The sequence below is a fragment of the Nerophis ophidion genome, linkage group LG11 (genome assembly GCF_033978795.1).
Source record: "Nerophis ophidion isolate RoL-2023_Sa linkage group LG11, RoL_Noph_v1.0, whole genome shotgun sequence".
Taxonomy (NCBI): domain Eukaryota; kingdom Metazoa; phylum Chordata; class Actinopteri; order Syngnathiformes; family Syngnathidae; genus Nerophis; species Nerophis ophidion.
Window position 1 is genome coordinate 2,618,028 of NC_084621.1, and position 141,720 is coordinate 2,759,747.

The 141,720-nt window shown below is 39.8% G+C and overlaps 6 protein-coding genes across 11 annotated transcripts in view; 3 read left to right on the forward strand and 3 right to left on the reverse strand.

Moving 5' to 3' along the window:
* Positions 1–4,464, reverse strand: part of LOC133561535 (gamma-enolase-like) — a 25,981-nt gene extending 21,517 nt beyond the window's left edge. Inside the window, exons 1-2 of the mRNA XM_061914873.1 lie at positions 4,377–4,464; positions 4,109–4,194 (exon numbers count right to left, since the gene is read on the reverse strand). Coding sequence (XP_061770857.1) covers positions 4,109–4,193 — 85 coding nt within the window. The 5' untranslated portion in view covers position 4,194; positions 4,377–4,464. The remainder of the gene's footprint in view (positions 1–4,108; positions 4,195–4,376) is intronic.
* Positions 4,465–7,427: 2,963 nt separating this feature from the next.
* mlf2 (myeloid leukemia factor 2) lies at positions 7,428–20,637 on the reverse strand. Its single transcript, XM_061914877.1, has 8 exons — positions 20,283–20,637; positions 15,004–15,115; positions 14,882–14,917; positions 14,724–14,777; positions 11,929–12,057; positions 11,626–11,785; positions 11,328–11,552; positions 7,428–7,870 (listed from the first exon to the last, which is right to left on the reverse strand). Exons 1-7 carry the CDS (start codon positions 20,324–20,326, stop codon positions 11,338–11,340), a joined length of 750 nt encoding a protein of 249 aa, XP_061770861.1. The 5' UTR covers positions 20,327–20,637; the 3' UTR covers positions 7,428–7,870; positions 11,328–11,337.
* Positions 20,638–28,019: 7,382 nt separating this feature from the next.
* On the forward strand, positions 28,020–40,307 carry cdc42l (cell division cycle 42, like). The gene is made up of 6 exons (XM_061914878.1): positions 28,020–28,163; positions 34,860–34,964; positions 35,734–35,806; positions 35,886–35,995; positions 38,241–38,438; positions 39,279–40,307. The coding sequence occupies exons 2-6, from the start codon at positions 34,860–34,862 to the stop codon at positions 39,366–39,368; spliced, it is 576 nt and encodes a 191-aa protein (XP_061770862.1). The 5' UTR covers positions 28,020–28,163; the 3' UTR covers positions 39,369–40,307.
* Positions 40,308–43,422: 3,115 nt separating this feature from the next.
* Positions 43,423–59,930, reverse strand: wnt4b (wingless-type MMTV integration site family, member 4b). The gene is made up of 9 exons (XM_061914874.1): positions 59,536–59,930; positions 57,929–58,228; positions 57,465–57,618; positions 51,950–52,034; positions 51,734–51,865; positions 44,775–44,917; positions 44,570–44,710; positions 44,344–44,506; positions 43,423–44,269 (listed from the first exon to the last, which is right to left on the reverse strand). Exons 2-9 carry the CDS (start codon positions 58,015–58,017, stop codon positions 44,100–44,102), a joined length of 1,077 nt encoding a protein of 358 aa, XP_061770858.1. The 5' UTR covers positions 58,018–58,228; positions 59,536–59,930; the 3' UTR covers positions 43,423–44,099.
* A 21,595-nt stretch (positions 59,931–81,525) lies between these two features.
* Positions 81,526–116,652, forward strand: chd4b (chromodomain helicase DNA binding protein 4b). 3 transcript variants are annotated; one of them, XM_061914880.1, is made up of 39 exons: positions 81,526–81,745; positions 81,920–82,097; positions 87,248–87,366; positions 91,673–91,912; positions 91,992–92,107; positions 92,652–92,751; positions 92,835–93,027; positions 93,101–93,216; positions 93,296–93,419; positions 94,503–94,675; positions 95,366–95,815; positions 95,885–96,096; positions 96,572–96,703; positions 96,788–96,887; positions 97,207–97,398; positions 97,641–97,841; positions 97,929–98,066; positions 98,509–98,630; positions 98,719–98,892; positions 98,959–99,100; positions 99,183–99,432; positions 99,510–99,634; positions 101,068–101,160; positions 101,235–101,376; positions 101,533–101,702; positions 101,773–101,962; positions 102,223–102,309; positions 104,299–104,390; positions 104,474–104,607; positions 107,737–107,881; positions 107,994–108,150; positions 108,314–108,399; positions 108,478–108,691; positions 108,762–108,806; positions 110,407–110,583; positions 110,669–110,777; positions 111,425–111,557; positions 111,663–111,858; positions 115,316–116,652. In XM_061914880.1, exons 2-39 carry the CDS (start codon positions 82,034–82,036, stop codon positions 115,516–115,518), a joined length of 5,856 nt encoding a protein of 1,951 aa, XP_061770864.1. In that variant the 5' UTR covers positions 81,526–81,745; positions 81,920–82,033; the 3' UTR covers positions 115,519–116,652. The 3 variants fall into 3 exon arrangements, with proteins under 3 accessions (XP_061770864.1, XP_061770865.1, XP_061770863.1); XM_061914881.1 differs by having other exon boundaries at positions 101,773–101,950; positions 108,759–108,806; XM_061914879.1 differs by having other exon boundaries at positions 81,527–81,745; positions 108,759–108,806.
* Positions 116,653–125,779: 9,127 nt separating this feature from the next.
* ptpn6 (protein tyrosine phosphatase non-receptor type 6) overlaps positions 125,780–141,720 on the forward strand; it is a 35,778-nt gene continuing 19,837 nt past the window's right edge. For 2 of the 4 annotated variants that reach the window (XM_061914882.1, XM_061914885.1), the window contains exons 1-5: positions 125,780–125,931; positions 126,454–126,646; positions 126,741–126,802; positions 133,625–133,747; positions 135,961–136,155. In XM_061914882.1, the coding sequence (XP_061770866.1) occupies positions 126,795–126,802; positions 133,625–133,747; positions 135,961–136,155 (326 nt within the window). In that variant the 5' untranslated portion in view covers positions 125,780–125,931; positions 126,454–126,646; positions 126,741–126,794. The remainder of the gene's footprint in view (positions 125,932–126,453; positions 126,647–126,740; positions 126,803–133,624; positions 133,748–135,960; positions 136,156–141,720) is intronic. The other 2 variants (XM_061914883.1, XM_061914884.1) reach the window with 2 other exon arrangements.

The following is a 141,720-nucleotide window of genomic DNA, read 5'->3' on the forward strand; positions in this document are numbered from 1 at the left end:
CTTCAAAATAACGAATAATTCAGTATGTTTTCTTTGGAAAAAAAAAATGGAACAAGCACATTCTCAAAATGTACGCATTTCAAATATTCCTTTTGGCAAAACACTTCAAGTTAGTTGAAAATTCTGAGGAAAAAAATCGTGCAGTTTCCAAATCACCATGAAGAACACAATGAACTTAGACTTTTCTTCATTATATTTACAAAGCCATCAAACTTTAAGCACTTTCTGTTTAGCAGTCTAATGTTGGCAGTTGACCATTAAAAACATGTTTGAAAAAGACGGTTTGCCCAATCCGCCGCGTTGGTGACATCCACAACTGCCACAACACATTCATTTATCATAGTTGGTGACATCCACAACTGCCACAACACATTCATTTATCATAGTTACAATATTATGATACAAACAACACGATTAACCAAAATGACACCTAGGCCGGAATCGAGGTAACATAACTATACACTTAATCAATGGCAACACAGTAGATTTAAGCATAAAATAAATACAACAAACAACAAATCTAAAAACCGTCAACCAATTGCGAGCGCTGCACGGAATTCTAACTACAATGATGATGGTCATCTTGACTTTAATCATTGTGTGTGACCTAGGGCTGCGAATGTTTGGGTGTCCCACGATTCAATTCAATATCGATTCTTGGGGTTGCGATTCGATAATATATCGATTTTTTTCGATTCAACGCGATTCTCGATTCAAAAATGATATTTTTCCCATTCAAAATGATTGTGTATGTACCCCAGTCTGCTGACATGCTAGCAGAGTAGTACATTTAAAAAAAAAAAAAAAAAGCTTTTATAATTGTAAAGGACAATTATTGCAATCAGTTGATAAAACTGTAAAGGACAATGTTTTATCAACTGATTGCAATAATGTACATTTGTTTGAACTATCAAAGGAACCCAAAATATGACTTATTTTATCTTTGTGAAAACATTGGACACAGTGTGTTGTCCAGCTTATGAGATGCCATGCAAGTGTAAGCCACTGTGACACTATTGTTCTTTTTTTTTTATAAATGTCTAATGATAATGTCAATGAGGGATTTTTAATCACTGCTATGCTGAAATTATAACTAATATTGATACTGTTGTTGATAATATTCATTTTTGTTTCACTACTTTTGGTTTGTTCTGTGTGGTGTTTGTGTCTCCTCTCAATTGCTCTGTTTATTGCAGTTCTGAGTGTTGCTGGCTCAGGTTTGGTTTTGGAATTGGATTGCATTGTTATGGTATTGCTGTGTAGTGGTTTGTTGGATTGATTAAAAAAAAATAATAATAAATAAATAAAAACATTTTTTTTAAATGAGAATCGATTCTGAATCGCACAATCTGAGAATCACGATTTGTTTTTTTTCCACACCCCTAGTGTTACCGTTTTGTCATTTTATCCGATGAGTGGATCATTTACAACAGAAGAAGGTGTTGTGTCTGCTGCCAGTCACAACAGAAGTAGCTGATTGCTTGCACCTGCGCTGATTGGAGTAACGGCAGCCAATCCAGAGGGGGTTTAAAGTCACCTGACGCGTTGTCTCTAAACCATGGGTGTCAAACTGTGGCCCGCCGTGTAATTTAATTTGGCCCTTGAGGCAATATCAATTTATCATTAGAGCTGGCCCGCCGGTGTTATACAGCGTCGGTGCCGCTGTAACACTGCATTCACCGCTAATACTCATACTTGCCAACCCTCCTCATTTTCCCGGTAGACTCCCAAAGTTCAGTGCCCCTCCTGAAAATCTCCCGGGGCAACCATTCTCCTGAATTTCTACCGATTTCCACCTGGACAACTATATTGGGGTCGTGCATTTAAGGCACTGCCTTTAGCGTTCTCTACAACCTGTCGTCACGTCCGCTTTTCCTCCATACTAACAGCGTGTCACATAATATTTGTGGCTTTTACACACACACACACACGCACAAGTGAATGCAAGGCAGACTTGGTCAACAGCCATACAGGTCACACTGAGGGTGGCCTTATAAACAACTTTAGCACTGTTACAAATATGCGCCACACTGTGAACCCACACCAAACAAGAATGACAAACACATTTCGGGTGAACATCCGCACCGTAACACAACAGAACAAATACCCAGAACTCCTTGCAGCACTAACTCTTCCGGTAAATTTCCAGCAAACTGACCAATAATTAACGTTTTATTCATGCATTTTCTCTTGCTACTTCAAGGCCTGAATGTTTGGTTCATTCATTATTGTTATTTTATTTTCAAATTTATTATTAGCCTGTGGAAAAAAATGTATATTTACCTCAGAAGATTGCAAAAAGAAAAAAAGGCATTACATTTTTATTTAAATTTTATTGGATATGCCATTGATATTTTTTTAAATTATTATGATTATTATTATTTGAAACTGGATTTTGCATGTCACTAAAGTTATATAAGCCTTACTTGTTCAATATTTCATGCAAAACTTGTTTGGGTCCCTATTAAACGGTTGATTCGTTCAACCTTTGTTCCGTTTAAAATTTTGTCCCACTCTGTATTTCAGTCTGACACCCCTGCTCTAAACAGTGTCACGTGTGACGTGGGTAACACTTGAATTGCTATTGCCACACTCAGTGGACACATTTAGAACAGCAGTTTCTTTCACTAAAAAAATTGCAGTTCATGTTATACTTAACTCCTCTTGTGGACCGCGGGCCAGATTAAACCTGTTCGCGGGCCAGATACAGCCCGCGGGCCGTATGTTTGACACCCCTGCTTTAGAGCTAAGTCATGTGACTCCACCTGTTGGTTTGCATACATAAATATTTATACATGTTTTTTTTATTCTGGTCCATGCAGTATTTAGAACAGAGGTTCTTAACCTGGGTTCGATCGAACCCTAGAGCAGTGGTTCTCAACCTTTTTTCAGTGATGTACCCCCTGTGAACATGTTTTTAGTTCAAGTACCCCCTAATCAGGGCAAAGCATTTTTGGTTGAGAAAAAGAGATAAAGAAGTAAAATACAGCACTATGTCATCAGTTTCTGATTTATTAAATTGTATAACAGTGCAAAATATTGCTCATTTGTAGTGGTCTTTCTTGAACTATTTGGAAAAAAAGATACAAAAATAACTAAAAACTTTTTGAAAAATAAACAAGTGATTCATTTATAAATAAAGATTTCTACACATAGAAGTAATCATCAACTTAAAGTGCCCTCTTTGGGGATTGTAATAGAGATCCATCTGGATTCATCAACTTCATTCTAAACATTTCTTCTCAAAAAAATTAATCTTTAACATCAATATTTACGGAACATGTCCACAAAAAATCTAGCTGTCAACACTGAATATTGCATTGTTGCATTTCTTTTCACAGTTAATGAACTTACATTCATATTTTGTTGAAGTATTATTCAATAAATATATTCATAAAGGATTTTTGAATTGTTGCTATTTTTAGAATATTTTTCAAAAATCTCACGTACCCCTTGGCATACCTTCAAGTACCCCCAGGGGTACGCGTACCACCATTTGAGAACCACTGCCCTAGGGGTTCGAGGGAGCCTCAGCCATCATGTAAATAAAATCTTCTCCCTATCGATGTATTATGGATACCCCCAAACAATGTTCCCTCTAATTTTCCATACGCGTGAGCAAAGGTCAAAACTCCTTGAGCATTCAGTGGAGCACATGTGAGCGACGTCAGACGTGCACACTGTGGCCACACCTGACTAAATAACAAGTGAAATGTTTTATTATTATAATCAAATGACAGCAGTCATTTCCATGAGGTGGGGGTTCCTGCTTTGGAAATAATTTGTACCCCTTCCACTAAAACCTTCACATGTTGCACAATGAGATGTAAACATGGGATCATGTGTACATTCCTGTAACTTTCTGTTTGTAATATATATATCTTTAGTAGTATTTCTTTAATATAATAACATTTCACGATTAATATTTATAAATTAAGATTATATTGAGAGAAAAACATTTTATTTTTCACTAAAGAAGGGTGCGGTGAATGCGTATATGAAACTGCTGGGGTTTGGTACCTCCAACAAGGTTAAGAACCACTGGTTTAGAAGAAATGTACAAACATGGCTGCACAAACACATCACATTTTTTTCTTTTTTGGTTAACCTTTATTGGTATGAAGATCTACTTCCACTGTCGGGTTACCCCTGGAGTCCAGGATCTCCCTGGCAACAATGCTCACTATGGACATCCTGTAAAATAAACAACAACATGGTGGCATTTTCTTCTTTTACACTAAATGCACACCTTATTATTTCACAGTAACAACACAAGCACTTCCCTGCAGGAATCTCCTTTCGAGAGCTGAATCATCCTCCGAGCAATGATGCAGAGAAGATGGAGGAGCGAGAAGAAATGAATGAGGACTTCTTACCTGCAGTCGGTCTGGAGCCTGGCGGAGGAAACGAGAGGATGTGAGGGAATGAGGAGGAAGAAGAAGCGACCAGGGGAGGAGGGTGAGTACTATAACGCAGGAAGGGAGAGGGGGAGGGGCTGATGAGTCACCAGAAGATGAGGGATGGAGGATCAAAGATGGAGATGCTGTGGGGAGCTTGTTGAGAGCTTGTTCATCATTCACACGCACTGCTGCTATTTTTTGCTGCATATATAAATATATATATATAGATGTTTATTGCATCAAACAGCACATTAGCTTACGTCTACTACAGCAAATGCATGAAGTCGGGCGACATCGAACGATGAAGCGATGAAAGGAGACAGGTGAGAGGACGTGCATTTAAAAATAGTTGACTGTGTCAGAGAAGGAGGGAGTCACTGGTTTTCATTGGCTGTCCACAGGATCCATGTGTGTGTCACATGACCTACTAGATTACAGCACTGTGCATAATCACAGGACACAACAATAGGTACACCTAGTATGCACTGCATCGTCAAGTCTGAGTGGACTTTGGAATATTTTGTCTACCTTAATTTGCAAAGTGGTAAGAGGCCTCTTCTATATATCGTGCTCTGACAGTCACTCAGGACGGAGACGGAATTTATATAATAAACTGCAGTGGCGGGCTGTGCATTTAACACATAGACCTTCATTGATGTCCTAATTAATCTACACTAACTCCTTAAACGAATAATTATTTAGCTTAAGCAGTGTGTCAGACACTCTAAAGCAAGTGTCACCAACGCGGTGCCCGCGGGCACCAGGTCGCCCGCAAGGACCAGATGAGTCACCCGCTGGCCTGTTCTAAAAATAGCTCAAATAGCAGCACTTACCAGTGAGCTGCCTCTATTTTTTAAATTTGTATTTATTTACTAGCAAGCTGGTCTCGCTTTGCTCCACATTTTTAATTCTAAGCGAGACAAAACTCAAATAGAATTTGAAAATCCAAGAAAATATTTTAAAGACTTGGTCTTCACCTGTTTAAATAAATTATTATTTTTTTTTACTTTGCTTCTTATAACTCTCAATTTTAGAGAAAAAAAATACAACCTTAAAAATGATTTTAAGATTTTTAAACACATATACCTCTTTACCTTTTAAATTCCTTCCTCTTCTTTCCTGATAATTTAAATCAATGTTCAAGTAAATAGATTTTTTTATTGTAAAGAATAAATCAATTTTAATTTAATTCTTCATTTTAGCTTGTTTTTTCGACGATCAATATTTGTGAATGATTTCTTCAAACTTATTATGATTAAAATTCAAAAATAATTATTTGTCTTTGTTAGAAATACAGCCTGCGAAGAGGTGGCGACTTGTCCAGGGTGTACGCCCGCCATCCGCCCGATGGTAGCTGAGATAGGCAGGAGCGCCCCCCGTGACCCCAAAGGGAATAAGCGGTAGAAAATGGATGGATGGATAGATAGAAATACAGCTTGGTCCAATTTGTTATATATTCTAACAAAGTGCAGATTGGATTTTATCTTATCTAAAATTCTAAAATTAATCTTAATCAGGAAAAATTAAAAATAAAAGAGTACTGATTGAGTTTGTACCAAAAAGTTCTATTTTGGTTTCATCTGACCACATGACATTCTCCCAATCCTCTGCTGTATCATCCATGTATCCATTTTGGTATAAACTCAACTCCTTGTGTTTGGAGGAAGAAGAATACTGAGTTGCATCCCAAGAACACCACACCTACTGTGAAGCATGGGGGTGGAAACATCATGCTTTGGGGCTGTTTTTCTGCTAAGGGGACAGGACGATTGATCCGTGTTAAGGAAAGAATGAATGGGGCCATGTATCGTGAGATTTTGAGCCAAAACCTCCTTCCATCAGTGAGAGCTTTGAATGGTTGACCAAATACTTATTTTCCATCATAATTTACAAATAAATTATTTAAAATTCCTGGATTTGTTTTTACATTCTGTCTCTCCCAGTTGAAGTGTACCTATGATGAAAATGACAGACCTCTGTCATCATTTGAAGTGGGAGAACTTGCACAATCGCTGGCTGACTAAATACTTGTTTGCCCCACTGTACATAGTTATACCTCAATTAAAGCTTTTATTATTATCTTTCCTTCATGTCACTGTCCTCTCAGGGCGTTCCAATTGTTCGCAACTGGACTGTTTGGTTTGTCTTGGAAGATGAGTAGGCTTTATCAGTTCGTGCTCATAGATTTGGATTAGTCAGATAAAGTCAAACGGTTGGTGCCAAAACCCTAAATATTTATACTACAAAAACCAGAAGGGTGTGCCTGGGCAAGAATGGTGTCGCCTGATCGTAGTGATAAAAAAAACTATTTTAATGTGTTCCTAACTGTCAAAGCCAAGGACAGTCAGTGAAGTGTAAATTTCCCTCGTTAGCATTGAGGTATTGTGTGGCAGAACAATCGCTGTGGATGGACAAATACCAGTCCAAAATAGTCAGGCCGCGTAAGCATTCCCTTCAGTTGTAAACAAACGGCATGCTGGTCACAAAACGTTTTTTTTCTCCTGTTATTTTAGAAATGTGTTGTGTTGCTTAAGGTAATATTCACTTGGTGCTGGGATACCCAGGATTTCAGCCTTTCAAGACTCCTCTTGGACAACCAATTTTTGACCTTGATAATTTTCAAATCCTATTTCTGGCCCTAATTGTCACCCCAAGGATCTGACTCAAACGTGAGTTGCTGCACGACTCACATCCCTAATCAAAATGATGCCACACTTCAGAATTGTTCCTTTTTCTTAGTTCCAATTCCATGGATGATGATGATAAAAATCAATGTCAAACGCAACACCGCTACTCCAACTATGAGCTGTCATTCAAAAGAAGTTGCATATTTTTTTCTTTCAAGTGACACACACAGAGGGACGCCGTATCATTCCTTGGGTCTCAGAACGCTTCTGAATAATTTGAAGCCTCACTAATATTCAGCAACACCCGAAGTTCACTTTCCTCGCCATGTTGTGTTAAAATTGTTACGGCTTTGATGTGGCTTTTAGGCAGGACTTTTGTGTGAGAGACACAACAAAGTAGTTATCTATCAATTAACTTTAATCTAGCTTGTTCCATTAGTCAACAGTATACAGTTCAATTCACAGACACACGTGTGCCTCCACAAAACATAAAACAGACTGTACAGCAGATGCACTGCATACTTTGAGCACTTTAGTGGGCAAAAACAACACACATCAAACTTTTGGGGAAAGAATTAAGTAAAGCGAGGGGGGCGTTTGTACAAGTGTGTAAGTGCGCCGCAGAGGATCAACTCTAGGACTATCTATGTTTTGTGTGTGTGTGGGGGTGGGGGTTTTTGTATAGAGGGTTGTTTCTTTGTTGGGTATGTTTATGTATGGACAGTCCGGTCAAATCAAACAGTGAGGAAGATGGAAGGATCCCCAACATGGTTCACAGCATCCGTGGAGTGTTCCTTCCACTCGCCTCCGACCCCCTTAGGCTCATCTTTACAGGTGGGACTCCTGCATGGAGAGAAAAAGCCACATTTTGTTATCGAAATTAGGACATTTTGAAATCAAACTTTGTGTGAATTAATAAGAGACCTCGGGATCAGCCTTCATTAGAGCTGCAGCTCTTAATTACTTCAGTAACATATCGATTATTTAGATAAAACACTTTTTAGCCTCAATGTGTCTTTATAGTTAAACCAATATTGTTTATATTATTTTTTCCTAATAAATGCACATCATCAACATTGGTCTTGCACTTTTAACATGTGTGCAATAATACAAATAAAGAATTAAAAGCTTCACGGTTCATCAGCACACAGATCACGGCACGTATTCACCATCCCTCCCAAGTGCAATGTATTGCAGCGGACATGCGGAAACCATGTCTGCGTGTTCACAGTTCCGAGCACTCCATGCGGTCTGGATTTTCTCTATTTTAATAGGTACACACATTAAACGAGTAATCGAAGCAACATAATAAAAAGTTAAGGTTTTTTTTCTAATCAAGTTCATCCATCCATCTTCTTCCGCTTATCCGAGGTCGGGTCCCGGGGGTAGCAGCCTAAGCAGGGAAGCCCAGACTTCCCTCTCCCCAGCCACCTCGTCTAGCTCTTCCCGGGGGATCCCGAGGCGTTCCCAGGCCAGCCGGGAGACATAGTCTTCCCAACGTGTCCTGGGTCTTCCCCGTGGCCTCCTACCGGTTGGACGTGCCCCAAACACCTCCCTAGGGAGGCGTTCGGGTGGCATCCTGACCAGATGCCCGAACCACCTCATCTGGCTCCTCTCGATGTGAAGGAGCAGCGGCTTATTTTGAGCTCCTCCCGGATGGCAGAGCTTCTCACCCTATCTCTTAGGGAAAGCCCAGCAACCCGACGGAGGAAACTAATTTCGGCCGCTTGTACCCTTAATCTTATCTTTTCGGTCATGACCCAAAGCTCATGACCATAGGTGAGGATGGGAACGTAGATAGACCGGCAAATTGAGAGCTTCGCCTTCCGGCTCAGCTCCTTCTTCACCACAATGGATTGATACAATGTCCGCATTACTGAAGACGCCGCACCGATCCGCCTGTCGATCTCACGATCCACTCTTCCCTCACTCGTGAACAAGACTCCTAGGTAATTGAACTCCTCCACTTGGGGCAGGGTCTCCTCCCCAACCCGGAGATGGCACTCCACCCTTTTCTGGGCGAGAACCATGGACACGGACTTGGAGGTGCTGATTCTCATTCCGGCCGCTTCACACTCGGCTGCGAACCGATCCAGTGAGAGCTGAAGATCCCGGCCAGATGAAGCCATCAGGACCACATCATCTGCAAAAAGCAGAGACCTAATCCTGCGGTCACCAAACCGGAACCTCTCAACGCCTTGACTGCGCCTAGAAATTCTGTCCATAAAAGTTATGAACAGAATGGGTGACAAAGGACAGCCTTGGCGGAGTCCAACCCTCACTGGAAATGTGTTCGACTTACTGCCGGCAATGCGGACCAAGTTCTGACACTGATCATACAGGGAGCGGACCGCCACAATCAGACAGTCCGATACCCCATACTCTCTGAGCACTCCCCACAGGACTTCCCGGGGGACACGGTCGAATGCCTTCTCCAAGTCCACAAAGCACATGTAGACTGGTTGGGCAAAACTCCCATGCACCCTCAAGAACCCTGCCGAGAGTATAGAGCTGGTCCACAGTTCCACCACCAGGACGAAAACTAATACTCAATAATCAAGTTAATGATTGTAATCGATTAACCGTTGCAGCCCTAGTCTTTCCTAAGTAATACTTTGGAGTTGTATTTAATTATACAGAATGCTTTTATTTTTGTGGATTTTACTTTCTTCCTGTTTTTGTTCTAAATTGTTTTCCTTCACTATGTTTAAAAATGGGTATTTTTTATTCACAAATAATTGATTTTGGTTTCCCCTTTCTCCTAATTGTAAACATTATTTTTGGATACAAACAGGAAATAAATATACTTTTCAGCTCAGGTTTTATACTAATTTCTAAAATACATTACTTAAATGTGCACATATGCCACTCAATTTAAATCCTGAATTTATGAAGAACATATATATGCAGGATGTATTAAATATTTTAGTCAAGTGAAAAATATTAGGACAACCACAATATTTGACACCATCAAAAGGGGCCATATTGTTTTTTTTTTCATTTAAAACACTTCCTTGTAGTCAATTTAACATGTAATAGTGGTGCTTTGGTCTAAATGTTGCATCGATTACATATTGCAGACTATCATCAAGACACGTTGTCACTGTCTCTACAGGTTGTGCCGTATTGTGGGCGGTCTTATGTGCTGCGGCCAAGCCCTCTTCAACTGTATCTTCTCCCTGTCAGGTATGTTGTAGTTTTTTACCACGTCAATATACAGTCTACTGAAATATATATGTTTGAACTTTACAACACTTTTGATTAGAATTGGCAACAATTAAGGATTTAAGATGCACGTGCATGTACGAGCCAATCTGACCCACATCAAGATAGAGAAAAAGAAGGAACTTATTGACTACAACTGCATAAACATGGCTGACTCGCGCGAAGCCCTTCAGGTTATCCAATAACATATACGGAGATATCCGCTGACGTAACTAAGAGAAAAGAAGTCACTAAAGTTTCAACTTCTAAACATCTCATTTGGAGCAAGTTCGAAAGAAGGCAAGATTGTTTTAGAAATGTCTCCGTTGTTTGATTTCATATTTTCAGGACTTATTGGGATCCCAAATACACAAAAACAGGGACAATTGGTAACAAAAGTTTGTTTTATATAAAGGGCAAACTGACTTGAAATTTCTTAATACACTTCAATCAATCAATCAATGTTTATTTATATAGCCCCAAATCACAAATGTCTGAAAGGACTGCACAAATCATTACGACTACAACATCCTCGGAAGAACCCACAAAAGGGCAAGGAAAACTCACACCCAGTGGGCAGGGAGAATTCACATCCAGTGGGACGCCAGTGACAATGCTGACTATGAGAAACCTTGGCGAGGACCTCAGATGTGGGCAACCCCCCCCCCCCCTCTAGGGGACCGAAAGCAATGGATGTGGAGCGGGTCTAACATGATACTGTGAAAGATCAATCCATAGTGGCTCCAACACAGCCGCGAGAGTTCACTTCAATGCACCCTGCCAGAAACCTGCTGTAAGTATGGGCTGTTTAGCCACCACATTTGGTGCACCTTTCAGGAACCAACAAGCACGTGTGGAACTATCAGGAAGATGTGTTGAAAAACACGGTCGCCATCAGGCAAAACATTTTGCAGGGGCACAGGTGGGATTAATTGTCTGTAAGTCATTGACCGTTTGTCTAACAATAATACAATCTTGAGGATAAATCTGTTAAGCAAGCATGAATTCCTAAGCATTTCGATCCCAAGCTATGGTGGGTGTGTCTTCTTTTTCTCATGACTGTACAAATGTTCTCTCTAGGTGAAGACATACACACCTACTACTTTTCACCAGTCGTAGCGTGGACGGGGCTGGGGCGGCGGGTGGTGTCGGGGGGACTCGTGCCGATTGCCCGGCGGGGTTGTGGAGCTTGGCGGGGCGGTGAGAGCCAGCTGTGGGCCCCCTGCCCGTCGGTCACGGCCGTAGTCGATCCCCCGAGCATTTGGCGGAGCGTAACGTCCTGCCTGACCCCTCCACTCCACGTCAAAGGCTTCAGCCTCACCTGTTCAGAGAGTCGTTAGTTAACATGCATTGTTTAGCCTCAACTGCTTTTCTCTGTCACAAAACGGACTCACTCTCCTCCAGGTTAATGAAGTCCTGGCGGTCTTCACGGTCTCCGGTGCGGCGGTTCCGTGAGCGCTCCATGATATGCGCGCGCTCGCCAATGTGGTGGCCGATGGCGAGGCGCTCCAGGCCGCTATCGCTGTCTCGCATCGACTGGTGCGTCTCGCGGATCTGCAATGAAGAGCGTTCAACATTACAAAACGGGCCATTTTGGATGAATTTCAATCATTTGTATGACAGATGTAGCATGGCATAGTATAGAACAAGAGTCATTAGATCAATAGCTTGTGTATATATTTAACCGCAAATCTCACCCCTCCAGGGCCTGTTCTTGTTGCACTGGTTTGCTGGTACACTGAAGGAGCTCCAGAATCTAATGACGAGTAGGAGATCACTGTGGAAGAGGAGAACGTCTGACAGTTGGGCAAACTCGACATCCTTTCCTGCAAGCGAAGAACACAAGTTAGTAAGAGGGTGGTTTCATGTCATGTCTGTTAAAGGCCTACAGAAATGAGATGTTCTTATTTAAAAGGGGATAGCAGGTCCATTCTATGTGTCATACTTGATCATTTTGCGATATTGCCATATTTTTGCTGAAAGGATTTAGTAGAGAACATCCACGATAAAGTTTGCAACTTTTGGTCGCTAATAAAAAAGCCTTGCCTGTACCGGAAGTAGCAGACGATGACATCACCGGTGTGAGAGCTCCTCACATCCTCACATTGTTTATAATGGGAGCCTCCAACAGCAAGAGCTATTCGGACCGAGAAAACGACAATTTCCCCATTAATTTGAGTGAGGATGAAAGATTTGTGGCTGAGGATATTGATAGCGAAAGACTAGAAAAAAAATAATAGAATAAATAAAGTAAAAAAAAAAGGCGATTGCATCGGGAGCGATTCAGATGTTTTTAGACACATTTACTAGGATAATTCTGGGAAATCCCTTATCTTTTTATTGTGTTGCTAGTGTTTTAGTGAGTTAAATAGTACCTGATAGTCGGAGGGGTGTGTCCACGGGTGTGTTGACGCCAGTGTCTGAGGGAAGTCACGGCAGCTGCATGGACGGCGCAAGCTCCGCAGATCTCTGGTTAGAGGCGACTTTTTACCACAATTTTCTCATCAAAACCTGCCGGTTGACAAGTGGTCGGGATCCATGTTCGCTTGACCGCTCTGATCCATAGTAAAGCTTCACCTCCGGGAATTTTAAACAAGGAATCACCGTGTGTCTGTGTGGCTAAAGACTAAAGCTTCCCACCTCCATCTTTCTACTTTGACTTCTCCATTATTAATTGAACAAATTGCAAAAGATTCAGCAACACAGATGTCCAGAATACTGTTTAATTGCGCGATGAAAAGAGACGACTTTTAGCCGCAAGTGGTGCTGTGCTATTATGTCCCGTCCAACTCGAGACGTCACGCGCACGCGTCATCATTCCGCGACATTTTCAACAAGAAACTCTGCAGGAAATTTAAAATTGTAATTTAGTAAACTAAAGCGGCCGTATTGGCATGTGTTGCAATGTTAATATTTCATCATTGATATATAAACTATCAGACTGTGTGGTCGCTAATAGTGGCTTTCAGTAGGCCTTTAAGAAGTGTTAGAATGTAAGAACTATCTCGTGCTCCAGACATCATTCTAAACGACAAAACAAATGGAAACTTGAAGAATCATGGAGGTCTTCAACTTCTTTGTGCGTGGCTAGGTCAAGGAAATTGGTATCAAAACTCTCCTAGATAAATCATCCATCGTTTTTGCACGGGTAAGGTTGCATTTCATGATTTAACTTAACGTCTAAGGCCATGTTTGTTGCACGCGCCGTTAACAAGTATGCATGTATTCCCCGTCTTTATCAATATATAAATAACAACCTTGTGCATGTGCTAAAAGTTTCAATTATGATTGCTGCCTTTGCTAAAAGCTTAAAACTTTTAGATTCAAGAAACACTCGAAGCAAAAATTTGTTTTAAGCAATACAAATAATACCAAGATAATATTTCAATGGGAAATACTAAACTTTAAAATGTATACCAAACAAACTTTTAACAATGTGATCACTACATATTTGTGCGTTCTTCAACTTTGGCTTCTTCAACTGGATTTTGTGCCTCTTCTAGTCTTCTTTTGTAAAATCTTGACATCTTTTGCCCTTCCTGATCACCTCTCGAGGACCACAAAAGAAACGTGTATCCTTTTTGCGATTTGAACGGTTTACAAAAGGTTACTGTAAAATACTGTTTTTGACAACATTTTACAGTAAATATAAAAACAGTACCACAGTTTTATTTTTGTTAACGGAAAAAGTTGGCAGCATAGTTACCAGAATTTTACTATTAAATTTACATTGGTTTTTACAACATTATATTCTTAATGGAAAAACGGCACAAGTTCTGTTTTTATTCTGGCAACTTAGCTGCCAGTTTTTCTACCGTAAAAACAAATGTACCGTCTTTCCATTTACAATAATACACCACTAAAATCAACAACCGTATACTTTACAGACAAAAACTGGCAGTTAAATCAACACAATTTAAACACAAAAATGTTTACTTTTTATTTATTTACAGTAATATGCTGTAAAGAACACTGTAAAATGTATTGTCATTTATATTAATTTGATGGGTAGTTTGCTGTAAAATCATAAGTCAAGCAGATATAAGTATTTTTTTATTTAGACAACAAATGTTTGGAAAATATGATAATATACTGTAATATTTGTTTCAATAATGGATACTATTAAAGTTTAAAAGGTATGCAATTTCAAGCAGTACATATATTTTTTCAGTCATTTTTTTTATTTAAATCAATTACATTCAGTGAGAAAATATTAGCTATTTTGACACATCATTTCTAGGTGTTTGTGGGTCAGATAAAATGATGTCGCGGGCCAGCCTTGAGTTGACACCTGTGACTTAAGAGTTTTGCATAGTTATTATCAAGCCAGACATGATGTCAGGTGAATACAACCTATTGACTAAAGTTGTTTTTTATTGGCCCACAAGCTCTTCTAAAATGATTTTCAAACTATTTGGGGCAGTTAAATGTACTGCATCCCAGTAAGCCCCTGGGTTCATGAGTTTGGTAAGTGGTTGGAAGAATTACTCACCACATTCCCCATCATTTCCCCCATCATGCCAAACATGTCCATGAAACCACCACCCTGCAAACAATTAGAAACCCTGTGAGCTTTCTTGTACACAGCAAGCAGAAAAACATCCAAAAAAATGTTGATTTATAAAAGAAAATTCTAGATGGAGAGCTTACCATTCCCATCATTCCAAAAGGGGTCAGTGCACCAGCCTGAAAATAAAACAGACCAAATTAAGTTCAAAGAAGGAATAAAGAAATAAAAAAAAACCCAGGGGTCAGTTATTTAGGTGCATTACCTGTCGCCGTGGTGCACGATGTGGCTGTATCTGTGGAGCAAGTGCAAAAGGGTCCATGGCAAAAGGTCCAAACATACTCCTCATCTGCTGCCTTTGAGCTGCGAATGGATCCCTTGGGGCACAAAAACCACAATGGTCGAGTGTCACCAACATTGAATATCTTCAGGAAGCCACCGGGTGTATTTGCTAAAAGTACAACCCAGAACTGCAGAGAAGAACGTGAAATTCATTTTGTTGATCGTAGGAGCGTTCCATTTAATGTTTTTACCAACGTTGTATTACAGTACATCCTCAAACTGTAATACGAGGACCACTGGTGGCACTAGTGGAAGTAATAAAAACTATTCACCAATTCACAGGACTTTAATCTCTCAAGATACTAAATAATAAACATGCACATATAAAAATCAAAAAGATGACGAATAGGGCTGGGAATCAAAAACCGGTTCTGAACTAGTGTATCAATGCCTTGGAACTGTTCTTCAGGGTGGAGATGAAGTCATTACGCAACGTGCGTCAGATCACAAAATGGAGGTGCCCTGGCGGAACAAACGCTAACATTTTACAAGAACAAATTGCAACAGCGCTACTTGCAATAATTAAAAAGGCTCCTATTTTAATTTTCCTGGGGAACTCTCCTGGAGGAATCAATAAAGTACAATCTATGTATCGATACATCTGTATATATATTTCATCGAGAGGACAATCGAGCAATATGCTGAAACATTTTAACACACAGCATGCAATAATTATGAATAAAAATTGCATTTTCGTACAGCTTCTCTCATCCCAGCAGTTGTAACGCAAGCACATCATCTGAATCCAACAGGTACCAACATAACGCTATTATTTGTTCAATTGAAATGAATGCCTTCTCATTTATATCAGCATGATGAGAAATAGATTGACTGGCGCCAAGGCGGTCAGTACTCACCCCAGTTCACGTCTCCCATTAGACGAATGTCACCCAGCAGCGACTAAGTTTGTGGTCAAAAGCTTGCATGTGTTTGCTACAGTAGACTCGACTAATTTTCGGTAGGTGAATGTTCAATTGTAGTCAAGACAAAAAATGCACGTTTTCCTCCCACCACATTTTCTCTCAGTCATATTAGACAGGTGAAACTAAAAAAATAGAATATTGTGAATCATGTCATTCATGTCGATTAACTTCAAATGTCAAACTAATGTGTTATATTGACTAATTACATGCAAAGTGAGACATGTAAAGCCTTTACTTGTTATCATTTTGATGATCTTGGCTTAGTTTTTGAAATCTTACATTGTCTGAGATTTTCAAGACAAGGTTTCCATAAACTGTAAGCCGTAATCATCAAAATTATAACAAATAAAGGCTTGACATCTTACTTTTCATGTAATAGGTTAATGTCACATGTTAGCAAATGTTACATTATTGTGTAATTTGCACATTTCTTTTGTTAAATTCTACAGAAGAATATTCCTTTCTTATATTCATTTTGAAAAAATGTTTTTTGTATGATACATATGTGCCTCCTGAGATCTCACTGTAGGCTTTCTATCTGCTAAAAGTATACAGAAGATTGAGAAATGCATTGTGTTTATCATAGGAGCACGATCCCATTTAATAGCTTTTTACCCGCCCTCAATGTTGCTGTACGAGTGAAAATCGCAGTAAGCCTACCTCAGACAATTTTAGGGAAAGGCACTGAGGTCAGAAATCTCCCGGTAAATTCGGCAAGTTAATAGCCGAGCCACCTTAGAGTGATCAAAGAGCCTCATGCGGCTTCGGAGCCGCGGGTGACCGACTCCTGCTCTAGAGCAGTGTTTTTGTCATTTAGTGCGCCGCGAGATGCAGTCCGGTGTGCCGTGGAAGATTATCTAATTTCACCTAACTGGGTTAAAAATATTTTTTGCAAACCAGTAATTATAGTCTGAAAATGATGTGTTGATGTTGAGTGTCGGTGCTGTCTAAAGCTCGGCAGAGTAACCTTGTAATACTCTTCCATATCAGTAGGTGGCAGCCGGTAGCTAATTGCTTTGTAGATGTCGGAAACAGCGGGAGGCAGTTTGCAGGTAAAAAGATGTCTAATGCTTAAACCAAAAATAAACAAAAGGCATTGAAGCTTAGGGAAGGCTGTGCAGAACGAAACTAAAACTTAACTGTCTACAAAGTAAACAAATACTGAATGCTGGACGACAGCAAAGGCTTACTGTGGAGCAAAGATGGCGTCCACAAAGTAAATTTGAACATGACATAACAATCCCCTAATGTCCCCACAAAAAAGTATAAAAACAACTGAAACATTCTTGATTTCTAAAACAAAGCAGATGCGGGAAATATCGCTCAAAGATATGAAACTGCTACAGGAAAATACCAAAAAAAGAGCAAAAGCTCTTTTTTTGGTATTTTCGCAAGACATGAACTAAAACACTACACAGGAAAACACCCAAAACTTCACAATAATTCACCGCGTGATGTGACAGGTGGTGACAGTACACCTACTTTGAGACAAGAGCTATATTGATGCATGGTTGATTGTGCTTTGAATTCATATCCAACAATTGCGACAAGGACTTTTTACGGTCAACTGAGTTGTTTTTTAATGATTTCTGCTGTTGGTGTGCCTTTGGATTTTTTCAATGCAAAAAATGTGCCTTAGCTCAAAAAATGTTGAAAACCACTGCTCTAGAACCATAGGGTCCCTACTCCTGATCTATAATATGGCCAGGATGTTTTAGTTTGTATAGTTATTAGGTGTGTTATTCACATACAACGTAACTCCTCCATCAATGTGTCTTCCCCTGCATATTTTAGGTCAGTGGTTCTCAACCTTTTTTCAGTGATGTACCCCCTGTGAACATTTTTTTAATTCAAGTACCCCCTAATCAGAGCAAAGCATTTTTGGTTGAAAAAAAAAAGATAAAGAAGTAAAATACAGCACTATGTCATCAGTTTCTGATTTATTAAATTGTATAACAGTGCAAAATATTGCTCATTTTAGTGGTCTTTCTTGAACTATTTGGAAAAAAAGATAAAAACAACTAAAAAAATTGTTGAAAAATAAACAAGTGATTAAATTATAAATAAAGATTTCTACACATAGAAGTATCATCCATCCATCTTCTTCCGCTTATCTGAGGTCGGGTCGCGGGGGTAGCAGCCTAAGCAGGGAAACCCAGACTTTCCTCTCCCCAGCCACTTCGTCCAGCTCTTCCCGGGGGATCCCGAGGCGTTCCCAGGCCAGTCGGGAGACATAGTCTTCCCAGCGTGTCCTGGGTCTTCCCCGTGGCCTCCTACCGGTTGGACGTGCCCTAAACACCTCCATAGGCAGGCGTTCGGGTGGCATCCTGACCAGATGCCCGAACCACCTCATCTGGCTCCTCTCCATGTGAAGGAGCAGCGGCTTTACTTTGAGTTCCTCCCGGATGGCAGAGCTTCTCACCCTATCTCTAAGGGAGAGACCCGCCACACAACGGAGGAAACTCATTTCGGCCGCTTGTACCCGTGATCTTATCTTTTCGGTCATGACCCAAAGCTCATTACCATAGGCGAGGATGGGAATGTAGATCGACCGGTAAATTGAGAGCTTTGCCTTCCGGCTCAGCTCCTTCTTCACCACAACGGATCGAGACAGCGTCCGCATAACTGAAGACGCCGCACCGATCCGCCTGTCGATCTCACGATCCACTCTTCTCCAACTTGTGAACAAGACTCCTAGGTACTTGAACCCTCCACTTGGGGCAGGGTCTCCTCCCCAATCCGGAGATGGCACTCCACCCTTTTCCGGGCGAGAACCATGGACTCGGATTTGGAGGTGCTGATTCTCATTCCAGTCGCTTCACACTCGGCTGCGAACCGATCCAGTGAGAGCTGAAGATCCCGGTCAGATGAAGCCATCAGGACCACATCATCTGCAAAAAGCAGAGACCTAATCCCGCGGCCACCAAACCAGAACCTCTCAACGCCTTGACTGCGCCTAGAAATTATGTCCATAAAAGTTATGAACAGAATCGGTGACAAAGGGCAGCCTTGGCGGAGTCCAACCCTCACTGGAAATGTGTCCGACTTACTGCCGGCAATGCGGAAGTAGAAGTAATCATCAACTTAAAGTGCCCTCTTTGGGAATTGTAATAGAGATCCATCTATTACTTCTTCACAAATAAATAAATCTTTAACATCAATATTTATGGAACATGTCCACAAAAAAATCTAGCTGTCAACACTGAATATTGCATTGTTGCATTTTTTTTTTCACAGTTTATGAACTTACATTCATATTTTGTTGAAGCATTATTCAATAAAATTTATAAAGAACTTTTGAATTGTTGCTTCTGTAGCCGAGGATCGGATCGTGAGATCGACAGGCGGATCGGTGCGGCGTCTTCAGTAATGCGGACGTTGTACCGATCCGTTGTGGTGAAGAAGGAACTGAGCCGGAAGGCAAAGCTCTCAATTTACCGGTCAATCTACGTTCCCATCCTCACCTATGGTCATGAGCTTTGGGTCATGACCGAAAGGATAAGATCACGGGTACAAGCGGCCGAAATGAGTTTCCTCCGCCGTGTGGCGGGTCTCTCCCTTAGAGATAGGGTGAGAAGCTCTGCCATCCGGGAGGAACTCAAGTAAAGCCGCTGCTCCTCCACATCGAGAGGAGCCAGATGAGGTGGTTCGGCCATCTGGTCAGGATGCCACCCGAACGCCTTCCTAGGGAGGTGTTTAGGGCACGTCCAACCGGTAGGAGGCCACGGGGAAGACCCAGGACACGTTGGGAAGACTATGTCTCCCGGCTGGCCTGGGAACGCCTCGGGATCCCCCGGGAAGAGCTAGACGAAGTGGCTGGGGAGAGGGAAGTCTGGGTTTCCCTGCTTAGGCTGCTGCCCCCGCGACCCGACCTCGGATAAGCGGAAGATGATGGATGGATGGATGAATTGTTGCTATTTTTAGAATATTTCAAAAAAATCCCACGTACCCCTTGGCATACCTTGAAGTACCCCCACTTGAGAACCACTGTCTAGGTGGTCATTTAACTATGCGGTGCAGCGCTGTCATGCAGAAAACACTCCCGATTCCGAGTAGTTTTAACCTCCATCGACCGCTCACATTAACACCAAGTCGCCCCCTCGAGCAATTGTAAAATGCTGAGGAGCTCTGGCTGCAAATGAATCTTTTCAACATGGTGGCAGACAGCAGGCCGGGGAGGGGGGCGACTTAACAGCCTGCCACCACACGTAATGCAGCTCTTTTCACCAGTCTTCTACGAGCCTAAATGTCTAAGCTCCGACGCGGGGTATTCACTCACATCATGAAGGGGTCGTCATCGACGTCATTCAGGAATCGAAACATGTTGTGGGGGGGATGCTCCTCAGCTGGCTGCTGTTGTTAGCTAGCCAGCTAGCCAGCTAGCTCAGGTAAATAGACGTCTTTGCTTCGAACGGAACTGGATGCTAGATTGTACTCAAACTCCCTTCCCCCACGACCGCAATGGCCGTAGAACTCTTTCAGCTGAGTAAAGCGACAGACGAGCTCTCACTGTACAAGGTGGCAAATTCCACAACCTCGAACAAAACATGAGCAACGGAAGTCAGCTTTCTGACAAAGGAGAAGCCAAATTAGCTTACAAGGCGCCTGTGTAAACCACTGCCGCTACTTCCGGTATGGCCACTATCGAAATAAAAGCTGAGGAAATGTCATGACACGAGCTAAGTCCGCCCATAAATACCGTATTTCCTTGAATTAAAACCTCTTCTCACTCCTGCGCTTACCAAAGGCATGCGGTAAAAGTAAGCATGCGCTAATTGTTTTAAAACCTTCTCACTTACCAAAGGCATGCAGTCAAAATTTGAGTGTGATGTAAGCTTGGACCTTAAATCCTACTGAATAGCTCTTAATCTTCTTCCCTTTATCAATTAATTGAAATTAATTCCACTTTTGATTCTGCTTAATGAGTCGGTTCCTCAACGGTTCTCTTATCGGTTCTCATTTGGGGTAAATAGAAAAAAGGTGGACATCCATCCATCCATCCATCCATTTTCTACCGCTTATTCCCTTTCGGGGTTGCGGGGGGCGCTGGCGCCTATCTCAGCTACAATCGGGCGGAAGGCGGGGTACACCCTGGACAAGTCGCCACCTCATCGCAGGGCCAACACAGATAGACAGACAACATTCACAAGGTGGACATATATGTATATATATATATGAGTCCCTGCTCTAAATTTAACAAAAAATGTCCACCTTTTTTCCTTATTTACCCCAAATGAGAACCGATATATATATATATATATATATATATATATATATATATATATATATATATATATATGTCTGATATATATAATATATATATTATATATATATATATATATATATATATATATGTATATATATATATATATATACATACATATATATATGTATGTATATATATGTATACATACATATATATATGTAAAACATAATTTTCCCTTTTTTTTCCCCTCTATTTACTCCAAATGAGAACCTATATATATGTATATATATATATATATATATAATGTCTGATATATATAATATATATATATATATGTATATATATATATATACATACATATATATATGTATGTATATATATGTATACATATATATATGTATACATACATATATATGTAAAACATAATTTTCCCTTTTTTTCCCCTCTATTTACTCCAAATGAGAACCTATATATCTGTATATATATATATGTATGTATATATATATATATATATATATATATATATATGAGCCCCTGCTCTAAATTTAACATTTTCCACCTTTTTTCCTCTATCTACCCCAAATGAGAACTGATAAGAGAACCGTTGACGAACCGACTCATTAAGCAGAATCAAAAGTGGAATGTATTGCCAATATATATATATATATATATATATATATATATATATATATATATATATATATATATATATATCTATATCCATATCCATCCATCCATCCATTTTCTAGCGCTTATTCCCTGTGGGGTTGCGGGGGGCGCTGGCGCCTATCTCAGCTATATATATATATGTATATATATATATATATATATATCCATTTTCTACCGCTTGTCCCTTTTGAGTTTGCGGGGGGGGTCGCTGGAGCCTATCTCAGCTGCTTTCGGGTGGTAGATGGGGTACACCCTAGACAAATCGCCACCTCATTGCAGGGCATATACATATATATATATATATATATATATATATATATATATATATATATATATATATATACCGCGTTTCCTTGAATTGCCGCCGGGGCGCTAATTAATTTAAAACCTCTTCTCACTCCTGCGCTTACCAAAGGCATGCGGTAAAAGTAAGCATGTACTAATTATTTTAAAACCTCTTCATATGTATCAATTTTGCAGCAGGTTTCTAAAAAAGTAGACCATTCCTGTTATATCATGAATCTTGGACTACAATTTTCGCAACAGATTCCTAAAAACAGCAGAAGACTTTTCATACAAAACAGCAGAGTAATCCTGTCGTATCGAATATCTTTGACTAGCATTTTTGCAGAAGATTCCTAAAAGAGCAAAAACGCTCTTGACATGTTAAAAATCGTGGGCTATCATTTTTGCAGCTGAGTCTTAAAAACAGCAGACGATTTTTCATATAAAATATCTTTAATGTTTTTGCAGTACATTCCTAAAAATATCAGCGGGCTCCTGTCAAATTGAAGACATTTAAATAGCATTTTTGCATGTGTGGTTTTACAGGAGGAAATCAGTAGCGCTCCTGTCATATGTAGCAATTTTGCAGCAGGTTTCTAAAAAAATACAGCATTCCTGTTATAGCGCAAACCTTGGACAAGCATTTGTGCAGCAGATTCCTAATATGAGCATTTAAACGCAAGTATTTTTGCTGGAGGTCCTTATAAACAGCAGAGTGATCCTGACATTTTGAACATATTTGATTAGCATTTTTGCAGAAGATTCCTAACACAGCAACGCGCTCTTGTCATATTGAAGATCTTTGGCTAGCACTTTTGCATAAGTGTTTTTGTAAGAGATTCTTAAAAGCAACAAAAAGCTCCTGTTGTTTAGAGGATCTTTGACTACCGTTAGTGGTTTTTCACCAGATTTCCAAAAACATTAGCGCACTCCTGTCATATCAACAATCTTTGACTAGCATTTTTGCAGCAGAATCCTAAAAATAGTGAAGTGTTTCTTTCATATTGGAGATCTTTGACAAACTTTTTTGCATGAGCAATTTCATAGGAGCGGTCCTTAAAAACAGCGAAACAGTCCTGTTCTGTAGAGAATCTTTAACTAGAATTTTTGCAGCAGATAAGAGTTCTCCTGTTATGGAACATATATGAGCATGTTTGCAATAGGTCTTTAAACCACAGCAGAGCACGGCTGTTACATAGAACAGTGGTCCCCAACCATTGGTCCGAGGACCGGTACCGGTCCGTGACGCATTTGCTCCCGGGCCACACAGAAACAATAATTAATTTATAAAATACTGCATTTTCTCTGACTTAAGTAATGCCTGTCCCACTAAAAACACTAATAAGCTTATTAATAGAAGTATATTACAACTCCTTTGTTATAGTATATAGGACAGTGCAGATCAATGGACATACAAAATGTTAATGTGCCAGATTGTAGCCAAAGACTTATTTTAGCAAATTGTTTTGCTGTTTTAATCTGCCACACGTTACCATGAATTGATTTACGTGGATCCTGACTTAAACAAGTTGAAAAACTTATTGGGGTGTTACCATTTAGTGGTCAATTGTACGGAATACGTACTGTACTGTGCAATCTACTAATAAAAATGTCAATCAATCAATCAATCAATCAAAGCAAGTCCGTGAAAATAACGCATACATTAAACCAGTCCCTGGTGGAAAAAAAGTTGGGGAACCCTGACCTAGAGGATCATCGACTATAGCAGGGGTAGGGAACCTATGGCTCGCGAGCCAGATGTGGCTCTTTTGATGACTGCATCTGGCTCTCGGATAAATCTGAGCTGACATTGCTTAACACGATAAGAATGGAATAATTCCACTTGTACTCAAAGTGTTAAAATAACGTTCAAAATATAAAACATGCTCATGCATTTGAATCCATCCATCCTTTTTCTACCGCACTTGTTCAAGAAGTTGCATTAAGGGTAAGAAGTGATTTATTTATTATTGGTTAGTTTTGGGCTTGCCCTCCTGGGGGTTCTTCAGACCACCAAGAACCAACATGAGAGTCTGTTTCAGGGTTACAATATTTTTTTATTTTTCAACAAGTCTCTCAGTTGCTTTCCAGTAATTGTCTTTTTCTCTTTCGTTCTCGCTCGCACTCTGGCTCTAGCTCAAACCCCGTCCCTCCTGGCTGCTGCTTATAACAGAGCAACAGGGAATTAGATAACAAGGCCCAGGTGGGCCATTTACGCACCTGTTGCTGATTTCGAGGCCGGTCCTGGCAATACCCCGCTTCGCTGCAGGCCCGCAGGCCACGCCCCCTCCACAGTTAGCTTCAGAATATCAAATGTTATTACAAAGAATAAGACCTATTATACTCTAGAAATGTCGGTCTTACTTAAAAATGCACGTGTTTAGTTGTGTTCAGTGTTAAAAAAAAATATATCATATGGCTCTTACGGAAATACATTTAAAAATATTTGGCTTCTTGGCTCTCTCAGCCAAAAAGGTTCCCGACCCCTGGACTATAGTATTAGTACCATAAAAGCATGGTATCCCTCTCACATAGCCTATCTTTGACCAGTGTAAACATTCACTTTTGGTTTATTACAGTGATTAACTATGCATTAGCCAATTGGTGAGGTAAAAAGGTGAAAGTATTACAGAGTAATTAGTTAGTTAGTTAGTTTATAATGTATTCCGTCAATGGTCAACAAACTAAACAAACAGTTGTACATTCATAAATAAAATAAAAAAAAATGTTTTAGACCGAAAGGGTTTGGGCTGAACTTGAACACTTATTGCGCCTAACCCTATACACAAGATTACAAAAAATATGACATTTCCTTTTCACAAGATATTATAAATACACATTGTACACAACATAAATACTGTTCAATTATATACACAGTAAAGGCATGTGAAATATCCTTGTACACATGTTAAACCTTTGCACCAATTATATACTATATAACAGGGGTCGGCAACCCAAAATGTTGAAAGAGCCATATTGGACCAAAAATACAAAAACAAATCTGTCTGGAGCTGCAAAACAAATTAAAAAGCCATATTACATACAGATAGTGAGTCATGAGATATACATTGAATTAAGAGGACTTAAAGGAAACTAAATGAGCTCAAATATAGCTACAAATGAGGCATAATGATGCAATGTGTACATATAGCTAACTTAAATAGCATGTTAGCATCGATTAGCTTGCAGTCATGCACTGACCAAATAATAATAATAATAATAATGGATTAGATTTATATTGCGCTTTTCTATTGTTAAATACTCAAAGCGCTCAGAGAAGTGGGAACCCATCATTCATTCACACCTGGTGGTGATATGCCCAATTAGCATTCCACACAAGTCAATAACATTAACAAAACTCACCTTTGTGCATTCACGCACAACATTAAAAGTTTGGTGGACAAAATGAGACAGAAATAGAAGTGGCATAAAACACGTCCTAGAAAGTCGGAGAAAGTTGTCCATGTAAACAAACCACGGTGAGTTCATTGACCGTCAAAATTAGTAGGACAAAACGGCGCTCGTCAAATATTCGAATCAGTGAAGCATGTCTAATACAAACAGTGTGCTTTATAACAATTAGGGAGGTTTGTGTCATGTTTGTCCTCCTACAGAAACCATATTAAAACAAAAAATATACTTTTTCCTTTCATCTTTTTTCATTTTTCATACATTTTTGAAAAAGCTCCAAAGAGCCACTAGGGCGGCGCTAAAGAGCCACATGCGGCTCTAGAGTCGCGGGTTGCCGATCCCCGCTATATACAAACAATTATATTTCTATTATATTTACATCCCACATTTAGTTTATAATTAACATTGTTCATTGTATTAACTACTGTGTTGATTCAAGAGTGATATATTTTTCCAAGACGTTGGTCTTTAAGTTTTTGTAATTTGAGGAATTATGCCCCCAAAATGATTAAACAAATTGCCCTGAGCTAAATTATCATTGCCATTAGACCAGGGGTCGGCAACTCGCGGCTCTGGAGCCGCATGCGGCTCTTTAGCGCCGCCCTAGTGGCTCTCTGGAGCTATTTCAAAAATATATGAAAAATGGAAATGATGAGGGGAAAAAAACATATTTTTTGTTTTAATATGGTTTCTGCAAGAGGGCAAACATGACACAAACATCCCTAACTGCTATAAAGCACACTGTTTACAGTATTTCATTGAATTGCCGCCGGGGCGCTGAATAATTTAAAACCTCTTCTCACTCCTCCGCTTACCCAAGGCATGCGGTAAAAGTAAGCATGCACTAAGTATTTTAAAACCTCTTCTCACTCCGGCACTTACCAAAGGCATGCAGTAAAATGTTTTGTGTGATGTAAGCTCAGACCTTAAATCCTACTGAATAGCTCTTAATCTTCTTCCCTTTATGCGATTTCAAATTACCGGTATTGAAATCAACCTCCTCCATTTTGAAAATGATGACAGAGGAAGTGTCACTCGTGACGTCACCAGTTTGACCAGGCGGTAATACTAAGCATGCGCTAATTATTTTGCGAAGCGAGTTTGACCCGGCAGTAATTCAAGGCAGGCGCATACTATATGTCCTGCGGCAATTCAAGGAAATACGGTATATTAAACATGCTTCACTGATTCGAGTATTTGGCGAGCGCCTTTTTGTCCTACTAATTTTGGCGGTCCTTGAACTCACCGTAGTTTGTCTACATGGACAACTTTCTCCGTCGACTTTCCAAGACGTGTTTTATACCACTTCTTTTTCTGTCTCATTTTGTCCACCAAACTTATAACGTTGTGCATGAATGCACAAAGGTGAGTTTTGTTGATGTTATTGACTTGTGTGGAGTGCTAATCAGACATATGGTCACTGCATGACTGCAAGCTAATCGATGCTAACATGCTATTTAGTAGGGGTGTGGGAAAAAATCTATTCGAATACGTTGTGCGATTCAGAATCGATTCTCATTTAAAAATTTTTTTTTTTTTTTTTTATCAATCCAACAAACCCACTACACAGCAATACCATAACAATGCAATCCAATTCCAAAACCAAACCTGACCCAGCAACACCCAGAACTGCAATAAACAGAGCAATTGAGAAGACACAAACACCACACAGAACAAACCAAAAGTAGTGAAACAAAAATGAATATTATCAACAACAGTATCAATATTAGTTATAATTTCAGCATAGCAGTGATAAAAAAATCCCTCATTGACATTATCATTAGACATTTATAAAAATGAAAAAAAGAACAATAGTGTCACAGTGGCTTACACTTGCATGGCATCTCATAAGCTGGACAACACACTGTGTCCAATGTTTTCACAAAGATAAAATAAGTCATATTTTTGGTTCGTTTAATAGTTCAAACAAATTTACATTATTGCAATCAGTTGATAAAACATTGTCCTTTACAATTATAAAAGCTTTTTTTTTTTTTTAAATCTACTCTGCTTGCATGTCAGCAGACTGGGGTAGATCCTGCTGAAATCTATGTATTGAATGAATACAGAATCGTTTTGAATCGGAAACATATCGTTTTTGAATCGAGAATCGAATCGAATCGAATCGAATCGAAAAAATTGATATACTATCGAATCGTGACCCCAAGAATCGATATTGAATCGAATCGTGGGACACCCAAAGATTCGCAGCCCTACTATTTAGGCCAGCTGTATATACATATTGCATCATTGTGCCTCATTTAGTTTCCTTTAAATCCTTTTGATTCAATTTATTTTCTAATTACACACTATCTGTATTAATTTTTTGCGACTCCAGACGGATTTGTTTTTGTATTTTTGGTCCAATATGGCTCTTTCAACATTTTGGGTTGCCGACCCCCTGCATCAGACATATACCTTACTTCCTGTATTTTATTGTTGTAGCTGCTAGTTTTTCCGGTTCCTGTGCGTGGCGCTGTTTCCCACCCCCTGACGAGAATGCGGCACGTCCGCTCTACGCATGCTCACAGAATCAGTCGACCCTCAAACCCGGATGTAACCAACGCCTAACCTGTCGGAAGAAAAACGGTGAGTAGAGTTTGAAAAAAGCTGTTTTTAAATGACTCTCTCTTACTATTCAAACGACTCGAAACGAGAAGGATATCTCAATTACCTTTCTCGGTTTACAACGAGAGGAAAGGTTGGTTAATGCTGCCAGGAAACCTCCGGGACGGCGGCTCATTTCCTTCCCAGCAAAGCTAGCATCTATCTGGTTAATCATGCATTTATTTACAATTTCACCATTTGTCTCTTTATCGACATTTATATTTATGGAAAAGGTTGTTTTTTAATGTACACATTAAAATATATTGAAACGTACTTCATACTTTTGTAGTGTATAGTTGTGGCCCGATGACATGTTTATGTAAGCGGAAGTATATACTATATTAGGGCAAGTATTGGGGGACCGACGTGTTTCTGTTGCAGGCATCTTTGGTATGTAGCCTGTGCGGAACTGATCGTCTTGTCTTCAATATTTTTTGCTGCTCGTACATGTATTAACAAGTCTGCCTCAGTCCGGGCGAAATCCTCTTATTGCAGTAAACACTGCTTCCCAAACATAGAGCTAAGGAATCTCAAATTACAAGCAAAAGCTCCTAACACAATAAAAGTCTCCTGCTTAAAATATACAACATGTACACACCCTGTTTCCATACGAGTTGGGAAATTGTGTTACGAAATACAATGATTTGCAAATCCCTTTCAACCCATATTCAGTTGAATGCACTACAAAGACAAGATATTTGATGTTCAAACTCATAAACTTTATTTTTTATTGCAAATAATAATAAACTTAGAATTTCATGGCTGCAACATGTGCCAAAGTAGTTGGGAAAGGGCATGTTCACCACTGTGTTACATTACCTTTTCTTTTAACAACACCCAATAAACGTTTGGGAACTGAGGAAACTGTTGAAGCTTTGAAAGTGGAATTATTTACCATTCTTGCTTGATGTACAGCTTAAGTTGTTCAACAGTCCGGGATCTTGTTGTTGTATTTTACACTTCATAATGCGCCACACATTTTCGATGGGAGACATGTCTGGACTGCAGGTGGGCCAGTCTACTACCTGCACTCTTTTGCTACGAAACCACGCTGTTGTAACACGTGGCTTGGCATTGTTTTGCTGAAATAAGCAGGGGCATCCATGACAACATATGTTGCTCCAAAACCTGTATGGACCATTCAGCATTAATGGTGCCTTCACAGATGTGTAAGTTACCCATGCCTTGGGCACTAATACACCCCCATACCATCACACATGCTGGCTTTTGAACTTTGCGCCTATAACAATCCGAATGGTTATTTTCCTCTTTGTTCCGGAGGACACCGCGTCCACAGTTTCCAAATATAATTTGAAATGTGGACTCGTCAGACCACATAACACTTTTCCACTTTGCATCAGTCCATCTTAGATGAGCTCAGGCCCAGCAAAGCTGGCGGCGTTCCTTTGTGTTGTTGATAACTGCCTTTCGCTTTGCATAGTCGAGTTTTAACCTGCACTTACAGATTTAGCGACCAACTGTAGTTACTGACAGTGGTATTATAAAGTGTTCCTGAGCCCATGGGGTGATATCCTTTACACACCGATGTCGGTTTTTGATGCAGTACCGCCTGAGGGGTCAAAGGTCCGTAATATCATCGCTTACGTGCAGTGATTTCTCCAGATTCTCTGAACTTTTTGATGATTTTACGGACCTTAGATGGTAAAATCCTTAAAGTCCTTGCAATAGCTCGTTGAGAAATGTTGTTCTAAAACTGTTCGACAATTTGCTTACAAAGTGGTGACCCTCACCCCATCCTTGTTTGTGAATTACTTAGCATTTCATGGAAGCTGCTTTTATACCCAATCATGGCACCCACCTGTTCCCAATTAGCCTGCATACCTGTGGGATGTTCCAAATAAGTGTTTGATGAGCATTCCTCAACTTTATCAGTATTTATTGCCACCTTTCCCAACTTCTTTATCACGTATTGCTGGCATCAAATTTTAAAGTGAATGATTATTTGCAAAAAGAAAAATGTTTATCAGTTTGAACATCAAATATGTTGTCTTTGTAGCATATTCAACTGAATATGGGTTGAAAATTATTTGCAAATCATTGTATTCTGTTTATATTTACATCTAACACAATTTCCCAACTCATATGGAAACAGCGTTTGTATATATTGGCTATATATATTTATCTAATGACTAAAGCAAAATATGTTCGAGACCAGTGGTTCTCAAACCTTTTTGACCAAGTACCACAATAATGACAACATAAAAATACAGTAGCATAGTAGGCCTAAGTATTATTTAAAAAATAAAGCGGACGTTTTCCATCCATCCATTTTTTACCGCTTGCCCCTTACGGCAGTGGTTTTCAACCTTTTTTCAGTGATGTACCCCCGTGAAGATTTTTTTAATTTAAGTACCCCTTAATCAGCACAAATCATTTTTGGTTGAAAAAAAGGGATAAAGAAGTAAAATACAGCACTATGTCATCAGTTTCTAATTTATTAAATTGTATAACAGTGCAAAAAATTGCAAATTTTTAGTGATCTTTCATGAACTATTTGGGAAAAAAAGATATAAAAATAAGTAAAAACTTGTTGAAAAATAAACAAGTGATTCAATTATAAATAAAGATTTCTACACATAGAAGTAATCATCAACTTAAAGTGCCCTCTTTTGGGGATTGTAGTAGAGATCCATCTGGATTGACACAAAAATACATTTTAAACATCAATCTTTATGGAAAATTTCCACAAAAAATCTAGCTGTCAACACTGAATATTGTTTCATTTCTTTTTACAGTTTATGAACTAACATTCATATTTTGTTGGAAGTATTATTCAATAAATAAAGGATTTTTGAATTGTTGTTTTTTTTTAGAATATTTTTAAAAAATCTCACGACCCCTTGGCATACCTTCAAGTACCCCCAGGGGTACGCGTGCCCCCATTTGAGAACCACTGGACTAAAGCAAAATATGTTCTAGGCCAGTGGTTCTCAAACCCTTTTGACCAAGTACCGCGATGTGATGTGACTTGTCCAGAGGTGTACCCTGCCTTCCGCCCGATTGTAGCTGAGATAAGCACCAGCGCCCCCCGCAACCCAAAGGGAATAAGCGGTAGACAATGGATGGACGGACCACAATAATGACAACATAAGAATACAGTAGCGTAGTATAGTAGGCCTTAGTATTATTGAAAAAATAAGGCGAACGTTTTCCATCCATCCATTTTCTACCGCTTGTCCCTTACGGGGTTGCGGGGGATGCTGGAGCCTATCTCAGCTACATTCGGGCGGAAGCCGGCGTACACCCTGGACAAGTTGCCAACTATTTATAGGGCCAACACAGATATATTTAACAAGTATATTTAATATTTTTGTCCACTGTAACATTACACACAAATAACAATGATACTCCATATACAGTACGTACATATTTCGTGGTACGCGTACCACAGTTTGAGAATCACTGTTCAAGACCAAAAATCACTACACATTCTTTAGTGCTCACTAGTATTACCATATTGAAGTAATTGTGTAGCATATTGGGGAAAGACTACAAAAGTACAATTCACACGTTAATGTTAGAAAAGGACAATTGGAAGGACCGTTACAATAATACATAATGCTGTTTATAGAGAGCATACAAACAAACCATTTATCAATCAAACAGGAAATAATTGAAATTTAATGATTAGGTGCATTTGTAAGCAGCTAAAATTATCCACGAAGCAAACATGACACTTCAGAATGTACTACTATTATTCTCAGCAAAAAAAGAAATAACTTTAGGGAAAACATCTAACTTAAAACTGTTGTAATCACATATAACACTTAAGACCCTTAGCATATCAGTATATGGAATTAAATTATAGGAAGGATTAAGCAAATAAATCATACAAAGCACTAATGTGATTCACTTTAGGAGGCTGTTCAAATGACAAGTGTTTACAAAGTACAAGGAGGAATAATTATCATAAATATCTTAACAGTTGTTAAAAACAAGATATTCATCTCATCGAGTGAATCATAACAGACTCAACTATTAAAACAACTGTTGTATTTAGAGTTAATTGATGTTAATTGTGTTGCAAAATGAGAACAGGAAGTGAACCATTTGTGTTAGTAATTGCTATGAAGTGGAAAATATGTATTATTAAATAAGGTTGGCTTCTTCTACTTGTTTTTGGACATGCTGTAAAGAACATTTTAAATATCTGACGTATAAAATTAAACTGTATACATGTTCAAAATGAACTTACATCAACAATAACGGCAACATTAGAAGGCTTATTTTTGATAAGTGTTAATTCATCATGTGTTAATTATTGTGGATGTAATTGTGATGGATACTTGCTTGTGGTGGGAATATTCAGGCACTTCATGATTTGATTACGATTCAGGAGCTATAATATGATAAAAAACAATCGATTATTGATGCATCTTTAATTTATGTGAATTGACGCAGATTTACATTTCTTTGTGTTTCACTAAATAAACATTTATCATTTGCAACTTTAAAAAAAGTGCATTTGTCATAAGAAACCGTTAAACAAATTCCCACATTTATTAAATTAATGGAAATGTGTACAAAACTGAAACATAAGAGCCATATAATAAAAGAGGTTTGCTACAGTCAGCCAAAGTTTAGAACTGTCTGCATTACTTTATTTACAATGAATAAAGCGATTACCGATTTTTGACGTTTACTAATCGATTTTATAATCGTCCATGTCCAAATTTCCACCACCTCTTATACCTTCACTGTATTATACGAAGCCTTACCATGAATTGATTAACGTAGACCCCGACTTAAAAAAGTTGCAAAACTTATTGGGGTGTTACCATTTAGTGGTCAATTGTACGGAATATGTACTGTACTGTGCAATCTACTAATAAAAGTGTCAATCAATCAAAATTTTGACAGAATATTGCACTTCTCATGTAGTTAAAGATCTAAACTATTAGAGACAACTGAGTAAGATGCAATTGTATGTCCAAAATATGTATTACAACATTAAGATGTATTGTAATATTGACAACAAAACTGAGCATATTTATCTTCAAAAGAGAATAGTTGGTACATTTCTACACAGGAGTGTACCGATTGATCCCCAGAGGATGATGTTGCCGAGGTGTCCCAAGTCAATTTGATCTTTTTTCCCTCACATTTTTGAAGATAGTTCAAAGGACATACTCTGAAAACATTTTTTTTTAATGATCGGGCGACCTTAACACCAAGAGAGAGCAGCAATTTTAGATGTTATCGATCTAAAAAATATATCGGTAACCACAAATTTTGAATCAAAACCGAAGTTAAAATTTAAAAAATACGCCCTTATTTCTACATACAACATTAGAAGACAGATTGCAACATTGTGAATGGGTAAGGAATGACTAAATAAATACAAAGTATGTTTTACATAATAACCCATTCATTGATATGAGACACCGTTTTCATTGAATAAATAATAAGGGTATGTAGAAACAGTACCATAAATATTTTCTAATATAAATAAAAGGATATTTGACATACATGAAATATGTTTTAAACACACATTAAAACGGATTAGGCATTGCTGAAATTCTAATTCAAATCAGATTTTCCTCTGCTAGGAAACAAGTGGTGCTATTTTTGAAGCAAAAAATATTTTTGAGGTGTTACTTTTGATAAAAAGTTAGAGAACGACTGCAGTGTATGATTTATGAAAAATATACCGTCAAGAAAACATGCAACAGAACAGGAAATCTTACCAAATCTCCCTTCCTGTTTGAATCTTATTTTGACACTTACATTGCATGATTTTGTTTACATAATGTGAATGTATTGAAGTTTGACTACGGTACTTGTACAACAGAGTTAGTGCTCTAAGTTGAACTTTTAACGGCCAACTTAAGTCAATATCAGCAGCTTTTTACCACGTCCCAATCAAATGAATTTTGTCTGAAGCAGACTTGGACAAATTAATCAATGCCTTTGTCTCCGCCAGGCTAGAATACTGTAATGGCATCTAACTGGGCTCTCTAAATAGGCTGTAAAGCCGCGGCAGTACATCCAGATTGCTGCTGCTCAAGTCCTGACTCGAATCAGGAAATATGACCATATGAGCCAAATCTGCAACAGTCTTCCAGAAGATGTGACACAGGATTCAACTCTCACAATGTTCAAATCCAGGCTGAAAACACTTATTTTAAGATGTGTATATGACGTCCGAAATATATTTAATCTCCTATTAGGTTTTAATTCACTCAAGATTATTTTAGTGATTATTTAATTTTTATTTGGGATTTTATTTGTCTTCTTGTATTTCATGGATCTGCAACTTAGTTTTACCTTGTGTACAAATTGTGCTCTATAAATAAATTTGCCTTACTGAATTCCTAAAATGCCACTTTAAATTAACAGCCTGTGGTGACATTGTTAAGATGTGCGTATGCAGCAAAACATCTTTTAATTTAGTAATGCCCAATTGCCACTGAACAGGCTGCCGGTTCATGGTTGAGTAAATGTAATGTTATCATTCCTAAAATACTCCCAAGTCACAATGCCGTAACACAATGTGATCCTGATAAGATGACAGAGGCATATAAACAGTAGCACTGATAATGCAGCTGTGGGAATCTAATAAAATATACATTTATTACCTCACATACACTTCGAAAAAATGTTTTGGTTTTCGTCTGCACTTTTTGATGTTTTCCATTTTCTGCTTTGTCTCTGCAGATGCAGACTATAAAATGTGTAGTTGTAGGGGATGGCGCTGTCGGAAAGACCTGCTTACTCATCTCCTACACAACCAACAAGTTCCCCTCAGAATATGTGCCTACGGTAAGAGCAGCAATATAATATTCATCATGTATCGGAAGTTGTGATGGTCGGTGATTACTTCATTTTTGGAGACTGTCAGAATGATCTGAACTCCCTTTTTAAAAGCAGTTTCAAATTGAGCAGAGTAATGCCTCACAGAATAGTTACCATTGGGGCTGCACTATTCTAGAAAATATGTGAGTCACGATCATCTTGCTTGGAATTGTAACACGTGGACCACATGCTTATTTTTAAATATAAATGATTAGAAAGACTGAGTGAAAAATGTGGCATGTTGGCTGAGATGACAGTACATTGGTGCACGTAATAAAGACGAGTCAACAGAAAAGTCAATTAATTTTCAAGTGTTCCTTTTGCGAGTTGACGAATACATGGCGTCGGCTGTTAGCGGGTATAACCAGAGCAGCAGAGCCAACTCACCCTGGCCGGTGAGGCTCGCAAGGGGAAGGGGAATGACAGGGTGAAAAGTGTTGTCTGTCATGCCCGAGACAATGCGTGGTGAGTCCCTGAGTACAATTGCAGCGTTTGTTTGTGATACAGCTCGTTATGTAAAATGTCGTAAAAGCTGATGTAATTTTCTATTATTTTTTTTAGACAGCCAACTAGTTGAGACTGAATTGACCATGCTTCTGCTTGTTGTAGCCAAGTAGTGCGCCGTCTTTTACCTTCATTTGTGACCAAGGAATAGATTATTATGCCTGTTACTATGTATATTAATGGTGTTTAGGGAAATTAACCACATAATTAACTGACCAAAATGTTTCTACAGGTTTTTGACAACTATGCCGTGACAGTGATGATCGGAGGCGAGCCCTACACACTAGGCCTTTTTGACACAGCAGGTAAAATGAACCTTAAGTCAAAGTCTTGTTTCCGCCACTAAAAGCTTATAAGAAAATCCAATTTCCCCTGCGCCTTTAGGTCAGGAGGACTACGACAGGCTGCGTCCTCTCAGCTATCCACAGACAGACGTGTTCCTTGTTTGCTTCTCTGTGGTCTCCCCGTCTTCGTTTGAGAACGTCAAAGAGAAGGTCAGTTTTGCTGAAGTTGCCTCGAAGCAGGTGAGATGTGTCGAAAATATAACAAAAACCCCTTTCATTTCATGTAAGGATGGGGGCTATGGCCTAAAATCAAAATTGGGCTGAATATTGCAGCCTTTTGCAATAACAATAAACATCACATGTTATTTTACATATAAATTACATTACATCCATTTTTAAATGGATTATAAATGTTCCTAATGTAGCTGCTGACATATGAGGTAAAGTTGTCATTTCCAATTCCTCAACTATTTTTAATCTACTTGTGCATAGCTTTCAGAATATAAATACATATAAATCAGGGTTCTCAAACTCAATTTACCTGGGTGCCACTGGATGCAGAAACTGGGTGAGGCTGGGCCGCAAAAAAAGATTTCTTCAAGAAATCTAACATGCACTTTTTAATGAATTCACCTTCTTTGAATGGCTTTCCTGCCCTAGCAACTCTCGCGATCTTTCCGGGAAACACCCGAATATCAGTGCCCCTCCCGACAATCTCCCAGGGCAATCATTCTCCCAGTTTTTACCCGGACAACAATATTAAGGGCGTGCCGTGATGGCGCTGCCTTTAGCATTCTCTACAACCTGTCGTCTCGTCCGCTTTTACCCATACAAACAGTGTGCCGGCCCATCACATTGTATGAGGCTTCTGCAAACCCACGGAAGTGACTTCAAGACATACTTGATCAACAGCCATACAGGTCACACTGAGGGTGGCCGTATCAACAACTTTATCACTGTTACAAATATGCGCCACACTGTGAACCCACACCAAACAAGATTGACAAACACATTTTGGGAGAACATCTGCACCGTAACACAACAGAACAAATACCCAGAATCCAATGCAGCCCTAACTATTTCGGGCTATAATAGGGGACGGGGTATATTGTAGCCCGGAAGAGTTAGGGCTGCATGGGATTCTGGGTATTTTTCCTGTTGTGTTTATGTTGTGTTACGGTGCGGGTGTTCTCCCTAAATGTGTTTGTCATTCTTGTTTGGTGTGGGTTCACAGTGTGGCACATATTTGTTTATACGGCCACCGTCAGTGTGACCTGTATGGCTGTTGATCAACTATGCCTTGCAGTCGTTTAAATGATAAATGGGTTGTACTTGCATAGCGCTTTTCTACCTTCAAGGTACTCAAAGTGCTTTGACACTACTTCCACATTTACCCATTCACACACTGATGGAGGGAGCTGCCATGCAAGGCGCTAACCAGCACCCATCAGGAGCAAGGGTGAAGTGTCTCGCTCAGGACACAACGGACGTGACGAGGTTGGTACTAGGTGGGGATTGAACCAGGGAACCTCGGGTTGCGCACGGCCACTTTCCCACTGTCCCACGCCGTCCCTAACTGCGTCTACAGAAGCCAAAAACAACATGTGGCTAGACTGGCACGCTGTTCGTACAGGTCGTAGAGGACACCAAAGGCAGTGCCTCCACGGTGCCCTCTTAATATTGTTGTTTGGGTGAAATTGGGGAGAAACCCCCTGGAGGGGCACTGCAAAATGGGAGTCTCCCGGAAAAATCAAGGGTATACAAGTATGACGCTGTAAAGCGCCATTCATAGAAAACTTGCGGGCCGCACCAACATTAAATTTTCATGCGGGCCGCAAAATAAGGTCTCGCGGGCCGCATGTTTGAGACCCCTGATATAAATCAATTGGAACTAATGGTAAGTATATCCAATTTTTCTATATATCAATGCTTTTGTCTTTAGTGATGACGTATCACGTATAAAGCATCAGAACGTTAGCCAAGAAATAAGTCCACAAACTAGCAAAAATTAGTAAATAGCAAAAGTTTTGGGAGAGCTTTTTTGCCAAGGGAAAAAGGCTACGGTTCCCATTTATTCAGCTTTATGGTGAGTTGTATATTTCGTCGGAAGGCCTGTCCGTGAAAGTAATGCCTACATTAAAACGGTTCCAGGTGCAAAAAAGGTTGGGCGCCCCTGAATTATATCGTCTGTGTTGCACAAACCTAATTTGATGTCGCTGAAATAGACCCAAGTAACATTTGTATGATCATTAAAAACAGCGGGATTACTGGCTATATGACACCATCAGCACATATAACCCTGCTTTCCATGTTTTTTTTAATGTTAAATGTAGTTTAAATGCTCATGTTGCAAAGTAATGACATCAGCCCATCCATTCATTAAGTTTCGCAAAGTTTAAAAAAGGTTTTACACATCAGTTTTATTCCTATCCTTTGTATTCTTCTCACTCTTCAGTGGGTTCCGGAAATTTCTCACCACTGCCCACGTACGCCTTTCCTGTTGGTGGGCACTCAAGTGGACCTGCGGGAGGACAGCAACACCATCGAGAAGCTGGCCAAGAATAAACAGCGCCCCCTGTACCCCGAGACCGCAGAGAAGCTGGCTCGTGAGCTCAGGGCAGTTAAATATGTGGAGTGCTCTGCCCTCACGCAGGTATGATGCGTCACATGATACAACCTGAATAAAACCTACAATCATCCCGAAATTGACAATTGAAAAAGTGGCGAGACATACTTAGACTACACAAATCTTTTCATTGTAAAGCGCTTTGAGATAGAAAGCGCAGTATGAATATAATTTCATCATTCATAGCCAAAGCTGCTTGACATAATTTAAGGGGATTTTTTTCAATTCTCAATCAATAGTTTGCAATTTGCTTATTTAAGTGTTTTTCTGCTTTTTCTTTGGTATGACATAAGCTCAGTAATAACTCTTTGTGAAAAGTTCTAAGTCACGAAAGGTAAAGTTTGCATTGTTTTTAGGCTTAACTGTTAAAAATACTTCTTTTTACACCTACATGACAATTACCTATGCTGAATTGTTACTTAAAAATTACAGTAATTGTTTTATATTAATGATACTGCATTTTACTTTGAGTGTTTTTTAGGGTGATCTAAGATGTTTTACATAGATTTAAAAAACAATAATATATATAAAATACAATAAAATGGTTTTACAGTTTAAAGATGTTTTAAGTTATAAAATGTAATGCATACCGTACCATTTTTTATTTACAATGAAAAGCAAAATGATCAAAATGTTGTAGATGCATGCTTTTTATTTAATGGAATAATATTATAATGGATCGGTTTTTAAAACCTTTGACACAAACTGAATGGACTTGGTGTCTGTACATTGTATGGCATGGCACAAAAAATAATATTGTGTATATTTTTAGTGCTATTTCTCAAAGACAGAAGCCACATTCTGATTTTGAAACAGCGTTAGTGACTGTACTGTACGTGATGCTTGCTTCCTTTTTTTTTGGACCAGCGAGGACTGAAGAACGTATTCGACGAGGCCATCTTGGCTGCTTTGGAACCTCCCGAGACCAAACCCAAGAGGAAGTGTGTTCTTCTATAGATGACGGCAACAGTTAAAAACCAAACGGTATAAGAAATGCGTGGGGGGGCAAAATCAAAATATCAAGTGAGTTCAGTGGCCAATTAAGACAAGGGGAAGGTGCAAAGAGACTTAAAACAACGTGACTGTGGCGATCGTGCCTTCAAAATAAGAGTTGAAAGAAAGAAGCAAAGAAAGCAAAAAGGTCAGTGTGCAGTAAACACGGGTAGCATCACCCATCTCCTCGTCACTGAAAGCTTTTAGAAAGTGCAGTGTTCTCCGCAAATATTCCAATGGGGCAGGACCCCCTCCCTGCCTCCTTTAATCCATCCCATTTCCCTTTTAAAGATATTTTTTTTTATTATTAAATAGCTTTTTTCCTCCTGGGCTTGATTTCATGTGTCCAATTGGGGCTTTTCCTCATTGTAATGCTAAGAAATAGAAAATAAATGAGTTTTTTCAGTGAACTTTGGTTAGTACATCTAAAGGGGCAACATAATGATATGTGGTACTCTGCTTTATTAATGACGGATTTTAATGATAGAAGCACATTAGATCTGCTGCACTCCAAACAAACCTAGCAGTCTGCTACTTCCTTCCAGCGCACAGTGATTAGTTGGGAGGACATTTGGCCCTTTTTCCCGTTTCTGGGTGACTTAAGAATTTCTATTTTATTTTTCCTTTTGTGTATATTGTATTGCTTATGTGACTTTATTTTGGGAACCTTTTTCTTAGCAATAATTTCATTCTGAAACTTTCAGTTTTTATTTCTTCATCACTAGACAACCAACAGGGTCATTGATTTAGAAAAAAAATACAAAATCAATAATAAAAAAAAAACTTCAAGCTGTAATATTTTGCATAGATCTTAATCCTGAGTGATTGAGATGTTAACCTTTGCTAGTAAATGTGTGGGAGTTTGTAATCGCATAATATTTGTAATAAAAATGGTTTAACTGACTCAGACATAAGCAACTTTTTTTTGTTGACCACATTAATACTACATCATATCCTTGGTGCTGCAATGGCACATATAGGCATGGGTTCGATTCCTGGCCAGACAGGCAAAAGCAAAATTGAAAATGTTTCTGGTACACAAAACACATTTACTTCACATATTTCTTAACAATAATGGCTGACCGTTTTACTTTTAAGTTTAAAAGGGTCTTAATTTGCTAAAACATTTTTTCTACCCGTTGGTACCTGTTTTTCTGTATTTTTAAATCCACATAAGTCCGAAATATTTAAAATCAAACCATGGAGGCATTGCGGATATTTTTTTTGAACAGTCTTGCCATTTTTCAAACTTACATTAAACGAATCGTTTGGAATTTGAGACTTTAGTTACTACATATTAGTCTTTGTTACGTCAGCAGATTATGTATGGTAGAGGCTTACCTGAAGAGCCCGCCGCAAGTCCGCCATTTTTATACAGTTGTAGTCCGAATGTAGTCACTAAGTTCCTTCCTTTTCTATATCCTCTTGTTGTGAGGAAGACTGGTTCGGAATCAGGGGCGGTTCTAGGCATGCTTATATGAGGGGGCAGTCAGAAATGTGAAGGGGGCATCATGTGTACACATCATGCTCCAGCGCTTTTTTTTCTGTGCTTATAGTAACGATGCTTTCTTCATTGAAATGGGTCTTTAGCTATGTGTTCAACCCCAACCTGGAGTAGCGGATTGCACTTTGTCAGGCCTCTACCTTCAGACCTGTCCAACTTGGGTGTCCCACCTGAAGACTAAGCTCCTCTTACGGTCACTGAGGCACGCAAACCCCCTGACCACAATAAGGTGGCAATCCCTCAGGGGGGGAAACTGAAAAAAAAATGAATAAAATAAAATAAAACATCCTTCATCCAGATTTTATCAACCAACAACATAACATTTATCCTAACTGGATGGCCTAACTCTCAAATACATGTTGACCCAAAGTAGGACTTCACACACTACAGTCAATATTTACAAAACTGAAAGGTAGTCTGATGAATAATGATAAAAAAGAATCTCAAACTAATTTATAAAACAGAACGTGGGCACTCATCTGGGCACAAAATTCCTTCACTCCAATGTATGTGTGTTGCCCACTTGCTTGTAAATGGATGAAAACGGCAGTGTTTTTGTTTTTAGGTGTCTTGGTCATATCAAATGAAACGTATAATTTGTTTATTACAAAATGTAGATTGAAACATTAAAGGCTGACTATGTAGAATTACAAGAAAAACAACAGAAAAAGAATTCCAGCAGTCGATTGCCAGACCGTTGCTAAGTAAAACGGGCCGTTGCTAGGGACTCCGCTCTGAACAGAGGACAGCAGAGGAGGACTGTTAAGCAGGATATATACCTTATGTTTCATTTTTACCCTCATTAACGGCATCATAAATGACTTGTAGCTTGTTACAGGGACAGTGGAGGCTCTCTGCCTTCCAAACTACTGCTGCTCAGAGCCTCCGCTGCCACTGCTCTCGTCAAGTTGTAAAAAAAAAAAGGAACTCCGTAGCACCGAAAGTCCGCGACGATAAACGTGTTTATGACAGATAAGACTACACAAATACTTTTCCTTCTCTTTTACTTTCATAATGCAACAGTGATTGGATGTTTACTGAGAGCTGAGGGGTGTGTGGGGGTGTGTGTCTGCTGCGCAGCCTGTGGAATGTTGAATACACGCACAGCGGAGGGAGGGATGAGAGGGAAGCCGACACTACTATATCGTGTGTGTCCCTTTTTCGGTGGATTTTTCCGCTAGTGCAGATCATTTTGTCAACTTGTAATGTAGTAATTTTGTGAGTTTATTAAAATTTACTTTCTCAAATTTTGATTTGAGGGGGCAAGACATTTATTTAAGGGGGCTCTGCCCCCTCTTGCCCCTGCGTAGAGCCGGCCATGTTCGGAATCCTACCCTTTTGCCATTTCTAATACAAAGTAGCGTATAGTTCTAACGTCTTTCTGTAGACTCAATATAAAAATTACAACATGGCTGACGGAGAGAAAACAGTTGAAGGGGGCTTGGCCTGAAAGAGGGCTTTGGTATGCAAATAAGACCGGCGCATTCTCAATTGACAGTCAAAAAGTGGCTTGAAAATTGTCTGTAAAACAAGATCAATGCAACATTTGGACCAAAGAACCACCATTACATGTTATGTAGACCAGTGTTTTTCAAGCTTTTTTGAGCCGGGGCACATTTTTTTCGTTGAAAAAATGCGGAGGCACATCGCCAGCAGAAATGATTTAAAATTGATACTCACTTAACAGTAAAATGTGGTTGTCGCAATTGTTGGATATGACCTTAAAGCATAAGCAAGCATGCATTCCTATAGCTCTTGTCTCCAAGTTGGTGTACTGTCACCAACTGTCACATCACATCATGACTTATTTTCACTTTTTTGCTGTTTTCCTGTGTGTAGTGTGTTACTTCTTGTCTTGCACGCTTATTATGGTGGCTTTTTCTCTTTTTTTGTTGGTATTTCACTGTAGCAGTTTCATGTCTTCCTTCAAGCGATATTTCCCGCATCTACTTTGTTTTAGCAATCAAGAATATTTCAGTTGTTTTTAATGCTTCTTTGTGGGGACTTTGTTGTTTGTCATGTCATGTTTGGACGTACATTTTCTTTGCTCCACAGTAAGTCTTTGCTGTCGTCCAGCATTCTGTTTTTGTTTACATTGTAGCCAGTTCAGTTTTAGTTTTGTCCTGCATAGCCTTTCCTAAGCTTCAATGTCATTTCATAGGGGCACTCACCTTCTGTTTATTTTTGGCTTAAGCATTAGACACCTTTTTACCTGCACACTGCCTCCCGCTCTAGACAGCACCGACATTCAACAACAACACATCATTTGCAGACTATACTGGTCTGTAAATGATATTTTTAACCCAAATAGGTGAAACTAGATAATCTCCCACGGCATACCAGACTGCATCTCATGGCACACTAGTGTGCCGCAGCACAGTGGTTGAAAAACACTGATGTAGGAAGTGTCTTAAATGTAGAAAACTAAACCAAGCTAGTACTTTAAGCAATGAAAACGTACCATTCTGTCTGTTATAGGTTAAAATTCAGAGGAAAAAAATACTTGCACTCGCATTCTAGTGAACTATTTTATTTATTAGATGACAGTCAAAGCTACAAACACTGTTGATACAAAACACAAGACAGACACTGATGTCAGTAGAAGCTATTTGTTTTTAACATGTCTGCTAGGGGCGGGAATGTAGAAAAGACTCCGGTGTGCAATAAATAAACGGCATTAAACAGGACAGTAGATGATACAAATATATATAGTGCTGCAAAGTTTCCGCTGTTAGTTCTTTCGTTGCGCTTTGAAAGCTTTGTCTGTTCAGGATGATTAGCTGCTTGAGCGAGTGATAAGTATACTGGAGTGCATGCACATCACTTGTCAGTTTGTCAGGGTTATGACTGGTAACGGTTTAGTTGATTTCAAACATGCTTTAAAAAAAGTTTCATTGAAATGTAGCACATGGTTGCACAACTCAACATGTCTGAGAAGAAGAAGCAGAGCTTATAGTATCTTACCCCTTCTCCCGTGTCTTAGCGGTTACTGATTTTTATGTAAGAAGATATAATGAATATTTGAGTTTTTAGTGTTTCATTATAGGCTTGTGAGCCAACTTGTATGTTAGAATTGGATCAGCCTCAGTGGTGCATTGCAAAAATGACTTTAAATCCTGTCTTTCAGGAGTGTCTGTCTGGTGTTTGTTTGGGATTTCTACTAAAGTGTTAGCTTTGTTTTAATAGGGGTTTTAAACTCTGCATGTGTGAATAGTGACCGTGTTCTTGCACTGCTGGCAGCGGACCGAGCAGCACCAGGAGAACTTGCATGAGCACCGCTGCACCACTTCGGCTCGGCCCGCTCTATAACCCGGACCGCAGCAAACCAACTCGCATCCGTCCGGGGCTAGCCGGGAAGTTCCTGGGTGGGTTGAAGGGATTGTTAAAGATTTCAGCGATTTGAATTTAAGATCTCCATGATTCAGATCCTCTAACCATTGCATTTTCTGCCTGCTGTACCAGGGATACCGTTGTCAGGGTCCAGGTGACAGAAGTCTGGGGATGGTGCAAGGTAGACAAGGTCTCTGGCAGCAGGGGGTTTAACCTGCGAGTCACGAGGCAGCAGGGCGGTCCTAGATCCGATACGAGTCAGGCGGACCTAACAGATCAAATGCATTTCTTGAAGCTTTTTGGGTTCTGAAGTCAAACAAATCCTTGTTACCTCCGTGGCTCCGTCGAAGCGCTCCTTGAGCACGATGCCAACCCGCCGGAATGGCGGCATGACTTTCCAGCAGGTCCTCAACTCACAGGAGCCGGAGACACCATGACACTTACACTCCACCTGCATGTTGTGAAGTATGGCCTAAAGACAGAAGGACAAGACGGTTATCAATGAAGTGCCAAAGTGGGGGGAAGTGAACACAAACCTTCCGACCAGCCTCGTTGTTGTGGAGATTCATCAGTGGTCGTCCGGCCGACAGGCCCTTGGCTCGTTCCGGTTCATCCACAAAAGTTTGGGAGAAGGCGACGCCATAGGACAAGTTGTCACTGCAGCCGGACCACTGGAAACCTGCACAATAGACGGACAAAGAGGAAATATATTATTCACACAATTTGATGCGGCCCAACGCCTGCTGAGACTATAAAATACTTGTCAGAAAGCGACAAATGCTTTCAAATCGGGCTGAACGCGATAACGCTTTAACTAAAATTTATTTTAACCACTTTTTTTTTTTTTTGGGACGTACAATTAACTTGCATGCGTCCGGTTTTACACTCTGTTCATACCGTAGGAAAAGGAAGCGTAATTAGCTTTTCAGTTACGGTTGAGGGGAGAAAAAGTGAGCATAAATGGACAAAGAAAATGGTGCATTATGGAAAGCCCTGGTTCAAGTTTTAACAAGATAAAACTATTTTCATTCATCATCGCTGTGACCCATCATCACTGCAGCAAATGTCTGACGCGCTTGCTTTCAGTGGGTTGGAACTTCACTTCTGTCTTTACATTACAGTTTACTGCATTGATGACTTAACATTTAAATTGTTACTGTAGCTGGTTTAGTAAGATGGAATACATAGCTCAGCAAAGGGCACGTGGTAAGCAGGAAATCAAGAGTTACTCCTTTATCAGACTTTTACATTGTCAAAACATGTCACACCTCCAACCAATTACAGGTTAGCCGTGTTTTGTTGGTGAATGAATCCCCACTAAGGAAGCTACTGGGGGAAAAAAGTATGCTGCAGCATGCAGAGAAAAATAATACATGTTTTAAGTCGTCTGCAACAAAACTAATTCATCGATAAAATAGATTTTTCACCAAGCCTAATCAGTTTACCAGGGGAGCTTAAGTAACCTGTTTTAAAGAGGATTTATACTATTTGTATACCAAATAATATATTGCCAGAATCGATAATCGATTTCAGATCAAATAACCACCACAGGAATCATGAGTTATTGCAAGATTCACATAGCTCGGTTGGTAGAGTGGCCGTGCCTGCAACTTGAGAGTTCCAGGTTCGATCCCTGCTTCTGCCATCCTAGTCACTGCTGTTGTGTCCTTGGGCAAGACACTTGACCCACCTGCTCCCAGTGCCACCCACACTGCTTTAAAAATGTAACTTATATATTGGGTTTCACAATGTAAAGCGCTTTGAATCACTTGAGAAAAGCGCTATATAAATATAATTCACTCACTTACACTTCCAGCATTACATGCGTCACATTTGGTATTATTACACCGACAAAATGAAATTGTCTTTACGATCTTGTTTCATCAAAGATGTTTCGTAATGTAATCTGTGATATTTCTACCTGAATAAATGCTAGTACATCAGTTGAGGAATATAGGGGGGGGGGGGGGGGGGGGGGGGCGGGCGTCTGGCAAGCTGCAATATAGTGTATTTCATACCACAACCCCGAGAGAGACACATGGTAAAAAATGGATGGATGGAACATGTTACGGGCAAAAGTCCTCAATTACAGAATGTTTAGCGGGCTAAATATTGCTTTATCAATAGAGAAGGTTAAGACATTGTCATGGAGCAATATGAATAATTAACTTGTACAACATGTAATGTACGGAATATCAGAAGCATTTATTCAGGCAGAAATATCAAAGATTACATTACCAAACATCTTTGACAAGCAAACCATGATCGTAACAATCCACATTTTGTGTGTCTAATGTGTGAAACTGGTATCTAAACATGTAAGTGTAGCTCCTCCTGAATGTAAGCCTCATTGATGTAGTTAGAATGTATTTTATTTAGCACTGCGAAATTGTATGTTATTTTTTTCCATGAATTGTCCCTTTTGCAGTATATTTGATTAGTATTTATTTTTGTAATCAGATTAGCCTCAATCTTAATAATCTTTGTGATTGTCCCATGATTTCATATTATTTTACAAGGTGTATCCTGTTGAACTGTAAGTTAGATTGAATATTATTAAAATAAGATGAATAATTCACTGTTAAAATTTAAATGGGCCCCAGGTCACACTAGTGGAAAATTTAAGCGTTTTCATCAAAACTACGTTTACCAACATGGTGCAAATGAAGGTAAACTTTATTTTGCACCACCTTTTGAATTTATTAGTGTAAAATAAGTAATTTGAATGAGTTTATCAACATTTTTTTTAAGGTGGTACAAGGAACATGTTGATTTTGAACCACCCTGTTTTATGAAGGTGTCTCCATCCAAGTCAATTTCTTTAGGTGGTACAAAATAGAAACAATTTTATTTTCCACCACCTTGTGAAAATATTAGTATAAATAATTCAAATGTGTCTGTATATTTTTGAACCACCGTAATATTGGTGTAGTACTCCACTTAAAATGTTTGCATAAAAGTACATTTCTTAAGTTGGTAAAAGATAGATTTTGATTTTGCAGCACTTCATGAAGTTATTGGTTTTAACTTTTTTTCTCCTATAACAAAAAATTTAGGTGGTACCATTTTTAGTTTTCACCAACTTGTGAAGTTATCGGTATATAATAAATGTCTATCATTTTTTGAATGTAGGAACTAAAAGTTTTCATAATAGTTAATTTGTTAAGGTGGTACAAAAATGATTTTTTCTATTTTGCTGCCCTTTATGAAGTTATTGTTGTAAATAATGTATACATAATATATATTATATCATTATCATGTATTATATAGCATTTTCCATAGAATATTACATAACTCGCATGTTTTTTCTTTTGTGACTGTCAAAGGTGGCAAATAATGACGCTAGATGTGATGGAACTTATTCAAGCCGCACTACGCAAAATAGATGTAACATTATTAATATCAGTACTACAGATACCACTCACAAACATGCCTCAAAACAGTCCACTACCTATAACAGTGGTTCTTAACCAGGGTTCGATGGAACCCTAGGGGTTTGGTGAGTCGGCCTCAGGGGTTCGGCGGAGGTCAAAACACACCCGACTCATCGTGTAAATACAAACTTCTCCCTATCGGCGAATTATGTATACGACAACAGCAGAAGTCAGACTGATTTGCAGGTGTGTCATTTGTTTCCAGTTTCTGCACTGTGTTGGTTTTGTTGTTTGAAGAAGGTGATGTTCATGCACGGTTTATTTTGTGCACCAGTAAAAAAAAAACATGGTAACACTTTAGTTTGGGGAACATATTCACCATTAATATAGGTGCTTATTAACATGCAAATTAGTAACATATTGTCTCTTAAATAGTCATTAAGTTCTTATTAATGCCTTATTCGGTATTATTATAACCCTAATCCTCTAACCCTAAACATAACCAAACAACTCTGAATTAAGTCTTTATTATTTAGAATATGTTCCCCTGTGTCCAAATAACTCTGAATTCGGTATTTGTTACTTAGAACAGTGGTTCTCCCTGGGGGTACTTTTTTTTTAATATTCTAAAAGCAACAATTAAAAAATCCTTTATAAATATATTTATTGAATAATACTTCAACAAAATATAAATGTAAGTTAAAAAAATGTGGAAAAAAAATACAACAATGCAATATTCAGTGTTGACAGCCAGATTTTTTGTGTACATGTTCCATAAATATTGATGTTAAAGATGTATTTTTTTGTGAAGAAATGTTTAGAAGTAAGTTGATGAATCCAGATGGATCTCTATTACAATCCCCAAAGAGGGCACTTTAAGTTGATAATTACTTCTATGTGTACAAATCTTTATTTATAATTGAATTACTTGTTTATTTTTCAACAAGTTTATAGTTATTTTTATATCTTTTTTTCCAAATAATTCAAGAAAGACCACTACAAATGAGCAATATTTTGCACTGTTATACAATTTAATAAATCAGAAACTGATGACATAGTGCTGTATTTTACTTCTTTATCTCTTTTTTTCAACCCAAAATGCTTTGCTCTGATTAGGGGGTACTTGAATTAAAAAAATGTTCACAGGGGGTACATCACTGAAAAAAGGTTGAGAACCACTGACTTAGAATATGTTCCCCATACTAAAGTGTTACCAAAAACATAGAACTTTGTTTTGAATTTGAAAAAAAAAAACATTTTATTTTTCACTAAAGAACGGTGAATGCACATATGAAACTGGTGGGGTTCGGTACCTCCAACAAGGTTAAGAACCACTGACCTATAATATGGGCTTTTTAAACACCCGATCATTGTCTCCCAAAGCACTATTAGTTAATGAGGTCATCAGAGACAACGAATTTAACATCATCGCTCTCGGTCAAACTTGGCTAAAACCAGAGTAATTTTTTCCGCTTAACAAGGCTTCTACTTATATGGATGCACATATTGCCTGTCCCCTTAAGAGGAGTTGATGGGTTGCACTAATATCCTATTAAAACCTTAGCCCTGACCTATGTATTGAATATAAACCATCTGAGGTGCTTACGATGAGGTCTGTCACACCGCTACCTCTCCACCTGACTGTCATCTATCGTCCCCCTGGGCACTATTCGGACTTTATCAGTGAATTTTCTGAGGTTTTTGATGAACTAATGACGCACAGAGATAATGTAATTATAATGACGGATTTTAATATCCATATCAATACTCAGCCAGACCCTGTGTGCGTGGCGCTCCAGACTATAGTTGATAGCTGTGGTCTTAAACAAGTAATAAATTAACTCACGCATTGCAACGGTAACAGATGTAGTCCTTGTCCGGGGCGGCACTCCCGTACGCTAAAACAATGTCCGATCACTACCTTAGAAAATTTGAAGTTCTGACTCATTATCATCAAGCAATGCTTTAGCAGCCACAACATTAATGCTGCCACAACTACGACTCTTGCTAGCCTACTGCCCTTAGGAATGGCACCATTCCCAAATTATGTGGGCTGTATTGATAACCTCAATAACGACTTTGACAATGCCATGTGCGACGCCATTGATAGTATAGCACATGTAAAACTAAAAACTGCCCCTAAAGGGCGTACTTTCTGGTTCACAGAAGAAACCAGAGCTCTTAAACTATCACGTAGAAGGCTAGAATGCTAATTGTGTGTGACCATACTTGAAGCTTTCATCAAGCATGGAGTGATAGTTTAATAACTTACACACACTTTGCTAAAACTAATTACTACTCTGTCATATGCCTCAATAAAAACAGTCCCAAATATTTGGTAAATACAGTAGCATCGCTAACCCAATAAGGGACTTCTCGCAGTAGCTGCACCCACTCGGCTGATGACTAAATGCAATCCATTACAAAAATTGTAGACAAATGAATGCTTTATCTCTTTTTACAGAAATAACATTAGAGGAACTCCCGCAACTTGTAAATGGGACAAAACAAACAACATTTTTACCTGACCCAAATCATAGGAAACCTATCAAGGAACTATTTGTAATATAAATGCTGAATATTATTAACTGTCCTCTGTTCCTCTAGCATTCAAAAAAGTGATTATTCATCATCTGCTTAAAAGACCTGACCTCATGGTAAACTACTGACCGGTGTCCCACCTTCCCTTCATCTTGAAAATCCTCGAAAAAACTGTTGCACAGCACATAAATGAACACTTAGCGTCTAACAATCTCTGTGAACCTTTTCAGTCTGGTTTAACGGCAAATCACTCTAACCTCGCAAAAGTAACTAATGATCTCTTGCTAACTATGGATGCTAATGCGTTATCAGTAGAGATCTCCGAGATAATATTGGCCTGCCTATATATTATCGGTCGTTAAATGCTTTCAAATGTAGTATCGGAAATTTTCAGTATCGGTTCCCAAATTATCAGTATCGGTTTTAAAAAATAGTAAAATTTAGACTTTTAAAACGTTGCTGTGTACACGGACGTCGGGAGACATACAGAGCACCAATAAACCTTAAAGGCACTGCGTGCCGGCCCAGTCACATAATATCTTCAGCTTTTCACACACACACAAGTGAATGCAATTCATACTTGGTCAACAGCCATACAGGTCACACTGAGGGTGGCCGTATGAACAACTTTAACATTGTTACAAATATGCGCCACACTGTGAATCCACACCAAACAAGAATGACAACTACATTTCGGTAGAACATCTGCACCGTATCACAACAGAACAAATACCCAGAACCCCTAGCAGCACTAACTCTTTCAGAATGCTACAATATACACTCCCGTTACACCCGCCACCTCAACCTCCTCATGCTCTCTCAGAGAGAGCATGTCCCAAATTTCAAGCTGCTGTTTTGAGGCATGTAAAAAATAAAATAATGCTCTTTGTGACTTCAATAATAAATATGGCAGTGCCATGTTGGCATTTTTTTCCATAACTTGAGTTGATTTATTTTGGAAAACTTTGTTACATGGTTTAATGCATCTAGTGGGGCATCACAACAAAATCAGGCATAATAATGTGTTCATTTCCACGACTGTATATATCGGTATCGGTAATTAAGAGTTGGACAATATCGAATATCGGCAAAAAAGCCATTATCGGACATCTCCAGTTATCAGTGTTTTTGCCACTTGATGTCAGTGCTGCTTTCGATACCGTCGATCATAACATTCTGTTGGCAAGTATCAAAACACCTATTGCTATGTCAGACTTAGTCTTAGCCTAATTACACAATGGATGCCCAGACACTTTTTGCATCTTAACGCTAAGAAAAGGGAAATGTTGCTTATCGGTCCTGCTAGACACCGACACTTGTTTAATAATACCACCTTAACATTTGACAACAAATCAGATCTGAGTTTAACACCTGTGACTCCAACATTTTTATGGAAAATACTTTTCTTAATTTCTGATCCAAAATAAAGACTATTTTAATTTGGCCCACCTTATGAAGTTATTGCACATAATCTTAACATTTTGTATGGAACCAGTTGGACTGGGTTTGAGTGGCAGCACTTCATGGTCACTGCAGACTTTACCCCTGCTGCATTTTCATGTAATAGAAAGCAGGCTCACCCTCGGGGCTGACCCCCCTGACCTTCCTGTCACAGCCACACCTCTCCAGCTCCCCGCGTGTGCATGCTCGGGTCACCGCCACTGCCACGGCCGCCGAAGACAAAGCATGCACGAAGGCTGCCTCGCGAGTGCCTGTTTAAAAAAAAAAAAAACTCAAAACCAGCGATGAGAAGAAATACATTCCAAATTTGAGCATTTTTTCCTGTGAGAGCTCACCTTGGTACATGACTCTGCCAAATACATTGATCCCACGGGGGGTGGTGGAACAGTTCCAGCGGCGATTCCGGAACTGGTGTTGACACTGAAGTGGACATTAATAGTCATTTAAATCTCCAGACACATTATTAAGTACACCCACACCCGGGGGCTCTGCAACCTTCATCCTTCTGTTGTGGCTCCAGCTGCTTTATGCATCTGAGTGTTTATGCTTCACTACTGTACTGATGTGCAGGTCACGTTACGCAAGAGGGATTGGAGGGGAGGATCGAGTTCGCCTTCACGCAGCAGCATAAACAATTGAATAGAGCAAATGTACAGAAAAGTAGATCTTAAAGTCCTACTGAAAGCCACTACTAGCGACCACGCAGTCTGATAGTTTATATATCAATTATGAAATATTAACATTGCAACACATGCCAATACGGCCGCTTTAGTTTACTAAATTGCAATTTTAAATTTTGCGCAAAGTATCCTGTTAAAAACGTTGCGGTATGATGAAGCGTGCGCGTGACGTCATGGATTGTAGCGGACATTTGTTCCAGCCCGATCCCAGCTATAAGTCGTCTACTTTGATCACATAATTACACAGTATTCTGGACATCTGTGTTGCTGAATCTTTTACAATTTGTTCAATTAATAATGGAGACGTCAAAGAAGAAAGATGTAGGTGGGAAGCGGTGTATTGCGGCCGCCTTTAGCAACACAAACATTGTTTACATTCCCGAAGGTGAAGCTTTAATATGGAACAGAGCGGTCAAGCGAACATGGTTCTCTACCACATGTCAACCGGCAGGTTTCGGTGATAAAATTGTGGTAATAAGTCCGCTCTTACTGTAGACATGAGCGGAGCTTGCGTCGTTCCTCGTGCACCTGTCAAAGAGGCAGCTGCGGACTCTCTTGCCTCCTCCGACCAGCCGCCCTTGAACGTGGGATGCTTCCACCGTGGAGGAGGGGGGAAAAAAAGCTCAGCCCGGCCCGACCTGCTGCCTTCGCTTCGCCTCGTCGAGAAACGTGGCTTCCCCCAGAGACACTGGCGGTCACACCGTGGCCACACCCCTCCGACTTTCAAGTATGAACTTATAATCTCACTAAAACACTAGTAACACAATAAGCGGATAAGGGATTTTCCAGAATTGTCCTAGCAAATGTAACATCTGAATCGCTCCCACTGCCCTGTCTTTTTTTTTTCTTTTTCCTCTAGTCCTTCACTCTCACTATCCTCATCCACAAATCTTTCATCCTCGCTCAAATTAATGGGGAAATCGTCGCTTTCTCGGCCCGAATCGCTCTCGCTGCTTGTGGCCATGATTGTAAACAATGTTCAGATGTGAGGAGCTCCACAACCCGTGACGTCACGCGCACATCGTCTGCTACTTCCGGTACAGGCAAGGCTTTTTTATCAGCACCAAAAGTTGCGAACTTTATGGTGGTTCTCTACTAAATCCTTTCAGCAAAATTATGGTAATATCGCGAAATGATCAAGTATGACACATAGAATGGAGCTGCTATTTAAATAAGAAAATCTCATTTCAGTCGGCCTTTAAAGGGGAAATGCACTCAAAACACATTTAAGTCCTGTGCATTTGAAATAGTGATAAAATATAAGTACGAGGCGGCTGACAATGCAGGTCATGGGATTCATGTACTGTATTCTGACTACTGTATAAAAAACAAAACAAACAAAATCCCCAGCAGCTCTCCATTTGCATTGTTATTGTAAGAGCAAACACAGAGGAACTACTTTTCTGAATTTTGATTGATTGATTGATACTTTTATTAGTAGATTGCACAGTTCAGTACATATTCCGTACAATTGACCACTAAATGGTAACACCCCAGTTTTAACTTGTTTAAGTTGGGGTCCACGTTAATTAATTCATGGTACAAATATATACTATCAGCATAATACAGTCATCACACAAGTTAATCGTCAGAGTATATACATTGAATTATTTACATTATTTACAATCCGGGGGCGTTAGGTTTGGTTGAAATCAGTACTTCAGTCATCAACAATTGCATCGTCAAAGAAAAGGACTTTGTGACACATTGCTCCTCCGATCACGAGCAAGTATCCGCTACAGGCTAGCTTGAGTTGCTAATAGAATTTGAATAAAATAAAGAAGGTTTATGTGCTTTACGCTGCTGCTGTATTGACTTTCAGATTGCAAAAGAGAATGCTAGATTATAAAGCGTGCATCTCGCCTGTATAATACAAGGTTGTGGCGAGATACTGTATGGCAATGTAACGCAATGTTTTTTTTTAAATCTTGATGTGTGAGTATTGTTTTGAATTGTCCAGCTCAAGTAAAGCTCAAGTGCTGAAAGATACAACCATCCCACCAGTTGGCTTCCCAGTGAGAGTGGACAATGTAAGTCACCATTTTATGTTCTTGTTCGAAATGTTTAGCAACAGTGCTACAAAGTGCCATTTGTGGTGATTGCTCTCTGTTGTTGTTAATTATTATTTCACAGAGAGCATAGCAAGATTGTCCCAAGTTAGAACACACTGAAACATTTTTGGTTGGAAATATTTGATGCATTACATCGTATCGTATGCATGTTCGAAATAAACTCACACTGAAGTGAACTGAATTATGGTCAAAGTAAAAAAAAAAAAAAAAAAGGCAATTTCCCTTTAACTTGGTGGCCACATGTGTGGACAGCACCTTTTAGCTCTTATTTCCAAAATTGTGTACACTGGTGAATTGGGGTCTTATGACATATGGACACTTATACTGCTATCTGGTGGTGTCAGAAGAGTATAACATACAATTAAATTTGGAGAAAAAAAAAAAGTGTAAAAATAAAAATTTGCATGTCACTAAACATGAAGTACACGTTTGTGTACTTATGGACTCATATCAAAAGATGATTTTTAGTTTTTATTCTAATTAGGTTCCAATAACACAAATAGCAAAGAGAAATTAAAAAAAGCATGTAAACAAACAGCTTGGGCTTTAAGAGGTTGTGAAACTAATTGCCAAGTGACAACAGGTGTGACTCGTCACTTTGAACTACAAAATACAGCAGCATGTAAAAAGACCAGAGTATTATGACGATGTGCTAAAGGAAACTATAAGTAGCCTGTCTGTCACGTTTGCTGGTGACATTTGTACTTCCCGTTTTGTAGTAGCCTGTTATATGTACTGCTTCTTCTTGTGTTTCTTACCTAGTTCCGGTTTTCCTCTGGTGGGCAGATTTGTAAGATGTGCTACAGCTGAGCCCAATTTGCTTTTGTCTAATTATCTGCTCCCTGGCAGCCGGATGGCACTCTGATTTTACATTGTGGAAAAATCCATGCCACACCACTTGTTTGCTCATCTCTGTATGCTTTGTTGGACTACTTTTTATTCCCAGTGCCATCAACTTTTGGTATTTCTATGCTTGCAAGTCGTGCATCTCTGCCCGAGCCCTGTCATCCTCTTGTTTTAATAGCCACTTTTTCCGCAGTGCTTCCTTTGATTTTCTTTTTGCGCCATCGTTTTTTTGTTAATCCTTGCTCATGTATTTCTGTGAGTACAGCTTTTATTCAAAGAACTGTTCAATTCACTTTTGACTCAGCATGTTGGGATTCTCCTCAGCTTAGCACAGTTCAGTGGTCAAATAGTTATTGTGGCTTTTTTGTACCATGATTTTGATGTCTATTGATATTTTTTGTGGAATTTTGCTGTCTGCACATTCAATATTTTTAATGAACAAAGTAATTAATAAGAAATGTTCATTCAGATCTAGTATGTGTTATTTTTGTGTTCCCTTTATGTTTTAGCAGTTTATATATGTCTATATGTATATGTAAATATGTGTACTGATTGGTTGCTTGATACTTTTATTAGTAGATTGCACAGTTCAGTACATATTCTGTACAATTGACCACTAAATGGTAACACCCCAATAAGTTTTACAACTTGTTGAAGTCGGGGTCCACGTTAATCAATTCATGGTAAATATCTAAATATATATAAATATATATGTATGTATATATATATATATGCATATGTACAGTATATGTATATACAGTATGTGCATATGTATGTACTGTATATATGCATATGTGTATATATGTAAGTATATACATATGTGTTATGTATGTATATGCATATATATGTGTGTATAGATGCATATGTATATATGTGCATATGCATATTTATGTATATGTGTATGTATATGTATGCATATGTATATATATGCATATGTACAGTATATGTGTGTGTATATATCTATATATGTATATATATGCAGAAGTATATATATGCATATACATATATATCTATTTATGTATATGCATATATATGTTTGTATATATGTATGTATATGCATATATGTGTCTGTATATTTATGTATATGCATATAACTGTGTATTTATGTATATATGTATATATATACAGTATATATACACATATATATGTACATATATGTATAAATGTGTGTGTATATATATGCATATGTATGTATATATACATGCATATACAGTGTATGCATATATACGTTTAAATATATGTATGTACGTGTATAAGTGTATGAATATATATAAGTATATGAATATATATGTTTATGTGCATATACATGTATATACATATATATGTATTTATGTATATACATGTATATATGTATGTTTATATACATGTATGCATATATGTATGTATATATACTGTATATATTATGTAAGTGTATATATTTATATATATGTATGTATGTGTGTATATATATATGTATATATATATATATATATATATATATTTATTTATGAATGTATGTATGTATGTATATATTTGTATATATGTGTGTTTATATGTAAATAAATATTTGTGTATATAAATGTGTGTATATATATATATATATATATATATTTAATTATAATTGTATATAAACATAATATTTTTTCCTGCAGCAGCATCGTGCGCTGACTGTAGAGAATTACATCCTTTTTGAGTGTTATCCGACAAAAAAAATGGTTATATTTCCCATTCATGCAAATGTGTTCCAATGTTTAGTGATTTTAAAGTCCCATCGGGGTTTCTTAAAGTGCATGTTGACAGCAGGGGGTTTCTTTGCTTGCTTAAACAGAAACACTTTCCCCCTTTGTTATAAATTCATGCTAGAAATGTTATGTCAGAGCAGTGCTTCTCAAATATTATTTTTTGACATGACCTGACTAGGGGAATGAAATTTTCCACTATGAATTAAATCACTATTGAGAACTCGAGAAAATGTATTTGTCCAACGCAAGTGAGTGACATTCGTTGTACTTACTGCTGACTCCTCATTTCTTTTCATTCCTGTCACAAACACCTCCATGTTCCTGCATGTGTACTTACTACTTACTAGCTACAACGTTGATTTTGCAGGCGTGTGTATGGTTCTAAGATGAATACTAGAGTGTAGACACCAAAAAAAGCTCCCAAGCTGCTTGCAAAACCTGATCCACTCTTTGAGAAACACTTGTATAAAGTTGCATAGTGAGAAGTTCCCACTGACATTGTAGCAAACTACTACTTCTGCAGTGTCCTACCTCCTCTATGACCATCTCGGCAGCCTTGCGTACAGACTCCATGACCTCCCCCCGTGCCCTGCACACCCCCACCTGGCCCGGGGTCAGCCCCCTCAGTCGTGCACACGGGGCGGCACCGGACACAGGCCTGGAGCGAGGCAGCCTCGCCAGGGATCTGCGGAGGAGAGAATGGGGCGGTTCATACACTTCAGTGACGCACGGCGGGAGTTTCAGGGGGCATCATTAAGCGAGTGAGAACCAGGAGGTAACAAGTTGTCAGACTTTTAGAGGGGGTACGAAAAACAAGCGAGCAAAGAAGACGGAGAAGGCCCAGTGACGGCAGTGAGAAAGAAAACGGAAAGGTCACCAGCGTGGAGACAAAGAAAAAAAAGGGGAGCCACTGAAAGGCATTTGGGGGACATGTCAGCATCTTTTAAACGTTATTGCATGACAAACAAACTCCCTCCCTCCCCTTCTACACTTACAGCCAGTTGGTTGCCATGGTGGGGTGGGTTGCCCATAGCAACAGGAGGAGGAGTGGTGCCGTGAGATTGACAGTGGAGACCGTTGGCATCGGACTGTCCGTCCGTCTTTCCGTCTCCGTGCGTCAGGCTGGGTCTTTGGACAGCACGGTGCCCGTCTCCGCTGTAGAGATGCTTAGTTTATTTTTCCTCTGTCCTTCACGCTCGTCCACCTCTCAGGATACGATGACGACGATGGTGGTCTATGTTCCGGCACCAGAACCTGGGGTTGATCCCCTCATATCTGCTCTCAGGACAAATTCACTGCAAAATAGGCGAGATAAACCTTTCTCAATTGTCTTTTCCACTTAAGACTTAAGATGCATTGTTATTTTAATACTCAATATTACTTAATGAATACAACCTATAGGAAAGTTAGCTGTGTGAACCACTACACTCCCATTGGCCTAAATGATTGCATACAACAAGTACTGCACTCTGTGTTTATTAACTTCTAAATTAGTGGCTAATCAAAAAATGCTGGACGAAATTGTTCATCCAGTCAACAAATAAACTGGACTCTGGAGTAAGTGATCCGCCTCCGCTTGGGATGGTTTCCTGCTGGCTCCGTTGTGAACGGGACTCTCGCTGCTGTGTTGGATCCGCTTTGGACTGGACTCTCGCGACTGTGTTGGATCCATTATGGATTGAACTTTCACAGTATCATGTTAGACCCGCTCGACATCCATTGCTTTCCTCCTCTCCAAGGTTCTCATAGTCATCATTGTCACCGACGTCCCACTGGGTGTGAGTTTTCCTTGCCCTTATGTGGGCCTACCGAGGATGTGGTAGTGGTTTGTGCAGCCCTTTGAGACACTAGTGATTTAAGGCTATATAAGTAAACATTGATTGATTGAAGTGACGCAAGCGCAGGAAGAACTATTACGCAATTTAGTTGAGAATGAAATATGTAATAAAAAAACTGTATTATTTTGATTGTAAAAATATGAACATCTTACTTATGATTAATTAATCCCTTTTTTAGATTTTTTTAAAATAGGGTTTGTGGCGTAAAAATTTAGAAAAAATATGTTTTTGCATTGTTTCCATTATTATTTTTTTTTTTGTAGAAAACACCTTGTTTTTTTTTATTAATTTTTAAAATAATTAAACCACCATGCATGATTCAGTGTAGTTGACTTTATTAAAATAATACTGTATAAAATGTCGTTGTTAAATTTTTTTTAAATTTATCTTTATTAGTTTATAATTATTCCTGATTTTTCTTAGATTTTTTTTTAATTTTCAAATAACTCTGGACTTCAAAGAAAGCCAATATCGTTCAATTTAGATGAGTGTTTTGTATTTTTCAAGAATTTTTCCAATTTACTTTTTTTTAACTTTCAAGTACGTTTTGGGAGCCAAAGTGGGTCACCAACTGTCAAGAGTCAAATGAGGTTAACTATTATATTTATTTGAAAGCAGGATCCAATTTCCATGTTTATTGCGGTAAATAAATGTCTTCAGTGCACTATTATTTGTAAACTATGTCCATGTTGTAGCAATACATTTTGTAAATGTTTTTTTTAAATCGGAGCAATTTTTGGAATAATCTTTGTTTGGCATCTTACCAGTTTGTAGTCCTGTGGTATCCTGTGTAATATTTGCAGATCAAATTCAAATTTAATCCAAGTTCTTCTGAATTAACCACCAGTTAGTTGACTGCAAAGCATGCTTTTCCCCGCCACCCGCATGCGGCCGCACTAAAAAACAAAGTCCACCAAAGATGTGCTGAAAAAGGAGATTGAACATCCAGAAGCAGGGAATGGGGGAGTCACTTATTGTCAGCAAGTTCCATTAAAGGAGAGAAGAAATTCCAGGTTGAAGCAGTGAGGGTTGAAGGCGGTGTGGATGGTCACTGATGGCGGTTATAAAGACGTGCACGAGGGTGAGGGTGGGAGCGAGGACGGGTGTGATGCAGGGTGTGGAGGGAAGCACCACAAGGGGTGCAAAGAGGGGGCTCGGGGATGTAATGCCGCACTAAAACAGACATCAACTCTTTTCTATTGTGTTTGATTGGCATGAAAGTAGAGTACAGTACACTATGCACCTTCCATGTGTGGCAAAGCAATTGCAAACCCTGCCCTTCCTCATGCGGAAGGAGGGTCCTGCAGAAATCCCACCCAAAACAATGACACGGCACTTCTCCATCCCGTGCGTGTGACAAAGCACCTTACCTAATGTTTAATTTTCCCAAACTTTGTTGCTCTTTTTACGAGTTTCCCTACTTCTTCTCCCCGCTGGTCGTCTACTGCCCCCCGGCCCCCATTTCCATCCCACATTTGCCCTCTGACTCTCCCTCTCTCCCACTCCCATATTGTCTTAGAAGACGGGGTGACATTTAGACAAGGGGAAGAAAACACACTGCCGACAAATATTGGAACGGAGGCAAATAAATCACCAAGCCAGGGGAGAGGGAAAGGAGCCCCCTATATGGGACATGGCGGCCATTTAACACTGGCGGCAGGAAAAGGGCTGGAAGGCCACACAAGGCTGAGGGAGAACGCTGCGATTATGTGATCAATAGATTTATCTCAAATGTCATGTCGGTGAATTTATCGGGCCTCCTTTGTTTCTGTTCAAACAGCTCGAATGTAAAAATACACTGAAAACTGGCCAATAATATTGTAACAAACTCTTCAGATACACAGACCTGTTCCACCAGAGCATGAGGTGTACATTTAATTGATGAAAAAACAACAATGTGCTGTTAAATAATAATAAAAAACATCTGATTAATCACACTTTTGATTTTGGATTAATCACAGATTATTACTGGCTTGTATACAATAGGAAGGGGATTCATATGGCCCCATTTGTCGCAGTTTACCTGAAACATGAAACGTGACGAATGACATTTTCACTTTACCCGCCAGACGGCAGTAGCGTGTTGATGATCTTAAATTATCTTTTGTGGAAATTCCAACTTTGACCACAGCGTCAGTTGCTATGCAGGAAGGGAATTCATATGGCCCCATCTGTCGCAGTTTACCTGACACATGAAACGTGACGAATGATATCCACTTTAGCCACTAGACGGCAGTAGAGTGTTGATCTTAAATTATGTTTTGTGGAAATTCCAACTTTGACCACAGCGTCAGTTGCTATGTAGGAAGGGGATTCATATGGCCCCATCTGTCGCAGTTTACCTGACACATGAAACGTGACAAATGATATCCACTTTACCCGCCAGATGGCAATAGAGTGTTGACGATCTTAAATTATGTTTTGTGGAAATTCCAACTTTGACCACAACATCAGTTGCTATGTAGGAAGGGGATTCATATGGCCCCATTTGTCGCAGTTTACCTGACACATGAAACGTGACGAATGATATTTTCACTTTATCCGCCAGACGGCAGTAGAGTGTTGACGATCTTAAATTATGTTTTGTGGAAATTCCAACTTTGACCACAGCGTCAGTTGCTATGTAGGAAGGGGATTCATATGGCCCCGTTTGTCGCAGTTTACCTGACACATGAAACGTGACGACAGATATTTTCACTTTACCCGCCAGATGGCAATAGAGTGTTGACGATCTTAAATTATGTTTTGTGGAAATTCCAACTTTGACCACAGCGTCAGTTGCTATGTAGGAAGGGAATTTATATGGCCCCATCTGTCGCAGTTTACCTGACACATGAAACGTGACAAATGATATCCACTTTACCCGCCAGACGGCAGTAGAGTGTTGACGATCTTAAATTATGTTTTGTGGAAATTCCAACTTTGACCACAGCGTCAGTTGCTATGTAGGAAGGGAATTCATATGGCCCCATTTGTCGCAGTTTACCTGAAACATGAAACGTGACGAATGACATTTTCACTTTACCCGCCAGACGGCAGTAGAGTGTTGACGATCTTAAATTATGTTTTGTGGAAATTCCAACTTTGACCACAGCGTCAGTTGCTATGCAGGAAGGGAATTCATATGGCCCCATCTGTCGCAGTTTACCTGACACATGAAACGTGACAAATTGTATCCACTTTAGCCACTAGACGGCAGTAGAGTGTTGATGATCTTAAATTATGTTTTGTGGAAATTCCAACTTTGACCACAGCGTCAGTTGCTATGTAGGAAGGGGATTCATATGGCCCCATCTGTCGCAGTTTACCTGACACATGAAACGTGACAAAAGATATTTTCACTTTACCCGCCAGATGGCAATAGAGTGTTGACGATCTTAAATTATGTTTTGTGGAAATTCCAACTTTGAACACAACGTCAGTTGCTATGTAGGAAGGGGATTCATATGGCCTCATCTGTCGCAGTTTACCTGACACATGAAACGTGACAAATGATATTTTCACTTTACCCGCCAGATGGCAATAGAGTGTTGACGATCTTAAATTATGTTTTGTGGAAATTCCAACTTTGACCACAACATCAGTTGCTATGTAGGAAGAGGATTCATATGGCCCCATCCAGTCACAGTTTACCTGACACATGAAACGTGACAAATGATATCCACTTTAGCCGCCAGACGGCAGTAGAGTGTTGACGATCTTAAATTATCTTTTGTGGAAATTCCAACTTTGACCACAGCGTCAGTTGCTATGTAGGAAGGGGATTTATATGGCCCCATCTGTCGCAGTTTACCTGACACATGAAACGTGACGAAAGATATTTTCACTTTACCCGCCAGACGGCAGTAGAGTGTTGACGATCTTAAATTATGTTTTGTGGAAATTCCAACTTTGACCACAGCCTCAGTTGCTGTGTAGGAAGGGGATTCATATGGCCCCATTTGTCGCAGTTTACCTGACACATGAAACGTGACAAATGATATTTTCACTTTATCCGCCAGACGGCAGTAGAGTGTTGACGATCTTAAATTATGTTTTGTGGAAATTCCAACTTTGACCACAACATCAGTTGCTATGTAGGAAGAGGATTCATATGGCCCCATCCAGTCACAGTTTACCTGACACATGAAACGTGACAAATGATATCCACTTTAGCCGCCAGACGGCAGTAGAGTGTTGACGATCTTAAATTATCTTTTGTGGAAATTCCAACTTTGACCACAGCGTCAGTTGCTATGTAGGAAGGGGATTTATATGGCCTCATCTGTCGCAGTTTACCTGACACATGAAACGTGACGAAAGATATTTTCACTTTACCCGCCAGATGGCAATAGAGTGTTGACGATCTTAAATTATGTTTTGTGGAAATTCCAACTTTGACCACAGCCTCAGTTGCTGTGTAGGAAGGGGATTCATATGGCCCCATCTGTTGCAGTTTACCTGACACATGAAACGTGACAAATGATATTTTCACTTTATCCGCCAGACGGCAGTAGAGTGTTGACGATCTTAAATTATGTTTTGTGGAAATTCCAACTTTGACCACGGCGTCAGTTGCTATGCAGGAAGGGAATTTATATGGCCCCATCTGTCGCAGTTTACCTGACACATGAAACGTGACAAATGATATACAATTTAGCCACTAGATGGCAGTAGAGTGTTGACGATCTTAAATCATGTTTTGTGGAAATTCCAACTTTGACCACAGCGTCAGTTGCTATGTACAAAGTAGAGTGCCACTTTCAATCATTTTCAGGAGACTGCTTTGCAAAAATGATTAGCCACTCCCCCCGCCCCTTCTTCTCACGCGAACTTCACCCAATGAATCCCTTCCCTACTATACTTAAAATGATTTACTAACAAGCCCAGTATTTGGAAACAGAATGTTGTTGTAAGAATGTCATACAGGAATGATGTTGTTACTTGAATGCATTACATTTATCTATGTTTATATCTATTAAATATATATATATATATATATATATATATATATATATATATATATATATATATATATATATATATATATATATATATACACACTGTACATGATTAATATGATATTTTGGGGGGGATTCATTAATAGCGTTAACTCATTTTGTGACTGTTCCAGAAAAAAACACAACCTTAATCAAATATTTATAAGAGTACATTTTTGAGCATTTGTGGGTTTATTGTTTTGTGTCTTTTAAAAAAGCTTTATTGGTTTTTAGAACTGCATTCTGGGACTTTCCATTATGCTATAGGTTGTCCCTCCTATGGTCTATTTAATGCAGAGGTGTCAATGTTGGTTGCACTGAGGGCCACATCACAGTTATGTTTGGCCCCTGAGGGCCGCGTCTAGCAGTGAATACTATTATTACACCATTTGTTATGCATTTCATTAGTATATATATTTTTAAACTAAAATGTCAAAATAATATGATAAATTGCAATAATTTCACTTTAAAATTTAGAGTATTTTACTGTAAATGGAAACACATTTGGTTACAGTTGCCAGAATTTTACTGTAATATTAGTTTTTTTTTTTACTTTAAATTAAAAAAAAAAATAACTGCAATTTTACAGTAAATTTTGGCATGTGAGCTGCCAGGTTTTTTTTGTTTTTTTACTGCAAATGAACAACTAGATTCTTCGGTGTGAAGTGAATTTTATTTATATAGCGCTTTTCTCTAGTGACTCAAAGCGCTTTACATAGTGAAACCCAATATCTAAGTTCCATTTAAAGCAGTGTGGGTGGCACTGGGAGCAGGTGGGTAAAGTGTCTTGCCCAAGGACACAACGGCAGTGACTAGGATGGCGGAAGCGGGAATCGAACCTGCAACCCTCAAGTTGCTGGCACGGCCGCTCTACCAACCGAGCTATGCCGCCGTATTACTGTAAATGCCAAAACGGCAGCAAAGTTTATTACAGTAAAAAAAAAAAAAAGAAGTTTTTTTTAATTTACAGAAAATTGCTGTCAAAACCACAGTAAATTTCACAATTTTACCATGAAATCTATTGCTGCTTTTACATTGCACTATTTGGTGGGTACCTTGCTTTACAATCATTATTATTAGTATTTATTTCTATTTGAAAAATATCTTGAATGTTCGATGATATATATTTGCATAATGAAACAATATTTAAGTTAACATAACTTGCGACAACATGGAGTACATATATTTTTTGCCTCTCAATCAATCAATCAATCAATGTTTATTTATATAGCCCCAAATCACAAATGTCTCAAAGGACTGCACAAATCATTACGACTACAACATCCTCGGAAGAACCCACAAAAAAAAAAGAAAGAACAAATTTAGTAAGAAAAGTTACAGTACTTTATTGATACATATTATTTCCAGGCCTTGTGATCATGTTTTGTTTAGTTATGTTCTTACTTCAAGACTCCATCAGTTCCTGTTTTTTCACTCCCTAGTTGTGTCACCATGGCAACATATTAGTTTTCACCTGTTCTCATGTGACTCATGCACCTGTTGTCAATCACGACAATATCTATTTAAAGCTGGTTTTTCAGTTGGTGGTTCTGGCGTCGTCGTTGTTGCTCCATGATCTGTTCACCCTGTTTATGACCACTCTGTTTCATGTCATAGTTCATGCTGCCCTGCTCACGCCACCGCAAGTAAGTTTTTGTTTATTTATGCCAAAGTTAGTGTCTTCTGTTTTTGTCTCCGCCTTTGTTTTCACCTTTCATGGTATTATTAAATCATGTATTTACCTTCACACCATGTCCAATCCAGTTCCTTTGCATGAAGGGGAAACAAACCCCACCATAGTCCACGTTTTGACACAAATAAAATGAGGTGGCGGGCCACATGTGGCCCCTGGGCCTTGAGTTTGACACTTGTGATTTAGTGCGACCGAGAACAACCTTTAGTGGGGACTTACAAACCCTGTTTCTATATAAGTTGGGAAATTGTGTTAGATGTAAATATAAACAGAATACAATGATTTGCAAATCACTTTCAAGCCATATTCAGTTGAATATGCTACAAAGACAACATATTTGATGTTCAAACTCATAAACTTTTTTGTTTTGTGCAAATAATCATTACCTTTAGAATTTGATGCCAGCAACACGTGACAAAGAAGTTGGGAAAGGTGGCATTAAATACTGATAAAGTTGAGGAATGCTCATCAAAGACTTACAGTATGTGGAACATCCCACAGGTGTGCAGGCTAATTGGGAACAGGTGGGTGCCATGATTGGGTATAAAAGCAGCTTCTGTGAAATGCTAAGTAATTCACAAACAAGGATGGGGTGAGGGTCACCACTTTGTAAGCAAATTGTCGAACAGTTTTAGAACAACATTTCTCAACGAGCTATTGCAAGGAATTTAGGGATTTTACCATCTAAGGTCCGTAAAATCATCAAAAGGTTCAGAGAATCTGGAGAAATCACTGCACGTAAGCGATGATATTACAGAGCTTTGACCCCTCAGGCGGTACTGCATCAAAAACCGACATCGGTGTGTAAAGGATATCACCACATGGGCTCAGGAACAACTGTCAGTAACTACAGTTGGTCGCTACATCTGTAAGTGCAAGTTAAAACTCTACTATGCAAAGCCAAACCCATTCATCAACAACACCAAGGAACACCACTGGCTTGGCTGGGCCTGAGCTCACCTAAGATGGACTGATGCAAAGTGGAAAAGTGTTCTGTGGTCTGATGAGTCCACATTTCAAATTATATTTGGAAACTTTGGACGTGGTGTCCTCCGGAACAAAGTGGAAAATAACGGAGTGGCGCAGTGGAAGAGTGGCCGTGCGCAACACGAGGGTCCCTGGTTCAATCCCCACCTTGTACCAACCTCGTCACGTCCGTTGTGTCCTTGAGCAAGACACTTCACCCTTGCATGGCAGCTCCCTCCATCAGTGTGTGAATGTGTGTGTGAATGGGTAAATGTGGAAGTAGTGTCAAAGCGCTTTGAGTACCTTGAAGATAGAAAAGCGCTATACAAGTACAACCCATTCATCATTATTTAACCATCCAGATTGTTATAGGCGCAAAGTGTAAAAGCCAGCATGTGTGATGGTATGGGGGTGTATTAGTGCCCAAGGCATGGGTAACTTACACATCTGGCACCATTAATGCTGAATGGTCCATACAGGTTTTGGAGCAACATATGTTGTCATCCAAGCAAGGTTATCATGGACGCCCCTGCTTATTTCAGCAAAATAATGCCACGCCATGTGTTATAACAGCATGGCTTCGTAGTAAAAGAGTGCAGGTACTTTCCTGGCCCGCCTGCAGTCCACACATGTCTCCCATTGAAATAGTGTGGCGCAATATGAAGCGTAAAATACGACAACAAGACCCCAAACTGTTGAACAACTTAAACTCTACATAAAACAAGAAAGGGAAATAATTCCACTTTCAAAGCTTCAACAATTAGTTTCCTCAGTTCCCAAACGTTTATTGAGTGTTGTTAAAAGAAAAGGTGATGTAACACAGTGGTGAACATGCCCTTTCCCAACTACTTTGGCACGTGTTGCAGCCATGAAAATCTAAGTTATTATTTGCAAAAAAAAAAAGTTTATGAGTTTGAACATCAAATGTGTTGTCTTTGTAGCATATTCAACTGAATATGGGTTGAAAATGATTTGCAAATCATTGTATTCTGTTTATATTTACATCTAACACAATTTCCCAGCTCACATGGAAACAGGGTTTGTAGATCAGGTGTGTCCTTTTGTTCCCCCAAAGAGTGTCACATAGAAAGAAATGATACGTTTTGTGACAAATGCTAAAACCAATCCAATGTTAAAATAGACTGCAGGAAATACTAGGATTTCACAGTATTTGTCTCAGTAAAACTCAAATCTAAATTTACTGTAACATTAAAACAAATACCGTGACCTTTCACAGCAATGGATTGTTGTTTCACAGTAAAATACTTTTCTTATAGTCATCTGTAGTATTTCTTGTCTTGTTCTGCATATTGTACAGTATTTTGTATTTCTACAGTGTTTTGTATATTGTACAGGATTGCTTGTTATTTTTATTGGATAGTAGTCTTCTTATTTCAATTGTTAGTTTTTCCTTTATTACTGCTTGTGTTATTTATTTTAACCCATATTTATTCCCACAACCGCACCTCAAGTTGGAGTCTTTAATCTCGTTATATGCAAATATGATGACAATAAAGTTCATTCTATTCTAGTATCACAACAAACTAGGAGTAGGGGAAATAATACATTTTTAGATGCATCGCAGTTTGGACAGAGACTATTCTAAAATTCATTCGTAAACGTCAATAATCGATTTACTTATTGTAAATAAAGTAACGCAAACAGTTGTAAAATTTGGCTGACCTCCCCGAGAGATCCAACCAGCTCCTTTCTTACAGTGCACTTATGTTCCAGTTTTGCACGCATTTCCATTCATTTAATAAATTACATAGGAATTCCTTTTTAAACATGCACTGTTTTTAAAGTTGCAGATAAACGCTTATTTAAATAATAAATAAATGGGTTGTACTTGTATAGCGCTTTTCTACCTTCAAGGTACTCAAAGCGCTTTGACACTACTTCCACATTTACCCATTCACACACTGATGGAGGGAGCTGCCATGCAAGGCGCCAACCAGCACCCATCAGGAGCAAGGGTGAAGTGTCTTGCTCAGGACACAACGGACGTGACGAGGTTGGTACTAAGTGGGATTTGAACCAGCGACCCTCGGGTTGCGCACGGCCACTCTTCCACTGCGCCACGCCGTCCCTTTAGTGAAACAAAAAGAAATCTAAAACTGCATGAATATACATATCGTATTTTTCGGACTATAAGTCGCAGTTTTTTTTCATATTTTGGCCGGGGTATGCGACTTATACTCAGGAGCGACTTATGTGTGAAATTATTAACACATTACCGTAAAATATCAAATAATATTATTTAGCTCATTCACGTAAGAGACTAGACGTATAAGATTTCATGGGATTTATGGATTAGGAGTGAGAGATAGTTTGGTAAAGGTATAGCATGTTCTATATGTTATAGTTATTTGAATGACTCTTACCATAATATGTTAGGTTAACATAGCAGTTGCTTATTTATGCCTCATATAACCTACACTTATTCAGCCTGTTCTTCACTATTCTTTATTTATTTTAAATTGCCTTTCAAATGTTTATTCTTGGTGTTGGATTTTATCAAATAAATTTACCCCAAAAATGCGACTTATACTCCAGTGCGACTTATATATGTTTTTTTTTCCTTCTTTATTATGCATTTTCGCAGGTGGGACTTATACTCCGGAGCGACTTATACTCCGAAAAATACGGTAAATTAAAGATGCATCAATAATTGTAATAATAATTGAATTGTGAGGTGACCAAAAAGTCCCACCTCTACAACAAATTCAAACTGATTTGTCTCTTAAGAACTTCCGTGTAAATGCTGCACACTCTTTTGGTGGCAGTAATTTGCTGGGAATTTACCTTTTTTTTTTTTTTTTAACACTGAAACATTGATAAGTCAGGGCAATAGCAAGTAAAATAGTGTTTAAATAATGGATGCAATGTTAGCATAGAAGCACAATACAACAACTACAAAACCCCAAACCAGTGAAGTTGGCACGTTGTGTAAATTGTAAATAAAAACAGTATACATCCATCCATCCATCCATCCATCCATCCATCCATCCATCTTCTTCCACTTATCCGAGGTCGGGGACATTTCTCAACAAGCTATTGCAAGGAATTTAGGGATTTTACCATCTACGGTCCGTAAAATCATCAAAAAGTTCAGAGAATCTGGAGAAATCACTGCACGTAAGCGATGATATTACGGACTTTTGATCCCTCAGGCGGTACTGCATTAAAAACCGACATCAGTGTGTAAAGGATATCACCACATGGGCTCAGGAACACTTCATAAAACCCCTGTCAGTAACTACAGTTGGTCGCTACATCTGTAAGTGCAAGTTAAAACTCTACTATGCAAAGCCAAACCCATTTATCAACAATATCCTGAAACGTAACCTGCTTGGCTGGGCCTGAGCTCACCTAAGATGGACTGATGCAAAGTGGAAAGGTGTTCTGTGGTCTGACGAGTCCACATTTCAAATTATATTTGGAAACAGAGGACGTGGTGGCAGAACAAAGAGGAAAATAACCATCCAGATTGTTATAGGCGCAAAGTTGAAAAGCCAGCATGTGTGATGGTATGGGGGTGTATTAGTGCCCAAGGCATGGGTAACTTACACATCTGTGAAGGCACCATTAATGCTGAATGGTCCATACAGGTTTTGGAGCAACATATGTTGTCATCCAAGCAACGTTATCATGGACGCCCCTGCTTATTTCAGCAAGATAAGTGTTACAACAGCGTGGCTTCTTGAAAAAAGAGTGTGGGTACTTTCCTGGCCCGCCTGCAGTCCAGACCTGTCTCCCATTGTAAATGTGTGGCGCATTATGAAGCGTAAAATACGACAAGGGAGACCCCGGACTGTTGAACGACTGAAGCCCTACATAAAACAAGAATGGGAAAGAATTCCACTTTCAAAGCTTCAACAATTAGTTTCCTCAGTTCCCAAACGTTTATTGAGTGTTGTTAAAAGAAAAGGTGATGTAACACAGTGGTGAACATGCCCTTTCCCAACTACTTTGGCACACGTCGCAGCCATGAAATTCTAAGTTAATTATTATTTGCAAAAAAAAATAGTTTATGAGTTTGAACATCAAATATGTTGTCTTTGTAGTGCATTCAACTGAATATGGGTTGAAAAGGATTTGCAAATCATTTTATTCCGTTTATATTTACATCTAACACAATTTCCCAACTCATATGGAAACGCTGTTTGTACATCAAGCAAGAATGAGAAAGAATTAAAAAAATTGGTCTCCTCAGTTCCCAAACATTTACTGAGTGTTGTTAAAAGGAAAGGCCATGTAACACAGTGGTAAAAATGCCCCTGTGCCAACTTTTTTGCAAAGTGTTGCTGCCATTAAATTGTAAGTTAATGATTATTTGCAAAAAAAATAGAAGTTTCTGAGTTGGAACATTAAATATCTTGTCTTTGCCGTCTATTCACGTGAATCTAAAATGAAAAGTATTTGCAAATCTTTGTATTCTGTTTTTATTTACCATTTACACAACGTGCCAACTTCACTGGTTTTGGGTTTGCACTTTGGACAAGATGAAAACTAAAGTCCAACTCCTGACTTTTGCTCATGTAATTAACAAACTAATTTATACCCGGAGCATTTTCCCTTTACTAGTTGATGGAAGCGTTTTCCAACCCGGCTGACCTTTAACCTCGCAGACCCCTCCTTCTTCCATGGCGAGCGCCAATAAAGTGACGGCGGTCCCACACCTTGATGGGACTTATTTACGGCGCGCCTGTTGAATCAGTCGGTGTCGCCGCCCGGATTCAAACATTTGCAGACGACTCCGCCGTCGCCGTGAACCCCGTGACACCCGGGACCGCTTCCTGAGTAAATGGTCACCCCCCCCCCCAACCCCCTCCTCAGTCTCCCCCACGCCTACCAAGACAGGTCAACCCCCCGATCCTCCTCCTGGTGTCATATTCCTCCCTCTCTGTCCCTTCTTTCTCCCAGTGACGTCTTCCACAGTCTCCCCCAGCGACGCCATGGTGATGAGTGGCCCGCTATCATGTCCGGCGCCTCTGTTATGCTCATCCCTTCACCCTCCTCTCGTAAATAACGTCTCTCCTCTTTCTCTTTTTTTCATCTTTCTCCCCATTTTCCCCCCAAAACGCTGCTTGGACTGTAGCCCGGCTGCAGGGTCCTAAGAGAAGGGGGTCATAGAAACTTCACCTCCACCTGCTTGTACACTGCGGTGATCATCGCCTCGTGCACGAGCGCGCCCCAGCCCGACAAAGAAGCACGTGCACTGCTCGGTATGGATATTATGGGATGCCGGCGGTGTTGTTAGGCAGGGAAACGTGGGGGGAGGGGGCCAAACGGGGATGGTTATATGGGGGCTGTGCGTGAGAGGTGGAAGGAAGATGGCTGAGATGTCAGTAGGAGGAGGATGAAGTTGCGCATGGCGTTCACGCAACAGTGACAACACACACACACACACACACACACACACACACACACACACACACACACACGTGTAAGGCCTTTGTTGCTATGCGGTGTGCACGTACAGCGGGACTGTAAGTGCTGTTAAACATGCACATGTACTGTATCAAATCATCTTTCAAGCCACACGTAGGTTTCTGAGTCCAGGCCGTCGTCACAGTGAGTGAATTCATGTCGCGGCCTTTTTCATTTGCAGCGACATTGAACCAAAGCCGTTAAGAAGCCCAACGCCAAGACTCAAACAACGCAATTAATAAGCGACAAACATTTGACTACATGCTGCAGTTATAGTACAAACCCCGTTTCCATATGAGTTGGAAAAATTGTGTTAGATGTAAATATAAACAGAATACAATGATTTGCAAATCATTTTCAAGCCATATTCAGTTGAATATGCTACAAAGACAACATATTTGATGTTCAAACTCATACATTTTTTTTTTTTGCAAATAATAATTAACTTAGAATTTCATGGCTGCAACACGTGCCAAAGTAGTTGGGAAAGGGCATGTTCACCACTCTGTTACATCACAGTTTCTTTTAACAACACTCAATAAACGTTTGGGAACTGAGGAAACTAATTGTTGAAGTTTTGAAAGTGGAATTTTTATTTTTTATTTTTATTTTATTTATATAGCGCTTTTTCTCTAGTGACTCAAAGCGCTTTACATAGTGAAACCCAATATCTAAGTTACATTTAAACCAGTGTGGGTGGCACTGGGAGCAGGTGGGTAAAGTAGAAGCATTTAAGTCTCACCTTAAAACTCATCTGTATACTCTAGCCTTTTAATAGACCTCCTTTTTATACCAGTTGATCTGCCGCTTCATTTATTTCTCCTATGTCCCCCCCTCCCTTGTGGAGGGGGTCCGGTCCGATGACCATGGATGAAGTACTGGCTGTCCAGAGTCCAGACCCAGGATGGACCGCTCGCCTGTGTATCGGTTGGGGACATCTCTACGATGCTTTTCCGCCTCCACTTGAGATGGTTTCCTGTGGACGGGACTCTCGCTGCTGTCTTGGATCCGCTTTGAACTGAACTCTCGCGGCTGTGTTGGAGCCACTATGGATTGAACTTTCACAGTATCATGTTAGACCCGCTCGACATCCATTGCTTTCGGTCCCATAGAGGGGGCGGGTTGCCCACATTTGAGGTCCTCTCCAAGGTTTCTCATAGTCAGCATTGTCACTGGCGTCCCACTGGATGTGAATTCTCCCTGCCCACTGGGTGTGAGTTTTCCTTGCCCTTTTGTGGGTTCTTCCCAGGATGTTGTAGTCGTAATGATTTGTGCAGTCCTTTGAGACATTTGTGATTTGGGGCTATAAAAATAAACATTGATTGATTGATTGATTGATAAAGTGTCTTGCCCAAGGACACAACGGCAGTAACTAGGATGGCGAAAGCGGGAATCGAACCTGCAACCCTCAAGTTGCTAGCACGGCCACTCTACCAACCGAGCTATACCGGTTGGTAGCTATAATTCTTTCTCATTCTTGCTTGATGTACAGCTTAAGTTGTTCAACAGTCCGGGGTCTTGTGGTCGTATTTTAAAATTCATAATGCACCACACTATTTCGATGGGAGACAGGTCTGGACTGCAGGCGGGCCAGGAAAGTACCCGCACTCTTTTACTACGAAGCCACGCTGTTGTAACACATGGTGTGGCATTATTTTGCTGAAATAAGCAGGGGCGTCCATGATAACGTTGCTTGGATGACAACATATGTTGCTCCAAAACCTGTATGGACCTTTCAGCATTAATGGTGCCTTCACAGATGTGTAAGTTACCCATGCCTTGGGCACTAATACACCCCCATACCATCACACATGCTGGCTTTTCAACTTTGCGCCTATAACAATCCGGATGGTTATTTTCCTCTTTGTTCTGGAGGACACCACGTCCACAGTTTCCAAATATAATTTGAAATGTGGACTCGTCAGACCACAGAACACTTTTCCACTTTGCATCAGTCCATCTTAGATGAGCTCGGGCCCAGCCAAGCTGGCAGCGTTTCAGGATATTGTTGATAAATGGGTTTTGCTTTGCATAGTAGAGTTTTAACTTGCACTTACAGATGTAGCGACCAACTGTGGTTACTGACAGTGGTTTTATGAAGTGTTCCTGAGCCCATGTGGTAATATCCTTTACACACTGATGTCGGTTTTTGATGCAGTACCGCCTGAGGGGTCAAAGGTCTGTAATATGATCGCTTACGTGCAGTGATTTCTCCAGATTCTCTGAACCTTTTGATGATTTTACGGACCGTAGATGGTAAAATCCCTAAATTCCTTGCAATAGTTCGTTGAGAAATGTTGTTCTAAAACTGTTTGACAATTTGCTTACAAAGTGGTGACCCTCGCCCCATCCTTGTTTGTGAATTACTTAGCATTTCATGGAAGCTGCTTTTATAGCCAATCATGGCACCTACCTGTTCCCAATTAGCCTGCACACCTGTGGGATGTTCCACATAAGTGTTTGATGAGCATTCTTTATCAGTATTTATTGCCACCATTCCCAACTTCTTTGTCACTTGTTGCTGGCATCAAATTCTAAAGTTAATGATTATTTGCACAAAAAAAAAATGTTTATGAGTTTGAACATGAAATATGTTGTCTTTGTAGCATATTCAACTGAATATGGCTTGAAAAGGATTTGCAAATCATTGTATTCTGTTTATATTTACATCTAACACAATTTCCCAACTCATATGGAAACAGGGTTTGTAGAACATGGGACGCTTTGTTAGGAATGCAAGCTATGTCTGCTCCTTTCACACTGCCTACACGAGCTGGCTTTTTTCTAAACAAAGTAAAAATTGGCATTTCCCCAGCTTTTTTTTCTTTTGTCTGTTTAAATGAAGATGACCCGGCAATTTTCATTCTTTGGACATAGAAGCGCCTTTTATAATGTTTATAAAAGTCTGCCTTTAAAAAAAATAAAAAAATAAATAAACACTTTTGCTGTTTCATAAAAACAACACTTACACAGAATGGGGATATTCCTTTGTTTGTATAAACCCGGCAATTTTCAGGCTTTGGACTTTAGAAGTGCCTTTTACACTGTATGTAAAAGTCTGCCTTAAAATTTTTTTAAAAAACAGTCTTGCTGTTTGATAAAACAATAACACTTACACAGAATCGGGATCTTAAGATTTTAATTTTCCACCGTCAGAAATAGTTGCTCCTTTCACACTTCCTGGAAAAGTTGCATTTTCCCTTCTTATTTTCCTTTGTCACTGTTCTGATAAACGGCACCCAGACCAAATAGTTACCAAAAATTGACTGCATTTTTCTGCCTTGTGAAATGATCAGCCCCCCTTTCACACTTTGTAAACAGTACATTTTTCTGTTTGTGCAGAACGAGGGCACAAGGCCGTCCCGGCAATTTTCCGGCTTCTGAGGTTGCAGCCCCTTTTAACACTGCCTGTAAAAGTCGACATCTTTTCACATTTTTTTCCTTTGACTATGTTGTGTACGCCACTGACACAAATGGGGGTTCAAAGTCGTCCTGGCAATTTTTCACCATCTGAGGTAAAAACCTTTTTTTTTTATTTCCAGGAAAATTGGTGTTTTCTTGTGTCACTTTTCCGATAAACAGCATCCAGACGATATTGGCGTCCAAAGCTGAGACGGCAATTTTCCACCTTCTGAGGTTATTGGGCCCTTTCACACAGTTTGTAAAAGGTACATTTTACGGTGTCGGTGTTTGTGCAGAATTTTCCGCCTTCTGGGGTAGCAGCCCCTTTTACACTGCCTGTAAAAGTTGACATCTTTCTACATTTTTTTATTTTGACCGCCACTTATACAAATTGGGTTTCAAAGTTGTCCTGGCAATTTTCCTACCATCTGAGGTAGTAACCCTTTTTACACTTCCTTAAAAAGTTGGTATTTACCCGGCTTTTTTCTTGGGTTAGTGTTTCGGTAAATGGCACTCAGACCAAATTGTGGACCACTTTCTGGAACAAAAAGTGCCCGCTAGTGTTACCATATGTGAGGTATTGTGTGGAAATATAGGGAAATAATTACAAAAGTGCACTACATACACTAACATTGTCACAAAAGAGGGCGGTTAAAAATCCCTAATGTTGGATTTAGGGAACCTACAAATCCTTTATTTATGGAATTTTGATTACTAAAATCTAATGATTTGGTGCAGCTGCAAACAGCTAAAATTATGTACAAAGTAAATTATAAGCTGCTGCCCAAGAATGTACAACAATTCTTCTCAACAAAAGATGATAAATAGAACCTTATAGGGGAATCTAGTATAAAACGTGTGTATTCACGTACAACACTTAAGACTTTTAACATGTCAGTATGTGGAATTTAAGTCTCACCTTAAAACTCATTTGTATACTCTAACCTTTAAATAGACTCCCTTTTTAGACCAGTTGATCTGCCGTTTCTTTTCTTTTTCTCCTATGTCCCACTCTCCCCTGTGGAGGGGGTCCGGTCCGATCCGGTGGCCATGTACTGCTTGCCTGTGTATCGGCTGGGGACATCTCTGCGCTGCTGATCCACCTCCGCTTGGGATGGTTCCCTGCTGGCTCCGCTGTGAACGGGACTCTCGCTGCTGTGTTGGATCCGCTTTGGACTGGACTCTCGCTACTGTGTTGGATCCATTGTGGATTGAACTTTCACAGTATCATGTTAGACCCGCTCGACATCCATTGCTTTCCTCCTCTCCAAGGTTCTCATAGTCATCATTGTCACCGACGTCCCACTGGGTCATTATTGTCACTGATGTCCCACTGGGTGTGAGTTTTCCTTGCCCTTATGTGGGCCTACCGAGGATGTCGTGGTGGTTTGTGCAGCCCTTTGAGACACTAGTGATTTAGGGCTATATAAGTAAACATTGATTGATTGATTGATTGAATTAAATTATGGCATGGATTAAGCAAAGAAATCAAACAAAGCACCAATATGACTCAATTCAAACAAAAAGTGTTAACTAAGTACAAAAAAAAAAGGTTAATTAATATCGTGTATATTTGAAAATTGTCTATACAAACCCTGTTTCCATATGAGTTGGGAAATTGTGTTAGATGTAAATATAAACAGAATACAATGATTTGCAAATCCTTTTCAACCCATATTCAGTTGAATATGCTACAAAGACAACATATTTGATGTTCAAACTCATAAACTTTATTTTTTTTGCAAATAATAATTAACTTAGAATTTCATGGCTGCAACATGTGCCAAAGTAGTTGGGAAAGGGCATGTTCACCACTGTGAATGACTGAGCATTTTTTGGGAAGCTGTTTTTATACCCAATCATGGCACCCACCTGTTCCCAATTAGCCTGCACACCTTTGGGATGTTCCAGATAAGTGTTTGATGAGCATTCTTCAACTTTATCAGTATTTATTGCCACCTTTCCCAACTTCTTTGTCACGTGTTGCTGGCATCAAATTCTAAAGTTAATGGGTTTTTTTACAAAAAAAAAATGTTTACCAGTTCGAACATTAAATATGTGTTTTTTGTAGCATATTCAACTGAATATGGCTTGAAAAGGATTTGCAAATCATTGTATTCTGTTTATATTTACATCTAACACAATTTCCCAACTTATATAGAAACGGGGTTTGTAATTCATCTCAGTATGAGAATCAGAATAGACTTGAAGACTTGTAAAGAGAACTGCAGTATTTTGAAATTCATTATATCATGTAAACTGCATTACAAGATGCTAACAGTAAGCAATAAGTGTTAGAAATGTACAGTACGGATGGTTAAAGTTTAAATAAGCCTTGCTTCTTCCTACTCCCTTTCGGACATGTTGTAAAGAGAAATGAGAATCTGCAAGCTATATGATGTATCACCTTTGTGTCAAAGTCAAGGCCCACAATAATTAATTATCTATGGCCCCCGGGATGATATTTGATTAGTATTAGAACCGGCCCGCAGGCCACAGCCACCTGCTGCTGTTTTCCACGCACCAATACTCTAACAGTGTTGGTGCTAGGAACTTTCAAAATGGGGTCCCACAGTAAATTTTTGGGGTCCCACTTTTTTGAAACCGTTTTGAAAACAAATGACACATGCATGCATTACCTTGTTACATCTCACATTCTATATTGTGCTTTGGAAAAAGATTGTCATGTATGCATTCATCTTGTCAAGGAACATACTTTATTTCTGAAGGACATTTACTTGTTTACTGTTTGCCTGTTGAAATTTTTTTCCCTTAAATAATGTGCACCTGTCTATTTTCCAGTCTCTGAGGTAGTAACACCTTTCACACAGCCTGTAAAATATGGCCCCGGCTTGCAAGTATAAACAGCACAAACATGGTATTTGAATTCCAAGTCAATATTCTGGCTTTGGCAGCATATAATATCTCCTTTTACACAGCCTGTAAAAGCCTGCATCTTGGTGTTATGTTTAAATGGCACTGACACAGAATGGAGGTGCAGACTTGAACTGGCAGTTTTGCGGCTTTGGGAGTAGTAGCACCTTTAACACTGCCTGTAAAGTCCGACATATTTTCACGTTTTTTTCATTGGACGATGTTCTGTATAAATGGCACTGACACAGGAGTTCTACGTGGACCTGCCTATTTTCCAGTTTCTGAGGTAGTAACACCTTTCACACAGCCTGTAGGTCGTGCGTTCAAACCCTGGCCGAGTCATACCAAAGACTATAAAAACGGGACCCATTACCTCCATGCTTGACACTCAGCATCAAGGGTAGGAATTGGGGGTTAAATCACCAAAATGATTCCCGAGCGCGGCCACCGCTGCTGCTCACTGCTCCCCTCACCTCCCAGGGGGTGGAACAAGGGGGTAGGTCAAATGCGGAGGGTAATTTCACCTCACTGTGTACGTGTGTTTGATTATCAGTGGTATTTTAACTTTTTTTAAATATACTTTTATATAAACAGCACAGGTGGAAGAGGGGTTAGTGCGTCTGCCTCACAATACAAAGGTCCGGAGTAGTCCTGGGTTCAAACCCGGGCTCGGGATCTTTCTGTGTGGAGTTTGCATGTTCTCCCCGTGACTGCGTGGGTTCCCTCCGGGTACTCCGGCTTCCTCCCACTTCCAAAGACATGCACCTGGGGATAGGTTGATTGGCAACACTAAATGGTCCCTAGTGTGTGAATGTTGTCTGTCTATCTGTGTTGGCCCTGCGATGAGGTGGCAACTTGTCCAGGGTGTACACTGCCTCCCGCCCGATTGTAGCTGAGATAGGCACCAGCGACCCCAAAGGGCATAAGCGGTAGTAAATGGATGGATGGGATGGATAAGCAGCACAAACATAGTATTTGAATTCCAAGTCAATATTCTGGCTTTGGCAGCATATAGTAGCCCCTTTTACACAGCCTCTGAAAGCTGACATCTCCCCGGCTTTTCTTCTTAGTACGTCTTTTGCATGAGAATGTGGAACGGGTAGTTTTCCGTGTCATTGTGTGAAAGCGTACAACCTTTCAAAATCATATCCCAATTTTCTGGGTTTTGTATAAAAGGCAGCTGCAAATAAATGGTGGATTTCTGTGTCAAAGTGCTGTTGGCCCTGCGATGAGGTGGCGACTTGTCCAGGGTGTACCCTGCCTTCCGCCCGATTGTAGCTGAGATAGGCGCCCGAAAGGGAATAAGCGGTAGATAATGGATGGATGGATGGATAACTTTCTTTATGACATACAGTCACAATGCATTAGCATATTTTTCTCAAATAGGACCTCTTCATATGGATCAGTGGTTCTCAAACGGGGGTCCGTGTACCCCTGGGGGTACTTGAAGGTATGCCAAGGGGTACGTGAGATTTTTTTTAAATATTCTAAAAATAGCAACAATTCCAAAATCCTTTATAAATATGTTTATTGAATTCAACAAAATATGAATGTAAGTTCATAAAGTGTGAAAAGAAATACAACAATGCAATATTCAGTGTTGACAGCTAGATTTTTTGTGGACATGTTCCATAAATATTGATGTTAAAGATTTCTTTTTTTGTGGAGAAATGTTTAGAAGTAAGTTGATGAATCCAGATGGATCTCTATTACAATCCCCAAAGAGGGCACTTTAAGTTGATGATTACTTCTATGTGGAGAAATCTTTATTTATAATTGAATCACTTGTTTATTTTTCAACAAGTTTTTAGTTACTTTTACATCTTTTTTTCCAAATAGTCCAAGAAAGACCACTACAAATGAGCAATATTTTGCACTGTTATACAATTTAATAAATCAGAAACTGATGACATAGTGCTGTATTTTACTTCTTTATGTCTTTTTTTCAACCAAAAATGCTTTGCTGTGATTAGGGGGTACTTGAATTAAAAACATGTCCACAGGGGGTACATCACTGAAAAAAGCCTGAGAACCACTATTATGGATCACGGCAGAGAACCTTTGTGCGCCTGCATGACTCCTGATTTGACATTTTTACCCCTACAGCCTGATTTTTCTCACGTCCGTCCTTGAACGCCCCACGCTGGAAAAACCTGTGCTGCAACTTTTGTCCTTGAAGGCAACACTTTAGTTTTTTTTAAAAATGTCCATCACTTGATTTTTTTTGTCTTATTTATTGCAGTGCAAAGACTTGTTAACTGGGATCACTTTTTGGACTTTTCCTGACACCCACTTTCATGGGGTTGGTAATACTAGTCAGGACTATTATGGTCTGGAGGGCTCAGGACCACCTTTCCTTTCTTGTCCTAGAACAGGGGTAGGGAAGCTATGGCTCGGGGGCCAGATGTGGCTCTTTTGATGACTCAGGTACATTTGAGCTGACTCTGCTTAACATGATAAATAATGAATAATTCCACTTGTAATCAGTGTTAAAAATGATGTTCAAAATATAAAACATCCTCGTGCATTTTTAAGCCATCCGTCCGTTTTCTACCGCACCTGTTCAAGAAGTTGCATTGATGGTAAGAAGTTATTTATTTATTATTGGTTAGTGTGGGACTTGCCCTCCTGGGGGTTCTTCAGACCACCAAGAACCAACAGTATTGTTTCATTTTTCAATAAGTCTCTCAGTTGCTTTCCAGCAATTGTCTTTTTCTCTTTCGTTCTCGCTCACGCTCTGGCTCCAGCACCAACCCCGTCTCTCCTCCTGGCTGCTGCTTATAACATAGCGACAGGTGATTAGGTATCAAGGCCCAGGTGGGCCGTCTACACACCTGTCGCTGATTTCGAGGCCGGTCCTGGCAACACCCTGCTTCGCTGCAGGCCCGCAGGCCACGCCCCCTCCACAGTTAGCTCCAGAATAACAATGTTATCACAAAGAATAAGAGACCTATTATACTCTAGAAATGTTATTCTTACTCAAAAATGCACACATTTAGTTGTGTTCAGGGTTAAAAAATACATTTTAAAATATTTGGCTTCCTGCGATGAGGTGGCGACTTGTCCAGGGTGTACCCCGCCTTCCGCCCGATTGTAGCTGAGATAGGCGCCAGCGCCCCCCGCGACCCCGAAAGGAAATAAGCGGTAGAAAATGGATGGATATTTGGCTTCTTGGCTCTCAGCCAAAAAGGTTCCCGACCCCTGTCCTATTAGGTGTTGTATATTATGGGATGTATGCTGCTACTACTACTACTGCTGCTTGGGGTATTATGGTCTGGCAAGGCGCATGTGGGAGGGGGCGTCACCATGACAACGAGGTGGCGAGCTCGGGAGGCCTGAGTGCATGTCTAGGAGTGGTGCGCGCGCGCGTGTCAGGCAGCGTGCACGTTGGAAGTGAGGGAGGGAGTGGGGGGTTGGGGCCAGTGTGAGTATTATGGTCTGTCCGTTGCGAGGTAACTATGCAGAGTTCTGTGTGGGAGGGGGGATTATTATGGGATGTCTGCCCCCTTTGTGTGTTTGTGAGGATGTTAGCTAAGATGTGAGGCCGGGGCAGAGTGTGTTGTTTTTAGGCGGCAATTGAATGAACGCCGTCATTGAGTTTGTGGACTAAACACACTAGTTTCCAAGGTAAGGTTTTATTTCATTAAACGAGGCGCTCGTGTCACGCGTGTACACTTATTCTAATGAAGCAACTTGTTTGAGTGCTGCCAGTAAAACCAAGCAAGATACTGAGCGAGCCAGGCCGCCAAGAGATGGCCATTTTGATTTATTGTATTTAATGTTTATGTTTGCCCACTATAGCCGCCCCCTCCCTCCTGGACACCCGCGGTCTCCACGTCATTTTCCCTCCTCCCCCGTCCATTGAGGAGCGAGCTTTAGGAGGGATTATTAATCCGAGCGAGGAAGACCGGAGACATGTCAGGCAGCGAGGATGACAGAGACAACTTCGGGGCCGCCGAGGAGCTCTCACTCCTCCCCGGTAAGAACACCGGCCCGTCGCCGCTTCTTCTTGTCTTGACCGGAGCTCGCCTTCAAAGCCATGCTAACGTTAGCCTGAGCTAACAGGGGGGGGGGGGGGGAGTTGTCGCCATGTTAGTTGAGCTAACTTCACGTGCAGGTGTCCTCCTTCCTTGTTTACCTTTTCAAGGAAAGTTGTCAGCGGGAAAAAAAAAAGGCGGACGAGTTGTTTTGAACGGGGTGCTTATTTCGTGTTTGTGCAACATTACGCGCGCACGCCGGTGCGCGAGGGCGTGCGCGCGGATTTGGACGCGCACGGCGCTGTGCACGCGCGCGCCCTCCCTTCTCCCTCTGTCGCGCCCGCAGGGGACGATCGCCACTGAGCATGCGCGGCAGTCATAACAAGACCGCGGATGAGTGACACATGTGGCAGTGGTGGGGAAAGTAGACTTGACCTGGCAGTTTTGCGGCTTTTTTAGAGTAGTGGCACATTTAACACTGCTTGAAAAGATGACATATTTCCAAAGTTTTTCATTAGATGACGTGCCGTATAAACAGCACTGACAGAATGGAGGTGCAGACTTGACCTGGCAGTTTTGCGGCTTTGGGAGGAGTGGCACATTTACCACTGCTTGAAAAGATGACATATTTCCAAAGTTTTTCATTAGATGACGTGCCGTAACCCTAACACTGACACAGAATGGAGGTGCAGACTTGACCTGGCAGTTTTGCGGCTTTGGGAGTAGTGGCACATCTACCACTGCTTGAAAAGATGACATATTTCCAAAGTTCTTCATTAGATGACGTGCCGTATAAACGGCACTGACAGAATGGAGGTGCAGACTTGACCTGGCAGTTTTGCGGCTTTGGGAGTAGTGGCACATTTAACGCTGCTTGAAAAGATGACATATTTCCAAAGTTTTTCATTAGATGACGTGCCGTATAAACGGCACTGACAGAATGGAGGTGCAGACTTGACCTGGCAGTTTTGCGGCTTTGGGAGTAATGGCACATCTACCACTGCTTGAAAAGATGACATATTTCCAAAGTTTTTCATTAGATGACGTGCCGTAACCCTAACACTGACAGAATGGAGGTGCAGACTTGACCTGGCAGTTTTGCGGCTTAGGGAGGAGTGGCACATTTACCACTGCTTGAAAAGATGACATATTTCCAAAGTTTTTCATTAGATGACGTGCCGTAACCCTAACACTGACACAGAATGGAGGTGCAGACTTGACCTGGCAGTTTTGCGGCTTTGGGAGGAGTGGCACATTTACCACTGCTTGAAAAGATGACATATTTCCAAAGTTTTTCATTAGATGACGTGCCGTAACCCTAACACTGACACAGAATGGAGGTGCAGACTTGACCTGGCAGTTTTGCGGCTTTGGGAGTAGTGGCACATTTAACGCTGCTTGAAAAGATGACATATTTCCAAAGTTTTTCATTAGATGACGTGCCGTAGGGCTTCACGGTGGCAGAGGGGTTAGTGCGTCTGCCTCACAATACGAAGGTCCTGCAGTCCTGGGTTCAAATCCAGGCTCGGGATCTTTCTGTGTGGAGTTTGCATGTTCTCCCCGTGAATGCGTGGGTTCCCTCCGGGTACTCCGGCTTCCTCCCACTTCCAAAGACATGCACCTGGGGATAGGTTGATTGGCAACACTAAAATTGGCCCTAGTGTGTGAATGTGAGTGTGAATGTTGTCTGTCTATCTGTGTTGGCCCTGCGATGAGGTGGCGACTCGTCCAGGGTGTACCCCGCCTTCCGCCCGATTGTAGCTGAGATAGGCGCAAGCGCCCCCCGCGACCCCGAAAAGGGAATAAGCGGTAGAAAATGGATGGATGGATGGATGACGTGCCGTAACCCTAACACCGACACAGAATGGAGGTGCAGACTTGAACTGGCAGTTTTGCGGCTTTGGGAGTAGTAGCACCTTTAACACTGCCTGTAAAAGTGGGCATATTTAAAATGAGATTTTCTTATTGAAACGGGGATTGCAGGTCCATTCTATGTGTCACACTTGATCATTTCGCAATATTGACATATTTTTGCTGAAAGGAACACTAAATTGGCCCTAGTGTGTGAATGTTGTCTGTCTATCTGTGTTGGCCCTGCGATGAGGTGGCGACTTGTCCAGGGTGTACCCTGCCTTCCGCCCGATTGTAGCTGAGATAGGCGCCAGCGCCCCCCGCAACCCCGAAAGGGAATAAGCGGTAGAAAATGGATGGATGGATGGATTTAGTAGGGACGGCGTGGGAGAGTGGCCGTGCGCAACCTGAGGGTCCCTGGTTCAATTCCCACCTAGTACCAACCTCGTCACGTCCGTTGTGTCCTGAGCAAGACACTTCACCCTTGCTCCTGATGGGTGCTGGTTAGCGCCTTGCATGGCAGCTCCCTCCATCAGTGTGTGAATGTGTAAATGTGGAAGTAGTGTCAAAGCGCTTTGAGTACCTTGAAGGTAGAAAAGCGCTATACAAGTACAACCCATTTATCATTTAACATCGATGATAAAGTTTGCGACTTTTGGTCGCTAACAGAAAAGCCCTGCCTTTACCGTAAATCGCCCGCTGATGGCTCCTCAAATCCTCACATTGTTTTAATGGGAGCCTCCAACAAAAAGCTACTCGGACCGAGAAAACGACAATATCCCCATTAATTTGAGCGAGGATGAAAGATTCGTGTTTGCGTATATTGATAGCGATGGACTATATATAAAAAAAAAAAAACGCAATTGCATTGGGATGGATTCCGATGTTTTTAGACACATTTACTAGGATAATTCTGGGAAATCCCTTATCTTTCTATTGTGTTGCTAGTGTTTTAGTGAGTTTAATAATACTTGATAGTCGGAAGGGTGTATCCATGGGTGTCTTGAGGTCAGTGTCTGATGGAAGTCGACGGCAGTCGTACGGATGGCACAAGCTCTGCTGATCTCCGGTAAATGGCGACTTACCACAATTTTCTCACCGAAACCTGCTGGTTAACATGTGGTCGGGATCCATGTTCGCTTGCCCGCTCTGATCCATAGTAAAGTTTCACCTCTGGGAATTTTAAACAAGGAATCACCGTGTGTTTGTGTGGCTAAAGGCTAAAGCTTCCCAACTCCATCTTTCTACTTTGACTTCACCATTATTAATTGAACAAAATGCAAAAGATTCAGCAACACAGATGTCCAGAATACTGTGTAATTATGCGGTTAAAGCAGACGACTTTTAGCTGTGTGTGTGCGCAGCGCTAATATTTCCTAACAGTCGGTGACGTCATTTGGCAGCATTCCGCGACGTTTTCAACAGGATAGTTCGCGGGAAATTTAAAATTGCAATTTAGTAAACTAAAAAGGCCGTATTGGCATGTGTTGCAATGTTAATATTTCATCATTGATATATAAACTATCAGACTGCGTGGTCGCTAGTAGTGGCTTTCAGTAGGCCTTTAAAGGACGGTGTGGCGCAGTGGAAGAGTGGCCGTGCGCAACCCGAGGGTCCCTGGTTCAATCCCCACTTAGTACCAATCTCGTCACGTCCGTTGTGTCCTGACGTTCTGTATAAATGGCACTGACACAGGAGTTCAACGTGGACCTGTCTATTTTCCAGTTTCTGAGGTAGTAACACCTTTCGCACAGCCTGTAAAATATGCCCCCGGCTTTCAAATATAAACAGCACAAACATGGTATTTGAATTCCAAGTCAATATTCTGGCTTTGGCCGTATTTAATATCTCCTTTTACACAGCCTGTAAAAGCCTGCATCTTGGTGTTAGGTTTAAATGGAGTTAAAAGGGCAGTTTTGCGACTTTGGAAGTAGTTGCACCTTTAACACTGCCTGTAAAAGTTGACATATTTCCACAGTTTTTCATTTAACAACGTTCTGTATAAACGGCACTGACACAGGAGTCCAACATGGACCTGCCTATTTTCCAGTCTGAGCTAACAGGGGGCGGGGGGAGTTGTCGCCATGTTATTTGAGCTAACTTCACCTGCAGGTGTCCTCCTTCCTTGTTTACCTTTTCAGGGACGAATAGCATCAACTGCCAAAGTTGTCAGCGGGAAAAAAGGTTGTTTTGAATGCAGTGTTTATTTTGTGTTTGTGTCACATTACGCCCGCATGCGGATTTGGATGCGCACGGTGGTGTGCACGCGCGCGCCCGCCCTTTTCCCTCTATCGCGCTTGCAGGGACGATCCCCTCTGAGCATGCGCGGCAGTCATAACAAGACCGCAGATGAGTGACACATGTGCAGTGGTGGGGAAAATAATATAATTTAGTACAAATTACCATTGACATTAGTAAAAAGTAAAACTACCATATCAGCAACTATACATAAAAATAAGTAAGCTTGCATTTAAATGTACTTATAGTATGACAAATGTTGCCATAGTTGACTGTAATTAGGTTGTAAATAGAAGAGGAAATGCAAAATTGTTTACCTGTATCTCACCTTTTTTGTAAGGGACGCCGGAAGTTGGCAGACCCGTCAGCAATCCTGTTCTGTCTCCCTGTAATGTTTGTCTGCTCTTGAATGGGGATTGTGCTGAAAAATGTAATTTCCCCTCAGGGATTAATAAAGTATTTCTGATTCTGATACTGATTCTGAAAAGACAAAAATGGATGCTACAGTTCATGTAAAACTATACAGCCTGTGAAGAATAATGTTTATCATAATACAATAAGAAGGTCCTGCGTTCGATCCTGTGTGGAGTTTGCATGTTCTCCCCGTGACTGCGTGGGTTCCTTCCGGGTACTCCGGCTTCCTCCCACCTCCAAAGACATGCACCTGGGGATAAGTTGATTGGAAACACTAAATTGGCCCTAGTGTGTGAATGTGAGTGTGAATGTTGTCTGTCTATCTGTGTTGGCCCTGTGATGAGGTGGTGACTTGTCCATGGTGTAGCACGCCTACCGCCCGAATGCAGCTGAAATAGGCTTCAGGACCCCCCGCGCTACCCTGAAAGGGACAAGCGGTAGAAAATGGATGGATGGCTGGATAATGCATTTGTAGAAAAATAGCAGAGTAAAACTAATGGCTGAAAAATGTATAGAAAGAGAAGTATGCATTACCATTGCTTCATAGGTGAAATATAGTTAAAAACTATTTTAAAAAACAGTTGCAAGGTATTTGAACGTTGTTCCGTTCAGTTTTTGCAAGTGTGACAAGTGTGCGTGTCACCCACAGACGACGAGGCGGAGGACATCATGTCTGACGTGGAGGTGCCCAAGTCCAAGAAGAAGAAGAAAGCCAAGAAAAGCAACCGAGAGAGCAGAAGCAACAAGAGACAGCGAGCCATCAGAGAGGCGAGTTTGCTTTCACATGACTCATGGTGCACTCTCCACATGGCAACCCACTTAAATCTAGTCACATTAGCGGCACATTATTTCAGTATAGTAATGCCACTGACTGAATGATGATGATTATTATAGCTTTAATCATTCTCACTATATGCCCATACACTCAAATAATATACGTCCATCTCATATAAACATTGTAGAATAGCATCCACACTGATGTTGATATGTTTTACTTACCTTAGGTACACTAGGCAGGCAAAGGTGTTATTTTATGCCTGAGGCTGCATTCTGACAAAAATAAGGATGCAGGGCCATATTAAATTTTTTTACTGCATGTCAGGTTTGTGTTATTAGGATAGAATATACTTTATTCATCCCACAATTGGGAAATTATATGGTAGGAGACAGCTCAAGTACAACATAAAATAAAAAACTGGATGAAAAAAATAAAAACACATGAACATATAAGAGAAACACAAACAAGAACACAAAGGAAATACAAGACATTAAAAAAGCACTAAACTGATGCAACCAGCTGCTACTTCAGCATAATACAAAAAATAAAATATGAGCAAAAACATTACATATTGCGCACATCCGATTACACCATGCATAGACAATCGACCAATCAAAACAAAGACACCATTTCAACATCACACACTGTACAGCGTAGTGGCCTCTGCATGCTCCACATCATCGTCTGTTGTGGTGGGGGACCACATGGCCACAGACAGGAACAGACCCAATGAAGCAACCAAGACAGCCGACTCAGTCCTCAACTGCCCACTGGCTCCCCGCCGCTGTACAGTCTGCGGGTATGAGTGAGAATCCGTCAAGGGCAGGGGTGTCCAAAGTCTTTGACTTGGAGGTTCCAATGGGCTAAAATTTCAGTTCAGTATGTACCTCGGTTTAGAGGTCACGGTTCGGTTCATTTTCGGTACAGTAAGAAAAGAACAAAATATACATTTTTTGGTTATTTATTTACCAAATTTGTAAACAATGGCTTTATCCTTTTAACATTGGGAACACTATAATAATTCTGCCCACGTTAAACCACATTAAACTGCCTCAAGTTGTTGCTTTGATTAAATAAAATGAAAAAAACTTTCTTCTACATATAAAAAGTGCAACATTAAACAGTTTCCATTGAAACTGTTTAATGTCAACTCATCATGCTTAATTTATTACAGTATTTGGGAAGCCTGTAGTTGACTTTTATTATGTAAATGATGTCTTTTCATCAACATGTGATAGCAGGGACCCTGCTATTCAAAACTAGGCTGCTACATTACTAATGATTCATGTAACTATAGCTAAAAAATAGTACAATTGTAATAGGAGAGACTTTTCATCCCTAAACACAATGGAGTTCAATGAAATAACAGACAGGGCTTTGCTGCCCCTAACACACACACACACACACACACACACACACACACACACACACGCGCACACACACACACACACACACACACACAGCAAAATGAGCTAACGTTACGCTAAAAGCTAATTACCCTTCACCTTAAGCCTATACTGTGAGCTAGCTGAGCTGCAGTTAAAGTTTCCAGAAAGTCAACAGGCTCATAGTAATGTTTGTAATAGTTGTGACCGGGAACTGTTTAGTATAATTTGGGTAGAGTCCGCTGCTCCCCTGCTAAACGAATATCTCTGCTCGACGCTAAAGCATTGACATGTGTTCTGAATATGCACTGCTGATTGGCTGTTACATTGCTCTGAATACGCACTGCTGATTGGCTTTGTATGTAACCAATCAGATGGTTGTGTGGGCGGGACAATGCTGGGTGCTCACTGCTCAGACAGAGGCAGAAAGCAGAGCAGCTTGTGAAGACTTCTGCTTCCAAACTCGTTTGGTACGCCCGCGGGCCAAACCGAAACCCCCGTACCGAAACGGTTCAATACAAATACACGTACCGTTACACCCCTAATATATATATATATATATAATATATTATACGGTAAAAATGTTGCTGTAAAGACCTATCTTCAAGCCAATTTTTGGCTGCCTTCAAAAACAGTTCATTTTGAGTGGCGGAGTTGCTAGATGCGAATGAAGCCCTTTTTACCACGCCCCCTCACACTGACTAGTCTTTCATCCCCGCCTCGGCAGCTTTGTTTGCTACAGTAGCCTAGTTGTCTTTTGTTTTGCTAAGACCGTATGGAACATGGACACCGGTGATTGCCTCCACCCATCTAATATTTACTTGACTTTCACCACAATTCAACATCCCAGATGATCTAGCGTGACCAGTGGCTCACCATGGTTTGTTGTCATTTCAAGGAGGTCAGGGACGATGCCGGGGACAGAAAGTAAGAAAGCTTTGCTGCAAATATGGTACTATACGCTAGCTAAGGTTCAACTTTTACCAGGTCATTATCTCTCCAATGCTAAATCCTGGACGTATGCATATGTATGTTGACCATAAAATGCTTTTCTATTCTATATTATATTAATACTTTTCCTGCACTGCTGTTTTGAAACAATAGATACCCGAACCGGCTAAAACAGTTAGATACGCTACAGGCTACATCATCTGCGAGGCTCGCGAACATTATAACTGATTATAATACTAATTGGTACATTACCAAACACAGTAGGCACTGAACCAATTAAAAATAGTTTTAGGAAGATCATTTTGGCCATGTGATGAGGTAGCGACTTGTCCAGGGTGTACCCCGCCTTCCGCCCGAATACAGCTGAGATAGGCTCCCAAAAAGGGACAAGCAGTAGAAAATGGATGGATGGATTCTTTATTTTGCCGGAGCACGGTGATGGTATTGCCTTACAGTAGAAGGCTAATCTGGCTACAAAATAACTCGAGCAAACATTGCTAACGTATCGTTTACACATTTTTGTTATCACTTACCGTTTCATTGTCTCCTCCATTATTTGTCATAGTCACCGAGATAGGCCATTAGAAGTAGTTTTTCGGAAAATCCATCTTTTTGTGGTGGTCTTTTTTGTGGTTGAAGAGGACTAATCCTTGCACACACTCTAAGCGACTTCTTCCCAGTTAAAGGCACATTGAATCAAATCATAAAAGTTAAAAGTAAGGCACTTTTCACTACAAAGAATCCTGAAAGTTTGTGTTGTGACTTGGACTAATGAAAGCAAACAAACGACATAGCATTTTCCTTTATTGGGTTTCATTGTGGAAATGTTGTGTTCGAGACAGATTTACATAAAATTTAATTTGGCTGACTGGTGTAAAATGTTTGGGGAAATTTCTACCCATCCATCCATCCATTTTCTACCGCTTATTCCGTTTGGGGTTGTGGGGGGCGCTGGTGCCTATCTCAGCTACAACCCTGGACAAGTCGCCAACTCATCGCAGGGACAACACAGATAGACAGACAACCCACGCAGTCACGGGGAGGACATGCAAACTCCACACAGAAAGATCCCAAGCCCGGGATTGAACCCAGGACTACTCAGGACCTTCGTATTGTGAGGCAGTTGCACTAACTCCTCTGCCACCGTGCTACCATATATGGATAATCCGCTGACGTCACACTTGAACAAAACCATTCACTTAAATAAAATTCCAAACAGACCCTTTGGAGGATGTAGGAAGGAAGGCGAGTGTTATATAAATATCTCTGCAATACATGCCTACAATGCCCATCCATCCATTTTTCTACCGCTTATTCCCTTTTGGGGCTGCGGGGGGCGCTGGCGCCTATCACAGCTACAATCGGGTGGAAGGCGGGGTACACTCTGGACAAGTCACCACCTCATCGCAGGGACAACGCGGATAGACAGACAACCCACGCAGTCACAGGGAGGACATGCAAACTCCACACAGAAAGATCCCAAACCCGGGATTGAACCCAGGACTACTCAGGACCTTCGTATTGTGAGGCAGTTGCACTAACTCCTCTGCCACCGTGCTACCATATATTGATAATACGCTGACGTCACACCTGAACAAAACGATATGCTTAAATAAAATTCCAAACAGACACTTTGGAGGATGTAGGAAGGAAGGCGAGTGTTATATAAATATCTCTGCAATGCATGCCTACAATGTTTGTTTTCATATTTTCGGGACCTATACATATCGCAAATAGACATAAGCAGGTACCAATCAGTAAGAAAAGTTGGTTTTGCATAATAGGGCCAACTTAAAACGCTGACTCCACCAAATTGTAGTTCTTAATTCAAGCAAAGAAGCACTTGTCAAAAGTTCTGATACGCCAAATGACAGGACTGCTTTGATGTTTGTAGAGTCTGCTACAAAATCTCCAGTCAAAGATCTTATGATCTACTGTATATTTCCATTTACATAATCAGGACTTGCCAATGAGTTCGCCGGAGCACCTGATCGGAGTGGAGGCAGCTGAGGAAGATGAGGGAGGTCTGCGCTCGGAGAGTGACGGAAGTGATTACGCCCCTGGAAAAAAAAAGAAGAAACGCTCCAGCTCGACCAAAGACAAGAAGAAAGGAAGCACGGCCTCTGAGAAAGGGGGCTCGAAGAGCAAACGCAAAGATCCAGAACCGGATGATGACGATGAGGACGATGAGGACTGCCAGGTAAATAAGAACTTTAAACGAGAAGCTATGTTCACTCCGACATGGATAATAACATTTCCGCTCTTCTCCACCACCTCAGCCGAAAAGCTCCTCTCAGATGTTGGAGGCCTGGGGCATGAAAGATATTGATCATGTTTTTACTCAGGAAGACTACAACTCCCTTACCAACTACAAGGCCTTCAGCCAGTTTGTCAGGTGAGGAAACTGATACAAATCACGTGGAAAAAATTAGAACAATATATGTATTTGTGGAAGCTAACTCTTTTACTTCTGAACCACTGCATACAAAAGGGTGAACATTGGTCAAAATATGCACTCCTACTTTGTTGCTTTGTTTCTACATAAATGCAGCACATTTTGGACCCCCTAAGTCGACTGCGACTTGAATGTTTTTCACCCAGCTTAATGCGCTCTACAGAACACCCACTGTAACCGCATGGTGTTCAGTAAAACTACGATGAATAACTTAACTGTAAAATTTCAGCAAAAATGTTTGACAAACATGTCCGCCATCAAAAAACATCTTTGCAGTGGCGCAGGAAGGACTAAGAAACGAATTGTCCATATTTAATGACTATTCATCAAATCATAAAAAAACGAAGAGGGGTGTCTGTGTTATGGTACATATCTGCTTGCATGTATCCCAAAGCATTTCAGATCTCTACTCTTAGGGGGCGCCACAAATGTTATTAACAATCAAGCAAAAAAGCATCATTATCACATTTGTTCTCGCCTTCAGGCCTCTGATTGCAGCCAAGAACCCGAAAATTGCTGTTTCAAAGATGATGACTTTAATGATGGCCAAATGGAGAGAATTTAGCACCAACAACCCGCTTAAGGTATTGCATGTAATTGATTGGAATGGTAGATGAATGGAGGAGCACTTTTGTGCTAATTTCTTTGCTGTGCGTTTCCCTGTCAGGGCTCCGCCAGCGCCAATGCAGCTCTGGCAGCCGCCAATGTGGCTGCAGTGGTGGAGAACATGGTGGTGGCTGGGACAGATGGGGGGGCAAACGTTGTTGCCCCTGCCGCTGCTCCCACGACAACGCCTGCTGCTTCAGTGCCGGCACCTCCTGCGCCACCCCTTCGCAAGGCGAAGACCAAAGAGGGCAAAGGTAAGTTGATGGTAAATTCCAAAAATATCTGGTTTGAATTTGCTTAAAGTAATTTCTTCATTTCCAACCTTAGGGCCTAATGCTCGTAAAAAGTCCAAGTCTAAAGCTCCACCAAAGCCCAAGCCCAAGAAGGTGGCTCCACTCAAAATTAAACTAGGAGGTTTGAACAGCAAGAGGAAGCGCTCATCCGTAAGTTTGGCACTACACCTGCTTTTCATTTCATTTGCTGAAAATGTATGTAAGAATGTTTCCCTGCTCTCCTAATCAGAGCGACGAAGACGAACCAGATGCAGACAGTGATTTTGATGAAGCAACCTTCTCTGTGACGGAAGGCTCTAACCGCACTAGCCGCAGCAAGAAGAAGTCCAAGAGTGCAAAGAAGAAGAAGAAAGGTGGGGTGTTTTTTTTAACATTTGTTTATTGTATTTCGGACACATACAGTCCAGAAATACAAATAAACACATGTCAAATGCTATTTTTTTTCTCCCCCAAACAAGTTACCCACAAAAATTGTATCTAAAATAAAAACAACATGCATCAGTCAAATAAGAACAGGCAAATATTGACATGAAGCCACAGGCAACTGCACTCCTGAATGTCCCCAACACAGTGCAGCAATACACAAAAGCAGACAAAAGGGTAATCAATTATCTACCTTTTAATTATTCTTCAATCTGGGTTACTTTTGAAATCAATTACATATTTTAGGAAACTACCCCATACTTCCCGAAACTCCACAAAACTACCGTTGGATGACAAATGTTGTCCAATTAAAGGAAATAAAAAATATCACTTATCCAGCGAGTGTGGCAGGGAGCTTCTGCAGCCTTCAAATTATCACAATAAGTTTTCTTGTCAGTAATATAGTAAATACTCCCAAGTTATTTTTGGATTTGCTAAGAGAAATGTCAGAGGAGCTACTCCAAAATAGTCCGCTTGTAGGATTCGCTTCAATGTTTTTACCAATTACCAAAGACAAAGTGTTAAACATTTCATTCCAACAATAAGCGCCACAATCAGATACATATCGGGGAAACTATGCAGTGTGTAAATCTTCAATGATGTCGATCCCCAGACTGGACCATCTTAAAAAGTCACTATCGACAAAAAAGGGAGTGAAAGCATGGTTGGCAGTGATGGGTGCAAGACTAGAAATAGTCTGTAAGCCAAAATAGCACTTACACTAAACCCAAATTCTGAATGAGTTTTTTACGATTGGGATTTTTGTAAAAGTGGAAGTTGAAGAGTGGATGGGGGAGTGAACCAGAGCCCCAAGAGATTCTGTCTTAGTTAAGTTAGCCTCCATAACCAGCCATAACGGAGGAGATCAAATGCTTCATATTGCAGCCAATATTAAAGAACTCTGTGTCGGTTGCCCAGTAGTAAATCCTGAAGTTTAAAGGTGTAGTTTTTTTTTTCCATTTCGACATCAACTCTGGACTAGAAAACACACTAACTTTCCCTGTCTCATTCAGTCGAAATGGAGGATGGCGACGGTTACGAGACAGACCACCAGGATTACTGCGAAGTGTGCCAGCAGGGAGGAGAGATCATTCTGTGCGACACCTGTCCCAGGGCTTATCACATGGTCTGTTTGGACCCTGACATGGAGAAGGCACCCGAGGGCAAGTGGAGCTGTCCACACTGTGTAAGTACAGTTGTCTTTAGTAGTCAGCTTGAAGAGCCGAATATATTTACTCTTCACTGAAAACATTTCAACACACTGACATTATTGTCTAAATAGCTGGCAACACTAGTGAGTAACAGATAATTGGGTATTTTCTTCAGTCAACCCTAGTGGTGGTAGCCTCACAGTCTAGCTCTGCGTGAGTGCTTCCGGCACTGGGGAGCTGCGTTTTTTTTTTGAGGGAAACGTAAATTCCAAAATGTACTGTGACATTGTGAGGCAGCACCTGGCAGTTTTCCAACATTATAGGAAGCCCAAACACATCTCCAAGAAGTGCCTTTCTGGGGAAGGTGAAGGTGATGGTTTGTCTTCTCCAAACATGAACCCAATTGAGCGTCTGTGGGCAATTCTCAAGCAGTAAAAAGATGCTTATTATCCACCTGCTCCCCCAGGGATGATGTCATGGAGGAACAAAGAGAGTTATAGTAACAACCTGTGCAGCTCTGGTTAACTAACTGCCCAGGAGAAATAAGGCAGTGATGACAATGCTCCAAGTTTAAATTCATATTTTTATAGTTTCGTCCCTCGAGAATATATAAAAACTGTTGCTGAAAGTGGAGTTTACTTATTTTTTGAGATGTCCTGTCTGTAAATGCTCTAATGTCATAGTGTTACTAACCCTCACCTCTTTGCCCATGATTGGTACACCAGGAGAAGGAGGGTATCCAGTGGGAAGCACGAGAAGAGCTCTCCGACGCCGAAGTGGAAGACGACGATGACAGGCAGGAGGATGACGCAGAGGAAGAGGACGACCTCCACATTGAGTACTGCAGAGTGTGCAAGGACGGAGGGGAATTGCTCTGCTGCGATACTTGCACCTCGTCTTATCACATCCACTGTCTCAACCCGCCTCTTCCCGAAATCCCTAATGGCGAGTGGATCTGTCCCCGCTGCAAGTGTCCACAAATGAAGGGAAAAGTCCAGAAGGTTATAACATGGCGTTGGGGAGAGCTGCCAGCCCCCATGCCCGTCCCCCGACCTGCTGATCTTCCTGCTGATGCTCCTGACCCGCCGCCACTGGTTGGTCGCCGGGAGAGGGAGTTCTTTGTCAAATGGTGCAATCTTTCTTACTGGCACTGCTCCTGGGTGCTGGAGCTGCAGGTACATTCTCACATTGCATAAATTGTATTACCACTCTGTCTCACATCGCTTCTTACCCATGGTCACCAGTTGGAGCTGAACTGCCAGGTGATGTTTCGCAACTACCAGAGGAAAACTGACATGGATGAGCCACCACCGGTGGATTTCGGAGGCGAGGGTGACGTTGACAAAAGCACCAAGAGAAAGAACAAGGATCCGCTCTTCGTTCATATGGAGGCAGAGTTCTACCGGTATGGAGTCAAGATGGAGTGGCTGATGATACATCGCATTCTCAACCACAGGTAAATAATTACTAGGACATGCAAAACTCCTTTTATTATAATTTTACAAGTTTTTTTCTCTTAATGTTAATGCGTAATGCTGCTAATGGGAACTTTTGATTTAATACTACAGCATTTATATAACCTTTCAATTATTTTTGATTTGGAGAGTAGATTTGCACAACTAAACCAATCGTGACTCATTTAATGTATATTTTGTATATAGTGAATGTATTATTAACTTTGCATTATATGAAAAACGAATATGACTTACTTCATTGTAACTTTTTAGGGAGTCGGTAGAGAACTATTTGTTGTTTTGTTTTTTCTACTCTCCAGTCTTTAAGTTGTATTTTTATTAGGATATCTACTAAGCAGGAAAAGAAAACAAATCTTTTGGCATAAAATGATATCGCACACAAAAAAAAAAGATTCTACCCCTTAAGAGTTTAATCTGTTCGTTGGTTAATGTTTTAATGTGATATCTCTACGCCAGTGTTGACAAAAAGGGAAATGTACACTACCTGATCAAGTGGCGGGATCTGCCCTACGATCAGTCGACGTGGGAGAACGAAGACATGGACATCCCAGAGTTTGACACCTACAAGCAGACTTACTGGAATCACAGGTGTGCTAAGTAACACATAGCTCACAAGTCCTCTCCTAATCAGACTTAAGTACCATTTTATCTGACGTGCATATGCTAAAATAGAGAGTTGATGATTGGCGATGAGGGCAGACCTGGTAAGAAGCTGAAGAAGCCTGTCAAAATCAAGAAGACAGAGCGTCCACCTGCTAACCCAGTTGTAGATGTAAGTATTCCACGTATCCAATGTCACATACAACCTTCACCAGCCACAACATTAGATACATCTGTCAACTTCCATGAGTTTCAAGAGCTGTATGAATGATTTTGCCCTCACAAAATGCTTGGTTTTGACAGACAGTATCAAAAGTATTTATTCGAAAAAAAAGATGTAATAACAAATCCATCCTGTTAAATAATTAAAATATTGTATTTGTTATTTAGCAGCAGGTGCTTGAAATGATTGAAAATGGTTGAATGAGGAAGCAGAAAGTTGCATGATATTACAGAATGATATTAAGCCTCCTCTTGGTTTCCTCTCACAGCCCACCATCAAGTTTGACCGTCAGCCTGACTACCTGGACAGCACAGGGGGCACTCTTCACCCCTACCAGCTTGAGGGTTTGAACTGGCTCAGGTTTTCTTGGGCTCAGGCCACCGACACCATCCTTGCTGATGAGATGGGCTTAGGCAAAACGGTCCAGACTGCTGTCTTCCTTTACTCGCTGTACAAAGAGGTGAGGGGAAGCAAGTACTAAATTTTAAGTTTTGTTGTGTCCTGTCTTCCCCTCCTGTCAGTCAATGTCAGTGGTAGGAGGAATCATGACATGTGACATATAGCAACATTGCCCATTAAAGGGGATGAACTCTAAGGAAAGAGTTCTATCCTAAAGGCATGGCAAGACATTTGATTACAACCTTCTGGTCTGTGTTTGTGTATCAAACTCAAAATGGGGACCTCACTCTTGATTTCCTTCAGGGTCATTCCAAAGGTCCTTTCCTGGTTAGTGCACCCCTGTCCACCATCATTAACTGGGAGAGAGAATTTGAAATGTGGGCGCCGGACATGTATGTGGTCACATACGTTGGGGACAAGGACAGCAGGGCTGTCATCCGAGAGAATGAGTTCTCCTTCGAAGGAAATGCCATCCGAGGTGGGAAGAAGGCATCAAAAATGAAGGTAAGAAAGACATGTTGATGCATTTGAAATTATTGCTCCCAGCATTAAAAGTTGTCTTTTCTGCTATTTCTAAAATGTGCTTTGCAGAAAGACTCGACAGTCAAGTTCCATGTCCTGCTCACATCTTATGAGCTGATTACCATTGATCAGGCTGTGCTGGGTTCAATTGAATGGGCTTGTCTGGTGGTGGATGAGGCTCACAGGCTCAAGAACAACCAGTCCAAGGTGTTTAACTACTTCACAGCTCCTATATTTACCTTTGCTAAAGAGGTGGCGATCCATGTGTTCGTCTCATATTTAGCAGAATTGGGTAAAACCGTTAAGTAATGAGTCCAGAAAGAAACAAACATTAGTAACACTAGCATGGCGACAGTGCAAATAAATAACTTAAGAACAACAAAATGATCAAACTTTTAGTTAAAATCTGAACTGATAATTGTCAAAGCTCTAGGCTTGATTTTAAGATGTTTACCAAAGCCTGATTTCATTGTTCATAATTATAAAGTTAACATTGTAATAATAGGACTTTTAAGTGATGCGTTTTTGTGGTATGTTTATCACAGTACCTGAGATCTCATTCAATTAAATTTTATTTCAGTTATAGTATTTGTAGATGTCAGATGGTGGACATTGTTGTAGCACTAAATTATTATTTTCCTCACGTTAGTTTTTCCGAGTGTTGAACAACTACCCACTGCAACACAAGCTGCTCCTGACGGGCACGCCTCTTCAGAACAACCTAGAGGAGCTGTTCCACTTGCTTAACTTTCTGACTCCAGAGAGATTCAAGTCAGTATGAATTCCCATTGGGATTTTTTTGTTTCATGTGTGGCTCACTTTGTTTGTTTGGCTCAGCTTGTTTTTCTTTTCTCTGCAGCAACTTGGAAGGCTTTTTGGAAGAGTTTGCTGATATCGCCAAAGAAGACCAGATCAAGAAGCTCCATGACATGCTGGGACCGCACATGCTCAGGAGGTTGAAGGCGGACGTCTTCAAACACATGCCATCCAAGACTGAGCTCATTGTCAGAGTGGAGCTGAGCCCCATGCAAAAGTAAGTGATCAAAGTTAAATAATATTGTTTTGTGTTGCTCTCTAAACTATTCTTGCTTGAATCTAGGAAATACTACAAGTTTATTCTAACGCGGAATTTTGAGGCCTTGAACACCCGTGGAGGAGGAAACCAAGTTTCTCTGCTCAACGTGGTGATGGACCTGAAAAAGTGCTGCAATCATCCATATCTCTTTCCAGCTGCTGCTACAGTATGATCTACATATTTTCCCTTTGTATGTACCCACAATGTTACAATGTGGCAGTAAAAAGTGTCATTTTTTTTTACTGCAGGAGGCTCCAAAACTTCCAAATGGCATGTACGAAGGCATGTCTCTGACCAAAGCATCGGGCAAGCTCACGCTCCTGCAGAAAATGATGACAAAGCTGAAGGAGGGAGGCCACAGGGTTTTAGTTTTCTCCCAGATGACCAAAATGCTCGACCTGCTTGAGGACTTCCTTGAAAACGAGGGCTACAAATACGAGCGAATAGACGGCGGAGTGACAGGCAGCATGCGGCAGGAGGCCATCGACCGCTTTAATGGTGACACTTGAAATGTGATCAGTGTATGGCGCAGTTTCTATGCCTTTGTTTTTAACCCATATGTTGGTCTTCAACAGCTCCTGGTGCTCCCCAGTTTGCTTTCCTCCTTTCGACTAGAGCAGGAGGTTTGGGCATTAATCTTGCATCTGCAGACACTGTTATCATCTATGACTCTGACTGGAATCCTCACAATGACATCCAGGTATGACCCGCCTCCATTCTTCAATTAATTTTTTAAACTTCATAGCAACTTTCAAGTGCCCTGATAGAGTTTGAATTGAGGTCAGATACAGGAATTTCAGGGCATCTTGAAAGTATACGCAGAGCTGAACTTTTCAAACATGTTGTTATGTTACAGCTTTATTCTAAAGGAGATTAAATTAATTTTCCCTCAGATTATGGCATACAATACCCCATAATGACAACATGAAAAAATATTTTTGGGTGATTTTTGCCAATTTATTTAAAATAAAAATCAAATCACATGTGCATAAGTATTCACAGCCTTTGCAATTAAGCTGAAAATTGTGCTCAGTATGTAACATAACAAAATGTAGAAAAGTTGAAGTAGTGGGAATACTTCTTGGATGCACTGTACATTCAATTGTATGTTTTGTATTTTTAGTGAATAATACATTCATTATTTTTAATGCAAAAAAGAGATACAAGTTATGATAAAGTTATCATTTCTATTCAGGCTGTTTAGTAATTTGTTATAATCTGCACACTGGAAATTATTGTGGTTTTACAAATATATGTTCATCATTAATTGTTTTACTGCATCCACATTTAACTCCTCCAAATTTTAACTTCACAACACTTTTTATACCATAAATTCACCACAAAGTGTGTGCAACACTATCAAACCTGAGTAAATATATTCTGTAAACATATAGTGAAATGTAAACAATAGAAAAAGAATATGAAGGTTTGACATCATATAAGAGATGAAATATTGAAATAATGAGAAAGAATCGTCAAAAAATTATTCTACTAGGGTACAATATTTAATAAAAGCACAAAATACAGATCATAGTTCTCATTTTTTAATAGGAAGTAATGGGGAAAAAGTATTATTTCAAGTGTAACATTTTTACATCTTTTACAACTGTCACACAGAACTTAACCTACTTACTTAGACGTAAAAACTATTTTAAAACTCAGCTTTAACCCTAAGGGCACAGGAATAATATAAAGGGGATACATTTGTTAACATTCTTGCTTGTTTTACAAGTATATAAAGAAGCTAATTAAAAAACAGAACATATTATAACTTATGTTACCTTAACTCAGTGCTTCCCAAATATTTTATTCGCTGTGACGATAAATAGTATAATTTGTTTATAAAATTGTTACAACTATACCTCTGCATAGCATTGTAAGCCCTTTAACATTAAAGGCAACGACACACCAGTCTTTCCTTGTCTCCCACTGTGGTTACAGCCATGTGCCACATAGATGTCATCATATTCTAGTATGACAAAAAATGCATGTTCCCCGTGGTCAACCTCCCCACGACATCGCACCCCCACCCCTCAGGAGGCCCCGCCCCACTATTTGAGGAGGACTGCCTTAACTCAACAAGTGATGCATACGGTGACAACTTCTTGTGGATGTTTTTTGTGGTCATTGTAGGCGTTTAGCAGAGCTCACCGTATTGGTCAAAACAGGAAGGTGATGATCTATCGTTTTGTCACCAAAGCGTCTGTAGAGGAGAGGATCACACAGGTGAGTAACATGGGAGCACAGGCAGGGGGGAGGGGACAATCTGTTAACTGCTGGTTTGTCTATCACCTCAACAGGTAGCAAAGAAAAAGATGATGCTTACCCATCTTGTGGTACGGCCCGGGCTTGGCTCCAAGACGGGTTCCATGTCCAAGCAGGAACTTGACGATATCCTCAAATTTGGAACTGAGGAGCTGTTCAAGGATGAGCTTGGGGAAGGTTGGTAAAGGTTGATCTTGCTGTGTTTATATGACAGAAGAGTGTCACACCACCTGTAGGAAAATATATGAGCCCTCATTTCACTGGTGTACCTAATTATGTGGCTGATGAGTGTTTTTCATCTGCTATTCCATTGTCATTGGACATGATTACCAGGGGACAACAAGGAGGACGACAGCAGTGTGATCCACTACGACGACCAAGCCATCGATCGCTTGTTGGACAGGAACCAGGACGCCACAGACGACACCGAGATCCAGAGCATGAATGAATACCTCAGCTCCTTCAAAGTAGCTCAATATGTGGTAAAAGATGAGGATGATGAGGTAAACAGCGCGAGATCAACTGACGAGACAAGAGAGTGGCTGTTGCTGATATGCTGTTTTTTTTTTTAAGGAAGAGGAAGTGGAGAGGGAGGTGATCAAGCAGGAGGAAAGCGTAGATCCCGACTACTGGGAGAAGCTGCTTCGGCATCACTACGAACAGCAGCAAGAAGATTTGGCCCGTAATTTGGGCAAAGGCAAAAGAACCCGAAAGCCGGTGAATTACAATGACGGTTCCCAGGAGGACCGAGGTATAAGACAGGGTACAGAACATTATATAATGCAAGCTCTTCTTTCCGTCTGTGCTGTCCTGTGATTTGTGTTAGTGAGTGCATGGCATGCTTTATGTTTATAACTTGCTGTTTACTGTTTGTATAGTCCAAGGTAAATAGAGCAAAGAACACAGGAGCTAAAGTGATAATCTTTCGGATGCATGTTTTAGTATTGTTTGTTTTGAGTCACTTTCATCCCTTGTATTAAATTCTGTCCAAGAGTTAATGAAGTGTGTCTCTCATTCCTTCAGACTGGCAAGAAGATCAATCCGACAACCAGTCTGACTACTCAGTGGCATCGGAGGAGGGTGACGAAGATTTTGATGAGCGTTCCGAAGGTACAATTGAACTCATTGCTACAATTCTTGGCCCCTGTGTTGACGTTGGCCTTCATCAGATGCATTTTCTGTGAAGATAAGTTATCAAAGTACAGTGGAGCTTTAAAGGCCACACACCAGACATTAATTCCACTTTAATGTATTTGCATTTAGAATAAAAAATACAATATGAAGTAATGTAATTTGAGAAAAAAATCTGTTCCAGGATGAAACTTGCCATCATAGAAGAATTAACTGTACAGGCAATGTCTAAGTAACCTTGTAATATTCTCAACTGTAATAAAATGTAGAAATAAGTTTAACTGTTACATTATAAACCTATTTTGATGTGTAGTAGTGTTTAAGAAAGGCTTGCTGAACGCTGGTATTTGTCCTATATCAAACTTGAACATTCTTCTTCTTCTTTTAAGCTAAAAGTAAGTTAAATGATGTATTATAAAACTAAAATAAATAACTACTCGCATTATAAAGACACGTGACAAAAGTGTAGTGTTTAGGGAAGTGGAAATTTGGAGTGACTCAGTTTTTGTCCATGCTCTAAACTAGTCTGATATCTCAAATAGTTTGGCTCTCTATAACCATCCTACAACCCACGGAAACACCTTGATCCAATCGTGTTCGGTATTCTAAAAGTCAGACTAACACACCAGGATTATGCGATTAAAACCATATCTCTCCAGTGGCTGTGTGCGGCCGGATGGGACCCTTAGTATCGTGCATTTCCCAGTCTTACCGTGCGGGATGTAACCCGGAAGCAAATACCATTCATTTAAAACATAAGCAACAATCGTAATGAAGAGGAGACTTTATATCTGCTTTGCAAATGAAAAGAACAGAACAGTTATAACACTATTATGGAAGACATCAAGTACAGCAGAGCTACGTTGTTGACCTGCAGGGAGCTGGAGATGACTGGTGTAACGTCAATAGTCAATCTAAAAAGCAACATATTAACCCGCGCTAAAAGGAAATATGCGAGCACCCCCCTATGTACGGGAGGCACGTGGCCTATAGCCAGTCGTCTCATTAGAGTGTCAATGGTCACTGGGAACTTACAATTACTTGTGAAAATACAAAAAAAAGCATTTTTTGGAGAAATCAGACTAATGTATTGCATGGAAACATAGTGACTGTTATGCAGAGGGACAGTTACCCGTGTTAATCCTCCACTGTACAATTAGTCCACATTATGTCTGTTAAACCATATTGTACTGAGCAGCCAGGTCAAAGGCATGTGTACAAATTGTGACTTTATCCCAGTTTTATTTTGTGTTCTGTGGTCATCATCACGCTTTTTCTCTTTGAAACCGCTCGTACGCTTCTGTGGTGGCATCACAAAAAAAAAACAAAGAAAAAAACTAAACACTATTTTCCCAATTTAGAGGCATATTCAAATCTTTTGAAGTTCCACTGTATTTTCAAATGAACAATTAATAAAAACATTCAGTAGGCCGCAGTTCCTTCCCTGACTAACAACCCTCCAAACCACCCCATCCCCAACAGCTGTGTATTCAGATTCGGACGACAGCAGGGCTGCGGCTAAGAGTTCGGCGCAAAACATGTCTGAAGATAGGGTGAATGTGTTCATTGTAACTATTTAGTTTCTTCCCAGGTGCACGTTTACTACTTTTACTACTTTTATCAGAGTTCATTGTTATGCCTACTGTTGCTGTTGTTTTCATGTTTTATGGATCTCCCTGTCACTGGAATTGCATTAAATGACAGTACTTTCAGTTGAAAATGACAATACTTTCAGTTGTAAACATTCTGAAAACGCCTTTGCTGCAAGAGGAATAAAAGTAAAAGTTAAAGTACGGAGAAAGAGAAAGAGGTGCACCGTCAACAAAAGGGTTCCGTTATCACGCGCAAGTCCTTACAGAGCAGCCCCGGTACAATGAACACACATTAATTTCAAATATCAACATTTCATCGTTTGAACCAACATCATATTATCTGCTCATTGAAATAACTGTGCTTATCCTGCCATAGCCAACAACCGCAGACCAAATCGCAAAGGCTTGAGGAATGACAGGGACAAGCCTCTCCCTCCCCTATTGGCTAGAGTGGGAGGAAACATTGAAGTGAGGCTTGTTACATCCATTTTACTTGCTTCTAAGCACTTCTTTCCATGCAGTGCTAATATATCTTGCCTCTTACCTGTCAGGTTCTTGGCTTCAATGCACGACAGAGGAAGGCCTTCCTGAATGCTGTAATGCGGTATGGGATGCCTCCGCAGGATGCTTTCACCAATCAGTGGCTGGTGCGGGACCTTCGAGGGAAGTCCGAGAAGGAGTTTAAGTGAGGAGCCAATATTTTGTCTAACACTTACAGATACTTTATTATGTACTAGGGGTGTAACGGTACACAAACATTGCGGTTCGGTACGTACCTCGGTTTAGAGGTAACGGTTCGGTTCATTTTCGGTACAGTAAGAATCAATCAATCAATCAATGTTTATTTATATAGCCCCAAATCACAAATGTCTCAAAGGACTGCACAAATCATTACGACTACAACATCCTCGGAAGAACCCACAAAAGGGCAAGGAAAAGTACGGAGAAAACAACAAAATATAAATTTTTGGGTTATTTATTTACCAAATTTGTAAACAATGGCTTCATCTTTTTAACATTGGGAACACTATAATAATTCTGCCCACGTTAATCCACATTAAACTGCCTCAAGTTGTTGCTTAGATGAAATAAAATGACACAACTTTTCTTCTACATATAAAAAGTGCAACATTAAACAGTTTCAAGTCAACTCATCATGCTTGATTTATTACAGCATTGGGGAAGCCTCTAGTTGATTTTTTTATTATGTAAATGTTATATTTGTATCAACATGTGATAGCAGGGACCCTGCTATTCAAAACTAGGATGATACATTACTAATGTTTAATGTAACTATAGCTGAAAAATAGTACAATAGCAATAGGAGAGACTATTCATCCTTGAACACCATGGACTTCATATAGGCTTTATGATGCACTTACATTATTATATACACTATCAGAGACAGAAACTCTTCATTTAACATAATGTCCTTTTTTGTTGCTTCAACACACCTCAATCAACACTGTCTGTAACACACACACGCACACACCGCAAAATGAGCTAACATTACGCTAAAAGCTAACTAGCCTTCACCTAAAGCCAGGACTGTGAGTGAGCTCAACGGGCTCATAGTGATGTTTAGAAAGTAGTTGATTTGGAAGTGTTTAGTATAATTTGGGGAGAGTCTGTTGCTCCCCTGCTAAACGCCTATCTGCTCGACGCTGACGAGATGCGTTCTGAATTCGCGCTGCTGATTGGCTTGTTGCCGCTACTGTTGTAATCAATCAGATGGTTGTGTGGGAGGGACAATGCAGGGTGCTGTGCAGGAGATATTGGCAGAACGGAGCAAAGCAGCTTGTTAAGACTTAAGCATAGGCGGCTACTTCATATATTCGTGTGGAACTCGTTTGGTACTCCTTCGCACCGAACCGGAACCCCCGTACCGAAACGGTTCAATACAAATACACGTACCGTTACATCCCTATTCTGTACACATTAGGGTTGCATGGTTTTGAGAAAAAAACGAATTGCGACTTTTCTTTTCAAAATGTTTATATTTTATTCATATAACTTTTAATATTTTATACATTAAATGCATTAAACCGCAAAAGTAATGAGTAAAGGAAGACATTTAGACAGTTAATCAGCATATTATTGTATCAAAGTGCCACACATTAGAACAATATGCAATAATTTAATTGAAAAAATGTGGCTTTCTGCAGACAGATTCAGTTTCTGCATCATGCTCTTAAACCTAAGAAATTACAAATAAAAACTATACAGTGTTTACAATGTAATGTAATCAAAATGTATAATAATAGTGGAAGTAACCATTTAAAAGGATACAAACTTTAATTTGTCAATACTGTAGAAATGTTTTCCATTGTACTGTAATTGAAAGTTGACTAACTTAGTTATCCTTTATAAACAAACAAAAAAATAAGATGGACTCTCAATTCTGTAAGCAAAAATGTAACTTAAATAAACATTGAACACTTAAAGCATGTTTTTTTTCCCCGAGTTGGAAAAATTAGGTGTGGTTGTCTTTTTGTTGTTGTCATCACGTGAGCAGCGCATTCTCCCTTGTTCGTCCATGTTATTGAGTTCAAATTGCCCATTCGATTTGAAGCGGAAACATTCCTACAAAGGGATATTTGGCTTTGTAATCAGATTTCCATCCATCCATCCATTTTCTACCGCTTATTCCCTTTCGGAGTCGCGGGGGGCGCTGGCGCCTATCTCAGCTACAATCAGGCGGAAGGCGGGGTACACCCTGGACAAGTCGCCACCTCATCGCAGGGCCAACACAGATAAACAGACAACATTCACACTCACATTCACACACTAGGGCCAATTTAGTGTTGCCAATCAACCTATCCCCAGGTGCATGTCTTTGGAAGTGGGAGGAAGCCGGAGTACCCGGAGGGAACCCACGCATTCACGGGGAGAACATGCAAACTCCACACAGAAAGATCCCGAGCCTGGATTTGAACCCAGGACTGCAGGACCTTCGTATTGTGAGGCAGACGCACTAACCCCTCTGCCACCGTGAAGCCTTGTAATCAGATTTGTTTCTCTTAATTTTTGTTACTTTGCGAAACTTCTCACCAGGAGCGAGGCTCTTTGTCGTGCTTCCTGTGTGTGTATCAGAGTAAGGATTGTGAATGGCTAGATGAGGGCTCACTCTGTTTAGTTAATTCTACTGTTAAATAAACATGCTCTTGTGGTGAGAGCGATGCACAAAGTGAGACCTTCTCTTTTTCCCCGTTTCACTAAGAAAACAAACACACACAAACATAGCATTTTATTGATGCCGATAAAAGATTTCAACTTCATTTTCGTTTAATGTTCAATTGATTGACTTATTGACTATCAACCCAGGCCTTGTCACCATTAAAACTTTTTACAAGGAGCAAGTTATTAGCGTACTGGGTGTCCCCACTGCTGTGCACACAGACTTGCTGTTCCTTAAACACTTTTAAATGAGCACGAAGCTAAGGACGGCTAGACTCAAACATTTTTGATTGGCGATCATGTCTGTCACTCGAATGCTAGCGACGGCCAAGAAAAAAATGTTGTTGACAGAGGGGGGGGGAAAAACCCCTACCCCTCTTGCAGCTATTTATCGCACTTATTAAAACCTTGATGTTGATTAATAGTTCAGCCCTACATTATAGGTATTTGTGATCTGCATAAATCAGCAACAACCGATAACATACTTTCCAACAAAACTGTCTTGATACCGATCAGTCGACACATCCCAAATTGTAGTAATTTATTTAGAGTATTTGACTTCTGTTTTTAATACATTTGTTGCTGCTTTTCATGTGTGACATGTGTTGACCCACCTTTTTGTTGTTGTTGTACGTAGGGCTTACGTGTCTCTCTTCATGAGACACTTGTGTGAACCGGGAGCTGATGGAGCTGAGACCTTCGCGGATGGCGTCCCGCGTGAGGGACTGTCTAGGCAGCATGTGCTCACTCGCATCGGTGTCATGTCTCTCATAAGAAAAAAGGTAAGGACATCACATACTTTTCTGGGTCCTCTGCTTTGTATTACACATAGTTACAATCACAATCTTGAGTCCTCATCATCAGTTATCAAGTGATAGTTGTATTGATTGACAGGTGCAGGAGTTTGAGCATGTGAATGGTCAATGGTCCATGCCATGGATGGCAGAACTGGAGGAAAATAAAAGGGCTGCAGCTTTGGCTGCTGGTGAGGATCCTAGGACTCCTTCAACTGGGACACCTGCGGATACACAACCTAATACTCCAGTGCCAGGTTAATAATGTTCAAATTGTTACCTCTCAAAAGCATCGGTCCCTCTGCAAAGGCCAGATTCTGGATACAGCTCCTAATCGGATGTCATTAGACTGTCTAGGATCTTTCTGTGCTCACTAACACAGATACACATTGTTCACGTCTGACTTTATTTTTATAACAGAGGATCTTTCAAGACCAGAGGACAGAGAAGACGTGAGGAAGAATCCCGAGGAGTCAAAAGGAGTCAGGAAGATAGATGATCCAGAAGTAATTCTGCATTCATGTTTTTTTTTTTTTTTTTGTCTTGTCATTATTTTGAACTCATCATTGCTGCCTTTACCCTAGATTATTGAAATCCCAGACGAATCGGATAAATCGCCGGCTTCCGAAATAAAAGACGGCTCACCTGCGGGAAAAGAGGACAAAGAGAAGGAGGCGCGAGGCCAGGATGAAGGGAAGGAGTCGCACGACCCGATCAAGACGTCACATATGTTAGATGATGCTGAGGTGAAGGGTGAAACTGCAGATGGAAAAGCAGATGATGAGGAAAGGTCAAAAGGTGAGACATTTATTTGATTTTCTTAAATTATTTTGCTGTCAGTTTAATTGAATTTTGTGTCTTTTAGCAGAAGAAGCGAAAGATGAGAAGATGGACATGACATCAACAGATAAAGGTGCATATCCTCACATAACTGTGGGAGGGTCACACTATTAGTAACTACAGTAATCTACAATCACAAAAACAGATAAATTAAAGTACCATTAGAGTGGAAAAACAAGTTGACTTCATATGCTTAATTGTATGCATTAAACCATATCAAATTGTATTTACAATCTGCAAAGTATGTGAAAATACCGTCTAAACGTCACTAAAATGCCACAAATTCAGTCAGCCATTTTGAATGTTCCTCTCCGGAAGTCTTCTGTAATTTCTTTAGATTGACACACTTCTGCACTTCGACATTATTAGATCAGTCATACTCGAAATGTGCAAAAAATAGAGAGAGATGTGCGGTCAATCATTCACAATCCATACATAAGATATGAACACAAATGTTTTTTTTTTTAATGCATTCTAAGTTGTGAATAAATATACATAGTCTGTCAATGGGGGGCATCTAGTCCGCCCACTAAACCCTCCAAATAACCGTCCCATACCCACCAACAATTCTCTATATACTGTACATATCATGACCATCCATCCATCCATTTTCTACCGCTTATTCCCTTTGGGATCGCGGGGGGCGCTGGTGCCTATCTCAGCTACAATTGGGCAGAAGGCGGGGTACACCCTGGACAAGTCGCCACCTCATCATAGGGCCTGAATATCAACCAAATATTAGCACTGTTGTTATTTTAAGCGATAACGCAGACAAACTATTTTTGGTGGCGGATTGGTAACACACAGCTAAGTAGCCCTCTGCTTCGATGACCTACTGCTCTCGTGTCTCTGCTCGTCAGTTATTATAGATTATAAATCATGCCATTCTTCTGGATATTAGGAGGATTTAGCCTAAAACCTAGGAGTTGTTCATCTGTGACGTTCAGTTTATACCTGGAGATGGAGACGAAACACAAAACCGAAGACAGTGTCTGTAGGGAGACTTTTCCTTGTTAACCCTAAGTTTGCATCATGATTTAATTCATCATCCAAACGGGAAGATATGTACATCCTATCAGTCGTCATCCAAGTAAGAGAAGACATTGTATGGTATTGTATCGTTTTGTTATGTTCGTAGTTTGTATTTCTTGTTTAGCACCTAGCAATACTGTTACATAATGCTTAGTGTTTCACTAAAACTGGATTTGTTGAGCAGGGCTCCTAAAACTTGTAAACCATCCTCTTTATATTCACGATTAACAATACAAGTGTATGGATCATACTTTTTCCCAAACTAATCGTTATTGGCTCTCACAAAGTCTGCATGATTTTCATTGTTGTTGGTGGGGAAGGGATCTGCGGTTCCTACCACTATGTCACGTGTTTACGTGACTGGCTGGCTCATTATCGCTCAAAATAGCTGGGGAATCTCAGTGAGATTGACACTATTTTGATCATATCTAGTTATTTGCAAAGTTTTTAAATCTTTCAGTGTCATACATCTGATGTATATGATAGTAGCTTCTATATAGAGGCAACCTTTTTTACACTCTTGTGGTACTTTAAATCAAAAAGGGAATTCAAAGTGAGGGTTAAAAATCTTTAATTGCCTGTATTGGATCCAATTAGATTCTGCAGTTATCCTTTTATTACTTTTTCTGATTCCCTCAAAGATCAAAAAGAAGAAAAAGACAGCGTTAAATCGGACGAATCCAGCAAACTTCAGAATGGAGAGAATGCCAGAGAAGCAGCAACAGCAGCAGCTTTGTCCTTGGTGAATGTTAGTGAAGAGAAGAGAAAAGCCAGCAAGCAGAGGTTCATGTTCAACATTGCAGATGGCGGCTTTACAGGTTGGCAAACATAAACACACACACACATACATATGTTTCCCTCTTTATATTCAGGATCTAATGACCTTTTGCCTTTCTGTGGTAGAGCTACACTCCCTGTGGCAGAATGAAGAAAGGGCAGCCACCGTCACGAAGAAGACCTTTGAGATCTGGCACCGCCGCCATGACTACTGGCTCCTGGCTGGCATCATACAGTATCCTTCTGTGTAAACATTGTCCTGCACCTCTGTTTGGTGTTACCCTGTAATTGCACCACTTTTGAGAAAAAAGGAACTTAAAATAAACTTTAACGAGCAAAGGAAACGAGAAAGCACCTTACCACTCAATTTTTTTGTAATCATTGGCACACACTAGTGATTACGGCGCCACTATAAATAGTTTGCATGCATTAGCACTTATAATAACGATATCACTAAAGCTTGGTTAATATTCAAGTCACAAAATATAAATGGAGTATTGTTGGGGCTTTTTGTGTGGGTTTTTTTATTGGGTTTTATGGGCAGAATAAAGAACCTCCTATTGGCTCCCTTGGAAGCAGACTTTTATTTACGTTTATTTATGAGTTAGAATGCATTAAAAATATACATCAGTTGTCATGTCTTTCTTAATGATTGTGAACGATTCACAAAATCCCCCAAAAACTGCAGTTCCCCTTTAACACCATAAACACACATGAGCTTTTTTAAACTGTCTATATTCCAGCATTGAGGTTAGATTTTGGCCAACATACCTCAAATACGTTATTGTGGGAACTCGGAGACGTATTTAAAATTGTCCAAAATCAACTTAGGCCACTAGATTTCATGCAAACTGTTATGAACTTGACCACAATGTCTCTCAGACATGGCTATGCTCGATGGCAGGATGTACAGAATGATGTAAGATTTGCCATTCTCAACGAGCCTTTCAAAGGGGAAATGAGCCGGGGGAACTTCCTGGAGATAAAGAACAAGTTTCTGGCACGTAGATTCAAGGTGAACAAAATGCAAGAAAGTCACTCTCTTTCTTGGCAAGTGTTGACATTGTGTCTGTATGTACCTCCATCTTGTCTTATGTGCTGACTGTTGTCCTCGAATTAGTTGCTGGAGCAGGCGTTGGTCATTGAGGAGCAACTCCGCCGGGCGGCCTACCTCAACATGACGGAGGACCCTGCTCACCCTTCCATGGCCCTCAACACTCGCTTCAGTGAGGTGGAGTGTCTGGCTGAGTCTCACCAGCACCTGAGCAAGGAGTCCATGTCTGGAAACAAGCCTGCCAATGCAGTGCTGCACAAAGGTAAAGGATGAGATTGCCATGGACAACACCTGTTAATGTACAAACCCTGTTTTCATATGAGTTGGGAAATTGTGTTTGGATGTAAATATAAACGGAATACAATGATTTGCAAATCCTTTTCAACCCATATTTGGTTGAATATGCTTTTTTGCAAATGATCATTAACTTAAGAATTTGATGCCAGCAACACGTGACAAAGAAGTTGGGAAAGGTGGAAATAAATAATGATAAAGTTGAGGAATGCTCATCAAACACTTATTTGGAACATTTCACAGGTGTGCAGGCTAATTGGGAACAGGTGGGTGCCATGATTGGGTATAAAAACAGCTTTCCAAAAAATTCTCACTCTTTCACAAGAAAGGATAGGGCGAGGTACACCCCTTTTATCCACAACTGTGTGAGCAAATAGTCAAACAGTTTAAGAACAACGTTTCTCAAAGTGCAATTGCAAGAAATTTAGGGATTTCAACATCTACGCTCCATAATATCATCAAAAGGGTAGGGATTTCAACATCTACGCTCCATAATATCATCAAAAGGTTCAGAGAATCTGGAGAAATCACTCCACGTAAGCGGCATGGCCGGAAAACAACATTGAATGACCGTGACCTTCAATCCCTCAGACGGCACTGTATCAAAAACCAACATCAATCTCTAAAGGATATCACCACATGGGCTCAGGAACACTTCAGAAAACCACTGTCACTAAATACAGTTTGTCGCTACATCTGTAAGTGCAAGTTAAAGCTCAACTATGTGAAGCGAAAGCCATTTATCAACAACATCCAGAAACGCTGCCAGCTTCTCTGGGCCCGAGATCATCTAAGATGGACTGATGCAAAGTGGAAAGGTGTTCTGTGGTCTGATGAGTCCACATTTCAAATTGTTTTTGGAAATATTCGACATCGTGTCTTCCGGACCAAAGGGGAAGCGAACCATCCAGACTGTTATTGACTCAAAGTTCAAAAGCCAGCATCTATGATGGTATGGGGGTGCATTAGTGCACAAGGCATGGGTAACTTACACATCTGTGAAGGCACCATTAATGCTGTAAGGTACATACAGGTTTTGAAACAACGTACTGTATGCTGCCATCTAAGCGCCGTCTTTTTCATGGACGCCCCTGCTTATTTCCGCAAGACAATGCCAAGCCACATTTAGCACGTGTTGCAACAGCGTGGCTTTGTAAAAAAAGTGTGCAGGTACTTTCCTGGCCCACCTGCAGTCCAGACCTGTCTCCCATCGAAAATGTGTGAATACCCCGGACTGTTGAACGACTGAAACTCTACATAAAACAAGAATGGGAAAGAATTCCACTTTCAAAGCTTCAACAATTAGTTCCCTCAGTTCCCAAACGTTTATTGAGTGTTGTTAAAAGAAAAGGTGATGTAACACAGTGGTGAACATGCCCTTTCCCAACTACTTTGGCACGTGTTGCAGCCATGCAATTCAAAGTTAATTATCATTTGCAAAAAAAAAAGTTTATGAGTTTGAACATCATAAAGACACAACGTATACAAATATCTTGTAATTTTAGTGCATTCAATTGAATTATGGTTGCAAATTATTGTATTCCGTTTATATTTACATCTATCAGAATTTCCCAACTCATATTGAAACGGAGTTTGTAATAATGATCATTTAAAAATGTTCAATCATTACAGCAGCAGTATTGGTCATCATGTGTATATTTGAATTATTACATGCAACAGCAAGCAATACACTCCAAGTATTGGTGATTGCTGTAAGACTGCAAGGGAAGTGCAGTTCAACTTCTCCTAAAATGTCAAAGCTCTCTGGGTAAATCCCTTACCATATATGGAGATATCAGCTGACAAAACTAAGGCAATATACAGCATTATTGTCTCCAATTCCAAAAAGCCTGTTTGTAGCATGTTTTGTAGAGAGGCAAGATTGTTTTATAAATATCTCCACCATGCCTCCATGGTTTGATTTCAAATTTTATGGACCTATGTGTACCGCACATACACTAAAAAAGGTACCGACTGGTTAGAAAACTTGGTTTCACATAGTATTGCCCTTTTAAGTGACGTTTTCTTTGTACAATCGAGCATTTTTATATCTGATTTGTTATTGGAGACTGTACTCCTGTTTAGAAAGTAGATGAAAATGAGCTAAGGCTTCACGGTGGCAGAGGGGTTAGTGCGTCTGCCTCACAATACGAAGGTCCTGCAGTCCTGGGTTCAAATCCAGGCTCGGGATCTTTCTGTGTGGAGTTTGCATGTTCTCCCCGTGACTGCGTGGGGTCCCTCCGGGTACTCCGGCTTCCTCCCACTTCCAAAGACATGCACCTGGGGATAGGTTGATTGGCAACACTAAATGGTCCCTAGTGTGTGAATGTTGTCTATCTGTGTTGGCCCTGCGATGAGGTGGCGACTTGTCCAGGGTGTACACCGCCTTCCGCCCAATTGTAGCTGAGATAGGCGCCAGCGACCCCAAAAGGGAATACGCGGTTGAAAATGGGTGGATGGATGAAAATGAGCTACCCTACTTGTCTGTCCAGAAGCAGTCGGTGCTGATTGTTACGTATTTATAGTAACACACCTGGTAAGTAAATGCTGTTTATTTGTATTTTAAGGGCAACTGACATATTCCAATCCCAAATTAAGAAACACATATTTAAAGTGTAAAGGTATTTAAAAGGTTTAGAGTAAAGTTATCTCCTAATCTTATTTATATATGGGGACGGCGTGGTGAAGTTGGTAGAGTGGCTGTGTCAGTCAATTGAGGGTTACTGGTTCAATCCCCACCTTCTACCATCCTAGTCACGTCCGTTGTGTCCTTGGGCAAGACACTTCACCCTTGCTCCTGATGGGTCCTGGTGAGCGCCTTGCATGGCAGCTCCCGCCGTCAGTGTGTGAATGTGGAAATACTGTCAAAGCGCTTTGGGCTCCTTAAAAAGGGATAGAAAAGCACGATACAAGTAAAATCCATTTACCATTTATATATATATATATATATATATATATATACCCATACACACACACACACACGCATATATATATATATGTATTTAATTTTTGAAACAAAAATGACAAGTTATTTTATATACAGGGTTTACAAACCAACAGGTGGCGCCAAACAGCTTCTCCTCAAACGAGTCAGAACATTTCTTCCTTTTTCACACCCATTCACCAGTTATTCTATTCATTTCTTACATTCACCAGTGATGCAAGTATTTACATTCACCAATTATTTGCGTTATGGAATTTTTTAGATAGATTTTGTCTTAAAAAAAAAAACCATACATCACTGCAACAGACTACTCCAGTGCAGTTCCCCAAAAGGAAGCCCCTTTTTGCTCATCCACCCATCCATTTACTACCGCTTGTCCCTTTTGGGGTTGCGGGAGGTCGCTGAAGCCTATCTCAGCTGCATTTGAATGTTGTCTGTCTTTTGCTCATTATCGTTTTTTGTTTTTTTTGATACCTTGCAGTCCTCAAACAACTGGAGGAGCTGCTGAGCGACATGAAGGCCGACGTCACGCGCCTTCCAGCTACCATCGCCAGGATACCACCGGTGGCCGTGCGGTTGCAAATGTCCGAGAGGAACATCCTGAGCCGACTGGCCAGCCGTGGTCCTGAGGTGACCGGCCAGAACCAGGCGCAGAGTGTGCAGCAGATGCAGGTTTCACGCTGAGGCAAGAACTGTTCACTGCAGTGTAGCAGACCCCTCCCCGTTCATGCCCCACTTCAACCACCTTGTACAGCACAGGTTAGTCCTCTTCGGTCCACACACACAAACACCCAAAGGAACATTAAGTGTGCTGCAGGATATCCAGAAGTCAATACAAGAAGTGAAGTGACCCTTTTGGCGTCATTGCTAAACTGTACCAGGGTCATGTGGACGATGCTTGGAGTATCCTGGAACTTCATTGCAATTTTTCGGACGGTTGGTGAAGTATTCACAGGATTGTCTGGCTCATTTTGACACGTAGGAATCGTGAACTTTGAAGCAGTTTTCCTTTAAAAGTCTCATGCGATTTTCTCACCTGAATGTGTCTCTTGTGTGTATGTACAGTATTGTGCAAACGTCATTTGTTTAGCAATACAGTCACTAATTGGACAGATAGAAGTGTTCGCTTTAAAGAGAGGATAGTTTCTGCCGTTGTTGAAATGTGAGGGAAGGTCGTACCAATTACAGTAGAAAACAACCATTAAAAGGCATAATAAGGGACTAATATATACAGGATGAGGAAGTCTCACTGAATGTTCTGCCCTCCTGTTTCCATGCCCATGTTGTAGCTGATATGTTGTACTTTTATAGACAGCTGGATCAAGAGCGCCTCTGTAGATAATAGCCAAGTAGTGCACCCCAGTTTAACCCAGTTGCTACAAATGCAATTCCTGTGTCTTATTTTTGCACAGTACTGTATATATTTATCGTATGTATACTGTATGTTTGTATGAAACATGTCATATTTGTGGGCAGGGCTCTCTTACGTCTTCGTCTTGTGATGTTATTATTGTTACATTCTTCCTTAAAACACCTACCTGTTTGAAATCACTTCTACTGGCCTGGGATCAGCTCATATTTCAGCTATGTGCACCTCAACATTCCGCCAGTCAGTCCCTCAGAAGCTTCTGTATTTTACCCATAAAACAAAAAAACGTTACACAGGGGTGAGCCGTTTCGGGAAATCTTGTCAATCTTAACTTAAATTAATTTCTGTATGTGTGTCATGATTATTAAGATGACCGCCTTGTTGTTTTTATGAACTGTTTTCTTTTTAATGGACCACAAAATAAAGGTCAACCGTTTTTTTCCAGCGTACTACAGTCTCTTTCATAGACCAGCAAGTTTTATTATGTGCATCACAATGTTAACTCTGTCTACATTTTTAAAAGCCGTTAACAAACTAATGAGGTACACTTCTTAACACTTATTTAGCGTATTGACCCGACTCAAAGACAACTCTTTTTTTTTTTTTTAAGATAATTTTAACCACATTAAGATAAATGGTATTGAAAACGGATGGCTGAATAAACATTTAAAGTCACATCCCTTAGATATTTACTGTGACGTTGTTTATGCTTCATTGAGCACCATCTACCATTATCTTAAAATGTGTATCATACCTCTTCCTCTGTTGTTTTTTTATTTTGTTGTTGTTGTTTTGCGGCACCTTTAGTTTTGCATGTATAAATTCAGAGACGCGACATCTTCACACTGTTTTCTATAGAAAACATCATTTTTTTGTGTAAGCGTGTCATTTAAAAAGATTTATCTTTTAACTGTAATGTTCCATTAGATTATCGATTTACAAGCCTAATCGTTTTATGAATGGGGTTCATAAATACAAAGGTTCATATATTACATCATATTTATCTACAAATCCTGTTTCCATATGAGTTGGGATATTGTGTTAGATGTAAATATAAACTAAATACAATGATTTGCAAATCATTTTCAAACTATATTCAGTGGAATATACAACAAAGACAACATATTTGATGTTCAAACTGATAAACATGATGTAACATTTTTTTGTGTGCAAATAATCATTAACTATAGAATTTGATGCCAGCAACATGTGACAATGAAGTTGGGAATGGTGGAAATAAATACTGATAATGTTGAGGAATGCTCATCAAACACTTTGGAACATCCCACAGGTGTGCAGGCTATTTGGGAACAGGTGGGTGCCATGATTGGGTATAAAAGCAGCTTCCATGAAACGCTAAGTAATTTACAAACAAGGATGGGGTGAGGGTCACCACTTTGTAAGCAAATTGTCGAACAGTTTTAGAACAACATTTCTCAACGAGCTATTGCAAGGAATTTACGGATTTTACCATCTACGGTCCGTAACATCATCAAAAAGTTCAGAGAATCTGGAGAAATCACTGCACGTAAGCCATCATATTACGGACTTTTGATCCCTCAGGCGGTACTGCATCAAAAACCGGCATCAGTGTGTAAAGGATATCACCACATGGGCTCAGGAACACGTCATAAAACCACTGTCAGTAACTACAGTTGGTTGCTACATCTGTAAGTGCAAGTTAAAACTCTACTATGCAAAGCAAAACTCATTTATCAACAACACCAAGGAACGCCGCTGGCTTCGCTGGGCCCGAGGTCACCTAAGATGGACTGATGCAAAGTGGAAAAGTGTTCTGTGGTCTGACGAGTCCACATTTCAAATTATATTTGGAAACAGAGGACGTGGTGTCCTACAGAACAAAGAGGAAAATAACAATTCAGATTGTTATAGGCGCAAAGTTGAAAAGCCAGCATGTGTGATGGTATGGGGGTGTATTAGTGCCCAAGGCATGGGTAACTTACACATCTGTGAAGGCACCATTAATGCTGAAAGGTACATACAGGTTTTGGAGCAACATATATTGTCATGCAAGCAACGTTATCATGGATGCCCCTGCTTATTTCAGCAAAACAACTATTACAACAGCGTGGCTTTGTAAAAAAAGAGTGCGGGTACTTTCCTGGCCCGCCTGCAGTCCAGACCTGTCTCCCATCGAAAATGTGTGTTGCATTATGAAGTGTAAAATACGACAGCGGAGACCACGGACTGTTGAACGACTGAAGCTCTACATAAAACAAGAATGGGAAAGAATTCCACTTTCAAAGCTTCAACAATTAGTTTCCTCAGTTCCCAAACGTTTGAGCGTAGTTAAAAGAAAAGGTGATGTAACACAGTGGTGAACATGCCCTTTCCCAACTACTTTGGCACGTGTTGCAGCCATGAAATTCTAAGTTAATTATTATTTGCAAAAAAAAAGTTTATGAGTTAGAACCTCAAATGTCTCGTGTTTGTAGTGCATTCAACTGAATATGGGTTGAAAAGGATTTGCAAATCATTGTATTCTGTTTATATTTACATCTAACACAATTTCCCAACTCAAATGGAAACGGGGTTTGTATAATCAACAATGTAAACATTAATAATGAGTTTCAGCCTTGACAAAAGTCCATATTCTAGTAAAGGATTTACCACTTTGAACAGGATAAAAATCACTATACAGTACTGTATATCAAACAAACGTAAGAAAGGAGTGATGGATCAACAGAATAGAAAACCTAGACGCTTAAAAGACTTAAAAACCAAGTAACACAGTAGCTAACAGCTGCACTGCTCCTGAATGATTGAGCACCAGAGAGTGATCAGCCTGACCACAATTGCTGTGCAGCGAGGCACACAACGGGTGGATGAAACCTTCATAGAGCATATTTTTATTTAGGCAGTGGTTTACGAATTGAAAAATCTGTGTAATGAGGGGATCGTACAATTCTAATAGCCAGTTAAGGCGCAAAAATGTCCCCCAGTAGCCTCTATTACAAAATGATTGTGCATACACTGAACTAAAATATATTCAACTATTATATTCATTCAAACGAATGAATCAGAATTAAAACAAAGACACAAGCATGCGATATTGTAATTTTAATCATTTCCATAACCCGTGGTTTGGTCCATATATGTTCTCTCTAAGGTGCGTGTCTGCCTAATTGCGCACTGCTTCCTTGCCCTCCGCAAAAAGAAAATCCATGCACAATCCAACTTGAAGTCTAAACTAAATAAACACAAAACAAATTATTCTGTACCATTGTCAACAAGTAGTCACAACAGATAAAACAATTACAACATCAGCCAAGATTTTTTAAGGAGGTGCAGTGCGGCAACAATCTTTTTATTGATTAAAAGTAATTACTGTGGGCAGTAACTACACCAAAACAACACCAGCAACATAGCTACTACTGCTCACTCTCTTTCTTAATCATGCCAAAACATCTACTCCAGGGGTGCCCACACTTTTTCTGCAGGCGAGCTACTTTTCAATTGACCAACTCGAGGAGATCTACCTCATTTATATATATCATTTATATTTATTTATTTATGAAGGAGACATTTTTGTAAACAAGTTAAATGTGTTTAATGATAATACAAGCATGTGTAACACATATAGATGTCTTTCTTTCACAAAGACAAGAATATAAGTTGGTGTATTACCTGATTCTGATGACTTGCATTGATTGGAATCAGACAGTAATGATGATAACGCCCACATTTTCAAATGGAGGAGAAAAAAAGTTGTCCTTTCTGTACAATACCACATGAAAGTGGTTGGTTTTTGGCATCTAATTCATCCAGCTTCCATAAACTTTACAAGAAAAACATTGGCGGCAAATTCCGTAGCTTGCTTGATTGACATTCACGGCACCCGAGGGTCTTGTGAGATGACGCTGGCTGCTGCCAGTTCATTATTATGAAAAAATGACAGAGAGGAAGGCGAGAAACACTTTTTATTTCAACAGACTTTCGCGCCGTCCCTTCCGTCAAAACTCTAAAGGCCGACTGCACATTTCCTATCTTCACAATAAAAGCCCTGCTTCATGCTGCCTGCGCTAACAAAATAAGAGTCTCAGAAAGCTGGCGTGCACAAGTGATGTGCACGCCAGCTTTCTGAGGGATCGCTTGTGCACGCCAGTTTTCCGAGACTCTGTATTTAGTTAGCGCAGGCAGCATGAAGCAGGGCTTTTATTGTGAAGATAGGAAATGTGCAGTCGGCCTTTAGAGTTTTGACGGAAGGTACGGCGCGAGAGTCTGTTGAAATAAAAAGTGTTTCTGGCCTTCCTCTCGGTCATATTTTCATAATAATGATCTTGCAGCAGCCAGCGTCATCTCACAAGACCCTCCGGTACCGTGAATGTCATTTAAGTGACGTCTTGGTGAAGATTGATGATCACTCATTTTTAGGTCTATTTTTTTTAAAAGCCTGGCTGGAGATCGACTGACACACCCCCCGCGGTCGACTGGTAGCTCGCGATCGACGTAACGGGCACCCCTGGTCTACTCAGTAATTAATGTACTGAGTCATTATTAACATTACTATTAATAGTTACTGAGTAACTGAATAATGTCATTTGATTGCCCATAATTACTAAGTATGAGCATCTGATGAAGCTCATTTACTTCATGAAGATGTTTTACAAGTGGGACATTTAATATACTAAATACAACAAAATTAGATGCTTAAAGATGTATTTGTTTTCATAGCAAAATAAAATAAAAGACACCATAATAGCTGACAACAACAAAGTAAAGACTATTTAGAATTTTTGGACAGTTTATACTGACTTGAATGGTTTTACAATATTTTTTCTCTGGGAAAGTGAAGCTTCCCACCGAGAGCAGTGGTGTCCAAACCGCGGTCCTAAGGCCAAGTGTGGCCCAGCGTCTTCAATTTGACCCGCGACATGTCATGAGATCATTAAGGAACCTGGACTGCGGGGTGTTTCCACATTAATGTGAAATATCTGACATTCTAACTGCTGTAAATTCGCCGCTATCTTGTAGATAACATGAGTAAATCGGGTCAACTACCAAGAGTTATAGGTCGACGTAGTTACAGTACAACATTTAGTTATATGATCCGATCCAAACTATCTTCCCTACTCATGTTGCAAACAAAACTGCAACCAACACACCTGGTCACATATAACACTACCTGCTCACTGAACTTTATGGATATTATCAAAAATATCCAAGCACCATAAAAAATAAAATACACCCATTTAGAGACTTTACAATGCATGATGGGAAAATGAAAAACACTCTCCGCACTCATCTGTGTTTGGCGCATTTTAGCTGCTTGATATTTTTGATTAATTGCCAAACTTAAAGGAGGTCATTAAAAAAATAAACAAGGTTGGACTCAAACTTTTACATGTGCTTTATATCCAATTATATTAATTATATGTCCATTATAGGAATATAATATGTACACATGTGTATAGTGCAGGGGTCACCAAGGCGGGCACCAGGTCGCCCGTAAGGACCCCGCTGGCCTGTTCTAAAAATAGCTCAAATAGCAGCACTTACCAGTGAGCTGCCTCTATTTTTTAAATTGTATTTATTTACTAGCAAGCTGGTCTCGCTTTGCTCAACATTTTTAATTCTAAGAGAGACAAAACTCAAATAGAATTTGAAAATCCAAGAAAATATTTTAAAGACTTGGTCTTCACTTGTTTAAATAAATTCATTTATTTTTTTAATTTGCTTCTTATAACTTTCAGAAAGACAATTTTAGAGAAAAAATACAACCTTAAAAATGATTTTAGGATTTTTAAACACATAGTTTTTTACCTTTTAAATTCCTTCCTCTTCTTTCCTGACAACTTAAATCAATGTTCAAGCAATTTTTTTTTTATTATTGTAAAGAATAATAAATACATTTTGATTTAATTCTTCATTTTAGCTTCTGTTTTTTTGACAAAGACAATTTGTGAAATATTTCTTCAAATTTATGATTAAAATTCCCCAAAAATATTCTGGCAAATCTAGAAAATGTGTAATCAAATTTAAATCTTATTTCAAAGTCTTTTGAATCTCTTTTAAAAATGTTCTGGAAAATCTAGAAGAAATAATGATTTGTCTTTGTTAGAAATATAGCTTGGTCCAATTTGTTATATATTCTAACAAAGTGCAGATTGGATTTTAACCTATTTAAAACATGTCATCAAAATATATATTTATTGTGAGAAATCATTAAGATGATCAGTGTTTCCACAAAGATAAATATAATTAACTATTAATAATAACAGAGTTAAAGGTAAATTGAGCAAATTGGCTATTTCTGGCAAATTATTTAAGTGTGTATCAAACTGGTAGCCCTTCGCATTAATCAGTACCCAAGAAGTAGCTCTTGGATTCAAAAAGGTTGGTGACCCCTGCTTTAGGGTAAATATATTCTTACTTTACATGCCCCCTAGCCAGTTTTTTTTTAGCCCAATGAGGCCCCCATGTCAAAAAGTTTGAACACCCCTGATCTATAGCTATGGAGCTAAGAAGCCCGTTAAGATTTTGGCCAAGAATAGGTCATTTCTGCATCATGTTTTACATGAAAATGACATTGTTATATATTAATGTTTACAATACATGTAATTAAATAACAAACCTTTATGCTCTGCTGCACCAGCATCAGCAGTGTTTTGACCCCAGAGTTTCTGTGATGGCTGTAATGGTGAGTGAGTGATGTAGACACTGCTTAGCTGTTTTGGTTTATTTGTGAACGACTGTACCACTGGCATGAATAAGATATTAATAAAACAACCTTGGCTAATTGAATGATATAATAGCAAAATATATGCTACATTTGTATAACTCAATTTAAACTTTGAGATAAGATCAGCCTTGTTGTTTCTGAATTTTGTTTTGTAATAATGTATTCCATGTGGTCTACGGAAAAAAAAATGCATGATAGAACATACAAAAGCAGTGAAGTTGTCACATTGTGTAAATGGTAAATAAAAACAGAATACAGTGGTTTGCAAATCCTTTTCAACTTCAATTGAATAGACTGCAAACACAAGACACTTTGCATTCAAACTGGTAGACTTTGTTATTTTTTGCAAAAATCAGCTCTTTTGTAATTGGATGCCTGCAACATGTTTCAAAAAAGCTGGCACGAGTGGCAAAAAAAAGACTTAAGAAAGTTGAGGAATGCTCATCAAATACTCATTTGGAACATCCCACAGGTGAACAGGCTAATTGGGAACAGGTGGGTGCCATGATTGGCTATAAAAGCAGCTTCTAGGAAATGCCCAGTCCTTCACAAACAAGGATGGGGCGAGAGTCACAACTTTGTGAACAAATGCATGAGCAAATTGTCGAACAAGGAATTTAGGGATTTCACCATCTACGGTCCGTAATATCATCAAAAGGGTCCTAGATTCTGGAGAAATCACTGCACATAAATGGCAATACCCATGACCTTGGATCCCTCAGAAGGTACTGCATCAAAAACTGACATCAGTATGTAAAGGATATCACTACATGTGCTCAGGAACACTTCAGAAATCCACTGTCAGTAATTACAGTTTGTTGCTACATCTGTAAGTTCAAGTTAAAACTCTACTATGCAAAGCAAAAGCCATTTATCAACAACATCCACAAACGCCGCCGGCTTTGTAGTAATTCTACGATGGACTGATGCGAAGTGTAAAAGTGTTCTGTTGGTCTGACGAGTCCACATTTCAAATCGCTTTTGGAAACTATGGACGTCGTGTCCTCCGGACCAAAGAGGAAAATAATCAGCCGGATTGTTATAGGCTCAAAGTGTAAAAGCCAGCATGTGTGATGGTATGGGGGTGTATTAGTGCCCAAGGCATGGGTAACTTACACATCTGTGAAGGCACCATTAATGCTGAAAGGTCCATACAGGTTTTGGAGCAACATATGTTGTCATCCAAGCAACGTCTTTTTCATAGACACCCCTGCTTATTTCCCCAAGACAATGCCAAGCCACATTCTGAATGTGTTACAACAGCGTGACTTTGTAGTAAAATAGTGCAGGGACTGGACTGGCTTGTAGTCCAGATGTGTCTCCCATTAAAATGTGCTGTGCATTGGGGTACAAAACACCACAACGGAAACCCCGGACTGTTGAACAACTTAAGCTGTACATCAAACAAGAATGGGAAAGAATTCCACCTGAAAAGCTTCAAAAATTGGTTTCCTCGAGTCCCAAACATTTACAGAGTGTTGTTAAAAGGAAAGGCCATGTAACACAGTGGTGAAAATGCTTTTTTGCAATGTCTTGCTGCCATTACATTTTAAATTAATGATTATTTGCAAAAATAAAAATTTTTCTCAGTTGCATTATTAAATATCATGTCTTTGCAGTCTATTCCATTGAATATAAGTCGAAAAGGATTTGCAAATCTTTGCATTCCGTTTTTATTTACGATTTTACACAACATGCCAACTTCACTGGTTTTGGGTTTTGTAATTGACAAGCACAGGACTACACCAACAGTATAAGTGGTGGGAAACAAAAGAATATATGCTTACAAATGTGTGGTAAGAGTTTGGGAAAGGTCTTTCTGGCCCCAGTGCAAAAACTAAGACCCATGAAGGTTTTTTTTGTGGGACTTTGGTGTGGAAAAAACAGCGGCAAATGCCTTCGAGATTAACCCGAAAATGAATTGTGTGATAAATTGACGCAAATCTCCACAGACGCAGTTTATAATCTAGTACAGGGGTAGGGAACCTATGGCTCTTGAGCCAGATGTGGCTCTTTTGATGACCGCACCTGGCTCTCAGATAAATCTTAGCTGACGTTGCTTACCAGGATAAGTATCTAATAATTCCGCTGGTAATTACAGTGTTAAAAATATTCCTCAAAATATAAAACATTCTCATGCATTTTAATCTATCTACCTGTTTCTAACGCACCTGTTGAAGAAGTCGCATTAATGGTCAAAAGTATAGAACAACAATGTCATTAAAAAGAATAGGAGATGGGGGCAACGTGGCGCAGTGGAAGAGTGGCCGTGCGCAACCCGAGGGTCACTAGTTCAAATCCCACCTAGTACCAACCTCATCACGTCCGTTGTGTCCTGAGCAAGACACTTCACCCTTGCTCCTGATGGGTGCTGGTTGGCGCCTTGCATGGCAGCTCCCTCCATCAGTGTGTGAATGTGTGTGTGAATGTGGAAGTAGTGTCAAAGCGCTTTGAGTACCTTGAAGGTAGAAAAGCGCTATACAAGTACAACCCATTTATTTATTTATCACACATTTAGTTGTTGTAATCTGGGAAAGTCCAAATGAACGAGGAGGCGTAGAGTTGTACAAGTGTACAGGTCTACGGGTTTCTCTCATTGAGCTAAATTGATTCCTGTCTCTGTTTAATTCCTTGCTTCTTGTCTGTTTAATAGATGTCATCAGTGTTTGAACCTGACAGTTGTAATTGTTGTTAAAAATGTTATATATTTTAAAATATTTGCCTTTCATGGCTCTCTCAGCCAAAAAGGTTCCCGACCCCTGATCTAGTAGAAAGTCCGTATTTTCTTCCTATTTATTTCTCCTTTTGGTGTCCCAGTACTTTTGACTAATATTGAGTAGGCGGAAGCTGTGCAGCAGAAAGAAAAGAGGAAGCATATTATCTCCTTGCAATTAGGCGAAAATGACTGGGCGGGAGCCCAACTGCGATTTAAGTGGTGCGTAAGAAGTGTGTCCTTTTTCTTTCTGCAGAAACATTCAGCCCGGTTTTGACCTCCTGCGTCAAGAACAACATCAAAGAGGTGTGGGTAAGTGGATACCATGGAAAAGTTTATTTTTTTTGTGCGTTTAGTTTCATTTTAGTTTGTCACTTAAGCTTAGATCACTGCTATAAAGCACTTTATTGTTGTTGTACAATATTTGGAACATGCCAACAAAGGGCAGCCACTTTGTCATCTGTTCCATTAAATCTCATTTGATGAAGTTTAGGACGAGTATTGCGTCAACGCCGGGAAACAACAGTCGTGTTTTAGTGTGTGTTGAAATAGATTTGCATACATGCAGTGTTGCTGAGCTACAAATAAGGAAGTGTACTGTGAACTTTGTGTTCACACATTAACGCACACCTGCAAGCCACTGTTGGCCTGCAAAGGAAGAATAACTCATATTTTATTTTTCATCTAATTCAGCGCTTGTTGGAATGTTTTTTTTTTTTATGATTGCAACCTACATAGAAAGCATGAAGAAGTCTAGCTGAAGATTCTCATCATTTGTTTTAATGTTTTTTTTTTCCCTGCATTTTGCTCCTGTTGGAATTCCGTCCTTGTCAGCTGTTTTGGTTCCTGTGTTTGCTTTCACTATTTTGTGAAAGGAGTGACAAAAAGGAAGGAAGAGTGAAAGAGAGACAGAGTGAGAGAGAGAGAGAGAGAGGAGTTGCTCAGTTGCGTTCAGGGACAAGTCAAAAAGAGGAAGTGTTTGGTTCGGGTCGCACACACACAAGCTGAGCCAGGAAGGAGAGAGCGGGTAATTTAAGTCACCAGCTTCTTTTTTGACACTTTTCCTAGTGATGTGTTTTTCATGAGAGCTAAAATGATGCTTTTTGTGTACAAACTTGCAGGTACCAGGTAACCACCTTAATTGGGTTCTGACACAGATGCTGTGAGCCGACATCATGGTTCGGTGAGTGCTTTTTGTGCTTGATGAGCAAATATGACAACTTCTCTGTTTCTTTTCCTCATCTCTCTCGCATCATGTGATGGATTTTTAGTTTATGCACTTCTGTAAAACAGACTCATCCCGAAACATTTGCAGAAATGTTTTATATTACATTTGGTAAATGGGAAATGGGTTGTACTTGTAGAAAGCTTTTCTACCACTTTTTAAGGAGCCCAAAGCGCTTTGACAGTATTTCCACATTGGCCCATTCACACACACATTCACACACACATTCACACACACATTCACACACACATTCACACACACATTCACACACACATTCACACACACATTCGCACACACATTCACACACACATTCGCACACACATTCACACACACATTCACACACACATTCACACACACATTCACACACACATTCACACACACGTTCACACACACGTTCACACACACATTCACACACACGTTCACACACACGTTCACACACACGTTCACACACACGTTCACACACACATTCACACACACGTTCACACACACGTTCACACACACATTCACACACACGTTCACACACACGTTCACACACACGTTCACACACACATTCACACACACATTCACACACACATTCACACACACATTCACACACACATTCGCACACACATTCGCACACACATTCGCACACACATTCGCACACACATTCACACACACATTCACACACACATTCACACACACATTCACACACACATTCACACACACATTCACACACACAGTCACACACACATTCACACACACATTCACACACACAGTCACACACACATTCACACACACAGTCACACACACGTTCACACACACGTTCACACACACGTTCACACACACATTCACACACACGTTCACACACACATTCACACACACATTCACACACACGTTCACACACACGTTCACACACACGTTCACACACACGTTCGCACACACGTTCGCACACACGTTCGCACACACGTTCGCACACACGTTCGCACACACGTTCGCACACACGTTCGCACACACATTCGCAAACACATTCGCACACACATTCGCACACACATTCGCACACACATTCGCACACACATTCGCACACACATTCGCACACACATTCGCACACACATTCGCACACACATTCGCACACACGTTCGCACACACGTTCGCACACACGTTCGCACACACGTTCGCACACACGTTCGCACACACATTCGCACACACATTCGCACACACATTCACACACATTCGCACACACGTTCGCACACACGTTCGCACACACGTTCGCACACACGTTCGCACACACGTTCGCACACACGTTCGCACACACGTTCGCACACACGTTCGCACACACATTCGCACACACATTCACACACACATTCACACACACATTCACACACACATTCGCACACACATTCGCACACACATTCGCACACACATTCGCACACACATTCACACACACATTCACACACACATTCGCACACACATTCGCACACACATTCACACACACATTCGCACACACATTCACACACACATTCACACACACATTCACACACACATTCGCACACACATTCGCACACACATTCGCACACACATTCGCACACACATTCACACACACATTCGCACACACATTCGCACACACATTCGCACACACATTCGCACACACATTCGCACACACATTCGCACACACATTCGCACACACATTCGCACACACATTCGCACACACATTCGCACACACATTCGCACACACATTCGCACACACATTCGCACACACATTCGCACACACATTCGCACACACATTCGCACACACATTCGCACACACATTCGCACACACATTCGCACACACATTCGCAAACACATTCGCACACACATTCGCACACACATTCGCACACACATTCACACACACATTCGCACACACATTCGCACACACATTCGCACACACATTCGCACACACATTCGCACACACATTCGCACACACATTCGCACACACATTCACACACATTCACACACACGTTCACACACACGTTCACACACACATTCACACACACATTCACACACATTCACACACACATTCGCACACACATTCGCACACACATTCACACACACATTCGCACACACATTCACACACACATTCACACACACATTCACACACACATTCACACACACATTCACACCGAAGGCGTATTCCCACCGTACTTCTGCAACCTGTCTTACATGTTTGGCTTATTTCACCTTCTTATTTTCATCTGTCTTGTGCAAGGTGGTGTTTACCTTTGATCATTGGCAGGAGGATGAATCGTATTAGTTATGACACGTCTACATCCAGCTAGCTTATTCGCTGAATCTCTAAAACACAGGTGTAGAACTCAAGGGCCAGGGGCCAAATCTGGCCGGCGACATCATTTCATCTGGGCCGCAAACACCTGGAAATTATATGTGTCAAAGTACTTCATATTTTTTAATGGATTTTCTTAATTTTGACGGACAAAATATATATACTGCTTGAAATTGCATACATTTTAAACTTTAATAGTATCCCATATTGCAACAAATATTACAGTATATTATCATACTTCCCAAACACGTTTTTGTCTAAATAAAAATACTTAACTTTACAGCAAACTACCCATCAAATTAACAAAAACGACAATAAACGTTACGTTGTTCTTTACCACATCCATCCATCCATTTTCTACCGCTTATTCCCTTTGGGGTGGCGGGGGGCGCTGGTGCCTATCTCAGCTACAATCGGGCGGAAGGCGGGGTACACCCTGGACAAGTCGCAGGGCCAACACATAGACAGACAACATTCACACTCACATTCACACACTAGGGACCATTTTAGTGTTGCCACTGTAAATTGAAAAAAAAAAAAAACGCTTACTGATTTTTGCGTAAAATCTCTGTTGGCCGAGCTGCCAGTTTTTGACTGTAAAATCTACAGTTGTGGTTTTTAAGGGTGTATTACTGTACATTTGTACATGGAAAGACGGTACATTTTTTTATTCTGGCAATTTAGCTGCCAGTTTTTCTACTGTAAAAACAAATGTACCGTATTTCCATGTACAAATGTACAGTAATACAGTGGTCCCCAACCACCGGGCCGCTGAATTTTTTTTATTCATTTTTATATGTTGTACATTTTTTTTATGTAAAATGGACAGTCCACTTAAAGCAATTCCTAATTAATAATGAAATCCAGAGGCAAATTCATCCATTATTCACTGTTGCAAGCGACCCTCTGATAAGTGGCCACCTCATCTCAGGGCCAACACAGATAGACAGACAACATTCACACTCACATTCACACACTAGGGACCATTTTAGTGTTGCCACTGTAAATTAAAAAAAAAAAAAAACGCTTACTGATTTTTGCATAAAAACTCTGTTGATTGAGCTGCCAGTTTTTGACTGTAAAATCTACAGTTGTGGTTTTTAAGGGTGTATTACTGCAGTGGTCCTCAACCTTTTTGTATCCGCGGACCGGTCAACGCTTAATAATTTGTCCCGTGGCCCGGGGGGGGGGGTGTTTGTCATGAAAAAGGGATGTTTTTGTCATGAAAAAGGGAGGTTTTTGTGGTTGGTGCACTAATTGTAAGTGTATATTGTGTTTTTTTATGTTGATTTAATAAATAAAAAAAATAAATAAACAAAAACTTCTTTTTTTTTTTTTTTTATAAAAATGAATTTAAAAAAATTATGCGGCCCGGTGGTTGGGGACCACTGTATTACTGTACATTTGTACATGGAAAGACGCTACATTTGTTTTTACAGTAGAAAAACTGGCATCTAAATTGCCAGAATAAAAAAATAACTTGTACTGTTTTATCATTAACAATATAATGTTGTAAAAATCAATGCAAATTTAACACAGAAATTCTGGCAAATAAGCTGCCAGCTTTTTCCATAAAACCCCCCCAAAAAACAGTGGTACTCTTTTTCCATTTACCGTATGTAAAAAACAATTTTACAGTAAAATGTTGTACATTTTTTAATGTTTAATGGACAGTCCACTTAAAGCAATTCCTAATTAATAATGAAATCCAGAGGCAAATTCATCCATTATTCACTGTTGCAAGCGACCCTCTGATAAGTCGCCACCTCATCTCAGGGCCAACACAGATAGACAGACAACATTCACACTCACATTCACACACTAGGGACCATTTTAGTGTTGCCACTGTAAATTAAAAAAAAAAAAAAAACGCTTACTGATTTTTGCGTAAAATCTCTGTTGACCGAGCTGCCAGTTTTTGACTGTAAAATCTACTGTTGTGGTTTTTAAGGGTGTATTACTGTACATTTGTACATGGAAAGACGGTACATTTGTTTTCACGGTAGAAAAACTGGCAGCTAAATTGCCAAAATAAAAAAATAACTTGTACTGTTTTACCATTAACAATATAATGTTATAAAAATCAATGTAAATTACAAAAAAAACGCTTATTGATTTTTGCATAAAAACTCTATTGATTGAGCTGCCAGTTTTTGACTGTAAAATCTACAGTTGTGGTTTTTAAGGGTGTATTACTGCAGTGGTCCCCAACCTTTTTGTATCCGCGGACCGGTCAACGCTTAATAATTTGTCCTGTGGCCCGGGGGGGGGGGGGTGTTTGTCATGAAAAAGGGATGTTTTTGTCATGAAAAAGGGAGGTTTTTGTGGTTGGTGCACTAATTGTAAGTGTATATTGGTTTTTTTATGTTGATTTAATAAATAAAAAAAATAAATAAATAAATACTTTTTTTTGTTTTTTTAATAAAAATGAATAAAAAATTATTCTGCGGCCCGGTGGTTGGGGACCACTGTATTACTGTACATTTGTACATGGAAAGACGGTACATTTGTTTTCACGGTAGAAAAACCGGCATCTAAATTGCCAGAATAAAAAAATAACTTGTACTGTTTTATCATTAACAATATAATGTTGTAAAAACTAATGTAAATTTAACACAAAAATTCTGACAAATAAGCTGCCAGCTTTTTCCATAAAACCGACCCAAAAAAACAGTGGTACTCTTTTTCCATTTACTGTGTGTAAAAAACAATTTTACAGTAAAATGTTGCACATTTTTTAATGTTTAATGGACAGTCCACTTAAAGCAATTCCTAATTAATAATGAAATCCAGAGGCAAATTCATCCATTATTCACTGTTGCAAGCGACCCTCTGATAAGTGGCCACCTCATCTCAGGGCCAACACAGATAGACAGACAACATTCACACTCACATTCACACACTAGGGACCATTTTAGTGTTGCCACTGTAAATTGGAAAAAAAAAACGCCTACTGATTTTTGCGTAAAAACTTTGTTGACCGAGGTGCCAGTTTTTGACTGTAAAATCTACAGTTGTGGTTTTTAATGGTGTATTACTGTACATTTGTACATGGAAAGACGCTACATTTGTTTTCACGGTAGAAAAACTGGCAGCTAAATTGCCAGAATAAAAAAATAACTTGTACTGTTTTATCATTAACAATATAATGTTGTAAAAACCAATGCAAATTTAACACAGAAATTCTGGCAAATAAGCTGCCAGCTTTTTCCATAAAACCCCCCAAAAAACAGTGGTACTCTTTTTCCATTTACTGTATGTAAAAAAACAATATTACAGTAAAATGTTGTACATTTTTTAATGTATAATAGACAGTCCACTTAAAGCAATTCCTAATTAATAATGAAATCCAGAGGCAAATTCATCCATTATTCACTGTTGCAAGCGACCCTCTGATAAGTGGCCATAACTGCCATGTGGCCCTCAATGAAAAGCAGTTGGACATCACTGCTCTAAAACAAGACGCTTTAATGCCTACCTTTCCCAAACATACCGGGCTTGAATACGGATCAGAACACTCACACTCAAACAACACTGGACGGATCATAATAATTATAACTTTTTTCATCCTACTCGGCCTTTGTCCATGCAGGAAAGCCATGTACTGGTACTTAGATATAAAGATATAAAAAATGTATAATAAAGAAAAAAATGTATTATTAGACAAATTAAATCATAATATATGGATATAAATGAGAAAAGACGTACAGAAAGACAATTGATTGGAAAGTTGGACTCACATTTATCCAGCCCAATTGTAAATTACATATATTTGCAAATGTAAAAACCTTCAATAGATGTCTTCATACACGAGCTTGATAGATTACAGTCCCCGTTTTGGGTTGCTTTTTATTGGGTCCCCTGCTGCTGATAGCCAGTGCTGTCAAACTTGTCTTCATTTAATGCCACATGAGCCCTTTGATACAGTGAGTATATATTAATATATAGAAATGCTTCAAGATATTACTACACAATTGCCTATATATATTCTTTTTATGTGCAAATTGATGAATGACATCAGGATGCCGAGCAGAATGTATGTTAATCTAATGTTTGTGTTTGGCATGATCAGACGTGTGATTGCATGCAGAACAAGCACATCTTCTGTCAAAATTAAAAAAATAAATACTTAGTGCTCTACTTTCCATGACAAGTTATAGCAAATTCAGATCTGTTTAAGAATAGAATGGCAACAATTAATGAAATCATACATTTATGAATTACATCAGGCCTGATTTGATTAGCAAAAATAAGAATTTTGATGAATGTGAATTAGATATTCCCTACATACGTGGATATTTTGCTAACTTTTATGTTGCATTTTGGTGAAATGCATGCAAATGTCATATTTAAACATACATCCACTAAGGTTGCCCAATTGTGATTTTTGTATCTTCAGCATTGCTTGTACGTGTTTTGTTGTGTTGCTTTGAGTGTTGACAATCAGACCAGTAGTCAACGCGTGTCCATTTGTGTCCATGTAGGTGGTTCCACAGAGACATCACAGGCCTGCAGGCCGAGGAAGTGCTGAAGACTCAGGGCATTCACGGCAGCTTTCTGGCCCGACCCAGCAAGAAGAACGTGGGGGATTTCTCCTTGTCTGTCAGGTCATTATATTTTAAACTGAACTAAAGTCTACATCTTTTTTCCCCTTAAGTCCTCCTAAGATTATGTGCTTTGAATTCTGCTGTTTTTTTACGGGTATGCAAGATGATGTGATGTTTTAACTCCCCAAAAACACAAACTTTGTGTATGTGATGAGAATTATTCTAATTGGATTCAGAAAGAAAATCCCTTGCTGTTTTCCACTTTTATTACTCATCATGGTAGCAATAAGAAAAGGTGCCACTCCAATGTACTTCGTCATGTGTCCGGATCATACTTGCCTTTTGCTTTTACAATATACAATAGTTTGATTTCTTTCATCCATTTTTGAAAGCATTAATAATATTCATAATATGGAGGATAAAGTACTTTACTGCAGTGGTTCTCAAATGGGGGTCCGTCACGTACCCCTGGGGGTACTTGAAGGTATGCCAAGGGGTACGGGAGGTTTTTTACAAATATTTTAAAAATAGCAACAATTCAAAAATCCTTTATAAATATATTTATTGAATAATACATCAACAAAATATGATTGTAAGTTCAAAAACTGTGAAAAGAAATGCAACAATGCAATATTCAGTGTTGACTGCTAGATTTTTGTGGACATGTTCCATAAATATTGATGTTAAAGATTTATTTTTTTGTGAAGGAATGTTAAGAAAGAAGACACTTTTAGTTGATGATTACTTCTATGTGTAGAAATATTTATTTATAATTGAATCACTTGTTTATTTTTCAACAAGTTTTTAGTTATTTTTACATCTTTTTTTCCAAATAGTTCAAGAAAGACCACTACAAATGAGCAATATTTTGCACTGTTATACAATTTAATAAATCAGAAACTGATGACATAGTGCTGTATTTTACTTCTTTATCTCTTTTTTTCAACCAAAAATGCTTTGCTGTGATTAGGGGGTACTTGAATTAAAAACATGTTCACAGGGGGTACATCACTGAAAAAAGGTTGAGAACCAATGCACTACTGTGCTGTTTTAAAGGACAAGTGGTCAATAGCTGTCCCAAAATATACGCTCACACTACAACACACTTTATAGATTTGTACAAAAATTTAAAAAATATTTTGTTTTATTACCAATAAACAGGTTAGTTCTGATTACAGTTTAAGCAGTTTGTATATATTGTAAATAGCAGCGCAGTATTAACTGCAATATTGAAAATTAGGGTATTGTTGCCGTCCAATGGAAAGTGTTCGTATCCAAATCTAGTTATTAAAAAAAAAAAAAAAAGTTTTAGCTAGAAATATAAATGGGAGAAAAAATTGCAATAAAAAAACCCGACACGTTTTCGTTAGAGTAAAAATGGGCTGTTTGTTTTTTATAAAAATTTTATATATTTTATGAATTATTTTTACAATTGTCATGCTTAAACTTAAACTATCAAATTGAAATTTATAGTAAAAAAGTTTATTTTAAAAGTTGTTTAAATAAATATTATTTCCTAAATGTAATATTCTAGTGCAGTGGTTCTCAAGCTTTTTTCAGTGATGTACCCCCTGTGAACATTTTTTTAATTCAAGTACCCCCTAATCAGAACAAAGCATTTTTGGTTGAAAAAAAGAGATAAAGAAGTAAAATACAGCACTATGTCATCAGTTTCTGATTTATTAAATTGTATAACAGTGCAAAATATTGCTCATTTGTAGTGGTCTTTCTTGAACTATTTGGAAAAAAAGATATAAAAATAACTAAAAACTTGTTGAAAAATAAACAAGTGATTCAATTGTAAAAAATGTCTACACGTAGAAGTAATCATCAACTTAAAGTGCCCTCTTTGGGGATTGTAATAGAGATCCATCTGGATTCATCAACTTCATTCTAAACATTTCTTCACAAAAAAAACATCAATATTTATGGAACATGTCCACAAAAAATCTAGCTGTCAACACTGAATATTGCATTGTTGCATTTCTTTTCACACTTTATGAACTTACATTCATATTTTGTTGAAGTATTACTCAATAAATACATTTATAAAGGATTTTTGAATTGTTGCTATTTCTAGAATATTTAAAAAAAAATCTCACGTACCCCTTGGCATACCTTCAAGTACCCCCATTTGAGAACCACTGTCTAGTGTACTTCATGATAATCCACCTCTGCTTAATATGATTAAAAAATGCAGGTTAAGGCCTTCCATAAATTGGACTGTATGTCCTAACGTGCGTCATCAATAAACTGTTGTTGGTCCTCATCAGGGTGGGCGAGCAGGTGACCCACATCCGCATCCAGAACACGGGAGACTACTACGACCTTTACGGCGGGGAAAAGTTTGCCACGCTGTCTGAGCTGGTGGAATACTACACGGCCGACAACGGCATCCTGCAGGACAAAGATGGCACCGTCATCGAACTCAAATACCCTCTCAACTCCTCCGATCCCACCACTGAGAGGTTTGTGATACTTTCACCCAGGGTGACAAAATACTATACTACAATGTGTAGTGGGAGAATTTAATAGGATTTTGTGCAAAAGGTCTTACAACAGGTAGAAAGATATTTGACATAATTAGATGCCAAATGGTCTTCATAAAACAAGAATGTAAATGCTGTATTTCTTATTGACATATAAATGCAAATTCAGCCTGTTCTCATGAGAATTTAATGGCGTTATATGAAAAAGATATTGATATTGGTAGAAAATGTACACATTTATTACATATGTAGATATGTCATAATGCTTACTTAAGATAGAAAAAGAATAGGAAATCATCTTTTTTTTATTGATATATGAAATAGCACTTTTAATTCTGTAGGAATCTTAAATGTAAAACTACTAAAATGTGTTATTTTCTTTTATTATTTAAGTCGATTGTTACATTGTTTTAACCTAAATAAACGCTTGAATTTTTTATCAATACAGAAGTTGTTTGCCTGTAGTCACAAACCTTTTATATTTTTTGGAATAAAAATAACTAAAGTGATTAAAAATGATAATTTATTTCTTCTGCTAACATACCTAAAATAATAGTCTTACATTTTTATTGGAATAGAAATAAGGTGACACCCTACTGGCATAAACATTGTTTATTATTTAGAATAAAAACATGTTAATATGAATAGAAAACTTTTTCTTCCCTGTGCAAAAAAAAGACAAAAATCAAACATGTCTGAACGTAGACATAAAACAAAAATAATAGAGGCTGTACAGTATATCAATCCATCCATTTTCTATTGCTTATTTCCTTTGGGATCGCGGGGGGCGCTGGCGCCTATCTCAGCTACAATCGGGCGGAAGGCGGGGTACACCCTGGACAAGTCGCCACCTCATCGCAGGAGGCTGTAAATAGTGATACAAAAAATAATTCTCAAGAATTTACTACAATTTTGAATCAAAAATACACAAAGTATAAGTAATTATGGCTGTCAAAGTTAATGCTTTAACTGTTGTGTATGATCACAAAACATAATTGCTTTATCGATGGATAAATGCAGATTAATCACACAATTTATTTTGAGCCACACGCTCCTTTACCTCAACTGCGGATAGTTACCTGAAGGCGAATCAGGCTGTTATAAAGTCAGTGATCATATGTCAGCGAAAAGATGAGTGAGGAGACTACGACTTGAGTGCTCACTGTCAGATTTCACTTCAAAATACACCCTGATGGTACTTTAGATCGAATCAAATCAACTTTATTTATAAAGCACATTTAAAATTTACAACAGGGGTAGCCAAAGTGCAGGTTTAAAGATAATACGAGAACCGAGCAAACAGAACATGATCAAAAATAAATAAATAAAACATAAAGACAGGTTCACAGCAGGTGTATAATGGGATAATATAAAACTATTGAACAAATAAATGATGTTCATGCAAGTAAACTTTCAAAACATTTTCATCTATTACATTCTAACAATAATATTGCATTTGTGTCAAATTATTGGCATCTTTTTCACAGTAAATTCGAGTTATGCATGCAGATAATTTACTAGCATGATTAGTGTTTATTGATTTTGCTTGGAAAAATGTTAAAATAAGCAGAAAATGACTGTTTAAAAAAAAGAAATGGTAATTAATTTTTTATTTTTGTGTCCTGTCCAGCTTCTCAGGCAAATCACATAGTTGATGTAGATGCCCATATCGGCTGTTCAGATGTACTTTACAAAAGAGAAGTGTAGGATACTTCTCTTGTTGTCTTATTTGAATTTGACTTTATTTATATTATCATTTGGTGCAGCCGGGCCGTAGCAGGGGGGGGTTGCCCACATCTGAGGTCCTCTCCAAGGTTTCTCATAGTCAGCATTGTCACTGGCGTCCCACTGGATGTGAATTCTCCCTGCCCACTGGGTGTGAGTTTTCCTTGCCCTTTTGTGGGTTCTTCCGAGGATGTCGTAGTCGTAATGATTTGTGCAGTCCTTTGAGACATTTGTGATTTAGGGCTATATAAATAAACATTGATTGATTGATTGATAGAAAGAGAAAAAAAGGAAGATGGGGGGAAATTGTGGGGATAAGAGGGGGATTAGACAGAAAGACAAAAACAACAAGAGAAAACACAACAATAGAACATCAGCACATAGGATATGTACAAATATGATAGTAAAAGTGATAGCAAAGAAGCAGTTAGCGAAATAAATAATAATACAGAAATGAGTTTCAATCAATCAAAGTTCCAATCAATGACAATGAGCATTTTTACACTACAAATGGAGCATTACAAAAAAAATTATTCTATTTTAAATGTATTCAATATAGAACAGGTTGTACTGTAATCATAAAAAACAATCAATCTTGAAATCCTCGCTCTTTTTGAAGTGCACGCTCTTGCTTAAAACAACATTTTTTTTTAAAATTAAATTTGACTTTAAAATAGCTTTTGATGGCACACTAACGCTGTAATCAGAAAATCAAGAAAGTTCAGACCCTCAGCCCACCCTTTTCTGTCCTTCTCTGTCAGTTGTCTAACTTCCCTTTTATAGCTGCGGTTGGAAACTTGACGTTTTGACACTTTTGAAAGCGATGGCCAGACCGTCTTGCTCATCTTCCTCTATTGCACACTCCATCATGTCCGCGCCATTCTGTCGTCTCGGAAAAGGTCGCACACACACACACACACACGCACACACACGCACGCACGCAGGTAGTTTAAGAGCAATTTTTCACTCAGTTTTGTATCGCCTTGTCAGTGCGCATCTGTCCAATGCCAACATTTGAGTGAGATGAACGAGGATCGATAACACCATTAGTAAGAATGAGCATTTCAAAAGAGTATTTTGAGAGCAAATTGGACATTTTCATTTAAGAATGGTCTCAGTGAGGATGCGCTGTGGAGGTTTTGGTTGAGGGAGCTGGGGAGGAGTGCCGGCGGGGTGGCGTTACGGTTTTTAACGGCTAAAAATACTTTGTCCTCTTTAGCCACAAAATCAGCCATCTGAAATTTTCCGACCACAAAACAGGAAGTTGAGCAAAAGAAATCGAGAACTCTGTCTAAAATTATGCCCAACTCAGCTGAGTGTACGTTCACTGATGCACACACGCGCCCCAACGACCTGTTTTTATGCATTGTTTCTTTCTTGTGATATGTCCCCCCCCCAAGGTAACATCTGCACGATTATGGTGTAAAGCAGGCTTGGGCAATTATTTTACCCGGGGGGCCAGATTTAGATAAAAAAGTGTGTCTGGGGGCCAATATATCTCCATACGAGTTGGGAAATTGTGTTAGATGTAAATATAAACGGAATAAAAATGATTGGCAAATACTTTTCAACCCATATTTAATTGAATGCACTACAAAGACAAGATATTTGATGTTCAAACTCAAAAAGTTGTTTTTTTTGCAAATAATAATGAACTTAGAATTTCATGGCTGCAACACGTGCCAAAGTAGTTGGGAAAGGGCATGTTCACCACTGTGTTACATCACCTTTTCTTTTAACAACACCCAATAAACGTTTGGGAACTGAGGAAACTAATTGTTGAAGCTTTGAAAGTGGAATTCTTTCCCATTCTTGTTTTATGTAGAGCTTCAGTCGTTCCACAGTCCGGGTCTCCGCTGTCGTATTTTACGCTTCATAATGTGCCACACATTTTCCATGGGAGACAGGTCTGGACTGCAAGCTGGCTAGGAAAGTACCCGCACTCTTTTTTTTACAAAGCCACGCTGTTGTAACACGTGCTGAATGTGGCTTGGCATTGACTTGCTAAAATAAGCAGGGGCGTCATCATTATATTCCGTTTATATTTACATCAAACACAATATCCTAAGTCATTTGGAAACGGGGTTTGTAAAAAACCTCACAATAATGATTGGAAGCTAAAAACGTTATGACAAACCGCCTTAAAAAACGGAATGTAATTTTACATTTTTTTACTGAATAAGACACCCAGAATGTATATGAAAATAAAGAATGTGGGATGTACAATATTAATGATGAATGATAAAACACTAAATATTGACAACATATTTTTCAATCAACCGAAACGCAACCAAAATGCAACAAACAGTGAAAAAACCCCCCAGCTACAATCCGACATACCTCATAGTGACCATCGTAAGTAATTAGATGACCATAGTTAACGAGTATATGATGCAGATTCCAACCATTGAAAGACTTAATATAATTGAAGACTTGCGGTCATTAGAAAACATGAGTGCACATCATCATGGCAGCTACACTTCCCATCTTAAACATCTAAAACAATTATTTGGGAATGTCCGGCGGGCCAGATTGAAAAGATCAAAGGGCCGCATGTGGTCCCCGGGCCTTAATTTGCCCAGGTCTGGTGTAAAGTCAGGATTGATTGATTGAAACTTTTATTAGTAGATTGCACAGTACAGTACATATTCCGTACAATTGACCACTAAATGGTAACACCCCAATAAGTTTTTTAACTTGTTTAAGTCGGGGTCCACGTCAATCAATTCATGGTAAAGACATTGGGCTGTCTGTTGTTTTTAATTGTCCATTCAACATGCTTTCCTTGTGGTTTTCAAGCTCACCTGCACTGGCTTCCTGTGCACTTAAGATGTGACTTTAAGGTTTTACTACTTACGTATAAAATACTACACGGTCTAGCTCCATCCTATCTTGCCGATTGTATTTTACCATATGTCCCGGCAAGAAATCTGCCTTCAAAGGATTAGTGATTCCCAAAGCCCAAAAAAAGTCTGTGGGCTATAGAGCGTTTTCCGTTCGGGCTCCAGTACTCTGGAATGCCCTCCCGGTAACAGTTCGAGATGCCACCTCAGTAGAAGCATTTAAGTCTCACCTTAAAACTCATTTGTATACTCTAGCCTTTAAATAGACTCCCTTTTTAGACCAGTTGATCTGCCGTTTCTTTTCTTTTTCTCCTATGTCCCACTCTCCCTTGTGGAGGGGGTCTGGTCCGATCCGATGGCCATGTACTGCTCGCCTGTGTATCGGCTGGGGACATCTCTGCGCTGCTGATCCGCCTCCGCTTGGGAGGGTTTCCTGCTGGCTCCGCTGTGAACGGGACTCTCGCTGCTGTGTTGGATCCGCTTTGGACTGGACTCTCGCGACTGTGTTGGATCCATTATGGATTGAACTTTCACAGTATCATGTTAGACCCGCTCGACATCCATTGCTTTCCTCCTCTCCAAGGTTCTCATAGTCATCATTGTCACCGACGTCCCACTGGGTGTGAGTTTTCCTTGCCCTTATGTGGGCCTACCGAGGATGTGGTAGTGGTTTGTGCAGCCCTTTGAGACACTAGTGATTTAGGACTATATAAGTAAACATTGATTGATTGATTGATTGAAGCCTGCTTTCTATATAAAACAGGCCCAAGTCCACACAAGTTGAGAATCACTACTAATAATACATCAGCAAGTGTCAAATACAATCTAATACAAACTATGCCTTCTTGACCTGATTGCATATAATTATAATAACAGCATACGACACTTGAAAAAAAAAAAAGAGTCCTAGATGTAGTACAGTAGAATCTCATCAGTTTTGTATCACAGCAAGTTTTATTTGTGATGAGACCGGACT

Coding starts and splice junctions, on each gene's coding strand:
- mlf2 (XM_061914877.1), bottom strand. CDS start 20,326: ATGTTTCGATTCCTGAATGACGTCGATGACGACCCCTTCATGAT. Junction 14,918..15,003: donor ATCGTGCACCACGGCGACAG/GTAATGCACCTA, acceptor TTTTATTTTCAG/GCTGGTGCACTGACCCCTTT. Junction 12,058..14,723: donor GGGAAATGATGGGGAATGTG/GTGAGTAATTCT, acceptor CTTCGCTTGCAG/GAAAGGATGTCGAGTTTGCC.
- cdc42l (XM_061914878.1), top strand. CDS start 34,860: ATGCAGACTATAAAATGTGTAGTTGTAGGGGATGGCGCTGTCGGAAAG. Junction 34,965..35,733: donor CCTCAGAATATGTGCCTACG/GTAAGAGCAGCA, acceptor ATGTTTCTACAG/GTTTTTGACAACTATGCCGT. Junction 35,807..35,885: donor AGGCCTTTTTGACACAGCAG/GTAAAATGAACC, acceptor CTGCGCCTTTAG/GTCAGGAGGACTACGACAGG.
- wnt4b (XM_061914874.1), bottom strand. CDS start 58,017: ATGCCAACGGTCTCCACTGTCAATCTCACGGCACCACTCCTCCTCCTG. Junction 52,035..57,464: donor CCGAGATGGTCATAGAGGAG/GTAGGACACTGC, acceptor TGTCCACTTCAG/TGTCAACACCAGTTCCGGAA. Junction 44,711..44,774: donor ACAACGAGGCTGGTCGGAAG/GTTTGTGTTCAC, acceptor TTCTGTCTTTAG/GCCATACTTCACAACATGCA.
- chd4b (XM_061914879.1), top strand. CDS start 82,034: ATGTCAGGCAGCGAGGATGACAGAGACAACTTCGGGGCCGCCGAGGAG. Junction 98,067..98,508: donor TCAAGAACAACCAGTCCAAG/GTGTTTAACTAC, acceptor TCCTCACGTTAG/TTTTTCCGAGTGTTGAACAA. Junction 98,631..98,718: donor CTGACTCCAGAGAGATTCAA/GTCAGTATGAAT, acceptor TTTTCTCTGCAG/CAACTTGGAAGGCTTTTTGG.